This window comes from Ursus americanus, chromosome 34 (genome assembly GCF_024610735.1).
Source record: "Ursus americanus isolate L20-20 chromosome 34, mUrsAme1.1.p, whole genome shotgun sequence".
Lineage (NCBI taxonomy): Eukaryota > Metazoa > Chordata > Mammalia > Carnivora > Ursidae > Ursus > Ursus americanus.
The window spans coordinates 3,288,521-3,410,416 of NC_142160.1; the positions used below are offsets into that span (position 1 = coordinate 3,288,521).

The 121,896-nt window shown below is 51.6% G+C and overlaps 1 protein-coding gene across 3 annotated transcripts; it reads left to right on the plus strand.

The window, feature by feature from the left end:
• The first annotated feature begins 46,246 nt into the window (after nt 1-46,246).
• Nucleotides 46,247-121,402, plus strand: SYK (spleen associated tyrosine kinase). 3 transcript variants are annotated; one of them, XM_045772409.2, is made up of 14 exons: nt 46,247-46,405; nt 79,201-79,658; nt 81,316-81,476; nt 93,646-93,784; nt 96,009-96,090; nt 96,436-96,485; nt 98,064-98,132; nt 104,918-105,005; nt 106,263-106,440; nt 108,889-109,098; nt 110,020-110,209; nt 113,533-113,673; nt 114,330-114,442; nt 119,214-121,402. In XM_045772409.2, exons 2-14 carry the CDS (start codon nt 79,245-79,247, stop codon nt 119,284-119,286), a joined length of 1,908 nt encoding a protein of 635 aa, XP_045628365.1. In that variant the 5' UTR covers nt 46,247-46,405; nt 79,201-79,244; the 3' UTR covers nt 119,287-121,402. The 3 variants fall into 3 exon arrangements, with proteins under 3 accessions (XP_045628365.1, XP_045628367.1, XP_045628366.1); XM_045772410.2 differs by lacking the exon at nt 46,247-46,405 and adding an exon at nt 53,164-53,182; XM_045772411.2 differs by lacking the exon at nt 98,064-98,132.
• Nucleotides 121,403-121,896: the final 494 nt, after the last annotated feature.

Below are 121,896 nucleotides of genomic sequence, written 5' to 3' on the forward strand. Positions count from 1 at the left end.
TTATCCTGTGCTCTGGAACACTTTCGATATCGCTGAAATGATCAAGTATTTAAAGACCGGGTAGAATTAAGTGTGGTGTCATGTGGGCATCGCGTCTTCTTACAAATATGATGAGCTTCCAACCCATTTGTGATCCTTCTATGAAAATTATTATATTTTCTTCTTCTGACTGACGTTTTGATAGGAGGTTGTCCATGCACCACTGTGGATCGTACAGACCGTTCCCATAATTCCACTGATGCCCTTGTATGTGTGTCTTCTTCCTTCTCCAATGTCGTGCAACATCTGTTTCCCCTCTTTTCACTTATCACGATCATGAGAATTTCGTCCATTTTGTTGTTGTTGTTTTAAAGAAACTAAATTTCATCAAAAGCAACCAAGAAAATTTGAAGACACATCACCAGCATATTGTAGAAGGGGAAAAGCAAACACCTCCCTTTCAGCTCTATGGGTCCCATTTTTTATTTCCATTTTATTAATTTGTCTTTGCTAAATCTCTCTCCCTAGCCCTCTTTTTCCTCTCATTTTGTATTTCCATATTTCTATATTCTTTAGGTAAGCACCGAGTTCCTTCATTTTTAACCTTTCTTTTTTAGTAATGGAGGATCTAAGATGATGCATTTTCCCTGGACTGTGGTTGCCACAAGTTCTGATGTAAAATTTTCTCCCTTTTATTGCTTTCCGGGCTTTGTGGAGTCTCAGGCCTTGCAGGACTGTGGGTCCCTGTTTGGCAACCCTGTGCGTCACCAGGGACCCTCAAGGAGGGGTCCTGTTTGCTGGAATTAGCCACACCTGCAGGACCTGACGTGTTTTGGTCCCTGTGTTTGAGAGACACTCACCCATTTGCCTCGAACTACAACTTTCTAAGCTCTGGCAGTTTTATTCACAAATCTCACTCTTACAAGCATGTGCAGATCGTATCAGAAGAGCATAGGGCAGAGAGCCGCTTCAAAAGATGGTCCACAGGCATTGCCTTGAGGGCGGAGAAGTCAGAGCTTCCAGCAGACACATGAATACGGATATTTGGATATTCCCTGCTAAGTTTCCTGTGGGTTTATATTTGCAAACCTTGGTCGTTGCCACCTATTTGACTCAAGTAAGACTCGGTCAAATTTAAAAGTATCTTATCTGTTTTTTTTCCAAAATAGCCCTGCTCGTATAGTCTCTTCACTTCCTCCTTTCTCAGAAGCATTCTTAACTTTTTAAGGCTAATTCGGTATTTTTTTCATTATGATGATGATGATGATGGTATGTTAGTCACCATGCGGTATGCCATTACCCTTTGATGGAGTGTTCCATGATTCGTTGTTGGTGTATTTTTTAACCCCATCCTCTGTAAGTTAAGGGAGATACACTCCCAATCCCAATGTTCTAGGTAACTCGAACAAAATAGAGGATTTATGTGAGGTTTAGCTCCATATAATACATGACTTGCAAAAAAAATAGCTGTGCTACAAATACTGAGCTTCCAGAATGTGTCAGGAGAGACCAGCGCAGGCTGGGTGCTCCCTCTATGACTGTCTCTCCTGCCAGAAAACGATTCTAACTTGTCTTGATATAGCAAAATATTGGGAAAGACATTTTCAGTTTGCCAGGCATTTTTGCTGAAACAACGGAAGTTCAGGCTGCCATTAACCCAGGAACAAGAGGACAAAGGAGTGAGAAATGACTTGCTGCCCAGCTGCGTCCTTTTCAAAAGCACAGTTTTCACAAGTCCCTCAACCCTGCACGCAGGAGAGGCTCCTACGGAACAAAGAAGCGAAGCAGGATGCCACAAGACTTTTATTTAAATGTCACTTATGCACGGGGCAATGGGTATTGAAGGAGTCCCATTTGAGATAATAAACCAATTTTGGGAGAGGAAGATGAGGTAATTAATTATTCAAGGGCAAGGATTTCTCCTTCGCTTCATTTCCCCAGACCGCACTTGCCCTTGGCTGTTTGAACAAGGGACAGGCTGCACGCGATGGCCCTAAGTGCCTCTTCAAGTCAGAAAGCCGCCGCAGCTCCTGGAAATGGCAGGACGTCTACCACTGGCCAAGGAGAGGGTGCCCGCAGCCACCTGCTCCTGGATCCCGCGCCTCCTCACAGCACCGCCCCCGCCGGCTTCTCCGTGTCCCAGCAAACCCAGGGACAGAAGTGAACCATGCAAGTTCCATTCCAAGGACCTTCCTCCCAGCAACGTGTTCCTAAAGAGAATATCCCAAAACCAGTGATCGCTGGGTGGGACGTTTCCCTCTGTCGTCACTCTGCCCATCCAGCCACCACCACGAGGACGGTGGGCCATACGCCTTCTCTGAAAGAGTTACACTCTGTCCTCTTTTCGTTCCAAATATAGGCTTTGAGGGTGATGTAAAAGGTAAGGCTTCCTTTTACTTCAGCCGACACAAGAGGCTGCTGTTAGCCAAACGTGTTTCTCCAAAAATCCTACTGTATTATTAGTAAGGCTTCTCCAGAGAACTGGAACCAGTAGGGGTGTGGGTGTGAGCGTGCCTGTGTGCGTGTGTGTGCGTGTGTGTGTGTATTGCAAGGACTGGCTGGTGTAATTACAGAGCCTGACAAGCCTAAGGCATGCACCGGGCAAGCAGGAGGCCCAGGACAGCCCGGACAGGGTTCCAATCTGAAGGCCAGGAGGCTCCGGACCCAAAGAGACTCACTGTTTCTGTTGGAGTCTGAAGGCTGGAAAAAGCTTTTGTCCTCCTGGGAAGACAGTCAGTCCAGACAGAGGGAGCGTGGGGCAGCCCAGAGTCATAGGACTGAGTGCTGGCTGCAGGGCGGGGGACAGGCCTGGGGGACCCTGCGCAGAGAGAATCCCGGGGAGGCAGCAGCAAATTTTCTCCCCGTGTTGACTCCCAGGGTCCAGCAGTACGGAGGGAGAATGGGTGTGCAGAGAAGCACAAGCCAAAACGATGAGTTAAAAAAGCAAAAAATGCTCTCTGCAGAAGGCGTGAAGGGATAGCACCCCGTGTTCAGGTGGAGCAGGAGCTGAGCCCCAGGATGAAAACAAAGACGTAATCACTAAGGACGTGAGATCTTCCTGGAAGTAGACGGGAGTCACACAGCCGGTGCCCCAGAGCGGCCTCCTCCTGGACACGGCACCTGGGTCAGAGCCCAGCCTGCTTCCGGGGGGCTGGCGCCCCTAAGCTGAGGCCCGGGGGCTCCCTGCCAGCCCACAGTCAGGGAGCTGTGGCCGCTCTCTCGAGAAGAGGCTGACCAGACCCAGGAGAACCACAGGAAGTACCCATACTGATGGATGGAGGCTTCCGTTAATAAAATGATGTCTTCACGATCACCAAGCCTAGAGGTCAGCCTGGGAGCACGAGGGCCTGGAGGACGACCTACGGTGAGGTTTTTCCCCCAGGGAGACGTGACACCATACAGTGTACATTCCTCTGTGACTTTCTTTGCTCACTTCCTGCTGCACCTGTGGGACCCCCTGCAGCGAGGAGCGGACGGTCACTCGTACTTCTGAATAGTCCTCCTCCCTTCGTACTCGGATTGTGCGTATTTGTTATTACTCTTTGCTATTTCAAACAATGGCTGCACGAGCGTGTTTTATGTTCATGTGGCACCCCGTCAACGAGTGCGGGCGTCCAGGTACACGGCAGGAGTGACGTTGCCGGGCTGCAAGTCCTCAGCTATGCCCGCGGGGGCCAGGAGGTTTGCCTCCATAGTGGCACCGAGTCACAGGCCTGCGTGGGGTGTGTAGGAGTTCGGGCCGTTCCCCACCCTCTCTGACACCTAGGATTCTCTGATTTTTCATTGTTTTCAGTAAGATGAATGAGAAATGGCATCTGATTATTTAAATGCTCATTTCATCAATTACCAATGAGGCTGAACGTTTCAAAAATATGTTGACGAGTCTTGCCTTTCTTGTGAATTGACTCAGGTTATTTGCACATGTTGCTTCTTTTTAAAAAAATCTTACTTATTAAAAACCAGGGATGTACTGTATGGTGACTAACATAATATAATAAAAAATATAAAAAAAAAGAAAGTTAAAAACCAATGTGAATTAAACTGAATTTAAATATATAAAAAAAAGATCTTACTTATTTTTTGAAATTATGTATTCACTGTTGAACTTTTGCTGAGTGCAGGGAAAATACTTTCTTCCGGGCTGTCTTTATTTTTATGTTGTTTTAACAAACAGCAATTTTAAAATTTAATGTACTTGCATCAATTGTTTCCTTTATTTTTCTTCCCTTTCTGTGTCTTTTTAATGAAGTTCCACATTACTCTGTCATTCTCCTAATATTCTGGTAAGTGATTGAAAGTCGTGCATTCCACATTTCAGTTGGTAATCCCTGTGGAGTTTATTTTTATATGTTTTTACGGCAAGACAAGTTTGGATTCAAATGCATATTTTCTCCATAAGGCTGGACAATGGTCCTCGTACTGTTTGCTATCTGCTAGGTTGGGGGTGGAAACGTACATGAAGAAACAGCAAAAGTTGCAACAGAAAGGGACAGACTTTGTCAATTTCAACATTCCGCTTCCTGCAAACACTTGACATGCCCTCTCTTTTTTAGGCAGTGTGTTGGAAATGTGAACTATGTTTGCAGCCAGACTGTCGGAGTTTGCATTGTAACCTGACCACTTGTTATCTTGTGACCGAGGGCAAGTTTCTTTGTGCCTGTGACCTTTAGTTTTCTCATCCACTTTAAAGAGGAAGGACCTGTTACTTGTTACAAGAAACCAATTGCTGGTGAATGAACCAGGGTGCACCTTTCCTTTTGCTGCCGGCAACATTTAAACGGATTCCAGATTTCGGCTTTCACGAAGAGTGCCTCTTACAAGGAGTAGAAGCACCGCATACACGTTGTTTTGTGCATGTGTGCAGTTTTGCTGGGTGCATACCTAGAAAGGGGACTGCTGGGGCTTGGGTGGGTCTATGCTGGACTTCAGCTGGTCTTGCCAGTGTAGAAGGGTTTACAGCAGTTTGCGTTCCCCACAAGTGTGCCCAGGAGCTCCCAGTACTGCACGCTTCACCAACGAACGTCATCCTTAGACTTCTAGAGCCAGTGGGGCAGGCAGGCGGACCGTGGAAACATGTCGTAAGTGTAATCCTGACTTGCAGTTTACGAAGGAGATACAATTACAGGACATTTGGATACTCTCTCTTGCGCAGTGCTTATTCGAGCTCCTACCTGTTTTTCTCTTTGGTTGGTTGTATTTTACTTGATTCGTAGGAATGCATTTATTCCATAAAGTAAGGTGTAAGTGTAATACAATTTTTAAGAGCTTTATGTGTGACCGAGATGTAATAACCTGGGTACCTTTAAAGTATACAGTTTGCTGAGTTTGGCCTACGAATGAACTGTAAAACCATCAGCATAACCAAGAAAATGAACATATTCATCACCCTCAAAAGTTTCCTTCCACGCTTTGCAAAGCCTGCCTTCCCCTATGCCCAGCCCACCGCATACTCGGGCAGCCACGGTCTGCTCAGAGTGGCCGTCAGCCGGTTTGGGAACCCCGGCGTCTTGGTCTATCACGATGAGTTTGCCACCATGTGCCGTGGCGCAGGCAGCAAACGTTACAGCTGGCTAGCATGGCTGGCCCTGGCCGGGAAGTCGGGAAGGTGGGATGCCCCCATCAGGGCGCTGTCGGGATGACAGCATGGCATCCTGAAGACCGAGGCTCTGCTCCGTGCTGCGTTCCCGCCTTGTCCTTTCCATAGGTTAATTCTCACTCCGACAACTGTCTCTGGCCAAGTTCATCTCGAGCCCATGGACACTCCAGGACTTTTCTTCCTTCTTCTGAACGTAGACATGCTCCTTCACTGCCATTGCGGGGAAAACTAAGACTGAAATTAGAAGAATCTTGGAGAGGACGTGCAAGATCAGCCTGAGAAGCCGTAGCTCTCCCGGCCTCGGGGTTTGTGCCGCAGGTAGCTGTGGGGGTCAGAGACCACTGCGGCCAAGGACAGATGGAGCGGAGCCCCCCCGGGACCCACTGCAAGAGGAAGGATCTCAAGCCAGCAGCTCCTGGCATGAGAACAACGAGCTCACACAGAGCACAGGGCTACGGCTTTCTTATTGCTGCTCGGGCTTCTGCTCTGTATTCTCACACCCACACCAGTTCCCCACGACTCTAAATGGCACTGCCCCGTGCCCGCTGCTGCTGGGCCCCCAGGCTCTGTCCCTACCACCTGTGACCCGAGTTCTCTGCAGAATACGCTGCCTTTCCCCCTGATTACCTTCTCCGCTTCTGCCTACGGCTCGAGCCTACAGCTCTTCCCTGGGAACGTTCAGACCCAGGGGCTCACACATTTTAGTGCATTTCGGAATCACAAGGAGGGCAGACCGCAGCTAAGAGGGCAGAGCGTCTCCCCCACAGTCCCTGAGAATCTGCATTTCTCACAAGTTCCCGCGGGTCAGTGGCCTTGGATGGAGGGATGAAGATAATGGGCATTTTAAGGGCTAGAACCAGATGATGTCCACCCAGGACCGGACCTCGCTCTCACCTCCTCCAGCCTCCTTGTTTACAAGCTGCCTTGTTGTAAGAAGCTAGGAGGCCTGTTTGGGTGTGAATGTGGGTGTGCAGATGCAGATAAATACACCCAGATACACACAAGTTCACACTCCTTTCACACTTTCCATGCGCATATGTACACACTCACAGAATTTGATTAGATAATAAACTTTAATTCTGTCATTACATGCGAACAATTTGGGGAGCAGAAAAAAATAAATGACTTTTTCCAGGTGATCAGCGCTAGAAGCCGAGCCAATGCCATCATTTCGATTCCAACCTGTTCTGTTTTCCCTAAATCACGTATCTTGTAAAGGAAATTTAAATGCTTAAATAATTAAATCAATACTTTCATTAACAGAAAAAAAAAAGAGACAGAGAGGGTACATGTGGGAAACCTTGCAAGTCAGGGGGCACCCCTTTTCTAAAGACGGATCTCGTTGGGAGCAGCTGGCTTGGGCAGCGGGGATTTTGCTCCAGGGCTCTGTTCTATGCACAGGGGAATGGCAGTCGGGAGTTAATTACTTGGAAAAGCTATCAAAGGTCCCAAAGACAGAAATCAAACTGTGGTCTAGGTTGAGCTCAGCTCTTAAACGAGCGTGATCTGAAAGAACAGCGCGTGCCCGTCTCACGCCTGCATGAGGACGCTGATACGTGCCAGCCCTGCCACCACATCCCAGGTGACCCACCGAGCCCAGATGCGGGGTTCAAAAAGTGCTTCGAAATGCACCAGTTTCTGTCTGGGTGGGCTTGTGGTGGGTTTGTGAGTTCAAGGAGAAAAAGTGGGCTGTCTTCTCTGAAGGAGAGCCCTGGGGTGGTACAGAGGAGGTCAGGTGTGGCCCCAGCCAGTTGTCACTGCTGCTGAGAGTGACAGGAGGCCCGAGGATACAGCCCAGGAAACCGAGAGGGAGGGGCCCCAAACATCGGGAGTGCAGGGTGGGTGCTGCGTCCACATGGTACTGAGGGAGCCCGGGCAGGATGTCAAGGATCGGAAAGCCGCACAGCTCCTTCTGTGCCTGGGATCCTGTTTCCCGGCCGCAGCCCGACCCAGCGGGCCAGGGGTACGTGCAGAGCCAGTGCAGGGCAGTGGGGGACCCAAGTGGAGGAGAGTCTCCCCAGTGTCCGGTGACCTCCCCAGTTCCCCGCACCTGCAGCCATCTTGACAGCAGCCACCGTCAGCCCGGCCCTGGAGCAGCCACAAGCGGGCCCCTTCGGGCCCTGATGAGACTACCCCATTTGTTCACCTGCCACGAACAAAACCCTTTTCGGGGTTCAGTAGATCGTGGTAGGCTGTCTGATTACATTTCTGTATATGAAATTGTATATACGTACATGTATTTCTTGCAGTATTAAGGGCGTAGATAAAAAGGAAGTTTCGTGTATAGAGGGGATGTGAGAAAAGTCTATTTCTGAGGGTAGCGAGCCCTCTTTTCCACAGGGCAGTCTTGACGGTTAAAGAATTTGCACGTCTGCGTACCTACCACGACACACTCACGGTCTCATGTGCTTTGATGACGTGGAAGCATTTGTTCTTCCACAGCTTGAGTGCTGGGCTTTTTGTTTGCATTTAAAAGATGAAACAGGAAAAGCCTCAGGTAGGTAGCCACCTGCGTTCGTCACAGCGCCAGGAGTGTCTGAGCCGGCCCTGGGTCTCTGATCTGTCTCCGCGGGGCGTGCTGAGCAGGGAGGCCCGCAGAGATCTCACGCTGGCTCTTTTGCTGATCTCTTACTAACGTTACCTCTTGGAATCGTCACAAAATTATCCCCATTCTACAGATGAAAACACTGAGGCTCACAGAGGTTAAGCCATTTGCCGAGGTCATGTGGCTGGATGAGCTGGGCTTCATCCCTGGAGACGAACCAGGAGCTGGGAGGGAAGGTACAGAGCCTAAGGCAGTTTGCACGCGTGGCAAAGAGAAGGGTCCCACGTGCGCGTTTACAGGTTCCCCGGAATGCCGAGGAAATAATGGATGAGAGAGGCGTGAATGTGACCGCTGACAGGGGAATCTTGCAGGACCAAGAGAAGAAAGAGGCTGGGGGGAGGAGTAGGGGTGCGGCCGCAGAGAAGGGGAGGTGGACATGTTCAGGGTACATTGTGTAGCCTGTGGGACCTGATGGGGCCCAGTGAGGGGAGAAACATCGAGATGACCCCCAACTGCTGTGTGGTGCCCGTGGGCGAATGGACAGGATGGGGGTGTGGGGGGACCGGAGGGAGGCAGGAACTCAGCCAGGACGGGGAGCTTGGCATCGTCAGGAGAGCTGAGCTGGGCCACGTGAGGCTCACCCCAGAACCGCGCCTGCTTGTCCCAGACTGCTCGCCGACCCAGCAAACTCTGCAGGGGCCGTGGGCCTGCGGGCGCCTCCCGTACCGCCCTTATCCGGCGGTGGGGCCCAGTCACTCGTCCTCACCGCGAGCCCCGGCATTGTTCCCATTTACAGCTCAGCGAATCGAGGCTCTGAGAGTCACATAAGTGGCACAAGGTCAGGAGAGGACCACCTGCAGGGAGTGGCTCTGCCCCCGTGTGTCCTTGCCCTGGGGGGCCCTGGCCAGAGCGGGACCCCTCCTGAAGAGACATGCCGGGTGTCCCCAGGCCACAGAGTTCAGTGGGAAGCATTCTCCCGCTGGCCCTGCTGTAGAGTCGGGATTTATACGCTTTTCTGCTTCTCAAGAGCAGGACGAGGGCTGAAAAGCAGGTCAGCTGTGATGTGAAGCTTCAGACTCTGGTTCTCGGGATGCCGCGGGGGAAGCGATAATGGAGTCAGCCTCTCGTTGGCCTCAATTCCCCCGATGTTCCTGGGAGAAGGTCTACGGGGAGGTAGCGGCTCGTAGCCAGGCCCTGGAGAAGGCTTCCTGCTTTCTGACTCGGCGGGGCTCTACCTGCGCAGGACAGGGGCTCTGGCCCACCTGCTGCAGGATGTGCCCTTGCCCCTGATGGCAGGGCTCTCCGGGCACCATCAAAGCCCTAGGATGCCCGGAGGGAGTCCTCGGTGCGGCAGGAGGAGGTGTGGGGCTTGGGGGCCTTTTCCTTGCAGAGTCCAACGGAGGACCCACCTCTTGTCTGCACAGGGCCCATCCCGGACTCCTCTGTGGCAGGGACCCCTGGTCTGGGCGTGGGGCGCGCACACAGCCAGCGCCAGCCTCACCTGGGACATGGTGGGAATGCCTGTTCTCGGGGCCTACGCACACGTCCCGAATCGGAAACTCAGGGCTCGCTTGGGGTTCGAGCAGGTCTCCCAGGTGACTGTGGTGCATGTGCTAGACTGGGAGCGTGATGTGGGCTGACGGCAGGGACGCAGAGCGGAAGGAGAGAGCCGGGCCCGGGCAGCCCAGGGCCCAGGGGAGGCCGAGTCCGCGTGAAGCCGGGAGCTCACAGGGGAAAACCCAAGAGCGTTTTTGTGCGACCCCTCGGCTTCTGGGCCGACATGAAATTTGCTGTGATTACCCCCTGTACCTGCATGTGTTTCCAGAAGTCTCTGGGCAGGATCAAGAGGTTAACAGAAGGGATAGAACTGATTTCCCTTCGTCTCTGGCCACCTGCCGCCCTGCCTCCCAAACACTGGGCACCCCCAGAGGCCGGGACCCGGAGAGCAGCCCACACTAGCTCTCCACGGGCCTGCCTGGGAAAGGTGCTTCCGAGGCACCAGGCTCGGGTCTCGGTACTTTGCTGGTGGTCACTCCCTTTGACCCATGCAATCCTGTAACGACCCTACTTGTGCAGTGATATCATTATTGTCCTTTCAGGCGAGGACACCCAGGCAGGGAGCCGTTCGGTCGCTTGGTGAAGGTCACACAAGGTTCTATCCGGTAGATGGCCTCGGGTTGACAGCCCGGCCCTGCCCATGTCCACAGGGTGACCAGGGGCAAGTTTCTCCCCCTCCGTCCCCCGTGGCGGCCTCATCTGTCGTAAGGGCAGGGTACGCGGGGACCTCCCTCCCGGCTCCGACTCCTGCTCGCCCACAGTCCTGGGGAAATCCGAGAACCTGTCCAGTTTTCACAGATTCTGGCTGCGGTCTGCTGTGCTGCTGTTGCGAGAAAATCTTTATAAATTGTCTTCCCTCCTCCACCCGTGTCCGTCTGTGTCCATAGTTGGAGACAAAGTCACCGTGCGCGCACACACACACGCATACACACACTGTGCTCTAGTTTACACGTACTCTGTATAAACTATGCTCAGTTACCCCATCTTGGAAAACATTTGTGGGGAAGAACCACACATTTCCGCCTGCCCAGCCCGTCAGCGCTCCACGATAGAGGAAACGAGTCTTGAGAGTGGAGGGAATTTACGAAACTCCCCGATTTGTGTCACTGAAGTTCTGAGTTGGCAAGTGTCGTCTGAAGAAATGGAGACTTTGCTTCCTTAACAAAAATAACCTGAGTGACGGCTGTGATCTAATTATTCTGGAAAAATTGTGCGGTCACAGACTTTAGAAGATGTTTCTCTGAGCAGATGACCCAAGTTTTACACCCCATCACATTACCTTGAACAGAGGGAGAATTTTCTTTTATTTAAAGAGTTACAACTACTAGTAAGAAGTTGAAGTGGACGGATTTAATATAATAAATATTTAAAATGAGTTAGATTATAAATCTTAGAGTAGCAGCATAACCCCAAGGAATAAGCTACTATTCAGAAAGGGTTTTTATATCCCACACGTAAAGTAATTTACTGGTAACTTCTAAAGGAGACTTGGAAAGATTGTTTTCCGAAGAAAGACCGTGCGATGTGTGCGTGTGCAGAATTCTCCTAGAATGAAATGTGCACACACACACACACACACTATCACCCCAGGTGACTGCTCACTTTAATTTTTTTAGCATCATCATTTGATTTGAAAATATTCGAATGATATAAATTAATCTATTTAATTCTCACTTTTACCAAATTAGGTTATTTCAGTATGAAAATGGTTAATTTTATCAGTAGATTGGAGGCTGGTAAAAAAATATCACAGCTTTTGATCTGTGAGAGAAACCAAAGAAACCAAAACATGGGTATTTTGACTCACACACACAAAATATATTTTTGTTGGTTCAGCCTTCCCACGATGGGTAGCTGGACAGATCTAGAAAATCTATTTCCATTCCAACAATGGTTTTACACCTGAGATCGGTCTCCCTTCATCCTTAATCAAACGCTTTTATGATATCTTTTTAAAAAACAACCATTGCATTTTCCTAGTTGTTAGGAGAATAGGGGACCAGCAGGTGCTCTGTGTGCCTTATTGGTTTGCAGTTGCAGTGACTAGAAAGGGTCACGTCTGCACCTGTCCTGAGTTTCAGCTGACTTCACAGAGTCAGGGAGCCCAGGAAGACGAGCTGCTGCCCTCACCTTGGGTCCGGGACATGTTGCAGCTTTAAACGTCAAGTCACATTTTCATGTTCAACAATCAGCACTGTCCTACCTTCTAGCTAATCGATTTTCTCTGCAAAGCGAGGGAAGTAGAGATAGGCAACTGCAGGGACTCCTGGGCGGCTCAGTCAGGTAAGCATCCGACTCTTGATTTCAGCTCAGATCATGATCTCAGGCCTATAAGATCAAGCCCCACGTCAAGCTCCACGCTCAGCATGGAGTCTGCTGGAGATTCTTTCTCTCCCTCTGCCCCTCTCCCCCCTGCTCGTTCTCTCTCGCTCTCTAAATAGATAAATAAGATCTTTAAAAAAAAAAGAAATAAGGAATTGTGGCCTGAGCTTTTCAAGTTAAGGACGTCTAACGTCGGTGTGTCTAGGAGACTCCTTCTCCTAGAGGGACAAGAGGGACACTAATTATAAACAAAAGTAGCTTCAGCTTTACACAGATGACTGCTCCATCATGCTCTGTGTTTCTTCCCTCCAAACCCCTGCCCAGGGGACGTGGCCCTAACAAGAAAGTCATAAAAACTGAGAGAGAAATCCCTGTATTTCTGGAGTCTTCTAGATACTTCTTAATCCTCTTGTTAATCTTATCAGGCCTCCCTAAGATTCTCGGTTCTGCTTCTGGACCCTTTGAACTGCATGCATTTTCCGGGTCTCTTCACCTGCCTTGCAGCTCGCAGGTGACTGAGGAGATGAGAGGAATTGAGGTTTTTGAACACCAGGGGTGCCGAGGTAAGATCAGCCGTGCTTCGAGGACATTTCTGCATGTTGAGTAGGCTCTGCGTCTTGAGAGCTGGGTGGCTCTGGGCAACTTACCTAACCTCTCTGTACCCAGCTCCCTCATCAGTAAGAGGGGATGGTAATAGCAGCTTCCTACAGAGCCGTGTGAAACTTAACCGAGGGAGCACAAAGGCTTGGAACAAGGCACACACTAGAAGAGCTGGAAAGAGCACTCTTCTCTTTCCATCCCCCTCCGCGGCTGCCAGGAAGGATTTTCTGAAGCAGGCGCAGTTGGCACGCGCCCTCTCTCCGGGCTCCTCATTTACTGATCGGGGTGCGGCACACTTTCGGAGATGGCAAACGAGGCAGCCAGAGGCCGCGGGGTGCAGGCAGGAGGGAGGCCATGGCGCTGTCAGGCTCTGCTCTCTCCGTGAACACTGAGGGCATCAACAGCACCTCCCGATTGTGCCCTCACTCTGTCAGCGACGGCTCTCAACGGCACCTGCAACAAGGAGAAATCCTGGGATATAAAAAGCTTCACAACATAAAACGTTAACTACGAGGAAATGCCAAATGCCCGTTTTCACAAGTGAACCACAGGCACAGGCCCACGTGCAAGGAACCCAGTGTCTGGCCACCTGTCCAGGTCCTGGGACTGCTCCCAGGTGCCGTTAACCAACCACAGTCTCTCTGCCAAGGTGACCAACCGGCTCACTCGTGGGACCGAGCAGGTCCCAGATGGCTGTCAGTTCTGTCATGCAAGTTCTTTCCAGTAAGGTGGAGTCTCGATGCTAATCAGATTTTTAAAAAATCTTGTTTTTCAAAGCAGACTTGAAAAAAAGTGTGAAATCTGGGCTATTAATAGGATGGCGATGAAGCACTCCTTACTTATGCAAAACCATTGACGAATTTTTAACGGAGAAATAACACAGCGGGTGGGGCTCACGGCAGAGGGGACAGGGCAGCGGTGTGGACAGCGAACCCAAGCGGGCTGTGGCTGTGTTGCGGGCAGGGAAAGGGGAGCCTGGCTCCCGTGAGCCGCACACTGCAAGTCAGCCAACGTGCCACTGCGCCCCCCATCCTGTCCCAGCTGCCTCCGCAGGCAGACGTTTTTTGTTTCCCATCTCCGAACGTGAACGCAGTAGCAGAGGTTACTGTGATTGCTGCTCGCCCACCAAGGTGGGTCTCCCTGCGACAAACGAGGTCTTACTTACACTTACGTTGGCCGTTCCGTGGAAGTGGCCGTGCGACTCTGAGGTGCAGTTACTGCTGCAGAGAGCAGGGCAACTGTCCCGCGTGTTCTCTGTGAAGAAATTCGAGGAGGAAATAGGGATGTGCGTCGTGGCCCATTAGAAATAACTAAGGCAAAAGCAACCTGTTTCGCACGTGTGCACATGATCATTTGTATGCCCTTTGCAGCACTGTGCTTGTGTGTGTGTGTGTGTGTGTGTGTCCGCTGTAACGTGGTTCTCTACCACAGGTGTCTGTACGTGGGTCCTTGCACGCCCGAACTGCAGCGCCTGATCCAGCCTTCGGGCAAGCACTTCCCCTCCTCTGGGCTCAGTTTTCCACTTGCAGAGTAAGAACCAGGTGGATTCTAAGGCCATGGAGCCCGCGAGCCCGGCCTTGCAGGCTGTCCTGCCTGCCCACGCGTCCCACGGGAGCTGAGACCAGTCACTGGGGAGAGCAGCCCTGTCCTACACCTGCCTGGAACGGCAAGGGCTTCTATATCAAAATCATAGCCTTAACCCATTTCCCACCCAAATTGAAACTGGTGTTCCTATCATTTAAAAAGGATCCCATCACGGAGGTCTCAGTAAGGAGAGAACGTGACAAGCAAAGTGGCGGAAGCAAGAGCCCGGATAAGGGAGCGTCCTGTGACTCAAATTCACACGTGGCCGTTTTAAGGGGGGGCCCGGCACCCTGCACCTGGCCTCTGTTTTCTCCCCCGGGAAAGGTAGAGGTGCGGTCCCCTGACATGGGCCAGTCCGCTGGACGTCTCTGCTCTGGGACAGGTTGTGGCCTGGGGACCATGCATGCATGCTTCGTGTCTGGTGAGACATCCATCAGTCTTGCTCCCCTGATAAAAAGCCACCCGATAAATCAGACCTGCCCCCAAGGCCAGCATAGATAAGGAAGATTCCCCCAGGGTCCTGCACACCAAACCGAATTCCTTCATCAAGCCACCTTCTTGCTTTCCTCCATCGTGACCCAGCAGCTCCCGTCCAGCCCCCCGAGGCCCAGAGAGGGGACTCAAGTCTCCTCATCAGCCTTAGTCTTGCCCTTGGTGCGTCCTGCCTCAGATCCCGCGCTCTGCATTTTGACCACGAAGATCCGCTGAGCGATGCGCCCTCCCCCTTCCTCCTTGTGCTGCTGCCGCCATGGCCACCTTGCTGGCATCCTCGGTGCCCACCCGCGAGCCCGAGCATGACTAGCTTGCACATCTCGGCTCCCCCCGAGCTCTTAGCTGCCCAGGCTGTGGACAGCACACGGTTGGTTTGTCTTCCTTATTCAGTGTGAGCAATGTATAAAAGGGAATGGGTACATTTCTTATCTTTATATTTTATTACATCTCCTTATATTTATTGGCATGACAAGTATGCTTAGCCTAAGTTCCACCATTTCACGATATGATTTCTGTCTTAAAGCTTCCATTCTCCTGTGTTTGCTGTTCGATCTGTGTTTGGCGTTTCTGTGTAGATGCCTGCCGGGGCCTGATTTTCTGAGAACTGGGGAGTCGTCTTTCTGCCGTGAGTCTTTCTCTTGGTTACCTCTCTTCATAAAACCGACGTCTCGGTCTCTTGAGTGCTCGCACAGGGTATGTCAGAAACGTCTCCCGACTCTATGAAAGATGAACGTATCCGCGAACCCTGCCAATTTCCCTCCCCCTCGCTTCTGCATTTTCATTAATTGTGTGATGACTGTACACTCTGCTCTTTTGTAACATTTACTTTTCATTCTGTAACCATAGTTGCCACACAGGGTAGCTTGCATCTGTCGCCCCAGGCTTCATACCGAGTTGTCCCGCTTATCCCCTGATTTTCTGGAGCTCCCCTTGGGGTCCCCCAGTCTGCCCCCCACCTCAAGATTTCATGCTAGCTAGTATTTGAATTGCACTCTGTGTAAAAAGTTGGTTTGGGTCATTTGTGTGTGTGTGTGAGTTAACAGTGGGGAATCTGGGGTAATATTCTGGGTCAAAGTTTTCTTTTCCTAAAATATTCCAATAGCGCTTCTGCCTCTTTAGTGAACATCACTGTGCAGTCGGCTGGGCCTCTTTCCTCCAGATAATGCGGTTCTCCCGGGAGGGAGGAGGGCTGGGTGCTAATCAGGTCATCACACTCTTGCCTCGTATTTAGAAGGCTATTAATATTAACAGTCTTGTTCTGGGGTAGCCCTTCCGTGTCTAGTTCTCCTAGCACACGCCCTTGCTTTAGACCCCTTATTTCGGAGAAGATCGTTTTCATGACATCTTTAATAGGTGCTGCTTTCTGTTCAATTCTCCTAGGACACCTGTTACGCTCGTGTCGGTGTCCCTTCGCCTGTCCTCCGTGCTTACACTCTTCTGTCTACAGGCATGCTTTCAGTGGCAAGAGAAAGAAAACCGACAGAATGTGAGTGCGCACTACATACATGGGGGCTCCGAGGACTTTCAGGAAATCTTCCCAATCGCTGTCACCACGGTGTCCTTTCTCCTCCTTCTCCTTCCCTCCCGTAGTAGCAGATCCCGTGCTGCCCACATCCCGTCCTGCTTTTCTGAGTCCACTCCAGTGCGGAGCGGAGCTGTCAGTGGCAGAAGAAGCTAAATCTGGAAGGGGACGTTCTCAGGTGGAGAAAGGGCTGGTCCTGCAGAGAAGACCTTCTGCCCAACCTTCCCCCATGTGCACCAGCACAGCCCCCCCGTGTTCTCAAGCCCACGTCACTGAGGACCCGATGGAAGAGGGTCCATTTTTCTCCCAGGGCTTCTTCTTCCCAAAGCTGGGGAAGATGATTCCAACAATAGCACAAATTCGAATTATTTAATCACATATGGTCTTCAAAGCACCCTTTCTGTGGAATCCTATGCTAGAACTCTGGATGCGTCATCACTTAGACATAGCCTGATGAGCGTCGTTACTGTTATGTTAGCTCCTTATATAAAATACGTTAGCCTGTCCGAGCTCTTGCTCAGGTGCATGTTGACAAGTTGGACTGGGGCGTCGCCCACTTCAGAATAAACTTTGGCAGCCCGGTCAAATGATGGACACGACCTGCATGTCCAGATACTCAGAGAACCCCTGAACATTGACTTCAGCAACTGATACAGGCCCTGGGGTCACGCAACGTAGAGCTAGCAGTTCAGGTTACGTTCCCATTTTTCTAAGCATGGTCATGAAGATAGCACTTGAATTCTAGAACTCGTTTTAAAGTTGATGCTAAATTGAATATGTGATGTGTTTGGACACTGTCACAATGGCTGAGATTCCTCTTCCCAATTCCCAGAATGTGATTCAGGAAAAATATATTCAGACCATTTTGTAAGGAAAACTAATCTTGATCCCAAGTAGCCTTAAATAAGTAGCTACTTATGTTAAGTTTTGCTGTCAAACCAGTGCTATGCAATCTTGGGAATGCTGTCCGCTTGGAGGACAGAGGCTGTCAGGGAGAGCCCTTTAGTGCCCTCTGACCCCAGCTACCAGAATTAGAGTTCTTGCTCCCAGCATCTTCTATGTTTCTGATTCTGCTTACTTGCTTCTGTACTTACTTATCTGCCTAATTAGGTTTTTAAAAAGTCCTTAATGTTAGAAAGTTAGGAGAATTTCCTCAACCTGATAAAGCACATTTACAAAAAAAAAAAAAAAAACCTGCAGCGAATGTCATACTGAATGGTGGGAAACTTAAAGCTGTCCCACTAAGAACAGGTGTCAGGCAAGGGTGTTCTCTCTCGTCACTCCTTTTCAACACTGTGCTAATAGCTCTAGCTACTGCAATAAGAGAAGAAAAGGAAATAAAAGGCATACTGACCTGGAAGGTAGAAATAAAACTGTCTTTGTTCACAGGTGACATGATCGTTTATGTAGAAAATCTTTTAAAAACTCCTAGAACAAATAAGCAATTAGAGAAAGGTTGCAGATTACAAGGTTAAGCTACAAATGTCAATTTCTTCCTTTTATACCAGCAATGAACAATTGGCATTGGAAATTTAAAACACAATATCTGGAAAGAAAAATAAAGCTGGAGACATTAAGCTCTCTAATTTTAAATTATATCACAAAGCCATAATAAACAAACCAATATGGTATTGTCATAAAAACAAGCACAGAGATCAATGAAACAGAATAGGGAGCCATCCACAGGTATGCCCATGAATATATGATCAATTAATTTATGAAAAGAAGCCAAGAATATACAAGGAGAAAAGAAATTCTTTTCGATAAACGGTGCTGAGAAAATTGGACTGCTATATGCAACAGAATGAAATTATATCCTTGTCTTACACTATACACAAAATGGATTAAGGACTCGAATGTAAGACCTCAAACCAGATAACTTCTGGAAGAAAATATAGGGGGTAAGCTCCTCAACTTCGGTCTTGGTGATGAATTTTTGATTTGACACCAAATACAAAAGCAACAAAAACAAAATTAAATAAATGGACTACATCAAACTAAAAATCATCAACAAAATGAAAGAGAAAATATTTGCCAACTTTATAGCTAATAAGGAGGAGTTTATATCCAAATATATAAAGAACTCCTACAACTCAATAGCAACAACAACAACAAAAAGAATTAAAATATGGTAGAAGATCTGAATAGACATTTTTCCAGAGAAGACCTCCGGATGGCCAACAGGTACACGAACATGTGTTCAACATCGCCCATCATCAGGGAAATGCAAATCACATCTGTCAGAATGGCTGTCATCACAAAGACCAGAAGTAACAAGTGTTGGCGAGGATGTGGAGAAAAAGCAACCCTTGTGCGCTGTTGGTGGGAATGTAATTGGTGCGGCCACAGTGGAAAAAAAACATGGAGGCTCCTCGAAAACACAAAAATAGAACTACTGTATAATCTAGCAATTTTACTCCGGGGTATTTACCCGAAGAAAATGAAAACAGTAACTCAAAAGATATATGTACTCCATGTTTTTGGCAGCATTATTTGCAATAGCCAAGATATAGAACAAACTTAAATATTCATCATTGGATGAATGGGTAATGAAAAGTGGTATATATGCAAATATACGCAATGGAATATTACTCAACCAGAATAAAGAATGAGATCTCACCACTTGCGATAACATGGACGGACCTAGAGGGGATTGTGCTACGTGAAATAAGTCAGGCAGAGAAAGACAATATTGTGTGGTTTTGCTAATATGTGAATCTAAAAAAACAAATCGGAAGCAGAGTCATAGATACAGAGAACAAGCTAGCACTCATCAGAGGCGAGGGGGGTGGACGGATGAGTGAAAAAGGTGAAGGAGATTAACAAGTACAAAGTCCAAAGCATAAAATCTGTAAGTCACGGGGCCGTAAAGTACGGCATGGGGAGGGGCGCCTGGGTGGCACAGCAGTTAAGCGTCTGCCTTCGGCTCAGGGCGTGATCCCGGCGTTCTGGGATCAAGTCCCACATCGGGCTCCTCCACTAGGAGCCTGCTTCTTCCTCTCCCACTCCCCCTGCTTGTGTTCCCTCTCTCGCTGGCTATCTTTGTTAGATAAATAAATAAAATCTTTAAAAAAAAAAAAAAAGTACGGCATGGGGAAGGCGGTCAAAAACATCGTGACAACTTTGTGTGGTGACGGGTGGTAAGTAGAATTATTGTGATCACCATTTTGTACGTATAGAAATGTTGGGTCACTCTATTGTACACCTGAAACTAACATAACGTATGTCAACTGTACTTCAGTGACAAAACACAAATCATCTCTGATTCCTTGGGAACGGAAGGAATACGTGTTAACTGACTCTTTGCCACATGTAATTCAGTTCAACTACCTGTCTACTCCACAACCCAAGTAGCTGGGCAGATATTATGGACTGAATTATATTGAAGGCCCAACCCCTAGTAGGGGATTGTTTGAAGTGATTGCTTGAACACGGGGCCTTTGAAGATGTGATTCAGTTAAAAGAAGCTTATATGTGCGCACCTTAATCTAACACGGCTGGCGTCCTGATAAGAAAAGATCAGGACGCAGACGGAGGGAGACCACACGAAGACACGGAGAGAAGACGGCCATCTGCAAACCAAGCTGAGCAGACCAGTCAGGAAAAACCAGCCCTGCCGACACCATAATCTCAAACCTCCAGCCTCCAGTCTTGGGAAAACAAATGTCTGTTGTGTCAGCCAAAGAAAAAGATTATTTCAATATTCCACAGTTCATAAATTGCCAATTTCCAATACACATCTTGATCTCAAACATCTATGCTCTTGAGGGGACATAGGTATTTCAAAGGCAGAACGTTTCCAGAAAATCTGCATTCCAAAGGTGGGAGCTTTCCATACACGTGTACATGTCAAATACAGGAGTGCTCGTTCACGGAAAATGTTCGGGGAAGTCCAATAAGGAAGACGGACGACTCCGGAGCTGCTCTGTGCAAGTGGGTGTGGCTGTCCACACGGTGTGCCCTGCCCCGACAGCCCCGGGGGGTTCTCACAGAGCACCTGTCCTCCTACAGTGCTCGAGAGCCACAAATCCACGGCAGTCTTCCCATTCCCCAGGGAAGAATCCGTTTCCCCAAGTCCCCAGGGAGCTTCCCTTGGAGCTCTGACTTCCACTGCTGTCTGTCAACCACTAGCTCGGCTTGTCTTTGTGGAGGTGGGTCTTTCACACTTCCTGTGTCCTAAAGGTCACGGGATGTCCTGACGGAAATTCCAAGCAGGGATCTGCGATCCAGAAGAGATGCTCAGGAGAGAGGTCAGGGCTGAAGGCCACATTTGGAAGTCAACATTGTACACGCGCCAGTTGCCATCATGGGGGTGTAGGAGCGCTGCCGAGGGCGGGGAGCATAGGCTGAGGTCTGGGTTCTGAATCACCCTCGCATTTAGCGTTGTAATAGCGGTTTTAGGAGCAAGGCCATGGTCCACAGGAGTCATGGAAACCAGGGATGAGTTCTTTTCATAGCAAATGCTCAACGATAGCCAGAGGGTGTTAGCAGTAAATAGCTGAACTGATCTGATTCTTGGGAGCTGATCTCAGCCACAGTTGGTGTGATAACAGGTTTCTTGGAGAAGGGTATCACGTGCGTGCACAATTGGTACGGTTGGCCTCACAGGCCTGGAGCACAAACAGAAGGATTTCTCATTGATGATGCGATCGTGTGTAACATCCGTATGTTGCTATTAGCAAGAAACTCAGTAGCCCCCTTTTGAGCCTCCCTCCTGGGCCTTCCCCACTAGTCCAAAATCCCAAGGTTAGGTTGGGTTTGGACATTCTCAGTCCAAAGAGACGAGAGACCCGCCTCCAATTCCAAGTTTGGGGGGAGAACTAAACGTGCACCCCACCTACCATGTCTGCAGCTTCTGTCCCTGCAAACGGCTGGCCACGCACAGACCCGCAACACTTGCTCATGGCCCTGGGGTCATTGTTGTTCCAGACCCCTGTGATGTCCCATGCTTAGACATCAAGGCTGTGTTAAAAAGAAAACCACAGACTCAAAATGTAGGGTCCCACGTCAGCAAACTGGGAGTTGCTATGTAACCTGACCGCAGTTTCGCCCCTCCAGAAACGTGCCCTTCCACCAGCCGAAGGGGAGTCACCTGGTCCGCACTAGCGGGGTCATCCCTTCTGTTCTTAGGAGGCACGCTTGTCTAGAACAATGTGTGATTGCCAGTAATCTCCCCCTTTCCACTCCCTCTCTGCCTGTAAAAGCTTCTCATTTTCTGCAGCCCCGCTGAGTTCCCCTCTGCTTGCCAGGTGGGACGTTGCCCGATTCATTAACTGCTTAATAGAGCCAATTAGATCTCCAAATTTACTTGATTGAATTTAGTTTTTTAACACATTTTGGTAGCAGCATCAGGACAGGAAGCGAACTTTTTTTTTTTAAAGATTTTATTTATTTATGTATTTATTTATTTATTTGACAGACAGAGACAGCACAAGCAGGGGGAGCGGCAGGCAGAGGGAGAAGCAGGCTCCCCTCTGAGCAGGGAGCCCGAAGCGGGACTCGATCCCAGCACCCTGAGATCATGACCTGGGCCGAAGGCAGACGCTTAACAACGGAGCCACCCAGGTGCCCCAGGAAGTGAACTTTTGACAGCATTTGGGACCAGGAGAAATGCAGGCATGGTGCCCCATACACCCTTCGGAGTCGGCTGCGTTTCTCACCATTTCTGGGGCTGCTGTCAGGTTCCCTCAAGGTTGAGCACTCCTGACTGTGCTTGGAGCTCCCATCCCATGGGCTTCCAGTACCGGGCTACCAGACCAGTCGGGACTGACAGGGTTTGGTCTGCAATTCCACGTTGGAATCGCTGCCCCATTCCCAGTCCACACACAGTCCCCAGCAACGGGATCTGCTGGTTTCATGCACGGAATTGCCGGGACCTCAACCCTGGGGTGCATCCCTCCTAGGGTATGAATCTGGCTCCAAAAAACCCGAAGTCTTAGCTATAAGAAAAATAATAAATAAATGATTGGATAAATAGAGGAATGAATGAATGAAGAAATAAATAAGATCCTTAAAACACTGAGTGAGGCGTGCCACCTTCGTCCACACCTGCTTATTTTAGATCTAAGAGCTATGGTCCTGGAAGCAATTTGTAAATATCTGCCAAAACGGAAAAATCTTCCTAAATTTGTCTTTTGCCCTAAATAACTCAGCTTGGTAACTGTCACGTTTGGGGCCTCAAAGGCTGAGGCCAGACAGAAGTCTGAGCTGCACCCCATTTTGCCGATACGTGGGTCTGGACAGATGTGCAGATTTGCTCCATTTGTGGCCGGGGTCCCACCCCACCCCACACGGCCGCCGTTCCTCAGGGGAATGACAACCCAGAATCACGATGACTGTTACGAGGAGCGTTCCGGAGGAGCTAAGAGTATTTAAGAATGTACTGAAAAACAAAATCTTCAAAATTCCAAAAACAGCTGCACTGAAAGTTTCTCTTCCAAAAGCTGGTAAAAAAATAAAATAAAATAAAATAAAAGTAGAGAGACACAACAGGTCCCTGATACAGAAGACGATAGGACTGCTGTCATTCTCACTGCTTCCCCTGCCCTCTACGTGTGAGCACTCGGTGTACTTACCCGCTGTCTAAACCACCTTTACACGACCATAAACAGCAGCCCTCCAAGTTCATGACCTTGTACATGCATACCCCCATGTCTACCTTGAAAGGAGGCCCCCGTGAGCCCCTCCCGGAGTCAACAGGACTCTGGGGGATTCTCTAGTAAACTACTATTTATTCCCTTAGACAGCCAAGGGAAAGCTGAAATTTAAAAAAATATATATATTCCAACATAGGTGGGGGGGTATATCAGTCCTTTAACGTTTAGACTAGACCCTAATTCTTTAAGGAAATGAAAGCATAGTATCTTACAAATCTTTACCGAACTAGAAAGGCAGCTGGGGGGGGGGGCATTCAGAGTTCCCCCGTTCCTTTCACCCATTCCCCAAACCTCTCCTATTTATCTCAAAAAGCTTGTAAATTCTCAGCCTTGGGAAACCAGAGTCCTTCTTGGAGGAAGGTACATTCTTTCCCTGTGACTTTGAGATAAAAATATTAAAAGCACAAACCCCAGGGAGGTGATTCTTATCAGAAGTAGAACAAAAGGGGGAGAGGTGATTTGAAATTTAGACAAATGCAGAACCCCGCGGCTTCTCCCCAAGTATTAGTAGAAAAATGTAGCCCCCTCAGCAGATATCCTTAGCTTACTCCACCTGCTGGAAAAGCACTTTGGAGCCAACTGCTCTTTATAAGCTACTGGGTTTTGCATTCTCTCACCCATCTCAATGCTAATATTTTAAAAACAATAAGTCTGATTGTATGTTTTTTGCATGTTTATTGTAACGTGTGACGTTTTCTGCCTCCTGATGGTGTTACCAAGATTACCGTGGGGAAGAGCTCTAGTTCACTGGCTTAAAGACAATCAAGTGTTTATGCAAATTTGGTATTCATAAAAATTCTCAAAAGTAAAATAGGAATTTAATCCCAATGAATTTCCGGTTCCCACGATCTAGGAAATAGTTGGTATTAAAGCTCATTTAAGATTGCTGGTTTGATTAAAGCGGGAACATAGAGTCACCAACTTTGGGTAGATACAGACACACACCTGTTTTGTTCTACCTGGTTTATTAGCCAAATGAGTTCGTGTTATCTGTGCTGCAAATTCTGTGACCTATGATCCTCTTTGACCATGTGTTTTTAAAACCTTATTGATATTTTTGACTTTCCAAAACTCAAATTCTAAATAAAGCCTTGTTGACCTTTAACTCTGAGTTTTTCCAGGGATTTCCTGCAACAGCTCCACGATTTGTTTTGGCTCCTTATAAAAAGGAAACTATTCAACAAGGTAGGCTCATTTGATACACTGAATTACACGGGACGCGCGGTCGGGTAAGAAATAATACTAAGCCCTCTTTATATTGTGTCTGGATAGATGTTCCAGAAAGCATGCAGCATTCCTGGAAATCCGGTATGTCCACACACACCGTTAACCCTTATAATTCTAGTTAGTATCTTCAAACGTGTGTCCCCCCATAGGACCAGATGCCCTTGTCAATGGCATTACAGTGACCTCTCATCAGATCTCTAACTGTGCCCATCTTCCGGTCCTTCGTCATTTGCAGACACATGTTTACTCCGATGCGTTCACAGAAGCTCCCTGCAAACGTGTCTCATCTTCAGAGCCACCGTGGGAGGGAATCTGGCAGGTAGTCCGAACACACACGTCTGATAACTGCCAGACGGCACAGCTGAGCTGGGGAAGAGCAAAGACTGCCCTGTGTGTCCTTGAAGGACTCTGCCAGGTCCTCCTCACTAACCAGACAGCAGCCACACTTCGGGGCCCAGCCTTGAATCTGACAGAGGAAGAAGGCTCCTCCTGCCATCTGCGGACGCTGGAGGCCTCCAGGTCAAACTGACGAGGAAGAGAAATAACCCACATCGAGGTCGATGGCTGCCTCCCAAGACACTGGGTCAAGCATGGCACGCTTTCCCCTTCTCTTTCTTTCCTCTACGCAGATGCTGACCTGGAAAGATGATCCTATCGTCTGTATCCCCTAGACCATTGCTAAGGGGGTAATGTCACCTTTCGGACTCCTGGATGTGTCCTCCAGAAAGCTCACCTATCCGTTAACAGCGCCACCTAGTGGCCCTGATGGGATCTTCTGGCTGCAGGTGGTCATCCCCCTTGCACACTGCAACGTCTACCAGTCGGGCACACGGCCAGGCAATGCCTCTTCCGTTGTCCAGCCATGCCGCTAACCACGCAAGTGTGCTAAGACATCCCACTGGTCGATCCCCCTGGATTTACAGCACCGAGTTAGAAAAAAACCTACCGGAAGGCATTCATGACTCAGGATTCACTTCCCTGGTTAGAAATAGATAGAAACAAGGTGACCAGAAACGTCTCCCTAACTCGAAGAGATTGCAGAATCCACAAGGGAAGACTATAGCTGCCTGGCAAAGACCCTTAGACCCTGGCCAAAGTTATTCTTGATAACGGGACAGCTCCCGATTATCTTTGAGCCCAGCAAGGAGGGGTCTGTGCTGTGGCCAAACCGCACCTGGATGAACCCTTCTGGGAAAGGTGCATCTCAGAGACATGAAGTCACTGAGCAAATCACCTGGCCTTAAAAAGTGACTCCCTCAGCAAGGTCTTTCTTTGACATGACCGTGATTGGTTTGGGACTTGGGGACCATGGCTCCAAAGTGCACCCCAGACACTGGGAATTATCCTACCTGGAAGAATCATAATAGTCCGCCTGGCGCTTTGTATTCTCTCACAAGCTTTAAATGCGTGTTCCTGACCACTCACCACCAAGCACATGATCCCCCTGCGTCTGAAACCTCAGGAAAAGAAGAAAGAGGACAACCGACAGTCGTGAGTTGTGACTATCACGGCGCGGGAATAAAACGTCCTGTCCTGTGAACGCCACGTGCTCGGGGAGCGACAGAAGGGGCAAGAACCACGGAGCGAAGCGGACGGGGGCACCAATGCCTTAATTTTGATCATATCTCTCAGGTAAGCGGACAGTCTGATCAAAAGGAGGGATTAATAAAAAGCAAACTGTGGGACCAGAATACAGTCGCTCACACCCGGGGCAGTTGAACCCCCCCCCCGAAATGTGACCTTTAACCTGCCAATCTGAAATTGTCTGGTCAGCACTGGGAGGTGATCCCCTGATACACCCCTTCTAGTCCCCATAGCGGAGCAACCTTGCCCAGAGCAATATGTGCTTTGCTCATAGTTTCCTTTTCTCCGCGCCCTCTCCACCTTTACAGACCATTTTTTTGTGCAGCTAGATGGAGCTCCTGTCTGCTTGCCGAGAAGGGACGCCGTCCGATTCATGCATCATTCCATAAAGCCGCTTCCATCTTCAAGTCTACTTGGTTGAATGCTGTTTGTTAGTGGTTAGAACTCTCCCAGGCCATGTCTGTGTGGTGGGCGTCCCACTAACGCCTGCGAGGGCACTAGTGGCTGGTGTAGACATCCACACAGCGCTGGCGGGTGCAGGCCCCTCGGGTCTGGTGCCTGAGACCCCAGGACCCTGCAGATTTCTCTCCCCAGAGAGCCACGCGGGCCGTTCCCTCCACTCGCCGCCCCGAGCGCATCACTGAGTCCACGAAGCCAGGTAAGGAGGATTCCACCAGCCGCGGCTGCCCTCGAAGAGAGAGGGCAGGGACCAAAGCCCAGGACTCGGGGGGCGCCTGGGTGGCACAGCGGTTAAGCGTCTGCCTTCGGCTCAGGGCGTGATCCCAGCGTTATGGGATCGAGCCCCACATCAGGCTCCTCCGCTGAGAGCCTGCTTCTTCCTCTCCCACTCCCCCTGCTTGTGTTCCCTCTCTCGCTGGCTGTCTCTCTCTCTCTGTCAAATAAATAAATAAAATCTTAAAAAAAAAAAAAAAAAGCCCAGGACTCGGGCAGCTTCTACCGTGGAGCGGATTTGCCCCAGACTCGGGAGAGCAATGCCGTCTTGCCGACACTTTGCTTTCAGCTTTCGTGAGACTCGCGTCCGGTCTCCGGAGCTCAGAACCGTCAGACAAGAAACGCGTGCCCGTGGGACCCACCTTGTTTGGGGCAGTTTGACGGGCTGCCGCAGGAGACAGCCACAGGCATCTTCGCGGGGTTAAGGGATCAGAGACGGCCTGTTGGCAGAACGGAGAGCGCTCCGAAGGGCCTCCTGGTCTCTGCCTGTCCGGAAGCCGCCCGCACACAATGGAGATGGGAACGGGCTCCCTGGTGCCACTTTGGCTTCTGGTTTCCAACACACGCACGCACTTATGTTGGGGTGGTTGAAATGTCTTTTTAAGTAAGCTTGAAAAAAATAGAACGAGTTTAGAGGCAAAGTCCCGAGAACACAGGTTTCCTGTTCCTGCGTAAAGCCAGAACTGCGGGACCTGTTGCCCCAGGGACAGCTGCTGAGCCCCCGCCCCCGCCGCCCCCGGAGAGGATTACCATTGTATTCTGAAAACCACTTGGTGAGAAGTCATCAGGTAAAGGGGGGAGGCACTTGCTCCCCCCCTCCCTCATCTTTGTTATTCAAATATTCCAGTGGACGGAGAAGAGGCATTTACTCCCGCTCTGCTGAACATAGGAAAATGCCGCATCATGGGGGGGAGGGTGGCAGCCTTGCTGGGACCGTGCTATGGCTCTACGGATACCAGTGGAGTGGCGAGGAAGCAGTCCTCTCAGTCGGAAAGGGCCGCTTTCCCACTCACTTAACTCGGGAACTCGGCGGACTTCAAGGGGGGAGAGCCAAGAAATAGCTTCTTATAAGAAAAGTAGTTTACCTGAGAAATTCAGGGACTTTTCCCCAAAACGCCTTCAATGGCTTACTTCCGTTTTAGGGTGGGGTAATTCTTTGTTGGTCACCAGTAGCTGTTATAACAAGACCCCACCTCTTACACCTGAGACTGGAGGGTCTGGTTTGTTCCCTGATCTCTGGTTTCCTTCCATCTCCCACATTTCTGAATTTTCTGAGCCTGATCACAGAGCCCCCTATCTGTCTCTCCCTACCTAGCCCCACCTGTTCCTTACTCACCTACAAAAGGGGAGTCATGGGGGTTTAGAAGTGGTTTAAATGAGGGGACCCTCCCCCGCCTGGGACACAGAGCCTATGACCTGTAGACAAAGCCCTAAGAGGCTTAGCTACGGCTCTGTATGAGTTTCTTAGAGTTGCTGTAACATACTCTCACATACCGAGGGGCTTAAAACCACACGGAGTGTCCCATGTTATAGTTCTGGAGGTTAGAAGTCTGGCACGGGTCTGCCTGGGTCAAAAATCAAGGTATTGGCATGGCTATGCCCTTCTGAGGCTTGAGGGGAGAGCCTTTCCCGTGCCTTTCCAGCTTCAGAAGGCGCCTGCCACCCTGAGCCCTGTCCCCCCATCACCGACCTCCACTCCCGGCTGCTCCCTTCCCTGCTTCCGACGCCCCCGTCGCCTCCCTCCCTCATAAGGACTCTCGGCCGGCTCTGGGCCCATCGTGAACCCTGCACAGCTTCTGAGAACTCATGGGGACACCCTTGGGGCCGTTATTCTGTCTTCAGCGAGTGTGGAAACGAAATGCGAGCATCCTGAGGCTGGCTAAGGTAGAAGCAAAGGTCTGGCTGGGCAGAACTGAGGTGAGATTGAGGGGCAAGCCTCTGCTCTGACATGGGGGCCGCAGGGGGCCCGGGAGGGGCGTCTGCTGCGACATCAAGACTGACCAAATGAGAAATAGGGTCTGGAACGGTGACTAGGAAACCTGTAGAGAAACTGAACAATTTCTGCCAAAAGTGGAAGGAGATGCCAAAAGTGGAAGGACGAACATACGGTCAAGGCATGAAGTCGGAGGAACGCGGCTCGAGAAATGGGACAGACACCTGTCTGGAGATATGGAAATAACCCGGCGGAATTAAAAATGCGCCCTTGCGTCACAGAATCCCCTCCCTGCCTCCCTTGCTCTCCTGCTGTTTGCTTGCTGGCTGGCACATCCATTTCACGGGGAGAAAACATCTAGGGACAGACAGCATCTTTTGGGGTCCCTGCTTATTGCAAACCCCCTTTGTTTGTCTCTCCCAGAGCAAGGTTGCGTCTTCCGGAAACCCAGGATGCTCCAGTCTGCAGGCAGGTGACGGTCGTGCACGCTCCCTGCTGTGACGTTCAGTCCACTCTTCAAGCCCCCCCTCAGTGGGGCAGGGCGCGTGCGCTCAGACAACGGCAGTGAACCAGAAGTTCTGGGGGTGCATCTGCTCAGGCCTGCTCTGCTTTCCTGAAACCAAAGGCGTCAACCTTGTGACAGCAGCTGTCCCTGACACCTTCATGCCTTGTACTCCTGGGGTGCCCTGGAGCCCAGCTCAGGGAGCCCCTGAGGCTGTACTTCAAAGAATGTTCTAGCATCATATGCATTGACTTCCTTTTTTACAACTGTGAGGCACAGATGTCTTACTGGAGAAAGAAGTGCGTAAAAGACATCGCCGGGGGTGTTCCTGGAAGGGGGTCAAGCATGAACCAGAGGAACCTCTTCTGCCTTTTGTTGTATCCAGTGCTTGGACACGGAGGCAGGGGAGGTGGTGTGGGAGCCCTTGCACACTCGGTGTCTCACACAGCAGGGGCTGTTTGAGGATATGGTTTCACTTTGTGATTATTTCACTTTAGATGCTGATTTTTTTTTTTTTTTGTATTTTTAATGGGGGTAGCAGCTGGACCACCCACCTTCCCAGACCCACTGTCCACTCTGATGTTCCCCCGGCTACCCTGGCCCTGAGGTGTGCGGGGCTGCAGCAGATTGCTGAGGAGTGAGGAGGAGTTGAGCCCCAAGTCCTGAAGAGGCAGGCGGGCAAGCCAGGTGAGCCCTAGGAAAGGGGATCGTGGTGGGAGGGGCAGGCTGTCATCCATGTTTCAGATGGGGCTCATCGTGCCAAGGGCTCATGGGTCACTGGTTCTCCAAGCGCCAGGGGTGGGCAGGCGGTGGCGCTGAGCCCCCTCCAACACTGTCCCCTTATGGAGAAAGCACTGACCTGTTCTGCCCCCTAAGTCCTCCTCTTCTGACATGCCTTTCGCACCCCTCCCATTAGGACAATCAGTCCCCTCCCATCTGGGAGTCCTCTTTTCTTTCTCTCCCTTAGCCCTTCCTGGCACCCAGCCACCTGCCCAGGGGTGTCCCCTCCTCTCCCATCCCCCCACCCTTGTGGCCAGCCTGGCTGATTTTGTAAGATATTGGGTTGGTGCCCAGTGATTTTTTTTTTCTTGTAATTTAAACAGGCCCAGCATTGTTGGTTCTATTTAATGGACACGAGATAATGTTAGAGGTTTTAAAGTGATTAAACGTGCAGACTATGCAAAAAAAAAAAAAAAAAAAAGCCCAGGAGGTGCCACGCACACACCTTAATTAACGTGAGCCCAGCGCTTATGATGATGCCCAGCACGTGGCAGATAAGCAACCCGTGTTATCGGAGGGACCACGGTTCAGAGTCCACGAGTTTAGTCTCACCAGAAATAACGAGCCCAGCCCAGGGCAGAAGAGCGGTCCTCAGAGGGAACACACTTTCCAGTTCTGCATCCAAGCAGGAGAGATTCTTCCCTCCAGATACTTCTGCAAACTGTGCCCCGGGCTGGGAAGCTGGGCCACAGAGGAGAGAACGGGGACCACGTGTGGGAGCAGGGCCTCGACGCAGCCGCCCTTCCCAGGGCCACAAGCAGACAAAGGTGCCTCCAGGATCCAGAATCAGGCAGCAGATGACCCCAGGGTCCTTAGATTATGAGGAAGAGAGTCCCAAGTGAAGGGACTCGGACCCCACACTCCTAACAACTCACCTCAAGGGGAAAGCAAGGCTTCCCGTGGGAGGATCCAGAGATCCTGTCCATCTTCTTAGACTGTTACCTTTATTAGTGTTTATTCCACTTCTCTCCTCCCAGAATGTGAGTTAAGTCATTCCTGAGAAGTCCTCTGAGAGCTGCAGTAAGTCCCAAGCACCGGTTAGATGTGGAGACCCACGGTTTGCCATCGTCCATCCCCCAGGAGCACACCCAGAGATGAGACCCCAGGGAAGGAGGTCATCCGGCAGGTGCAGGGCACCCAGCAGGGGCATGGCAGAGAAGGAAAGGGAACAGAAGGCTGTACGGAGGGGCATAACCAGGCTGGCAGCCCTGTGGGGCCTTGGAGCGACGTCCCACCCGCAAACGGAGTCCTTCCCTCAGTGGGGCCAGGGGGATGAGCGTTTATTCTCCAAGCAGCCAGTCGGCGGGGAGGCACTGCCAGGCTGTGAATTCCCATATCGGCATGGACGTGGACAGAGAGGTCTCCCGAGGGTCGGGAGGTGATTCTGGGCAAAGAGGAAATGCAGGCAGAATCGGGGCAGAGCCCACAGGCCAGATAGCTGTGTTGGTGACTCATCAACAGCCCCTACGACATTTACATTTAGGGAGAAGCTTCCGGAACCCACCAAAGGCAGATCCAGGTAAAGACCATCCTTTCCAGTAGGTGGCCTGGACAAACCACGGCTCAGAGGACTCACAGTTGCTGACATCGAGGGCGGCGGGAACAAGGGGCCAAGAGCCAGGCCCTGCTGGCCGATTGTCTGGGACGAGCCCCTGCTCTGCCCCCAGGAGCTCTGTGATCTCCAGCAAGTGGCGCAGCGTCCCTGTGCCTCACTTTCCCGCTCTGTAACATGGGCATGATGCCCCTACGTCCCTGGTAAAGTCCTTGTGAGCGTCTCACGCGCTCACATACATAAAACCCTTAAAGAGTGCCCAGCACAGTTCTCATTCCCTTTTGTGAGTTGCTTGTGTTTATAAATGCTCTGATAGCACGGGTGCGCCAATGAAAACGAGGCATCCGTTCTGCCATGAGCTCGTCTGCAAAGAGCCAGGGGCGTGTGTGCGCGTGGGCGTGTGTGCGTGTGTGCCTGCGTGTTCGCATGTGGGTATGTGCGTGTGGCCAGTGAGCTGGCCTTGTAGGCCACCGGTCACCCAAAGAGCCCCCTCCTACTTTATTAGGACCATCTGACCTTCGGTTCTGAATCCTAATAGCTTGTAGATATACATGAAAACCACCCAGAAAGAAAGTAAGGTTGCACAAGATGGCCTGTGACGCGCATCCATTCTTTATATCGGATTTCGGGCCGTTGACCATCTGTAATGCTTGGAGAAGGCTCCGCTATGCTCTGTCGTGCGCCAGCCGCTCCCGCGAAGGCCATGCTGCTTCTGTTACAGGCACGTTAACAACTTCTATAAATAGCCCGAGAGAAAGCACAGAACCTGCATCACTTCTCTTCATGCAAGGAATAAAACAAGAAATCTCTGGGGTTTTTTTTTTTTAACTGTTGTCCTCATGCCTTCCAAGGAACGGTGTTCAAATTGTGCCTCCTGACAAGATACGATTTCATCTGAATCTACTGCGGGACCCTCTCCGGAATCCTCTCCACGTTCGGCCCTTTTCAGGAGGGACTGTTTTTTGCTGGAAGTTGTTAGATGTTGGCCGGTCCACCTAGGGGAAGACGGAGCGCAGGTGTGAGCCTGCAGTGCCCTCTGCTGGACGCCAGAGGCCAAGTCAGGCAGGGAAATTCCTCATTTTCGCTAAGTTTATGAAAATGATACAGGAGCTTTGCATGGAGAGCAAAGTGAGGCTGTTACAGTTGCAAAGTCTCTCACTCTTGAGAGGCAAATGTAGGAGGTCGATGGTGCATCTGGAGCTGAAGGGACCGTCACGGTTGCAAGGACAGCTGGGTTCCACATGGGCCCGTCCCAGCAGTGCCATCTTGGGCACATCAGTCAACCGCTCTAAGCCTCAGCTTCTGATCTTGGAAATGGGATAACCCATAAGGGTGCCCCAGGACTGCAGAGGAAAATGTATGCGGAGTCGTTCTTTGACAGAGTGCTTTTCAATAAACGTTGGTTATCATTCCTCCAACCTCCTCCTTAAAAAGGCAGAAACTCGGAGGACTTGGCCAAAGGTCCCAAGGTCATCTGTCTGCTTAGGGACAGAGGAGGGGGAAGTCCAGGCCAGAACCTTCGACCTTCCCCTGGTCTCCAGTCCTGGGCTCCAGTGAGCTCCTTGTGCTCCCCACTTGCTGCCTCAGTGGACACCTGGCCTTCTCCCTCCGCCCGAGCAGCCCCATCACCCCAACAAGGACCTGTTGCCTCTCCTGGGCAGAGCAGCGTGCTGGTGACCGCTACAGGCTCTGTTCTGCAGAGACGAACGTGAAGATAGCACAACTCTCAAGGTGGGCAGGCATTCCCGTGCGCCGCGCGCAGTTAGGTTGGGGCTGCGGGGTCCGAGAGCGGGGACCACCACCGACTGAACTTACTGAACCATAGAGAAGTTCACTCATTCACTTTATACTCATTGAGTCACAGTATTTATTAGCACCACTTACCAAGGAAATCATCTTGGCACTGATGTCGGTGGGGCTCCAGATGGCCTCCGCCACACCCTCGCACACCTGGTGGGTGGACTGGTTCCCCTTTCATGTGGTTTGTCACACCCCCAGGACTGTCTGAAACCCCGACCGGGGCATGCTCAGAAGATCCCGCAAAGTGAACAGTCCCTCCGTAAACAAGGGAAGCAGCTGAGGGCTCGTGTTGACTTAAGCCTTATGTCACCAAAGCCGCGTGTGTGCCAGCCGGGGCCATGCAGGCATCGTCCCAACACCAGGCTTGTGCTTTTAGTAGATCCCAGGGGCCCAGCGACCACTGTGCACCCGACCTTCACCTCCTGGCATTGTGCGAGGACGACTGTAAGTCACCCCCGCTCACCGTTTGGACTGGAATTCTGGAAATAATCCCAGCGCGGCCACCTTCCGCCGAGTTTGATATTTCTTGTCTCCAGCTTTTCATCAGATCATGAGAATGATCATTTTTGTCTCGCAAAACAGTGGTAAGAAATAGAGACAGTGTCAAGTCCCGGGTCGCATACTTAGAATGGGCACGAAGCGAATGGTAGCCTCCTGCTATCACTTCTTACCCGGACAAAACACACGTGGGGACCGTGGAGGGCAAGGTCACGTACACGCTGGTACAGACAAAAACATGCACGCTGATTTCTGATACTTTTATATAATATTTACTGACACGGAGAAGAGGAGAGAATATGCACTCTTGAAATTATAAGGGGTAAATACGTTTACTTAGCCAAATGAAAAATTGAAAAGACACTGCTTTGGGGCGTGAAGACAGCTACTTTCTCCGTCTCTTGAGGCAAAGGAAATATCTTTTATGGAAAGCTGTGGGGATCTCCACTAAGTAAAAATGAGATTTAAACTTGTTTTAAGGAATGAAATCGGTGTTTCCCTCATTTGTCTTCTTAAGTATCCTGAGGAACTCAAAGAGAGCTCTCATCTATGGGGATGTATTCTGGGTTGAATGACTGACGTTTCTGCAGCGCAGGGAGTTATAATCGTGCGGTAGAAAGGCACTGCTCCTGACACACTCAGCGGCCGTTGCCCCCCCACCCCCAAGGGAAGGTGTTGTGCCGGAGCACCTGGTACTTTCGGGCAAGTAAAGACAGGAGGGAGTTACGATGACAGCACCCTCATGCATGAGGTCTCAGGGACAGCCAGCCTGTGACGTCAGGGGCCAGACTGTATGGTTCTATCACTTCCCAGCTGTCTGACCTCAGACACGCTCCCCACCAAGCTGTGCCTCAGTTTCCTCTACTGTAAAATGGAGATGATAACACCCCTAACTTATTTTAAGATTAAATCAGTTAATACCTAGACAATAGCACATCGTTACTACTGTTTGTGAAATAACGCCTTTGACTTTACTGATATTTTAAAACCCCTTCAACTCAAAATAGATGCCAAGGCCTCTTGTCTTGGAGAAGTTACTCTTGACAATAATGAGGAAACTCTCTCAATCCAGAACATTGAAAACACGTAGCCAACAGCATACCCAATGCAGACATAAGGAATGCTTCTCCCTGACGCTGGGAAGGAGATAGGAATGGTCACACTCGCCGATTCTACTCACTGTTGTATTAGGGGTCCTAAGGATTGCAATATGGCAGGAAAAAGGGACTAAGAGATATTTCTAAAAAGCATTAGGATAGGAAAGGAAAAAATGTAACTGTCTCTGCTTGCAGGTGATATAATTGTTCACATCAAAAATCTTAAGGGACCTACAAAGAAACTGTCATAACACACATGAATTTACTGAGGTTTCAGGACACAAAGTAAATGCCCAGCTTGCTATGGTACACCTGCCTACCATTAACAAAAATGGGACAATAAACTCACAAAAACCTATACTGTTTTACAAGACCATTAAATGCTTAGAAATACATAACGTTGCGCAAGACCTGTTCACTGAAAACTGTACAACGCTGCTGAGGGGGATAAAAGAGGAGCGAGTTAGTGGAGAGATACGCGAGCTGATGGGCTGGGAGACTCGGCTTCGTGAAGCTGCCATTTCTCCCCATATTGATCTGTAGAGTCAATTCGATACCAGTCAAAATCCATGGAGGGAAAAATAAGCTTAGTGTTTATATTCATATGGGAAGGAGAATGATCTGGAATAATGCAGACAATCTCAAAGAAGATGATGAAAATGAAGGAGTGACAGTCCGTGCTTTTTCTTGCTGTTGTGTTGAAAACATGTAGCATGGTCTCTAAGGTTAAAGAGATCATTAAAACCAAATAGAAAGTCTAAGTGTATACGGTGAAGTAATTTTTGACAGAGGCATCGAAGCAATTCAAAGGGGGAAAAGAAAGTCCTTTCGAGAAATGATGCTGAAAGTGGGTATTTGTGTAGGAAAACCAAAATTAACTTCTATCTTACAGCATACACAAAAAATATTTCCAGATGGATCCGCATTTCATTAAACGCATAGCTATAAAGTTTCAAAAGAAATCTAAGACAACAGCTCCTGAGTTTGCAGAGTCCTTAGACCAAAGATAGCACTAATCTTAAAGTTAAAAAATTGATCAATTTGACTTAAAATTAATAAAGTCTGGTCTTTTAAAAGACAACAATAAGAAAATAAAATGAGAGAAAATTTTTGCCACACGTATATCTGACAAGGGACTTGAATCCAGAATATATTTTTAAAAAGTCTCACAAATCAATAATCAAAAGATGAATTTGCTAATGTTTTTAAGGGGCAAAATTTTGGACAAGGACCTTATCAAAAAAATAACAGAAGCGTCGATAAGCACTTACAAGCATGTTCAATGGTCACTGGTGATCAAAGTAACTGAAATCACTGCGAGATGCCGCTACGCCCCCGCCAGGATAACTGAGAGATCGCCAGGCCACATCCCTGTGGGCAAGGACGGAAGCAACTAGAACTCCAGGGGCGCCTGGGTGGCGCAGTCGTTAAGCGTCTGCCTTCGGCTCAGGGCGTGATCCCGGCGTTCTGGGATCGAGCCCCACATCGGGCTCCTCCACTGGGAGCCTGCTTCTTCCTCTCCCACTCCCCTGCTGTGTTCCCTCTCTCGCTGGCTGCCTCTATCTCTGTCGAATAAATAAATAAAATCTTTAAAAAAAAACAAAACTCTGCACAAACCTCGTACGTGTAAGTCCATAAAAAAGACTCGCACAGGAATGTTTGTAGCAGCTTTATTCAGAGGAGCCAAAAACTGGACACGACTCAAATATCCACCAATTAAAAATGGACAAATAGATATATATTTGATAAAAATAAATGGAAAACCACCATGGGTGAATTTTAAGAACCTGGCATTGGCAAAATGAAGCCAGACACACAAGAGTATATAAATGTATGATTTTATTTAAATAAAGTTCAAGAGTAGGGAGGGAGGGAGGAGGAGAGGGGGGAAGGGTTAGAGAGGGAGGGAGAGAGGGAGGCAAGGAATGAGAGGGAAGAGACTGTGAGAGAGTCCAGCAAACAGCGCGGGGGGCAGGGGGCGGCCGTGTCCATGCAGCCGCGTCCACGCTCCCGTGTCGTGACAATAGAGCGTTAGTCTGAGAAGTCTTAGGAAGTGAAAATGTTGATCAGTGGAGGAAAGAACTCTACAAAAATTGGAGTTCCCCCCAGAATGGAACAGAGATACTAGGCCTTCTCAGAGTCTCCACGCAGCCCCCTGGGAAGGAAAGTGCTGAGTGCACGTGTGTCTCCGAGCAGGGAGCAAGCCGCCCAGAGCAGACTCGGGAGGGGTCCCCAGGTGAGCCCAGGCCGGCCCAGGAGGGGAGCGCACTGTGAAGACAGCGACGGGGCCGCGCGGGCTCCCCGACCCGGCACGCTGGCGTTTCCCTGGACCCTGCAGGCCTGTGGGTGCTGCCAGCGGGCTGTCCCCAAGGTCATGAACCCGGTAATGCTGTCCGGAAACCGTGTGCTTTCTTCAAACCCAGCTTCCTCCACCGATAGAAAAAGGGAAACGATTTCACATCTAGAAGCGTGTGCAAGCCTGAAGGCTCAGTGGGCTCAAGGAAGCCGACGTATTCCCTGTGGTGTAACGGCCGCTTTTTCTGAGAAGTCTTTTTGGGGGGGATTTGGGGCAAGTTTTTAGGTTGCAGCCTCCTGACTTCAATTTCCAGGCATCGGCAACTAAACCAGAGCTGAAGCTTTACTCCCTGCCTGAGGCTGATCTGAAGCAGAGACACGGGGCCCCACCCCTACTCTCTGGGTGAGAAGAAGGGGTGCCCTGGGGAAGCCAGCGCCTGTCTCTCTCCCGCTGCAGCCCGGAGACCGCCTGCCTGAGTCCTTGCTCTTGCCTCCAACAGCCACCAAGCTCATCACCAGTCCCTGATCTTCAGGACGGTCAAACCAAACCCGTGATTCCATTTTTAATCATTATGATAATAAGCTCTTTGCTTATCCCACAGAAGGGATTTAATTTGGAATTCAGGAAGAACTTTGCAGTGATGGGAGTTTTGTGTCTCTAAGAAAGATAACTGAGGGTTTCCTTCTGTCCGTATGGGCGGGACGTCTGTCCAAGGATCCCTGGTGGCTTCAACATTAGCAGGGGAATTTTTCGTCTCCTTCTCTCATGCATTTTTTTTGTGTATTAGAATCAAAATCAGATCTGAGAGAGGGCTTCAAAGGCAGAAGGTCAGTCCTCCTGCTTCAAAACCCAAGGTGATGGCAGAATTGTCAGTCATGCAGTTTCAACACAGAGGGACGCTGAGTGGGAGTGCGGTCTGGGTAGGGCTGCGGAGAATGGAAGGAGAACATGCTGGAAAAGCCGGTGCCGTGTGAACAAAGCCCACCGTGCAAGTCACAGCACTGTGCTGACGACAGCCTTCAGTGCTGACAAACGCACCGCGGTCATCAGAGGCCAGCGAACATTGGGGAAGCTGGGCAAGGGAGGCACGGCCACAGTCCGAGCCATCGCTGCAACTTTTCTATAACTGAAATTATTCCAAAACTAAAAATTTATTAAAAATAAAGGACAGATGGGGCGCCTGGCTGGCTCAGTCATTAGAACATGCGACTCTTGATCTTGGCGTTGTGAGTTCGAGCCCCACATTGGACGTAGAAATAACTTAAAAATAAAACCTTTTAAGAAAGTAAAGGACAAATTTCCATTTATTTGCAGATTTCTGAGTCAAACTTATTTTCTGTATTGAGCGATAGTACATTTTTAATCCCTTAATGTCTATGTAAATCAGGACCCCCAGCCAAGATCTCCAAAGGTTAGACAAATGAACAGACGTCTTCCTCATTGTCATCCGTGACATAGAATGAGAACATTCAAAACACTTAAAATCTTAATATAGGGTAAGGAGAACGTAAAGTGAGCACCACACCTTGAAACAAAAAAATAATGTTTGAACCTGATTCTGCTACGTAAGTAAGTATGTACCATAATTTTTTGAACAGAACCATCCTTTTAAGAAGGGTGTGTAGTAGCAGACCCTCCAGGGAAGGAAACCGGAGCTTTCTGTTTGCCTTTTACATTTTTGTTTCCTTCCTTTCGTTATTCTACAGGAAAAAGGGAGAGTGGGCAAGCCTGTGGCAAATATCTTATACTTAACATAAGATTTCATGTTGGCCCAGATAGACTCTCTGTCTTCTAGGGGTGGGGGGCGGCAGGGAGGGCAGGGAGTGTCAGGGGGTGGCAGGGGGTGGCAGAGGGTGGCAGGAGGTGGCAGAGGGTGGCAGGTGTCTGACCACAGGCAGCCACAGTGGGCTCTGAGGGTCGTGAGACCCGTGTTTCTTCTCCCTGCTGAAGAGCTGTCAGCCAAGGCATCTCAGAATAGCTGCTCAGTCCCAAGTGACTTGAATGTGCTTGTTAAAGTAGACCTGCCTCCCGGCGACACGGACATGGCACTGCCCCCCTGCCTTGGACTGTGTGTAAGGAATCAGGTCCTTGAACACTGCCGATCTTCTCCCTCAGAGGTCAGCACACTTGCTCCGTAGGGAGCCAGAGAGTAAAAAGGTGAGGCTCTGAGGGCTGCGTGGAATCTCTGGAGCCTGGTTTCCTTTGCTCGGTGTCCGTGTGTGGTTTTAACAACTCTTTAAAAATGCCCAAACCGTTCTTGCCCTGGGAGGGCATGTGCAGGAGGCCACGGGCCAGATTTGGCCTTTCGTTCTCGACTGCCAATCCCTGATGCCTGCGGACACCATCTTTAATTTTTATGTTTTATTACAGCATCTCAAAGGAAAAAACGAAATACAAGTCCCTGTTAAAAACCTTTCTGCGAGAGGACAGAGCATTCCTAGATCCGCAGGGCCGTTGCACGGGGCAGGCCTTCTTCTGACCCGGGCCTCTGAGTTCTGGGGCAGGAAGGCTGTGGATTTGTGAGGTTTGTGCAGACAGCCAGAGGCTCACACAGCCGCTGGTCAAGGGCTTTCATCGAGGCCAGAGGGACCCGAGAGCTCCCCGGCTTTCAGGCCGCAGGCCCCACTGCCTCGGCCGTCTCCGGCGCCGCTGGGAGTCTGAACTTGTCCACCGCAGGCTCCCAAGCCCGAGCCCCAGGGCCAGCTGCCTCCCCTGCCTGCGCTCCCCGCCAGTCTTGCCAGCCCCCCTCAGCTGCAGCACACCCAGGAAGGACCCGCAGAGCTCTCCTCACTGCTTCTCTGCTGAACACTCCCCAGACAGCGAGGATGCCGAGACTGGGTGGACAGCACAGGACCGTTCTGTCCCGAGAGAACCGTTGTCCCTTGTCCCCGATGCCTGATGGTGAGTTATTCTGATGCCCAGGATGTTTTCAGCCCTCGGCACAGCCTCTGATGAGTAGGGAGAGTGCAGAGTGACGGATGTGTTTGGGATGTCCCAAAGCACCCCTTACAGGGCAGCTCCAAGACCCAGGGCAAGAATGGGGGTACGGGGCACCTCCCGCCTCCCGCTGCTTGAAGCTGCCCATCCTCGGACTGTGACCACAGGCACTAACCCTTCTAAATCCTCAAGGCTCTAACCACGCTCCAAAACGTGCCTTCTCTAATACGGAAGGTTAGAGTGGGGAACGTATGGGTATGTTACCTTGCAGGCTGAGTCCCCTCAACCGCCGGCAAGACAAACGGCGACCTTTACGTGTTCGGGTTCTCTGTGGCTGGTGCGTCTGTTTGATTTAACAGAAAGGTTGCTCAGGTCTCTATTTCCTGTCAAGGAGTCTCTGTCATGTCAAACACACACCGAAAGGGGGAAAGATAGTTAAATACGTTACTCAAAATGACAACGGCCATTGGCCCCTGGATTACGAAGTGAACTGACCTAAACACGTTCTGTGTCACCAATTCTAGTTTAACAATCTCATAATAAATGTGCACGTGCCCTGCTGCATCCATGCAGACGGTGGCGTGTAGGGTGGTCTGTGCCTGTTTTTTAGCTGGTCACCCTAAGGCGGGTCACCAGGAACAGCGGAAAGATTTGACACTCGAAGTCCATCACCATTAGATAACTGCGATGCATCTCCGGACTCCCTTTTCTCCTCGACAGCCGGGAACTGGAGGACAACGTCCCCTGACTCCCTCCGTTCTCTCCTCCAAACCGAATTCGAGAATCTGTGCTTGGAGATTCCGCACACAAATGAGCTTGCTCAGAATCTACTGATGATAGAAGTGAGGACCCCCTCATGCCGAGGGAGGGCTGCTGTTCCCCAAGCAGGGTTTTTCCTTTACATCATGCGTAAAGAAGCAAAACTGCAGAGCTCCCTCAGTGAAAGCAGGAACGTCCTAGCTTATTAGATGAGGGCAACAGACCAGAAAGGCCAGAAATAGACCCAAACGTCGATGCAATTTGGTATCTGATACACATGGTATTTGTCTTTCTCTAACTCATTTCACTTAATGTCCTGGAGGTCCATCCATCTTGTTGCGAATGGCAAGGTTTCATTACATTTTTACGGCTGAATAATACTCCTCCGTGTATAGAGCTCACGTGTTCTTTATCCGACCATTCATCAAAGGACACTCCGGTTGTGTCTCTGTCCTGGCTCCGGTAAATAATGCTCCCATAAACTTAGGGGCGCCTGTATCTTTTTGAGTTCGTGTTTTTGTTTTCTTCGGGTAGTACCCAGAAGTACAATTTCAAGATCATAGGGTAGTTCTATTTTTAACTTGTTGAGGAACCTTTATACCATTTCCCACAGCGGCTGCCCCAGTTTGCATTCCCAGCAACAGTGCACGAGCTTCCCTTTCCTGCACGCCCTCGCCAACACTTGTTGTTTCTTGTCCTTATGATTCTAGCCATTCTGACAGGTGTGAGGTAACATCTCATCGTGGTTTGGATCTGCCTGTCCCTGATGCCGAGCGGTGGCGAGCATCTTTTCATGTACCTGTTGGCCATCTGTACAAATGAAAAGAATGAAAATTTCTCATTCTTAGCTGAGTTTCAAGGTAGCGACCTCCACCCTGGATCAAGCCTAAACATTCAAATCAGTCAGGTTTTCAAACATTATCAATAGAACAGATGCACGGACAAGCAGGAAATGCCCATTCATGAAAGAAACCTATTTTGAATCAGAAAACATCATTTCTGTTCTTTGCTTCTAGGCATATTTTTTTCTGGGTACACTTAACATCGATTAGGACTCCCAAGACAGTAATATTTAATAGAACTACACACCAACACACTCAATGCTTTACGTTAGACGACTGTCCTCAAACAATGTTATATTGCTCACCAAGTTAGTTACTTTAAACTTAACTATAAATCACAACTGAATTCCAATTAAGTAATTATATTTTGGGGAGTAACCTTTTAGGCAAATACATGGTCACCTGTTAAGATATTTGACTCTTTTTCATCTCCAGTGCTTAGGATCATGCCTGGTAATAAAAGATGCAAAGTAATGGTTTGTTGATTTGAATTTCACTGAAAGTAAGAAATCAGAGGCGTACAGAGGAGAACATATGCCTAGGAAAGCGTCTGGACGGTAGCCCGAGGTTTCTCGGCCCCCACCCGGGTCATCAGCGCTGAGTGTAAACCCTCACAATTCAAGTTCAAGCTCTATCCTTAGTCCTTCAGTTACCTTTTCTCTTTTTCTGCTCAAAACCTCCCTGACAACAGAAAAGGAAGGAAACCCACCATTTGCAGCTGAAAGGTCACTTTTAAGTCCCAGTTGAATTGGGGAAGGAGACCCAGCAGCAGGAGCTTTTTCATCCTGCCACGTGCTGTAGGATTTTTGATGTGGCCAGAGGTGGGAATCACTGAGATTCAGCAACGCGGGTCTGTCGAAACGAACTTGCTTCCTAAGAGAAGATAAGGTTGAGTTATTACCTACTCCCTAAAACAGTTAAAATGGTGAAGCTTGTGTGGTGTGATTTTTCTTTCAACTTAAAACAATTTGTATTAAAGTACACCTCACGCCGTCCTGCCTCTGGAGTTTGCCCTTTTCTGCACCAATAAAATTTAACTACTTCGATACCTGGAGCTGACGAGTCCTTTATTTGCAGCCCGAAGCATCTTAACAGATCACGTGTAACTTGTGTTTTTTAATCCGGGAGGGAGGAAAAACGTGGAGCTTGCATTCTGATATTAAAGTGCACACTGCGGAATCTGCACCTTCTAGACGTCTACAGTTTCAGCCTGCGTGCCATTAAATTCTGGATAAAGGTGGTAAAATCTTCAGGGCCCAACTACCCAGAAACAAGAAGAAAAGAGTCCTTCCTTCCCCTCCCCCGTCTCCCCAGGAAGAAAAGGAGGGGCAGAAAACAAAAATGTAACAGTTACCAAGAGTCACCAAACAAGAAAAGGAGAAGCAGTCAGCGAGACGAACTTGGAAAGGTGCTGGCTCATATGAAAAACGGAAGTTGGAGAGAGCCGCGGTGAGGTCACCCTCCCGCCTCCCTGAAACCCTATCTTGCGGGTCTACAGAATCCTGACAGTTCTCACCCAAATCTTGAGGGGGTAAGGAGGAGTAATTGCATATTCTTAGTTCTTCCTATTTTTGATTATGGGGTAGTGAAAATGGCCGCAGTGGGGATGAGCGGGAAAAGAGAGATGTCAGCACTCGGGCATGGCTTTGTCTCAAGTGTGAAGACGCCGGGCCCCACAGGAATTGGGGAACTGAGCTGACGCCCAAGGAAGCCTCCAAAGGAGGGGGCGAGCTCCTCCCTTTCCCTCTGCCAGAGAGGAGCAGTCCCTCCTGTCTCCAACCCAGGGTCCTGTGGGCAGGGGGGACCCCCGTCGGTGCACCTCATCCTCAGCTGAGCCCATCCCCCCACACTCAAAGGCTCTAGAAAATTAGGCATTAAAGGAATATGAAGCCCTTACTGTCGTCCCGAGAGAGAAAGGATCTGCCGTAAGGATTAAGGAGTTGTCACCCTCAGAGGAGCAGAGCTAAAAGAATTCTGGGAAAATGCTGCCAAGCCAGGGCAAGGCTGAGACAGTGAAGCAGTCACTATGCTAACGAGGACAAAGAATCAGAATGAAAAGACAAAGAATAAAGGACAAAGAATCAGAATGAAAAGACAAAGAATAAAGGACAAAGAATCAGAATGGCTGGGATCTCGGGGTGCCTGGGTGGCGCAGTTGTTAAGCATCTGCCTTCAGCTCAGGGCGTGATCCCGGTGTTCTGGGATCGAGCCCCACAACAGGCTCCTCCGCTAGGAGCCTGCTTCTTCCTCTCCCACTCCCCCTCCTGTGTTCCCTCTCTTACTGGCTATCTCTCTGTCAAATAAATAAATAAAATCTTAAAAAAAAAAAAAGAATGGTTGGGATCTCTTGACATCAACACTTGAAGCAAGAAACCGATAGAATAGTGACTTAAACATTGTAAAGAAAATAATTTCTGAACTAGAATTCTTTACAATCCAAACCATTGAACTCGAGGGTAGAACTTTTCTGGATAGATATGAAAGCTCTTTAAAATACCTACTTCCATGTCTCGGGAAACAAACGGAGAGCGTGTTCCTCCAAAGTGATGGAATAAACTCGTAAAGAAGAGAAAGGCACGGAATACGAGAAACACGGGCTCCAAGATACAAGAAAAAGGAAAGGAAGCAGAGAGCAGAAACAGAAGAAATGAATCCTTGAAAAACCCTAACCACAAATTGACCAAAATTGTGCCCAAATTTCCAGCCCAAATTCCTATCAGCTTGGTGGGCCAAAGAAACCAGAAGTTGAGAATTTACCTTCAATTGTCCAAAGACTAGTTGTACCCTAGGCTTCTGATGGAAGCAAAGGCAAATTGTCTCTGAAAGAAAACGTCTTCTTCCTAGGCCTCACTGAATCTCTGCAAATAATTTTTCCAAGATGGTGAGTGGCTTGTGGTGAGCGCAGCCAAACGCACAAGGAAGCCTGGCACTATGAGTGAGGACCAGCGGAAACACACAAACAGACACGGAGACTCCAGGTGCCACTGAACACGGCCACACCAGAAAACAGATGTATTTACTATTCTTAAAGAAGAAAAATAAAAAATCTGCAGGAACAGGAGACTTTAACAAGTGACAGTGTGGGGAGTCCCCTAGACCATCAGGGTACAAGGCTTCACTAGGGGGCCCCTCCAGGACTCAGAAGATAGTCACAGCTGAGATTTTCTAGGTGAAAGGTTAACAGCAAAGTGGGCGGAGGGAGAAGACCAGCCGGGACACGGAAGAAAGGCTGGCAGAAATGTGTTGACTTTATTTACTTATTTTTTAAGATTTTAGTTTTGCAGCGCCTGGGTGGCTCAGTCGGGGAAGTGGCTGCCTTTGGCTCAAGTCATGATCTCTGGGTCCTGGGATCAAGTCCCCATCGCGCACCCTGCTCAGCGGGGAGTCTGCTTCTCCTTCCCTCTGCTGCTCCCCCTGCTTGTGCTCTCTCTCTCACTCTCTGTCTCTCTCTCCCTGGCAAATAAATAAATAAATTTCTTTTCTAAAAAAGATTTTATTTTTATGTTGTCTTTTAGAAGGTTTTTTCCCTAGGTATTTGTGTGATGGTTTTAACACTCTTTTCCAAAATCATCATAACCATGCAAAGTGACTTTAAAACGCCTCAAAGGTGAGAGGGCCCGCAGCTGTGCAGAACAGCTGCGTGAGAACGGATCTAGAACCTCTCACCACGAGCCGCCCCTAGGGAAACACACCATCTTCATCCACAACCGGCTTGCGCTTCTCATGCAAACTCAAAACAGGTCCTTTTTGTCCAATTCCAATATCGCCCGCTCTGGAAACCTCCTGTATCCAGGTTCTGCAGCCTCTGTTTAGAGAACCCTGGCTCTTTCGTTGCCTGTTCGAAGCAAAATTAAGCCCAAAGCTTAACAAACAGCCATAATAAAAATCCCTCACTTGAGTTAAAACTGAATGGCAGAGAAGTCCAGGTGGGAAAGACAGAGGGGCGCCGATGAGTGTCCATACTATCGCCTTGTATTTCTCCATGGCAATTATAATCTAACACACTATATATTTTATTTGACTTTTTTTTTTTTTTTTGGCTCAGAGTACAGCCTTTTAAAACACCTACTGCTAACGGTGGCTACCAAGAATCCGAGGGTCCAGGCACCGTTTTATGGGAACATTTTAAAGAGGGCTGTTCAACAGAAGAATGAGGAGAGGGGATGGGGGCAGGAGCCTAGGTAGGTGTTTTTAAAAAAAAATTTTTTTTAAACTACAGTAAATATTAAACTTCATTTATTTAGCTCCAGTTATGAGGACCGGTTGCGGGTCGAAGGAAGCGAGTTAAACTCACTGTGACAAACCCTGAAATAACGCGAGCCCTCCGAAAACACCGCATTGGAGGAGCCGGGCCCATCCAAGGCGCGCGGTGAAGTCTGGGGTTCACCTGGGGCCTCAGGCGGGTTGCTTAGGGCCTTGTGGTCACAGGGCAGCAGGCGCGTCTTGGGTTGGTGACGGGGAATACACCACACAGCGAGCGAGGTGCCCTTGCCGAGCCGCGGCTCCGCGAAATGGGCGCGCCCCTTAGTGCTGTGGGTGCTTCAAAGGACCAGGTGGCAGGCTGGCAAGGTGGCCAGAGGTTCCTGCTGTCGGTGGCGCCCCCTGTCTGTATAAGAAGGCCCCCGGCGCGGGCCCGCGGCGCCTGGGAGGCAGGGCTCAGGGGCTCTAGGGGCGCTGGGAGCCTGTCCCAGGCGCTGGGGCACTCGGGTGCAACGGCGGCAGGGCGGGCCGGGGCGCGGGGGCGCTCGGGGCGGGCCCGGGGCGCTGGGGCGCGGCGGTCGGGAGGAAGTGCGGGGCCTGCCCGGGCGCGCTAAGGAAGTTGCCCAAAATGAGGAAGCGCCTCGCGCTGGGCGGTTGAGGCGACTCCAGCGGCAGGAGGAGCGAGGAGGAGCGAGGAGGAGCGAGGAGGAGCGAGGAGGAGCGAGGAGGAGCGGGCGGTCCCGCGCTGCGCCCCGAGCTGTCCCGGCCCGGCGCCCCGCGCCCCGCGCCCCGCCCTCGGCTCACCTGGCACAGGTAGGTGTGCCGCGCGCGCCCTCCGCCCTCCGAGGGGACCCGGAGCCCGCAGGCACCCTCTCGCGGGGGGAGGTGGCGGGGAACATGCGGCCGTTGGCCCCCCGGCCCGCTCTGCGCCGGGCTCCCCGGCGGGGCAGGTGCGCTCGGGGCCTCCGGCCTTTGACAAAGGAGGGACAACCTGACTCTACTGAATCAAAATGGGTAGGTGCGGCCCGCTTTAGCCCTAAACCGAGCGCGTCTCGGGGTCGGGCCTGTCCGGGCAGCGCGGGGCCCGGCGCCGGTGTGCGGAAACCTCTAGCAGCTCAGGCCAGACAGAGTCCGCGGGCGCCAGAACGCGCTCATTTTCGTTTGGCCATTTTATAGTTCCCCTGGAAAATTCCACCGTGTATATCGGAGTGACTCAAGGTGCAGATGCTCCTATATTAAACGGAGGGTTTAATATATCCACGCCTTTTCCCACAGAAGGAGAGAGCAGTTGCATAGGAACAGCAAACTTTCTGAGCCACCGCTAAAAATGAAGCAGAAATTGCTCTTTGTGGCACGTTTTCATGGTAAAGTAACTTAATTAGCCAGTAAGGGACTTGGAGAGCCAAGCGCAGTACCGTGTAAGTTTGAGTTAAATTTTGTTTTGGCAATATGGCTCCAAAACTTTAAGCCCACCTACATAACTGTACAAAGGCGGTTCAGTTTTTGGTTTATTCGAATGTTCGAGAACTCGAAACACTATCATTGGAGAAGTTACAGTTTGGATCTTTTTACGTTGGAAACAGTGTTGCAGGTTATTTTTATCAGTTTGCCTGAATCCCCAAAGATTCCTTTGACCCCTAACCAACCTTGACTAGCAGACGGTTCCTTTCCTTAAACCCTGCAAGCATGTCAGCATGTAGTTAGGAGTTCGAGATGCCCCACGTCTAAATTTTCTAGTGAAAAGGAAGTTCATCTTGCGATGACTTGGAATTCCTGGAAGAAATGGAAATGATTCTAGCGTCTCAAGTCTTTGTTTTAGTAACAAATTCATTGCTGCTCGGAAGTCAGCATTTTAGTTAAATGCAACTAAATTCATTGATCTGTCCCCCCCCCCCCCGCCCGCAAAGTCCATATAGTGCACGAATATATTTATCCTTGAGCTAAAATGTTGAAAAACTTGTAGAGTATTAGGTGTTTTAAATGAGAAATCTTGTCTGTTAAAATTATTTTATCAAACCATTTTGTCTCATCTCCATTATACTTTTGTTTGGCTGCGTTTAGAGAAATTTTGCAGTAAAATAGAAATGGATTTGGATTCTCTGTATGTGGAGTGCTTTCATATGTAGGATTTTATAAATAGGCTTAATAACTAGAATGTTTTTAATGTTTTAAGCTAGATAAAAATGAGGTATCTACTTTAGGTCTTAATCCTTCCCAAGGGATGAAATTGACAGATAATTTTGTTGCTACATCTGTATTTAAGAAATAACTCACTTAGCCTTCCTTAGGTTCGTATTTAATATTCTAAGCACAGGTCTGATTTCTGTTTTTATTTTATTTTATTTCCCCCTTTTCTTTGATTTCTCTATTTTTACACCAAAGACTTCTCCGTACAGTATCACTTATGGAGCCCATAGCATATCCATAATTAGATTCTGATATGTTTTGGAATCGTGGGTTTTCCACAATTTAGAATTCAAATTGAGAATCTAAATTTCAGCACCGAGAAAAACATTTCTCAGAATTTAGAAGGATACAGCTCCCTGGGCAGCCTCCTATAATCCCACCCGTTCATATGTCTGCACTGACAGTGTGACTTGTCTCGCTCAGTGGAATAAACAGCCTATAAATAGCTGTGTGTCCGTTTAGGGCAGATGTTGTCACCAAGTGAGTTCCCTAAAACTTACCTCAAAACCTTGTTTCTCAGACTTTTTGAGCATTAGGACTTAAGGGACCGTTTAAGACTCCTAAGGGCTATTTACTTTCAGAAATAAATCGCATTTCTACTGCCCAGTAGCTCGCACCTTAAATGGGCAATTGCCCCTTTTCGGGGAGTCTGAAACAGGAAGACGTCCCTGACATTTCAGTGATAGCAATCACAATACAGATCCCAGTGAGAATGGGGCGTATCACCCTTCCTGATGAACAGTGCTCTCAAGCAGCAAGGGTTCCCAGGTCGATGATTTTAGAGCAAGGGCACAGGGAGGTACTGCCGTCCTTTACAGCTGCACTGCGTCTTTGGAAGAAGTACTGCTTCCGGTTTCCTCCACGCCTGGCTCGCGGTCTGTTACCTGTGCCCAAGGAGCGGCAGAGAGCTTTGTACAACCCAGGCTGGTTTTTGCTTTAGCCTCACCCCTTCTCCCCCTTGATCCCCGTTTGCAAGTTTTAACATTCTCTTCCCATTCTGGATGGGCGTCAGTGTAAATGAGAGGAGAAACGAGGAGCTCTTTAGGCCCTTGGGGAGAATTATTTTTTAAATGTTCATGCACTGGACATTTTTTTTTTTTCTTGTAAAGCAATTGAAATCAAAAGGCGGAGTCTTCTTGAGAGACTGGAATTACATTGCCTGAATTAACTGTGTCTCATCTCTTGCTCTTCTGCCTTGCGTTTCAACAGGTTGGTTCTTTTTCATTAGAAAGGCAGCTTTTTGTTTTGTTTTGTTTTTGGCTCAGGAATTGTGGGAAGATTAGTATGAAACTCGACGGAGCGGATTTGGAAGGAGAAGTTCACTCATTCACTTGGGTGTTACGGTAGCAGGGGATTTTCTAGGAGCTTATAGTTCTGTCTGACAAAATGTTACCTTGCATCCATTTGAAAATTGTTTGCCTTTAGAAATTAATTATGTAATTTTGCCCTACGGATCTTGGAAGGTGGTTGAACTGGAATCTTAAATGTGGTCACATTAAGCTACAGCCAAAGATACTGGTACAGCCAAGAATATAGAGGTTGTATTACAGTAGGTTTAACGAATCAAAAATGGCTCTCTGTTGATCTGTCCGTTTCTGGAAACCACAAGAAATGGGTTTTGGAGGCTGCCGAAGGCTGATGGTAGGGGGAGGAAGTGAGTATTGAACAAATATCAGTGACACCGCTATTACTAAGGGGGGTGGACAGGCAGCTTTTATGATGGATGGTATCTGGTCAGCAGCATCCTCTGTCCTGGGGTCTATCTGACACTGGGGTCCTGGCTCCTGAGCCTCGAGAAGGCACTACCCCTCTGGGCTGTGCTGCAGCCCTGGAGGGGGCCCAGGGCAGGAGGGTGAGTGAGGCACAGGCCCAGGGATGGTCAAGGCAGTGAGCTGGGGGAGTGGGGAAGGATGGCGGAGGGCCCAGGGCCCAGTTTGAGGAAAAGCCACAACTTAGATATTGGCTTATCTATGCTGTGTGTGGCTACAAAGAGCATTTAAATGTCCAACATGTGACCTTCTGCTTTCCCACTACAGCTGTTTGTCTTAATTGATAAATCTTCATTCCGTTCTGGTCAGTCTGATAATTTCTTGAAGCTGTCCCTTTCTGCCGACTTGCCGTGGAGATGTTTTGATGTGGCCAGAGTTGAGTTTGGCTTTTATGAAATTCTGATTTATAACAATACCTTCCTATCCTCCAGTGCTGCTCCCCAAAGCAGGCTTTTCCTCTTTTTAGCTGTTTCTTCTAGAATTCGCCATGTTATTTCCTGATAATATGCTCATTTGTTCTTGTTTTCGATGTATCCGTGTTAGGCAGTGTGTGTCAACTTCCTGGTCTGAGAAAGGAGCACCCGGCAGTCCCAGACCACCACCACCCATGGTAATCATGCTGTAATGGGACGCTAAGAAGCCTCTTCGGTCTTAATTGTGATTATATTGCTTGCTAGAGCGAGTGTATAATATAGTTCCACTTAATTTCTTGGAGCCCTTTGTTGTTTTTCCTGCGTAAACTCTTGCTTCTGTGTCTTCCCAGTAGGCTCTGCGCTTCTGACAACGTCTCCCCCTCCACCCCCACTCTCTGATACAGAAACAACCCCCCACTCACTTTCCTACCATGCCAAACACACCAATGATCGATCTGTTCCATTTTTCTCCTTTTTTCTAAACCCTTCATCTTCTTGCTTGAGTCCGATGGTTTCCCTTGTCTCGCTGTACACATATTAACAGGGGAAGCCTGGACTGGAGAATTGCTTCAATAAAGACATTTTTTTGAAAAGTGCCTGTCAGACCTTTGCTCTACCGTTTGAGGTCTTGACATACCTTTTATCAGCGTACCCATTGTAAATCTATGGTAATAATTGTTGAAAACATTTCCTCAAAACGTTTTATTTCTATTAGGTGTAAATATATATACAAATATATGATATATATGATACATATGTTATATATGATATACAGTAATTGCCAGTTTGGGCATCTGCATTTTAAATTAGTCTCAGTGTTACCCCTGTATTTGCTCTGACACTGGTGGTTTTTTTTTTTTCAGTTAATGGGAATATGTATTTTCCCAGGAATGGGGAACCCACAGTGCTTTTCTTCAGATGTCTGGCCTGGCTCCCTTGGTCCTGAAGTGTGTGCTGGGTGATTTTTCAGTGATATTCCCGGGGAAGCTTTCCTTGCCCAAGTCATGAGTGTTGGATGGAATCAGGTTGTGTGAGCAGGTAGCTTTTGGGGGGAGGGGAGCCATGGTGCAGGTGACACGCACGGGGAGGGCACCTGTCATCGCACTCACACCTCCGTGGCCGTGGGATGCGTTGGTTCCTGGAGCATCTCGGGGATTGAGGCTCTGGAAGGCCACCTTGTGAAATGATTGGTGACCTCCTGTTGCCCGTTTACAAGATCCTCGGGTGCTGCTTGCGTGGAGGGAGAATGCTGTGGTTATTTTCATTTTAAATGCTAAGAAAATTTGAATCATTTGATTGCTGTATGTCTTCCTGAAGATCTTTATCAACAGTGGTTGAGAGTAGGGGTCCAAAGCTCCTTTGGGCTCAAGTCCCATTCTGTGTTTAAGCTACTGTTTGGGCCTTTGGGAATGGAAAGATCACAGGGGGTTTCATGGTGACGCCCCAGGGACCCAGCATGCGGTGCCCATCCCTGGCCTGTGGGTTAGGACGGACATGGCCATCAACGCGTCTCCCATGTGAGTGGCTCTGGGAATCTGCTCCTGCAGTCTTGGGGGGAGGCTAATAATAGCACCCCCAAACAGGTCACAGATGAATAAGCACTATTTCTAAAGTGAGTTTCTCTGACCTAGTTGGGAGAACCTTCTAGCATTTTTTAAAATGTATTAAATGCATGACATGCCCCAGTACGTGTCCATCAGGGAAGAATTCAGATTTGAGGGGCACCACTCACACCCTCCTTGACCAGCACCCTCTGCCCCAGCCCACCCTCTGTGGGAGGGAGGTGTGTTTTCTCCAGCCTTTGTTTCCACGCATGTGTGTGTGTGTGTGTGTGTGTGTGTGTGTGTGTGTGTGTTCTTAACACCAGTATCATTTGCAACTTTCTTTGTCTAATCAACCACATGCCTGGGGGTGAGGAGGTCTTCCTATCGGTGATTACTGCATTTTATTCCACAGACTAGAAAACAAGCTCATTTACTGACAGATATTTAGGGTCCCCCACCACCAATTTTTGATTTTATATTAACACCATGCCTCTCACCAACTGAGCTAACTGGACACCTAATTTTTATGAACAAAGCTGTAGTGAATGCACTTTTTTCTTTCATCTCTTCCCTCTTTTGCCGTTTGCATTATATTTCACAAAACCCACTGGTTACTCTTCATCCAGAAAGATCTTAGCCCTTGCCATCCTGTTATCAAGTCCACCTGCGGGAGCTGTTATATTCAAGCAAGCAGGTGGTTAAATTCCAAGGAATGAGTTAATCCTTTATTTTTGTGAACGATGCATTCGGCTTTTGTGGTTCTTCTTAGTGGTTCCAGCGAGGACATTGTCTTCTTTCTCCACGGCTTCTGTCTTCCTCTGGCATTGGCTCATCTGTTGGCTCATTCGGTGCCTTTCCTTTATGGGGCAAGCTTTCCTGCCGTGCTTGGTGTTTCTAGGATGTGTGCTGGTCTTTTTTTTTTTTTTTTTTTTGAGGTGCCCTAGGAGTTCATTTTCTGAGTCTGCAATTGTTCTGTTCTGTGGCTCTCCGAGCCTGTGGCCCATGAGATAGGAGGGGTGAGGTATGCATGGGGCAGGAGGAACCAGGAACCAGTGTGTGGGCTGCAGGGGCTCTCTGCTCTTTGTGGATGTGGCCATGCCCTGCCTCTCCAGATGTGTGTCTTTCCTGCAGAGGGACTGCTTAGCAGGGAAGGGGGGCAGCAGCTGGGGGGGCTGGAGAGGTTTGGGCTGCCTGGCTGCTCTGTGCCTCCCGCCCCCGCCCCCCAGGGCTCTGCCATTGCCAGGGCACCACACCCTGGGGCCCACTCCCACCTCACAGCTGCCCTCCCCACCCCCCCCACCCCCGCCTGTGGACTGTGGTCTCCCTCGCCGGGCTGAGCCCATCTTGCTTTGTCTTTTGGGGTTGCCAGCAGTTTGCAGGCCACTGGCGGTACGCCTCCTTTGCTTCCCATCGTGGTTACGGACTCCTATTTTGTGTTACGGTTATAACACTGTTTCTTTCCTTTCTCTGCATTTATAGCTGCTGCATAGGCTTGGAGAGGAACTCCACCACTTCCTTTTCTTAGCAACCCTGATCAGCTGGTGGTCATAGCTGTGTGAGGATGTGACAGCGAGGAGGAAGGAGGGGAGCTCACTAGAGCAGGCTGGATTACAGGCCTGGGACGGCTTTGGGGTTCGCTGTGGTCCCGGGAGCTGTGCCAGCCACGCTGGAGCTCAGGTAGGAAGTGTGTCCAAGGAGAGGGCTGCCCCTTCGTGTCCGTGCTGACGGTTAGGACGTGGCCGGGCCAGAAGCATAACTCACTGGGAAGCACGTGTAGGGTTGCACAGGGTGTGACGGTGGAAGGGACTTGGGGGCCATCTGGTTTACCTGCTGAGAAGGTGAAGTGACTTGTCCAACTGCTAAGGGGTGTTGCTGGATTTCAAAGCATCAAACCTACGTGTTGCTCATCCAGGGCCGTGACTCTTACCTGCTGCTCTGATAAGGAGTGTAGGGGGATCTGCCGTCGTGCTCAGAGAGGAGGTGGAGAGCCTGTCTGTGGACACAAGGAAAGCAAGCGGGGGTGGGGTGGGGTGGGTCATGAGCTCAGGGCGCCATGTCGTTACTATCTCTACAGCTTTGTGTTGGGGAATTAAGCTGATTCACTAGGAATTGGACAAAAAGTCTTGAATCAATGCGAGGTTAATGTGAGAACATCGGATGCTTTTAGGTTTTGTCTCCTTTCAACACACGTTAAACTTACTCCCAAATTCACCACCAGAGTGAACCGGAGCCACGTGGAAGCTAGTTTGAAAGGGTGCACCAAGGTGCCGTCTACACCACAGGCCGCCCCACAAGAGGGAGAATCGCTGCTCCCTGCATGCGTTTCTGCTGCCAGGGCTGGGAGGGGAAGTACACGTGTCCTGACCCACGGAATGGAGCAGGGAGAAGGGACATTTTCCAACTCAGTGGCGTCCGACTGTGGAAACATTTGTGACGCAGGCGGGGCTTCAAGGGTTCCGTGAGACGAAGGCGGCTTGAGAGGTGCCGGGAAGGACATGCTCTGGAAGGAAGGCAGAAAGCCGTGCGGGGTTCCCGCCAACGAGCCGCCAGTGTCCACAAAGACACACGTGCCTGTTAATCCTTCCAGCAGCTCTCTTCTAGGAAAACCCTGGAAACTGCCTGCGTGTCCATCGATAGAGGAATGGTATTTATTGGCTAGGGTTGCCAAAGACAAGGGGGGTTGTCTAACCGTTCTGGAGGCTGGAGATCTGAGGTCAGGTGTCAGCAGAGAGGCCTCTCTCTCCGGCTTGTGGATGCCGTCTCCTCCCTGTGTCCTCACACCTTCTTCCCTCTGTGTGTGTCTCTGTGTCTTAACTTCCCCTTTTTGTGTGGACAGCAGTCTTATTGGATTATGGCTCACCGTAACGGCCTCATTTGAACTTAATCACCTGTGTAAAAACTCTTTCCAAATAAAATCATATTCTGAGGTCCTGGGAAGTTAGGACTTCAACGCACAAATCCGTGGGATGTGATGGGTCAGGCATCACGGGTGGTTACGAAAAGCCACTCCTCACGGTGGCCTTCTGTGCTGCCAAGAGCACGAGGGGACTCTCCAGGCCCCGCCTCGAGAAGACCTAGGGACACAGTGAACACAGGGTGGGTGAGGGGAGATAGGATCCGCACAGTCTTAAGGCACAGGCGCAGTGGATCGTGGAGAAACAGGCCCGAAGTATGTATGTTCGCGCAAGGCAGGCAGGGCATCTCCCAACGGTCAGGGAAGGGAGCGGGGCTATTAATTCGTGGCTTTGGAAAAGCTTCACTTCTTACACCAAAATAAGTTCCAGGCTAACCAGAAAATAAAAATATAACAGCAACATCTCAAAAGAAAAACTTGGGCAAGTTTTAAAATACATATGGTGTGAAGAAGGCCTTTCTAAATATGATAGAAAATACAAAACCAAAAAAAAAAAAAAAAGATTGATGAGTATCATTTCCTAACGTTTTAAGCAAGTCTCCATACAAATGCTAAAGAATGTATAAACAAGTGGCAAAAACCCTGCGGAAGATATTTATTTTCAGTGAGTTCCGTCAGCTCAGCGAGAAAAATGAGTGCAGTCCAATAGAAACCCCCACCAAGGATACAACACGCAGTTAAGAGGGCAGATGAGCCAAAAGTGCATGGCTATCCCCTGCCCCTCTGCGATGAGCGTTGATTTAAGGGTCTGCCCTGTGACAATGGTGGCGAAGGGAGACGCTCGCACAGGTGGGTGCTGGCAGGGTTGTCTTCTAAATTAAAAACACACATGTGCTTTGACTAAATAGTTTCACTTTTAGGAACTTATTGCACATATAAATTTACGAACGTGAAGCAATGTATATGCATACAGTAATTCATTGCAACATTTCATTTTGTAATAGCAAGAGGAAAGAAAACAGGAAAGGAAAGGAAAAAAGAAATGCATATCAGGAGAGAGACTGGTTGAAACAACTGTGCTCTGTCCGTGCATCATAACCCCACGTGGTGGTCTTTTTAAAAACGTGGAATCTTTATAGGTCAAAATATAAAGTTGTCCAAGTTATGGTCGGTGAAAGAGCAAGATGTGGTCTATCTGTATGTATTTTCTAAAACACAGTCACACATATGCCCACGGAGGCCACACTTAGATGGAGGTCTGCCCGTTCTGGTGTGCGTGGCACACGCGCACAAATACGCAGCTCGTTCCGGAAGCAAAGGCAGCAACTGTGAGCAGCAGTCACCTGGGGAGGCAGTAACATCAGTTCAGAGAAAACGTGAAATGCACCTTTTGATTCTGCGCACAGAAGTTTTGGTATTTACAGTGATCATGATAAAATGAGGAGGTTTGCATGGGCTGAGCCTGGAAGAGAGCTGATGCAGGACAGAGTGGCCCCTGTGACAGGACGTCGGTCCCCGAACGTGGAGGGGGGCCTCCAGAGGTTGGTTGGCTTGCTCAGGGTGGTGCAGCTGGGGCCCTGCTGCGTGTCCCCCTGGCCATTGCCCAGCTTGGCGCGCCCGCGGGTGCTCACTCGGACGTGGTCTGGCAGGTGGCTCGCCCTTGGACGTTCGTGAAGGCTCCCGCCCCTTCCCCCACCAAGTGCAGCAGCCGAACTTGAGAACAGGTGAGCAGGGCTTTAGAGCACACGGGCACATCTTTAAAGCCTAGCAAAGTTGCCATCGAGTTTGAATGTGTCGGTGTGCTGGGCGTAATGGCAGCTGTGCGCCCTTGATTGCAAAGACTGCTCTGTCCACACTAGTGCATGGCTGTGCGTGCACGCATGCATGTACGTGAGAAAGAGAGAGAGCTCACACATCTTCACACTGTGGACACCCCCTTCCTTTTGCACTTGCATCACGAGGTCTGGATGTCTGAAGTTGGGGAAGAAGGGGTGTGAGCCCGAACGTCAGCGCGTTCTCTGCACAAGCCTGGCAGGAGGTACAAGCACCCAGAATGGTTCTCTGAGAAGGAATGTGCGCCCGGGGCTGACAGACGCACTGGCCTGTCGAGTCTTCTACCCGAGGGCATTGCATGGTTTCCATTTGTAAGGTAACACTTCAGCATGTCTCCGGCTCCCCTGTACTTACTTGAGATGTTTTTTTCTCATGAGAAGGACACGAACAGTTTCGCTCCGGGTTGAGAGCTGGGCCATGGTTTCTTGGTGTCTGTGGCTTGGCTTCGGGGCCTCGCCGGCTGCAGCGGATGGTGACATGGGGGCTGCTGTTGCTGTGGGCCGTTTGGGGACAGTCTGTGGCTGTGCCCTTCCCGGTGCTGACTCTGTCCATCCACGCACCCCCATGGGGCACAGTGTTGTACTCACATGGGGAGCCCCCAGGACTCATCCCGCGTGCCCATGCTTGCACTTCGTAACAGAACTTTTAGAACCACAGCTTTCACCCATAAATGCCCAGGTCCCGGAAGTGGTCCTACAGCCCCTTTCAGGGGGCGGCACGGTTGGCAGAGGCAGACCAGGCACGTGGGTCTGGATTCCATCATTCGCTGAAACTTCTTAGGCTCTTTCTAGCTAGCTCATCTCCAAAATGAGGCTGGAGGTGCCTGCTCCAGGTGCAGGATTCCGGGGCCCCCAGATGCACAGCCCAGAGCACCAGCGGTCCAGCTTGCAGAGAAGAGGCTGCCTGCAGGATGGTCGTGGCTCGGTGCTGGGAAGGCCAGGAGCTTACAGAGTAGCCTCTGTTAGCACAGGGAGTGAAAAAAAGGGGTCTTTTAGGGGCAGAATGATTTTAGAAGACCTTGGGAGGGTCTCAGAAGCAGTGGCCCTTACTCGACAGTGTCACTTTGACTCTGAAGGAGTCCGGCCGTTCTCTAGCGATGCCTTTGGGAAGCCTGCTGGGTTTCACCGGGCAGCAAGCAGGGCTGTGCTTGCTCTCCTGTGCCCAGTCATTGAACAGTTCACCCCTCCCCACCGGGTCGTGGCCTCCCTCCTGCTCTGAAGCCCGAAACACTCCGTGGCATTGTTTGGGGCCTTGGCATGCACTTTCACAGCGTCCGTTGGGAGCTGCTGCAGACGTGGTTGTGCGCTCTGTGCCCCGGCATGGTGGCTTCGTACGGATACATTTCAGGGTATCATGTGTGCTTTGGATACAGTGATTATTTGATATTTAGTGTAAGTATTTGGAGCAAAACGTGTCTCTCCTTAGTAAAAAGAAACGTAGGGAGGAGAAATGTCTGGAAGGGAGAGGTGTCTCGAGGTGACTTTGCTAGAAGACCCCCGACAGTCCCATCACATAGGTCGCAGGGGCGCTGCCCACGGCTCCGAGGCGGACACCGGACCTGGTCGAGGACAGAAGCCTTTCCCCGGCTTCCCTGCTGAGGACTGAGAACCGTGTGGTTCCGCACAGCTCCGCCTGCCACGTGTGGTCACTTACATTTCAAGTACTTAAAGGGAAATACAATTTTAAAATCCGTCCTTGGCCACGCTTCAAGCCACACATTCAAGGGCAGGAGCCACCTGTGGCTCGTCGCTCCGTGTGGGGCAGAGAGTGAAACAGTCTTTCCCTCACGGCAGCACGGTCTAGCCCTACGCCGCTGCTTCCCAGAGTCAGGGGACACACGCTTCAACCCCCTGCCCCCGAAAATACTGCCCGTGGAAAGTAGATTGTAACACTTGCCACTTTTCCCCATGTGGACCTGGATGCCCCCCCCCCCGTTTCCTTAAAGGGCTCTGAACCCAGAGCACCCACGTGCTTCTGATGAGACCCAGAGTCTTGTCCACAGGATCTGGCCAGGCCCTTTCATCTGCAGTGGTGCTGTCTATCTACTCAGCACTGCAGCCTTCCCCGACACACGCGTGCCCACACATGTCACTCACATGTGTGCACACCACACACGGGCATACACACATGCACACAACACACAGGTGCATGCACACCTGTGCACACATACACGGAGAACACACACGCATGTGTCCGTGCACACCCACAGGCCCACATGCATGCAGCATGCACACACGTGCACACGGCACACAGAGCACACCTATCACACGCATGCAGGCGTGCACACACACACACACACCCCAGTATAGTCTGGCTTAGTGACAGGTCAGTAATGAGTCATGCAGAGACTAGAATGGTTCCCAGCTGGTGCCCTGGAGCGATCCCGTGGGAACGCAGCCTTGGAGAGAGCTACTCACTGATGCGCCTTTGGGTTAAGCACACTTGGTTCAGTATAGTTTCTGGAAGAATCCACTCGTTTCTTGTAGAGGCTTTTGAAGTAATGGAGAAAACCTTAGTACTTGTTCATTTCTCTGCAGTAAAAAAAAAAAAAAATCCAACATCATTTTTTCAAAATATTTGGAATCTGAATTTCTGTCCGTTTAGGAAGGGACGTGTGCAGACGCTCTTAAAGGAAGAAAATCGCCAGATCTCACGACGTGTTGTATTCTTTGCTGTGCAAGAAAGCGAGGTCTGCATTCCCCGGCGCGTGCACCCTGTGCTTCTGTGTGGCGAGCAGGGCGGCGGGCGTCCTGGGGACTCAGGGTCTGCAGGAGCCTGTGACGGCACAGCTGCCCGTCCCGCCAGGTGGGACCGCCGCACCCAGGCTCCTGGCCCTGGGCCCTGGGCTCCAGCCCTGCCTCGCCCTCCATCTGTGGAGTTCGACTGTTTCTGGAATTCCTGTCTGCTTATTTGGGTGAGAGATAAAGCACCATAGGACCAGCAGTTCTGAAGGGTTTGGGAATTCTAGAACTTTCTCTCATGATTCAGCCTGTCGTCAGGAAGTGTAGCAACACGGGCTTCCTAAACTTAGCTCAGCGCCCTGCACCCAGGGGCGAGGCGCTCTCACCTGCGGGACTGTGTCCACGGTGCTGCTGTGTCTGAGGATTCGGGGTGAGGATCCCCATCAGGGCCAGGGTTTGCCGGAATGCTTCCGGCACATCGCTGCTACTTCCCCAGCCACGTTACCGCTCACCGCCTGGGGCTGGCTCTGTCTGGGTTGGTGTGGAGTCCGAGAACCTTCGGTGCAGAGGCGGCCGGCCTGGAGCAGCGGGTCTTCCCACAGCTGGAGAGCTTCCAGACCCCATGAGGGCTGGCTCTGCCCCTGGAGGCCCTGAGCCATTTGGGGCTGGAGCTCCATCTCCAAGCACTTTAAACAGTGAATCACCCAGGCTATTCTAAGCGGTAGGTGGGGTGGAGAAGCACTGTTGTGGTCTAGAACTTTCTTGGTTTTGTTAGTCGAGCTTGGTCAGGAACGTAGACCTCAGGATTCCTGCGTGAATGCCTCGGACAGCAGGTGTCCTGGGGCTCTGACACGGTGGCGGTGGCAGGCACGGCGGAGGCATCACTGACAAACGTCTGCAGTGGTTTTGAAGCAAGTGTCTGGAAGGGGGGACGGCCCTGCTTGGGCCTTCCGATTCTGGGCAGACCATCAGAGCCTTCCTACCTTCCATAGCACTGTGGTCCCCCTGCTGAAATTGCACCCCCCCCCGCCCCGAGCCCGCTGGACCGTCTGGCTCGTGGGCCGGACACACCGGCCCCTTGGGACGGGCTCCTGTCCTCCAGCCTTGAGGGTGGCCGGGGACAAGTCTAAGGTCAGTTATTCAAGCTCCCTGATAGGCTCCCGGGCTACAGAATCCAGGGGAGAAGTCCTCTGGTTTCTCAAAAGTTAATTAAAGCTCGAAATGTCTGTTCGACTCCTTCATTGAACTTCTGTGCTTTAGGGACATGGATCTTGCATATTTGGGGTCTCCTTTGTCCTTTCGGTGTTTTGTGCTGAATTCTTGTTGGATTTCCCTTTCATCTTTCTCAAGCTCCCCTCTGTCTTTCATGCTCTTCATAAGTGAGCACCTGTTCTCCATCTGCTTCCCCACTTTCCCCGACCTCTGCCGCTGACTTCTCGTGACCCTCCTTGCCTCCCCATCCCCTCCGCTAACTTTCGCATCTCTGGTTTGAGCTGCTGTTTTAACCAAGCGATTATTCCGGTAAGTGCTTTGCTCCCATGGCCGTGTGTGTGGCCATGACTTCATCTGCCTTTTGGGACAGTCTTCTGGTGAATGTTCCTTATGCTCTGCCTGCCTCTCTTACTGCCTTTTTCCTTGGATTCTGTTAGTGTCACTCTGTAGACCCAGGATATGGTTCCTCCTCTTGGAAGTGAGTCATGTTAGGGAGTGGCCCAGGATGGGTTCCAGGCTAGCAGAGTGTTTTCCTCGTTCTCAGTAATGCTGTGTGTGTGTGTGTGTGTGTGTGTGTGTGTGTGTGTGTGTGTGAGAGAGAGAGAGAGAGAGAGAGAAAGAGAGAGAGAGAGACGATTGGCTTAATATTTATTTCTTCTCAAGGAGGCAGCCCGCCATTCAGAATCTCTTCTCCACTCTCAAGACATGGTTGATCCCCCACTGCTCTGTGGGAGCCCTGCTCTGCGGGCTTTGTCTGAGGTCTGCAGCTGCCCCCCGCCGGCCATGTGCCCTGAGGGTCTTCATGCTCCCAGCGTGAGCCTTTGCTGCGCTGGGTCCTGCTCCCACAATCTGCTGTTTGGGGTTAGAGGTGTCTCCTACTGACTCCCTGGCATTTCTCTCTCTGCTTCTTGTTGTGGGGTTATTTCAGAGAGGGGGCGGTCGTGACATCTTTACTCTGCCATCACGCGAGCTAGCTGATGCTTTGGTATTTATCTTGGGGAGCGTTTGTCATTTTCATTAAACAACTAAGTTTCTGCAGGAACAGTTAAGAATAAATAGAAAATACATTCAGAATGACCAAAAGGTTCGTGTGGCACTCTTTGCTTGGGCTGGCCTCTCTGATCTGCGCGGCCAAGCAGGGCATTTCGTTGGCTGGGTCTTTGATCTCTTCAGTACATTGATTTATTGGCCAAGTTCCATGAGCCAGGAACAGTGCTAGGTGCTGGGGCTTTAGCAGTAGCCAAGATCCTTCCCTGCACTCAGTCTGTTTCCGGTCAGACTGAAGGAAAGAGCAGGAGCCCAGCCCCAGGCCTTGATCAGACATGACCTCATGTATTCCTCACGACAGCCATCTTCTTGGGGGAAGTCTTAAAAATACAGAAAAGTGCAACCATACTCAGAATTAACAAATGTTGCCGTTTTACCTTTTTTCCTTTTTTTTGGTCCTTTTTTCTCCTAAAAGAACATTCCTTCCCAATATAGTGAAAGCTGCACCCTTTTTATGGAGAGTAATTTGCCCAACACTGGAGAGCCGGTGAGCAGCAGGACTGATGTGAAGCTCAGGTCCCTCCGGGGGCGAAGGCTGCTCATTCTCTCGTTTACTTTGCACGTTGTCGTGTTGTTTTACTTACGTACACGGCATTGATCGCCTCGCCTACAGCAAACATCAACACCTGTAAGAGCGAACCCGACTGGCTTGTCTCATGGTGGACTGATTTTTGATGTATGTGTACAAACCTATGTTTTCGAGGATGCCAGGAAATTTTGCAGAGCCGGCAAGGACAGCAAGATGGGCTTGTCAGGAGCTAAGACTGATCAGGGTTTAAATTTTGCACATATTACTGTCTATTTACCATTGTATGAGTTTTACAAAAACTGCTTTCCCATCTCATTTGTGTGTGACCATGGATGCCCTTGTGAATAGTCGGAAGTCACTCAGAACGGGTGAGGGATGAATCTATGGCTTACATTTAGCATCTTCTATACGACAATGTGCATTCGGTCCCCGTGACTCGCAGGTGCTGTGTCTGCGAATTCACCTACTCGCTGCAATGTGCTGGAGACCGCAAAGCCAGAGCTCATGGCACCCTCGCCGTCCTTTGGGGACGTGCAGAGAGCAGCAGGCGAGGACTCACCGGCCGTGCACGCGCCCAGTCGAGGTGAATGAAACACACTGCCCACACGTCATCTTTGTGTCAATCAAGTCCCACATGTTTAAAAAAGTGTTTCTGTTTTTGTTGGTGACTTTGCAGTTTAAACCTGCCTGTGACCCTAGGGCTAGAGGGCTGTGTGGTGTCCCGCATGCACAAGGCTGTGATGTGCCTTCTGGAGAAAATACCTGTTAGGTGGGCTTCCTTTGGGCAGGAGTTGCGGTGTTGCTGGCCATGGGCTTGGTGTTAATCAATCAACAATGTATATTCAATCGGGTGTCTTTACACAGAAACACACCAAGAGCAAGACTGCGCCTTGATTGGTTGATGGGAGTGTGTGACCTCGGAGCCCCGGGAACAAGCCTGTGTTTCCCCTCGAAGCAGTGGTTCCTTATTCACTAACTCGGTATTCAGGGCAACTTTTTAGAACTAATTACCACACAAAAGGAGAATTGATTGTATTTTGTATAAAACAGGGAAATAATTTTTTTAAAGCTCTTATTTATTTGAGCTAGAGAGAGAGACAGAGAGAGAGCTGGGGAGGAGAGGTAGAAGAGGGAGAAGCAGACACTCCGGTGAGCAGGGAGCCCCACGTGGGGCTCGATCCCAGGACCCTGGGACGCTTCACCGACTGAGCCACCCAGGCGCCCTCATAGCCAGTATTTCTAAGTAAATATTTTTCTCATAACCAGGGAGTGATTTTATGGCCCGTTTACTTCCAACTGCACAAGCTAGCGACTGACGATGGTGTAGTCACATGCACACTCACTGGGGGGGTCCCTGCAGCTCACACTGTCCAGACCCCCAGGTCATGGGAGGTCATGTTCGGCACAGGCTGACTGACAAGGAGGGAGGCAGAAATCCCGGGGGCACATAGGGCGGCAGTGGTGTTTTCCTTCAGGGGCTCTGTACTGCCTCCTACAGATCTGATGCAAGGAGACGGGTCCACACGTGCAGTGCGCCCAGGGCCCCACCAGAAACTGACCCAGAGCTCTGTCTTTATCAGGTAGTTTGAGTTCCTCCAATGCACCTGCAATTTCTAAATTAGGGGATAGGACAGGAGCCCTTAAATGGCCATTCTGGTGAGTTTCTGGGGCTGAATGTGGACTAATTTGAGAGAGAGAAGCTCCTATGGGTTGCAGTCTTAGGAAGACCTCCACTTGCTTGGTTTCATCTCTACCAGTCTCATTTTAAAGATCCCTGGAAAATGTTTTACTCAGGTGTGGTAAGACACACTGATACGGAAGTGATTGTCATGAAGAAAGAAGTGTTATGCTCACAGATCCCTAGAAACAGGATGTACCACATGAACCATCACACGAGGAAGCACCAGGGTTGGTCAGGAGGCAGAGGGAAATGGGGCAAGGTGGGCAAGAGCGCTTGTTGTGGTTTCTGCAGGAAAGGCGAGGCAAGGTAAGCAGGCTTGAGATCGGTTCCTCTGAATAATTTCATTGGGTTCTCAGGTGTAAGGGCTGCCCATAGTTGCCCTAGGGTGTGAGAGCCCAGGGAGGGAGGTGGATGGGGGATTGGTTGGTTGGAATAAGAAAGGCTCACTTGTAGGAGAGGCCTTAACTGTCTGCACAAATTGTCCAACCCTGTGAGGGGCAGTCTGTCTCTGGGATTGGCAAGACCCAGACATTGAAACATCAGAAATATAGCAAATAAGAAAATAACGAGAAAAACGATTGATACAAGCTTCATGAAGTTCTCATGGTGCTCCATGGAGCAAGGGGAAGCGAAAATACAGTCACCACCGAGAAAGAGCCCCTCATGACTGGTAGGGGAAGGAGAAGAATCATTATGAAAAGTACCCAGAGGGGCGCCTGGGTGGCACAGCAGTTAAGCATCTGCCTTCGGCTCAGGGCGTGATCCCGGTGTTCTGGGATCGAGCCCCATATCAGGCTCCTCCGCTATGAGCCTGCTTCTTCCTCTCCCACTCCCCTGCTTGTGTTCCCTCTCTCGCTGGCTGTCTCTATCTCTGTCAAATAAATAAATAAAATCTTTAAATAAAAAAAAGAAAGAAAAGAAAAGTACCCAGAGCCTTCTCCACAAGAGGCTCCTCTCTGGGGAGAAGAGCTTGTCACCACTGTGTCCCAGCTGAAGCAAAGGGATTCCTCATACTCCACCCCCTCCTTGTGTCACCGGAAGGACAAAAACCCACACACCCATAGTTAATGGGGGTAAGGCTTCAAGTAAATTGATCAGAACATAGTAGACAAGAAAGGGAGTGTGAGGCTCAGAGAAAAAGAAGCTAGACCCCTGGAGAAACACTTGGGAAGGTGACAGCCTTGTGGCTCTGACTCACTGAGAGCCTGAGAGTTAATGGCAGTTATGGGAAGCTCCCCTGCCTGCGTGCCTTACCACCACACCGACAGGGCATAGTGTAGCACTGGATGGCCGCTGAAAGAACAAAGGGCAAACACTCCCCTGAGAAGGAGTAGTTGGGGAAACCCGAAGATGGTAGAGGGCACAGAAACAAGACACAGAAGAAGTCTTGCACCTGTAGCTACAGAAAACATGAAATCTTAGTATAGTAAGGTAAATCCTCACACCTCAGTTCCTGTGACCTGATTCAACACTGCCAGGTTTCCAACAACAACAACAAAACAAAAACAAAACAGAAAAACCAAACGCTTCCAGGTTTCAATAAGAAGAATTACAAGGCATGCTAAAGGGGAAGCGAAAATACAGTCACCACAACAAGGATCCAGGAAACCCACAGAAAGAAACTAAAGACAGAGAGAAAATCTTGAAAAAAGCCAGAGAGAGATGGAGACCCTACTCACAGAGGAACAGGAGAAGAGTTATTTATGGCAGACTTCCCACCATAAACTGTGCAAACCAGAACTGGTGTTGCGAAATATTTGAAGTGTTGAAGGAGAAGAAGATGCAAGCACCAACCTAGACTCCCGTATCTAGCTCAAGCATCCTTCAACTAGGAAAGAGAAATCAAGACTCTCGGACAAACACTAAGAAAATTTCCCACTAGCTGACTGGCCCTATAAAAAATATTAAAAGAAGTTTTTCAGACAAAAGGAAAAAGAGAGAGATCTGAAACTTAGATCTGCCTGAAGAAAGGAAAAGCATCGGAGAGGGGAAAAAGTGAAGGTAAAATAAAATATCTTACTTTTCTTATTCTTAATTGATCTAAAAGGCAGGTTGCTTTTTTAAAGCAATGGAAGTAACAGTGTACTAGTGATTCTGGACAGAATGGCAGCATTGTCACAGATGTTGGGAGGGAAGAATAAGAATACTGTTAGGACACAACTGTACTGTATGTGAAGCAGATAGTGTCATTTGAAAGTTATATTTAAAATTTCGGTTTTAAGTGTATATCGTAAACTCCAGGGCAACCACTAAAAAATTTTAAAATGCTGGGATCACATAAAATGCTTGATTAAAACCAGAGAAAGCAGAAAAAGAGGAGAACAAAAAGACAAAGAAAAAAGGCCTGAGTAAAAAAGTTACAAATGTGTTAGATATCAGTCCAACTAAATCAATAATCACTTTCAATACAGACAGTCTAAGTACAGCAGTTAGAGTACAGAGTTTACAAAAGTGGATCAAAAACCACACCCAACCATATGTTGTCTACAAAAAAATCTTAAATGTAAAGACAGATATGGATTAATAAAGGAACGGAGAAAGATATTTCCTGCAAACACTGATCAAAATAAAGATGGAATAGCTACATTAATTTTAGCTGAAACAGACATGAGAAAATGGAAGACTATCAGATAAAGAGGAGTGTTACATAACAATAAAGGGATCAGTTAGTTATCCAAGGAGATAAAACAATCCTCAACATGTATGCACATAACAAACGATATCAAAATACGCAAGGCAAAGACAGATGGAACGGAAAGGAAAACAGGCAAATCCACTATTGTAATTGGAGATCTCCATCACCTTCTGTCAGTAACTGGTAGACTAAGTAGACAGAGAATCAGTAAGGGTACAGATGACGTGAACAGCACCTTCAATCCCATTGATCTACTTGACCCTCATAAAATTTTCAATCCAACAACAGAAAAATACACATTCTTCTCAAACTTACATGGAACATTCACCAAGACAGAGCACATTCTTGGAAAACATATGTAAACATAAATGAATAAAAATTAATATAAATTATGTTCTCAGAATACAATGGAATTAGCTTAGAAATCAGTAACAGAAAGATAGGTGTAAAACCCCCAAATATTTTTAAATTGAACAACAGATTTCTAAATACTTTGTGAGTCAAAGAACAAGTGTGACGAGAAATGTAAAAGTATTTTGAACAGAATAAAAATAAAAATACAGCTTAAAATTTGTGGGATTTAGCAAAAATAGTGCTTAGAAGGAAAATTATGGAGTTAAGTGCAAATAATAGATAAAAGGAATATATAAAATCCATAAGCTGTGCTTCTACCTAAGAAAACTGCAAAATAAAAGAGCAAGTAAAGCTTAAAGTGAGAAGAAAAGAAATAATTAAAATGAGAGCAGAAATCCTTGACATTGAAAACAGGGACACAATAGAGAAGAGACAAATTACCAGTATCAGAAATAAAAGAGATGTCATCAGTACTGATTTCACGGACATCAGAAAAACAGTGACCCAAGAGTATGGAAGATTCTGATCTCACAAATGTGATGACATACGTGAAACAGACTAATTCCTGAAAGGCACAAACTACCAGGACTCACAGAAGGAAAATTAGCCTGAATAGCCCCCATCTCTTCAATTTAAGTCAATAATTTAATAACCTCCTCCCTGTCTGAAAAAGAAGAAAAAAGTTCCCTGCTCAAATGGTTTCATTGATGACTTATACCATACACTGAAGGAGGGAATTCTACCAATGTTTAACGATTTTCTCTTCTGGAGAATAGAAGCAGAGGGATGGAGACATCAGTGTGACCTCACGTTTAGGTTAATACAGATCCAGATGGATAGAGACAGCAAAATACTTCAGATGGTGCATACGTACTGGTGTGTGTACTTTCTTCCTCTGTCATTGGAGAGGGTCTAGAGGCAGTGACATCCTAGTAGCAGTGAGCACACCTTGTGCCCAGATTGTGGTCTCTAAGACCACTGTCAATCACAAGGAATAGAGAAATGAGAGAGTGTAGGAGTGGAGAAGAAGCATACCTGAGCCACCTGCCATATCTTTAGTGCCAGAAATAAGGAAGTGCCCCCCCCCAAACAAAACAAAACAAAAACCACAATGATAGAGCCTTTTGAGCAGGGCACAGGACGCAGCTGGAAAGGTTCTCAGTGGCTACACTGGAACCATCAGAGCAACAGAATAAAGTAGTATTGGATTAAAGCCAGCTGCGTAAAGTAAGTATCCTTGAATCCATACTTACATAAACAAATGATTGATTGAATAAATGAGAGGGGAGAATAGACAAACCTACTCTGCAGAATTCCGAACAGTTTACGGAGATACTCTGCCCTCAAGGAGGTGGAACATACCTCCCCTCTCCTGGTGTGTAGACTGCACAGAGTTTCTTCCTTCCAAACGGGGTGGGATGGGAAGAGGAGGAGATGGGTGACCACCTTCACAGTGGAGAATCCCGACAAGCACCAGCTCTGGCAGGTGTCAAAGATGAACACTACCGGTGATAAGACACATCGATAGCGTGCTTGCACCCTTGATCTGATGTGAGGAGGATGGCACTTTCCCTGTGTGGTCTTTCTCCCCGAATCACATAACTCCTGTCTAACCACGGGAAGAACATCAGACAACCCAGTTGAGGGACCTTCTACAAACTCCCTGAGCAGTCTTCCTCAAAGCCGTCAAGGTCATCCAAAACAAGGAAAGCCTGAGAACCTGTCCCGGCCAACAGGTGCCTAAGGAGGCAGAAGAACTTAATACAGTGTGGAATCTTGGGCGGGGTCCAGGAACATAAACAGAAGACATTGGGTAAAAAACGAAGGAAATCCAAAGAAAGTAACAAAGTATGGGCTTTATAACAATAATGTGTCACTGTTGGTTCACTAGTTGTGCGGGATGTCCGGTAGTCCTGTAGGATGTTAACAACAGGGAAAACAGGTGTGGGGTGTATGGACCCTGTACTATCTTTGCAATTTTTCTATACATCTAAATACATCCTAAAATTTAAAATTCATTTAAAAAGTTAGAGAGAGAGAGAGCTGGATCGATACTGTCTCTGCCTTCCTTGGGGAGACAGGCATTCATCAAATACACTCATTTAAGTGAAGATATATTAAAAGTAAGTCAGAACTGTGGTCCATACTGCAAAAGGAAGGTGGCCTTGAGGGGCACTGGGTGGTCTGGGAGCATCCGAAGGTGCTGTACTGAGAGAGCCCGGGGGAGCGATGGGGCGGGGGGAGCCCATTGACCCTGAGATCAGAGGGCAGATGGTGTAGACTGGTCCGTTAACAGAGGAGTGGTGTGACCAGTTTTTGCTTGAAGGGTGGGTGTGTTTGGAAAGGTAGAAGGTAAAATGGGTAGGATTGGTGACCCAGTGACATGGACAAGAAGCTCCTGAAGAGGACCTAGACTTTTGTCTTGAGCAGCGACATGGACAGTGTTGTGGGACGCAAGTGAAATCACAGGTGGCTGGGCCCCACCCCCACGGCTTCTGATTCTGCAAGCCACGTGGGGCCTGGACATTTCTATTTGCATTCCTTGCAAGCTCCCCATGATGCTGGCGTTGCTGGTCTTGGGACTGCACGTGGAGAACCTGTGCTGTGAGTTGACAAGGAAAGAGCTCCGAGTTTGGCCAGAAAGGCCTGCGCTTGCATTAGGATGTGCTGGCCGAGGGGCCTGTTCACACGCTCCCGAGGGTCTCCGAAGGCTGTAGCTAGGGAAGCACTGGCCTCCGGCACTGGCTCTCCCATGACTACCTGTTTGTCCGTTGGGAGGTAACTGACCTCCTGGGCTCGATGCCAGGCCTGATGAACCTGGCTACCACTACCTTTAGGGATGCGGGCAAGTCGGCTGATGCCCTGTGAGCCAACACTTGTGAGCTTCCCTTTGCCATCCTGTCATCTGGGCCACCATCCGCCGTCGCTCTCACGGTTCTCACCGGCCAGGCTAGCCCTGAAGGTGCATACCTGGCCTCTCTGTGGCTCGAGTTTGTCATCTGTAAGATGGTCATGCTGCTTGCATGGAGCTGTCACTTCGGTAGGCCTGAGGTACAGGTTGGCTTCTGTTACTTTTCCGAACACATCCTTGCGAGTCTCCTGGACACACCAAAGTAGACCCTCCACCGGACTCCTTCCGGCAGCTTCAGGCTTGTGGAGAGGGTGTCTCTCTGTGATGCACCTCCTGTGATGTTTTGGAGTGGAGGCTGGCCTCTCCCAGCTCTCTTCCCAAGTGTGGGAGACAGCACAGCCTGGAGTGTGAGCTTCAAAGTCGTGGCTGTGTGTCCTGCTGGTACCGCGAGTGGCACCTCCCAGAGATCTGGGATGGGGCCGGGGAGAGCTGGTACTTCCTCTGACTCTGCACATGGGCCCTCCTGATGTGAAGACCATGTCTGCTCAGCCTCGCCAGCCCCCCGCCAGGAGTTGGCATCCTGATAAGATTTCTCTTCTAGAATTTCTCTCCTATTTGATCCAGTTTTATAGGGGAATTTGATACTTGCATGTTGTAGAGCCTTTTAAAAATATATATATAATACCCACGAAAATTTTGGCATACCCTACTTAGCCCTTAGGTTTCTTTAGTAACACAAAGTTCATTTAGTAAGAACTCTCGGGGCTGTGCATGTCCCTGGGCACTCAGCACAACGGGCTCAGCGGTGTCTGCTTGCGCTGCCCTTAGACACAGTTCGGTTCCAGTGGGATCTGTGTCCTCGGGTTTGGCTTCTTCTGAATGCACCATTAAAGGAAGCCCGTGGCACGGGGCATTGGCACTTCTGCTTTCCGGTTGGTTTTGTGCTGAGGCTGGAGGCGTAGGCCCACTTCCCTAATTACAGGCAGTGTGCAGCAGCAGGAAGGACTCAGGCTTGTAGGGGCTTGTCTTCTGCTTTGTCTCATTTCTGCTGTTCTCCCTTTGAAAGCTTCTCTCCATCCTTGTGGGTTCCCCTCACTGTCCGGGCTCCTGATTCCAGACCTGCACTTGAATCCAGGAAAGGAAGGTGGGTCGAACGTGTGGGAGTCAAGCACATCCAGAACGCCGGCCTCCCACTTTCCACCCTCCTGGGGTGTCTGCAGGAAGGGGGCTGCACCCAGGTTTCAGCAAGTCCACGTCTGTGCCTGTGTTTCTCCCCACTGCAGCCCGAGCTCCCGCCGAGCATGTGTGAGTGCCATTCCAGTCCTTTCCTGTGGTCGTCATGTGGCCAAACCACCCTTCTTCCCGTCATATAGCCTTGACCACCTACTCAAGCACAGGGTGTGCTTGTGTCACGGGTTTATGACATCCAAGAGCATCACCCTAAGCTTCTGCAATGTGGTGCATCCCACAAATATGCTTCCACGGACTAGGAAACGGTGATGGTGACTTCTAATATATATTGAGCAACACTTACTGTAGATGACTTAGCCCGCATGAGCACATCCTTACGGCTTTAAATCAGATGGTTTGGTTTCTCCCGCCACCGCGGGGCCCCTGTGGTTTGTGTGAATGAAGTGCAGGAATGGGAACCCCCAAAGTAGTGTCCGGAAGCTGAAACCTTCAGCCAGGCACCTCTGGATGGGACAGGAGAAGCCAAGTCTGTGGGGTGACCAGGGCTTCCCTGGAGCGGCCCCTGGAGGTGTTCTGTTGCACGTCCTGCTTCCCTGTATGGTTTGCCACGTGAAGAGGCCACATGAGAGCGACCGGTCACGTTCAGTGTGTGTTCTGTCTGTTACTTCATTGTTTTTATTTCTCCTGCTTTCTGGACACTGTGGCTGGGCGTCCAGGGACCCGCTGGCTGCAACCCCACCCCCTCCCTTCACAGGAGAGCCAGAGTGAGACGTGACCTGGTGACGCCTTGTGTCATCCCATGCTCACGGAGTCTTCTGCCAACAAGCACGTCCTCCCGCCTAAGCCCCGCCCGTGCTGTGCACGTTTGCGTGTGTCGGGAGCCCCGGTGGAGAGGCCGTGCAGACGCAGCCCTGTGTCCCCAGTCCAGTCTCGGCCCACCTGCGCCTGCTTTCCTCCCTGGCCCCTGGGGGTGGATGTGGCCAGCTCATCTCTCTGCTCACCTCACGCAGAGTGTGAGATGCTGGCTTGTAGTAAAGGCTGTCAACAGTGAGGGAGCTCCCAGTGCCCAGGGAAGCTGTTTGCAATCCAGACTCGCCCTCTCTGTGCTAAGCCTGCTGCGCCTGCGCTGGGGGGGGACCCCCCCCCCCCCCCGCCGCCCTGTTCCAAGGCTCAGTCTGGGCCGGGCCTGAGGGTGTAGGTGAGCAAGAGCTCCTGCCGAGAAGCTGAACCTGCGGCGGCTCTGGCCAGTCACAGCGGGGGGCAGGAGAGGTGGAGACCGCGGATGCCCTGGGGTAAGCGCTGGGCCTCTGGAGAGGACCTCCGCTCCCCGAGCCACGTCGGCTGCTTTTCTGGAGGCAAAGAGACTCACTTTCTTTCCCACACGGCACCCAGAAAAATCACTTGCACATAGTAGGTGCGCAACAAACACGAGGAACACATGGACGATTACTATTTTGATGTTACATTCCCCTGTGGTGGCTGGCTGCTTATTTGCGAACAGTTATGTTGACCCTGAAGCATCCTCTCTGTGATGTGCACCCATACGTCGAGGGAGAAGCAGCAGGTGGGCACAGAAGCAGGTTCTCTCATGCAGCCTGAAAATCCAGACATCGGCCGAGAGGCGTCCGTCTTTCCTCGGCGCGTTGTTCGTGCCCTTAAGCTCAGGAGGCATCGTGGAAGAACTCAGGTTTGAGAGTTTGGATGGTATTTTCAAGTATTGAAACTTCTCTACTTCTAAATGTTAGTAAAAAATCACTTTCTCCAGCCTTAGATTTACGTTTTGTTTCTGAAATGTGTGTCCCTGTATTCTGAGCAGCTGTGCTTCCCCCCACGTGCAGAACGGGGGCGTGGGCAGAGACGGCGTTGCGTGGCTCCGCCGGGGGGACCGGGTGCTCCGTGGCGTGTCCAGCTGGCGGCCTCGGGGAGGCTGGGGACAGCGCTGCTGGGCAGTCTCCGGACAGCGAGCCCCTATCACTCAGGAAGCCGGTGGACATGGGGCTGACTCAGGCCGGGCGCCGCGGGTTTTGTGTCTCCGTGGGCGGCCACAGCGTCTGTGTCCACATGTTATCTCCCACGTGGCCAGATCCTGCTGTGGGAGGCAGTGCCCGCCGCCCTCTGCAGAGTGGCCCAAGGGGGTCGTCTAACCGGGGGGCTCCTTGGGGCGGCCCCCCTGCACCTGCTCTGACCCGGTCATCTGTCGTAACCAGTCAGCCAGCCCCTGCCCGGCCCAGGAAGTGCTATTGCCCTTGTAGACTGGGCTCTTTCCTCTTTCTTATGAAAATGAATCAAACCCACAGATGCGGTTGTTCCTTTTACACAAGCCCCACGCTGAATTTTCTCAGCTTCAAGCTGCAGAGGGAATTCCCAGGCAAATTTTGATCAGGGCTGCTTTGCATCGAGGTGGCTGTGTGGCTCTAAGGGTCATTAGCCAGGGTATCTTTTATTTCCCTCCATGACAGGGCTATGGCAGAAATCGTTCCCGGATTTTCCCGAGAATGGCATTCATTTCTGCCGCTGTCATCTCAGTCCATATTCTGAGGGGACAGGGATGCGAAGTCAGCCACCTTAGCCTGCTAAGCGCTGTTGGAGGTGTTCTCGGCAGGAAGTAGCGAGCCAGCACCTGCAGGAACCACGGTTCAGCGGGTCTTCAGAAAAGCAGACGTCTTCGAGCCCTGCGCTGGGCCTCTGATAACCGGGTCGGATAGCGCTTAAGAAAAAACAGAAGTACGAAGACACAGCCCACCTCTTCACAGGCTAAGGGGAAAAGCACTGAAACAAACATGGATGTAGGGGACAGAATTCGACGTTTAAGAGCGTAGGCTTATCCCAGGGCAGCACTGCACATCTCTATGCACGAGGATGGGTCTTTGCCCGGGAGAATGAGCAAAATTGGGTAGTCGATCCTCATTATTCACAGATTCCACGGTTATAAATTCACCTTTTTTGCCGAAATGTTTTTGCAGCCCCCAGTCCGTACTCACCTCGTCCGCGTGGACATTTGTGGACAGGCACAGAGCAGCGAAACGGGAGTCTCCTCCCGTGCCCGGTCCCAGCTGAGGTCCAGTAGGGCTGCACTCTGTCTCCTTCTCTGGTCCGGCCTCACACTGCCAACAGGTGTCCTTTCCGTGGTCCATTTCCTGCCGTGTTTTCTGCACTTCCTTGTGCTGTTGGCTGGTGATTGTGTTGAGAATGCCCCCAGGCTCAGGGCTGCATGCCATGTCGTGGTCCTCGGTGCCAGCCAGCCGTGGTGCTGGGGCACAGTTCCCCCCACGGGACTCTGCTCGTTTCCAACCTTCCCTGTCTTTTGCTCGCCTGTTGGAGCTGAATTTCACCAGGGGATATTTGAGCTTCTAATTTAGTGGTGAGAATGCTGATGCACTGGAAGGAACGTGTCAGATTTGCGGGCAGCCCAAACTGCGAACACAGTGGTTTCCAGTCAGGGGGCCTGGGGGCCGTCGCCCCCAGGGAACGTTTGGAAACATCTGGAGATGGTTTGGGTTGTCACAGCGGGGGAATTGGGGGTGTGCTACTGGCATTAGTCAGTGGAGGCCAACTGGTCATGGGCAAGACAGCCTCCACCTCAGAACGATCCAGCCCAAACGTTGGGAAACCCTGAGCTAAGATAATTTTGGGTGACAGACGGGGGAACCAACAGAAGGAGTGTGAGGGATAAGGCGCAGCGTTAGCACGCACGTCAAGCGTGGGGACAGGCTTTGGCCGCTGTGGAAAGGGCAGCGTTCATTAGCTCGAAGCCCAACGTGAACACTGGGGTGCTGAGGCCACCCACAGTCATGACGGTGGGACACCAAGTGCGGACCCAGGAGTGGCCTGTGCCCTGCTTGTTTAGGTCCCCGCGGTGATGGCATTGAGGCTGGCCACACTTTGAAGAGGGTCTTGGGTGAAATGGAACAGTGTGGGCAAAGTGCCCAGGATGGTGAACACTCCAGAAGTAAGGCCAAGTGAGGGAGGAGGCTGACTCGGACACAGCTGTGAGCAAGCATGGGAAGATCTTCTGGGGAAGCAGAAGCATTCTGCGTGTCCTGTGGGCAGAAGGGGGGCCGGGCTGCAAGAGGAGAGGCAGGGAGTCAGGCAGACAGGTGCATCCCACGTGGGAGCGGGTGCCCTCAGGGAGCAGTGAACCAGAAGGAGGCTGGACGCGTCCTCTGGGTGCTCTGGCCCCGGTGCTGGGCTGTCATCGTATTGCAACAACAGCGTGCATTCACCGCCGAAACTCTAAACAGGAGAGATGAGCATGTTTCCATCCAACAGGCATTTTTAGAGCACCTGGGGTGCACGTCAACACTTCCAGACTTTGGAGCTCTGGTTTTAGGGCGGGAAGAGCTGGTTCTTGGTGAAGGTGATGATGGAAATAAACCCTTTTACAAGATAGAGATGAGTGGGGGCATGTCGTCAGCTTATGCCTCTCAGGGGAGGTGGCATGAGCTGAGACCACAGGCCTGAGATAGAAGACCAGCCAGTGGGACGCGAAGGGGTCAGGGACAGGAAAGGTCCCGGCACACGGGGACAGGAAGGAGGGCGGGGTGGCTGGACATGGCGAGCACAGGTGTGAGTGGGCAAGATGAGGAGCGGCTCAGGCCAAACCAGGTAGGATTTGGGATGTGACGGGGACAGCGAGGTGGCTTGCCAACATCACCCTGCCTGCTTGTGTAGTGAGCAGACCACGAGGAGGGCAGGTGGTGGGGAGAACTAGGTAAGACCCGTTGATGTGTGCAAGGGGTGGTGGCATCGGGGGACATGGTGAGAAGCCATGGCTTTGGGATATGCTTAGAGGGAAACTGATGAGAGATGCCTGGAGAGCTCCTGGTCCAGCCTCCTGCACGGATCTCAGACGCACCCGGGAGCGAGCATGCCGTCTTCTGGCTCCGTGGGTTAGTGCACTGTGACAGGGAGGGGTCTGCAAACTCCAGGGTCTCGTCCCCAGCAGCTGCATAGGGCCAGGGTCCTTCCCCTGGTTAGGACAGGCTGAGGGAGGGCCGCCTGGGCGGCTCAGTTGTTAAGCATCTGCCTTCAGCTCAGGGCATGATCCTGGAGTCCTGGGATCGAGCCCCACATCAGGTCCCTGCTCCGCTGGGAGCCTGCTGCTTCTTCTCCCACTCCCCCTGCTGTGTTCCCTTTCTTGCTGGCTGTCTCTCTCTCTGTCAAATAAATAAATAAAATCTTAAAAAAAAAAAAAAGGACAGGCGGAGGGAGGGAGGGGCCTGAGCAACCAAAGCCCCCCTGCGGACACATGAAATTGAGTTGCCTGTTGGACAGTCCGGTGGAAACGCTGGGTGAGCAGCGTTCAGGTCAGGAGCTCGGGGCGCACAGGTGGGTGAGGGATCGGTGAGCGTTACTAGTAGTGGGCGCCATGTGCAGAGAGAAGATGAGGCAGGAGACCCAGGCCCAGCACCGGCTTATAGAATAAGTGAAGGAAGGAGCCATGCCAAAAGGGTCAGCAAGGAAGAGAGACAGACCCACTGAGGCAGGGCCGCTGGGCTCCGTCCAGTGCTCCCGAAGGTCGAGCCAGATAGGGCAGGGGGTGACCTTGGGTTTGGCCCCTTGGTGATGTTGGCAAGGGCATGAGAGTGAAGGCCAGGCAGAGGACGTTGGCGGGAGAGCAGAGGGCCGGCGCGGGGTTTCCACAGTTACAGAGCAGAGGTGGGTAAGGCCACCCACGGACCTCCCAGCCCGTCTCTCTCTACCACTCCTGATGTGCGCGTGTTTACCTATGTGTGTGGGTATCAGCTTCTGAACACAGAACTAGATTACTCTGTACGCGTTATTTTTAAATCTGCTTTTATTAATCAGGCAATATTTGTGGCCACCTGCCACGGGCCAGGAACTATTCCGGGCGCCCAGATGGGGCAGCGAGCGCGGGCATCCGTGTTGGTCCCACAGCCCGCACGCTGGTGGGGGGGGGGGCGGAGACGGGAATCACACCCCCGGGAAGTTAGGGTGTGGGAAGGGATTGTGGCCTGTGGAAACGAGCTGGCGGGGGGGACGAAGCTGCCCCAGGCATCACGAAACATTATTTCAGGTCATAAACATTTTTCTGTTGCAAACTGCACGTTGAACCCGGGTCATACAAAGGCCCCCAAGGAGTAAGTGAGGCTGCCATGCTTTGAGGCGCTCACCCCGAAATACCCTGCAGCTTCACCTCATTGAGACCTGGCTGCACACGTGTACACCGCTGAGGAATGGGGGGTGCCGGGGTCTGTTCTGTGGGGTCCACAGGACCCCTCTGTTTCTCAGTTTTGAGCTTTTGAGTAAAGCAGTTTCACACATGGAGAGAAATAAGTGGGAATGTTAAAATAGACAAAAGTCAGGCAGCAAGTTCTCGGTGCTGTTGAGAAAATTATCCCCGTGGGTGTTAAACGCTGTCTGAGCCGCAGACTTTCGCTGGGGTCGGAGGAAAAGGCAGATTTGTCCCGAAGCAAGTCCCAGGCGGGGACGGGGATGGGGCTGAGTCATGGGCACGGGCAGGAAGGTGCACGGCGGGGAAGCCCCGCCGCGGGTCCCTGGCTCGGCCGCCCAGTGGCCCAGACGACGCCCTGGAGCAGGGCACAGCCCTGGGGGCTGCCGTGGCGAGCCAGCGCTGGGGTCCGGAACGTAGGTGGGGACAGCAGTGTGGGGACAAGCCCGGGGCACGCCGGCTGGAGCAAGGAGGCCTGTGCTGTGCCGAGGAGGCTGGAGACCGGGTGCGTGCTGCAGGGAGCACGGACGGGCATCCGGACGGTATTCATGCCCCGGACTAAGTAGCACAAGCCTGTGCCCGAACTGCTCTTGCCGGAGCCATGCCTCCTGTCAGAAGCAACCCCACTGGACACACGCGTCCACCCGCAGGCCTGTGCCCGTGTCCCTGTGGCACGTGACACCCTCAGGAAAGGGCTGCTCAGCCATGACAGTTGCTGACGGGGGGACTCACGCCACCCCTCCCTGCCCCAGAAAGCTGGCAGGTGCCACCTGCTAGGGGACGAGTCTGAGCTCCGTGCCGTCGGGGTCATGAGGGAGCACCCCTACCCGCGCCTGGAGGATGGGCCCCGTCCTGTCTTACATGACATGCTTCCACGCGCTGTTCACGCCGGAGCGCCGGCCCCGACGCACAGTCACAAACTGACGATTTTGACAAGGACAGTTGTGTTGTTGGGATTTACCCAAATTGAAAGTATGTGTGCACCTTTAAAGTAGTGTTCTCGAGGACACAGGTCTCAGCGAGGCTAATGGTGGGACAGCCACGGAGCCAGGCTGCATGGGAAGCAGGTGTGCAAAACAGGACAGGGCAGGGGTGGGGGCAGCTACGGCCCGTGGCCCGGGCGTCGGGGGACGAGGCTTTCAGGCTGGGGGGGACGGGGCGTGCTAGAAGGACCGTGGGGCTCCTGGACAGGTGGGTGGAGGGGAGTAGGGGGCCGCAGGATGCAGGCCAGTGTGCTCACCATGCCCCTGGGGCGGGTGCATGAGGCCAGACGGCAGGAACGGAGAGAAAGGAGCACCCGGCAAAGCCACTCGGAAAACAAGCCTGAGAGAACGCAAGGACTGCGGGCTCCCGGCTGGGGCGGCAGCCAGGCCGGGGAAGGCCGACGGGCAGAGTGTGGGGGTGTGGGCCTCGGGCGCAGTGAGGGGCACACCACCCGCACCACCGAGATCGTTGGCACTGATTGGGGCGCCTCGTTTCGACAGAGCCCAGATGACCCGTCACGCGTGGCAGTGGGCAGCGCTGGGCTGCAGGGCAGACAAGCTGGGCGTGCACGTGGGTAGTGGGGGCCTCAGAAGCTCCACGGCGGGGACACGGCCCAGTGCAAGGAAGGTGCGCTCAGGGTCCTCGATGATGGCAGGCAGTGGCCCAAGTTGGAACACGAGTGTCCCAGGATGAGCCTAGAGGGAGAGAGAATCGGAAGGCGAACACCGCTGCTTCCCAGAGCTGTCCTTTGTTAGCAGCGTCCCCGTTTCAGGTGCAGCTGTGGACGGCTCGGAACAAAGCCTAAAACACTCTGCGGTTTAAGCGGCGTCCTCGGCCTCCGTGCTTCCCTTGTGAAGTGCGTGTGTCTGCGTAGTGCAGGAGGGGTCTTCTTTGTGTCGCATGTCCTCATCACATGTGGGATTGCACTATTCCTTTGATATCCGCCACACAGACAGCGTGTGGTGGGTGCCACAAAGTGGTCTGGAGAAGGACAGGGATGGGACTGCCGGCCACCCGGGGACAGGGGCACTGGGAGGCCCTCCCTCTTCATGCCTCAGGGCAGCCGCTGTTGGTCCTACCCCCGAAGGTGCATGAGCTGTGGTGCGCACCACCCCCGTCTTACGTGGCACGTGAACGTGGCTCGTACTTCGGCTGTCTGGTGTCTGTCTACCAGACTAGACCCTCTAGAACCGCCGTGTCCAGGTACAAGAGTGTTGGGGAATGTCTTCACCACACATGACCAGCAGCGTGTGTCCATGTCCAGAGGGAGCTGGGCCAGGTTCTGCAGGGTCCCGCCCTGTGCACCTGCCGGCCGCCGGGCCCGCGCCTAAGCCGTCTTGCAATGGGACTTCTCTTTGCTCTGTGTCTCTTAGAGTTCTCTGTCCCTAACAAGAAAAAAGAAGTTAATTTGGTCACATCTGTCCAGTGCTCTGTTTGGGCTCACTCCTGGGACGGTGTGTTCGGAAACTGATTCTGTGGAAAGGGCGGAAGCACGGGATGGACGAGTGCCGGTAGCGGGGGCTCCACCCCCAGGTCCCCAGAGGGAAGAGCCTGTCGGGAGGACCTGGCCCGGGTTTCCGAGGGTCAGTGGTTTAGCGACCGTCCGTGCTGCTCGGGGCCTGACCGACGTCCCATCTTTTTTCTTGGCAGGAAGGCCCCGCGTGAGCCCTCGGCTGTGACGGGGAGGCGCAGGCATGGCGGGAAACACGGCCGACAGCGCCAACCACCTGCCATTCTTCTTCGGCAACATCACGCGGGAGGAGGCAGAGGACTACCTGGTGCAGGGGGGCATGAGCGACGGGCTGTACCTGCTGCGTCAGAGCCGCAATTACCTGGGCGGCTTCGCGCTGTCGGTGGCGCACGGGAGGAAGGCGCACCACTACACCATCGAGCGTGAGATGAACGGCACCTACGCCATCGCGGGCGGCAGGACGCACAGCAGCCCGGCCGAGCTGTGCCTCTACCATTCCCAGGAGTCCGACGGCCTCGTCTGCGTCCTCAAGAAGCCCCTCCACCGGCCGCCCGGGGTGCAGCCCAAGACCGGCCCATTCGAGGACCTGAAGGAGAGCCTCATCAGGGAGTACGTGAAGCAGACCTGGAACCTGCAGGTGCGCCCCCGATCCCGGGCCTGCGGCCGTCTCCGCGCTCAGCCCCGGGCCACGGGTGCCCGGCTGCGGGGGTAGCTCCCCTCTCTGGGGCCACCGCGGAGAGGGCGGCCCTGCCTGCCAGCGAGGCGGGTCAGCCAGCCGCCCAACTCACATGGGGCCCCCCGGACAGGCCTCCCAGGTGCACCCAGGGGGGTCGCTCTGTAGGGGCTGAAGGGCTCTTGATGCTGTAGCTTCCTGACATGTGTCCGGCAGGGCGTTCTGGTGAGCGTGCCCATGGCCGCAGCGCCCCTGGCTGGCCGCCTGCCATGCCCTCCCGCGCCCCGTACCGCACCTGCCTGGTACCCAGTGATGGACCCTCACTGCTGCTGGGGACCTCCCTCTGCCCGTTGTTCTCAGCCTCTGGGCGGGATGACCCCGAGCAGGCTGGCCTGGCCACAGGAAGTGCGTGTATTCAATGAGTACAGAGTGACAAGCCGTCATCCGGAGAGGCCCTGGGGCAGGGTGGGGGGGGCAGCTCAGTCCCCACAGTCTTAACAGCGCCTGAGGTCAGGAGCCACCAGGCTGCTCGAGGGTGTCCTGTGCGGACCCGTGTGCTCAGACATCACTCTTGGGTTTCCCGGATGCAGGCACTGTGGGCTAGTGGTGACCTCCGATGCACACAGACGTATGACAGGACTCGCTCTTTGAGGTTTTTGTACAGTGACTGCTTTCCCTCCTCGGATGGGGTCTACGTGAATTCACCCTTGCAGACAGACACCAATACTCTCGTCAACAGTTGTCACCAGCAGTATTAGATATGCTTAGACCATCTTGTTGCGTTTTTAAAGTCAGACAAGTCAGATTTTTGAAGTTGTAATTTATACATGGTAAACTTAAGCTTTTTAGGCATAAAGTTCTATGATTTTGCAATCAAGATATGTTGCCCCCACCGCAGCCCCCAGGAGCCCCCCTCCTGCTTTCTGTCCCTACAGTGTTGCCTTTTCCAGAATGTTGTGTAGGAACGGACACACCCTTCCCTTGTTTGGATTCATTATATTTTTATTTTTCCTTCTTGTCCTCTTTATAACTTCCAATGACCCAGAGCGGGGTTGGGGTCTTCATTTACCGCTGCGGAGAATACCTTTGTCTCTCCCACGAAGCGCGGTCGGGAAGGGAACTCCCCCGGCTGTCAGCCCCTCCCAGTTTTGTTTTCCACGTTGTCACAGGTCGAGTCCTCTGTGCCCTGTGGCCACATCTCCTGCAGGTACAGGCAGCAGAGGGTGAGAGCTGGGAGGAGGCCTCGCGGGGCAGTCGGGAAAACCGTGTCTCCGTTGTGGTGCCCCTGGGGCTTCTGCGCTGTCGGGGGCAGGGGGTTCGGGGTCTGATGCAGAGCCATCGATCCATGGGGGGGCAGGAGGCCTGGTCTCTGGACCTCGGGAATGGTGCCATATGGTTTCTAAAGCCCCGTCTGGCTTCAAAAGGCCAACCTCTAAAATCTGCATTGTTACATATATATATATATATATATATATACTCGAAGGTGCTTAAATCATATATAAGGATCTTATGGTTTTATTTATAGTGAATGAATCACGTCAGGACTTGGGACAGATTAGAAGTGACTTCTGTGTCTTTTTCTCATTTTTACTTAGTACCGCTCTGCTCCCTTCTCGTGCAGGGTCAGGCTCTGGAGCAGGCCATCATCAGCCAGAAGCCTCAGCTGGAGAAGCTGATCGCCACCACGGCCCACGAGAAAATGCCCTGGTTCCACGGGAAAATCTCACGGGTTGAATCTGAGCAAATTGTCATGATAGGATCCAAGACAAACGGAAAATTTTTGTAAGTACGGTGTCTTTTCCCCTCACATCCTGCTGCCGGGCCCATTGGGACAGTGCAGGTAACTCAGCTTCCCCGTTACGGGAGCCCACGTGGCCCGGGGAAGGCTCACGTGCCGTCATGTGACAACACGCACGTGGGCCAGCCGTAGAAATGTTCCCGGAGCCATCCCTTGTATCTCAGTGTGAGTTCTGCCCAGTCCGACCCCAAAGCGAACACTCGTGTTGGGTGCTGAGGGACATAACATTTAAAGATATGTTACTTCGCCACCTGTTTTGCTTTTCGTGGCAAAGACAAGATGCCTAATGTTATCTGGGGCTCCCCTCGGGAAGTGGAAACACTGCGGCGTGTTCACTCACAGCCCCCAAGGTCTCGGGCTTTACTTCTCTTGTGTCACTAGGAACTAAACACCAGGAGGGCAGATATCAAAGAAAATGTGCTGGCATTGGAGCGGTTTCCTGTGATGGGTTTGGTCACAAGCAGGGTTGGGGACGTCAGCCTTACAAACTCAGAAATGACGTGTGCACCCTCAGTTCTGTTCGGTGTCACCGAGCGACCGCTAGACCTCAGTGCTCGAGATCCTGGGGACGCAGGCCACCTTGGGGTGGGCTCAGCGGTTGCAGACAGCACACGGCTGTCTTAGGCGGGTGTCAGCCGTATCCCCCCGGGTGCTGGGGCCGACCCAACACCCGGGGGCGGCTGGTGGGGGCACGCTCATTTTGTCAGTGCTCAGTGACCCTCCAGAGGTGTGAGCTGGGTGCCTCAGGGGACAGTCATTCCACTGTCACCTTGGACACTTACAAACGGCACTTAGCCCCACGGTCAGACACGTGGAGTCACACCAGTGGACTTTGTAAACTCTTCTGGAAATAGAATGTTTTTGCTGAGTATCCTCTATTAAAAGAATTTCTTTCAGATTTTACCATCATATCTTTTGTTTGAAAAATGATCTTAAACACGAGCTCTTCTTTTAAAAGTGACTCTGAAAATAAGAACGGAGTAGCCGGGTTGGCACGCAGTGGGCACTGGGGTGGGGCTTCAGTGCGCACGGTGGCAGCTTCTGGCAGAAATCCTGCAGGGGAGACTGTTTTTCCGTGTGTGGCACCTGTCTATGCATTTCCCCGAGGTTCGGACTTTTACCGTCTTCTCAGGAATAACTGCCACACAAATGTCACGGGACCGTGCTCTTAGCATCTTGGTGCGTGAAGTCAGCCCCAAGTGGTCTCATCCGAAGAGTGAGTGAGGCCTCGCCTGCTGGCTGGTTCAGACGCCTGCTCCCAGGCCTGCTGGGGAACAGCTGTGGGGAACAGCCAGAGCCGGCTGCCTGCTCCCCGCTCACACGAGGCACCCCGGGATGGCCAAGGGCTCAGCTGCGGGCTCCTTCCCCGGAGCGTTCTCACGCCTCATGCATGCTTTCCTGCAGAATGTCCTTCCTGCCTATTTCCCAGTCATGGGGGCCGGCTTACCCGTCCGTGAGCCAGCGTCCAGCGGAACCCGCAGTTGTGGTGAGTGCTGGCACCATCCGCGCGTGAGAGACGGAGCTGCATGACCATGTGACTCTGAGCTGGCATATCCCAGCGGGAGGAACGGACGCTGAGGAACTGAACAGACGCCGTACAGGAGGCTGGTGCGCAGAAGCAAAGGGATGGAGCATACTCTGGGGTGGGGGGGCATTTGGGTCTGTTTGGTGCTGAGACGAGGGGCCTTGCTTCAGGGAGACGCTCGAGCAGAGACCTGAAGCCGTGGGGAGCCGCCGGCGGGAACAGCGTGCGCCGTGGGCGGAGCAGGCCTCGGAGGGCTGGTGGGCACAGCGGCCAGTCCGTGCACCCTCAGCAAAGGGTTAGGGCAGAGTTGGCTGCAGTTCAGTGGGACCCGTCTGCTGGGTGTGGGAGAGTCCGTGCAAAGGTGCCAGAGTGAGTGTGCTCGGAGGCCACACGGTGTGTGTTCAGACTCACTTGCACCAAAGTGAGATGTTCGTTTTTCTGCAGATTTCAGGGCCTCCGCCTTCTCGTGCCTAAGCGCAGGAGCTGTGCGTGATGCTTGTTGGAAGACAGAGTGGTGTGGGGGCTGGTGCGTGGCTCTCTGCGTGGCCCTGTGCTGTGGCCCTGCTCTGTGGCCCTACCGTGTGGCCCTGCTCCATGACCCTGTGCCATGTGGCCCTGCACGGTGCTCTGTGCACCTGGCTCTGGTCGAGACCAGGGCTCTGGGTCTCTTCCCTGCAGACGTGCCCTCGTTGTGTGCACAGCTCCTCCGCGTCCTCTGCTGTCCCTGGCACGTGCTTCAGGATTTCGGGCGGCTTGATTTGCCCCATGTGGGGCTGAGCTTCTCGGTCTGCGTTGCTGGTTTCCTACACTGGTCTCTTCCCAGCTGGTCTAGGACACGGTCTGGCTGCAGTCAGCATCGTGCTGCTTGCTCCCCACCCCCCGATCCGTCCCCACTGCCTGGATCAGGACTTGTTCATGGCACAATCCCATCTGAGACCCGCCAAGGCCAGCCTGCCCTCCCTGGGGCCCCCCAGAGCACCTGGCAGAATGCTAAGAGCCAGGGAGGCTCCCAGGTACAGAAACAGAACCTCATTTTCGTGGCTCTGAATGCCGGGCGCCACGGACTGGATTTCAGATAATTTAATGCACGGCAGTGTGCTCTGCGATATGTCTAGCACTTTGTAGACAGTAAATACAGACCCTCCTCGCCGTGTGACGGGGTTATGTCCTGATAAACCCCGAGTAGTGGAAAATACCGTTTTAAGTCAAAAATGTATTCGATACCCCTAGGCTACTGAACAGATAGCACGGCTGAGCCTAGCCCACCGTGAATGCGCTCGGACACTTACCGTGAGCCTACGGTTGGGCTGAATCATCGACGCGAAGCTTATCTGATAGCCAGGTGTTGACCGTCTCCTGTGATTTATGAAATGCTGTGCGCAAAGTGACGGAATGGTGCGTCGCCCACCCTCCCGATGGCGTGGCTGCCTGGGGCTGCGGCTGCCCTGCCCAGCATCGCGGAGAGGACCGTGTCTACGCACATCGCCGGCCCAGGAGAAGATCCACGTTCAGAGTCTAACGTATGGTTTCTACTGAATTCATACCACTTTCTCTCCACTGCCATAAAGTTGTGAAAAATCTTGAAAAATCACAAGACGACACGGATCGTGAATTGGGGACTCTGTGTACGAGCTGGGTCGGGGTTGAAGCAACAGGCAGCAGAGGCCAAGGAAGGACAACATGGAGGGTCAAATGGGGAAGTGCAAGAGTTCATTCTGGAACCTCTGATTTACATTACGGTTCAGTGTGGCAAGACCCCTCTTGGGAAAACACAGGCTCCTGCTGCCGGTAGAGACACGGATGAGAAATCAGCATGTTTCGAAACGTGTGAGGTGTGCGTGAGGTTATGAATCTTCACCAGTACAGCTCAAGATGCAGGAGAAAATCCCAGACACTCCAGCCACCAAGCCGGGGCGCGTCTGGGGGACGCCGGTCAACTCCCGGCCAGTTTTCTCTCCTCATGAATCACAGTGTGACATCCGTGTGCGAAGGCAGAACACTTGGGCCAGTAGGGACCTTAGTGCTCGTGGGTGTAAATCCTTGATTTTCTAAAGGGGGACTTAGGCACAAGGGAGGCTGCCCGAGGTTGTCAGGTAAGTAGGAGATGAGAGCCTGGTCTTCGAACTACGCTTGAAGAATAAAGGGTGTGAGCGTAAAAGCTCTTTACGGCAGAGACGGACAGTGTGGGTCTACAGACACCCTGGTGGGCCATCATCTGCCGTGTTTCTAGAGATGATTATTCATCACCTGCTGTCTCGGGCTGAATGTTTATGTGCTCCCCAAATTCATATGGTGAACCCTAGCCAGTGCAGCAGTGTTTGGAGGTGGGCCTCTGAAGGTGGGTGGGGTTAGAGGAGGTCGTGAGGGTGGGCCATGACGGGTTAGTGCCCTCTGGGGAGGAAGAGGCTGGGGGTCTCCGTGTGTGCACGCACCGGGGCCTGGCCCTGTGAGCGTGCAGCCGGACGGTGGCACCGACCGGCCAGGATCGGGCTCTCACCAGACACAGAATCAACTGGACTTTCATCTCGGACTCTGGCCTCTAGGCCGTGAGAAAGAGATGTCAGCGCATAAGCTGGTATTTTGACTAAGACACCTGTGCGTGTCTGGGGTCTGGCCGGCCACACGTGAGGACAGGGCCCCCCTCCCCCCGGTGCCCCTCCAGCCGTGGTCCTGCAGGTAGGAGTCAAGCTCTGTCTTCCTGATGACCCCAGGGACCAGGGCTCTGCTGGGGGGGCAGCCCCCCGGCTCTCTGAAGCCTCCCACGGTGACACGGTTAGCCACTTGGAGAAATTAGTCACAGCTCAGGTGTAACTGAAAAATCAATTTGTTAGAAGAGGTGAACAACTTATTTTCCAAAATTTACGTATTCCCCTCCCCCAAAGGAAGGACCCAGGATTGGTGGAGTCCAAAGCATGCACAGTTTGGAGACCCTCTTTTTAAAAAATGTAAAGTTAGGTACAAAATGTATTTTTTGGAATAAGAAAAGAATTGCAATATATTACAATTTTTTTAAGCTGGGAAATAGGGCAAACATAAAAATTTAGAAAACAGTAATGTAATCTTTTCCCTTCTCAATAGTATCTTTTATTTTCTACATTTTCCGACTATAACATTTGCCTCTTCCATGGCCAATAATGTAGTGATATTATTTCCTGTGTATGGAGAAAAGAAAACACAGTCCTTCCTCTGGGTTCACCACTCGTTGGTAGTGATGCACACACATTTTCAGGATCATTGTCGACTTTGGGAAAGGAAGTTGGAGCAGAGGAAAGAGTGGTCTTTGGCTGTGATTAAGTATCACTTACGGACCGTACAGATCCCTGAGGCTGTGCGACCGCAGTGCTGGGCCCCGCGTGGGCAGGATGGGCTGTGCTGCAGATGGGGCAGGTCAGCCCGCGTGCATGCACGCGTCTCCAAGTGCACATCGCGGCTCCTGGTGTGCCCTGTGCGGTGCCCTTTGCTTTGTCACATAACATATCTTAGAATGAAAACACTCCGAAAGTTCCATATCCTGCAAAAGAAAAAAAAATAGTGGAATTATCACTTTCTTTGCGATTGGTCCCCAGATAAATATTTGCTCGTGTGTGGCTTAAAGTCCTTGCAATTCTTACAGAGCCAAGAGAAACTTCAGGGTGACCTTTACAGGACACAGATGGGGGTTCCCTGAATTAAGGTTACAAAGAAAAGATAGTATTTCAGATTTGTCAAAAGACTCATCACACCAGTAAGTCACCAACGCCATGTTCACTGAATTTAGAGGCATGCTGTTTAAAGAGAGAAGCTGAGCAAGTTGTCATTCATTCGGCAAAATAATCTTGCATTCTGCCAGATATGTGCCAGGCATTGTGAGAGGGGCCGGGGGACTGTGACAAACAGGACAGACTCTGGCCCCCAGCTCACCATGCTTGCAGGCTGGGGCGGATGTCTGGGTCAGACGTACGTACTGCTAAGTGTCCACCCATCATGGTCATCCCATGAGAGCTCATGACACTGTCGACACCCAGGATGCTCTTGATTTTATTTCTGTCCCTCAGTCCCACTTGTTCTGAATGCCATTAGTGCAGGGATGCTGGCCACCTCTTCACGGTGGAACCCCAGTGCTCACAGCAGGGTCTCGGCGGGGAAAGGGACATTTAAATGTGCCCTGAGCGGTGAGGAGAAGAGACTTAATGCAGAAGGAAAAAAGTGCAAAGGGGCAGCTGGAAGTGTCGGTGCGGAGTCTTGGGGGTCAACACCATGACCCGAGCGTGGGCTGGCCAGGAGCGGACGCTGGAGTGACAAGCAGGCAGACGGGACAGGAAGCCCCTCCTCATCTGAACGGCGGCCTCCGAGCAGGTGCCAAGTAGGAGAGCAGCTTGTCCTCCAGACCCCTTTCCAGCCGCCCTGGAACAGCGAATCGCCATGTGACATGCTCTTAAGTGACTTGCATGCGAAATTCAGGTGCCCCTGACATTCCTCCCCTGTCCCTTTCTGGGAGAAACAAACACTTTCATCGGAATCATCCCACTTTATTAGCATTTCCAGGTAGAGTGTGACGCTTCTGTTATTTCTGCCTTTCTCCTTTCTCTTCCCGCCCCTCCCCTGCCCTTCTCCATCATACTACACCCTTCCCTTGCTCTCCCTCCCCTACATACCCGTGCACACGCGCACTCATGCCTCTCCCGTTCCTGGCTCCGTGGGGGCTGGGCAGTGAACAGCATGTGTGGAGGGCCCAGGGAAGGTGTATAGGATTCTGTGCACAACTGGGGACGAGAATGTTCAGTGACGGTGGCTGTCAGTCCAGGCAGAATCAGGGGTGCGCCCATCAGAGCCCCGTGGCCTTCATGTTGTATGGACCCGGCATGGGGATACCAGACGTCCTGCCTGTCGCCCTTGAATATTAGTACCTTTCCCCAGGGCTCTGCTCCTTCCCCACTCCCGCCCCCCAGGTAGACTGCATGGCCGGTGGAGGCCTCGCTTTGGAGGTAGGTATCGGTAATGTTCTTCAATGCAAGTACAGGTCATTGCCATTGAGAAAATACATATTCACGGTACGGTACATTCGTCAGAGACACGGGGATAGCTTGTCAGGAGACACGCTCATGTTCCCTGTGAACAAGGAGCAAATGTGATTTAGACGATTCCGTGTGCCTCTCTGAGCTCAGACCACGCAGTGTGGGATGGGGAAGGAAACTGATGTTTCACCTGAGTTGTTCCGGAGATGGTCCAGGCGATGGGTCCGTATTCCCTGCGACGGTGGGTTGGTTTCTTTCATCATTTCTGGAGAGTATTCACGATTTTTCCTCAAACATTACTCTCTTTCTTTCTTACCGTGTATTCCTTCAGAGGCTCCTATTAAACACGTAGTAGGCCTTCCTAATCCATCCCGTATGTCGTCCCGTATTTTCTCTGCGTGCTGAACTGCGTGATGTCTTCGGAGCTGTCTTCCGGTTCACTAAATGTCCCTCCATCTGTGTCTAATCTGCTTTTAAGCTCAAGCACTGATTTTCTTCCCCACCAATGACATCTCCTTTTTAACGTCTAGCTGTTCAGTTTGTGGTGGTGTTTGTTAGAGATATTCTCAGAGATTCCTGGGCACGCTGAGAGTATCTTACCACCCAGTCGCATACGTGACGCCAGCTTCTGTTTCCTTGAACACTTCCATGTGGTCAACTGGTCTTCCAGCGATTGATGACTGGAAAGTCCTCAGGGGCACAAACCCCTGTCTCCTTCGCTCTTTCCCTCCCTCCCCTCGTTCTCATGACTCATGCTTGCTTAGGTCTTCGTGAGCTTTTCGGGCTCATGTTTGATTGGCATGTGCCCATGGGAATCCTGAGTGTCCGATGTTGGGAACGTGATCTTCCAGAGTCGGAGAGAACTTCTCCACGTCCTGCTTTAGGCAGGACTCTCAGGGGCTCAGGTCCTGGGGCCCACCTGCTGGCCAGGACGCCGCCCCTGTCCACTGCAGCACTGATGTTGGTGTTTCCCTGAGACCAAACTCACATTTTTTTTTTCTTATTTTCTCTTCACTTTCCCCTGCTCAAGTTTCAAGTCCCTTTTTGTTATATACTTAAATTTCAAAAGCAAAGCGTGGGTTTAGAAAAGCCCTTACCTTGTTCACTGATGCGTGAGATTGCACGTGGCAGCCCTGAGTCTCACGTGCCACAATGAACGCCCAGGGCCGTCGGCGCCATCACCGCTCGGAGGACGCCATGTTTCTGACATGTGTGGTTCTGTGGGTCCAGTCAGTGTCGAGGCACGGCCTGTCTGAAAAGAGTTCAAGGGGGTCGTGGACTGATGTCAGTGTCAGCTCGTCGATGTGACCGAGGCCCCCTGTGAAGCTGGACGAAAGGGAGTATGACCGAGTTCTGCCTCATGGACTAGAGCAAAGGGAGAGACAAAGACCTCAGGTGGGGACCCGTGTTCTGTGCTGATTCCACTTTGCATGGAATGTGCACGTGCCTCCTTTTGCTGTGGTGCAAGGCAACGGTGCCTAGAAGGTGTGTTTTCTTTTGTCTTTCGTGATTCAGTAGGCCTCCTGCATCGGGTTGCCACTCACAGAACTCCCTCCAGGCCCTCCAGCTCTGCTCTCCAGAAGCCACCGTTCCGCAGATGGTTGGCCAAGGCCTGGCCCGACGCCCCACGCAGGACAGCGTGCACCCTGGACAGGAGGGGCAGGCCCGGGGGAAACCCTCGCCGTCTATCCATACGGCCCACCCCAGCCACAGTGATTGTCCCCACCATCCCAGCCCTCCTTCCCTTCCGGCCAGCCACGCGCTGTGCTGCCATGGAAACAACACACAGGACAGTGAGAACGCCAGCGTGGTGGGGCTGTGCCCTGCTCTTGTGTTCTGTCTGCAGCAGATGCAACCCAGTGTCTCAGGACATGGGGGGCGGGGGCTCAAGAGTCCCTCCACCACCCAGGTCCTCCCTTCTCCGCCAGGGCCCGGGCCTCACCAGCACACAGTCTCTCCGACCTAGAAGACCATGGGGGGGTGGACAAGGGGTTCAGCTCCTCCAGGCCGGGGCTGGCAGGACGAACGCTCCCCCACCCCACTGGCCCAAGTGCTTTGGCAACTGTGAGGTGCAAGGCGTGAGCCCGAGGCCTCCACCCAGGGCGGCAGGGGGGCTCCCCTGCCTTCTGACCCGGGAGAGTCGCCGTGCTTTCAGCATCGAGGGGGCCTGACGGCCAGTTGGCACGACGTCACAGCCTAGCCACCGTCTACAGCACGGAAATCCCTCACTCCGTGATAGCAAAACACAAATGTGTTGTGAGCTTGTTTCTTCCAAGAGACTCACGGGGAGGAAGTACCCGAGGGCTTCCGTGAACATCCCTGAGGCCAGCTGAGCCGAGCGAGGAGGGAGGAGAGAGGAGCTGGAAGATTATTATACCTTGCCCTCGCGGGGATCTGTGTGGTGGCTGTGCTGGGGCGCACGGAGCTCTCGGAGAAGCAGGAGGGGCCAGAAGGAGGGGCTCACTCGGCTTGCCCGGCTGTCTTCCAAGTGCGTTGGACTAAAAACAGCCCAGCCGGGAGCCGCCTGAAGCCAGCAGACACTTCACAGTGGCTGGCCGTTAATGTCACCAGGGCTCTGGTCTTTGCCACCCACAGAGGCTGGGCCTGTGGGTTTCCCTTCTCTGCCCTCGTTTCCTGCCAGCTGGTGGGGGCTGCAAGGCAGCAGGCCTGTTGTCCACGGAGCGCGCTCCCCGGTCGCTGCCAGCATCCCACGACTGGAAGGTTCACTGACAGTGGCTGTCAGTCCAGCCCGATGAAGAGCCCTGTGGCCTTCGTGCAGTATGGACCCGGCGTGGGGATACCAGACTCCCCTCCAGGACCCGTGTCCGGGCTGGGAGGTCCCGAAGGAGGGGTGCGCCTTTGCAGACATCACTTGTCCAGAAGCAAGACACGCTCTCTGTCCGCTGTGCACCAGATCTCTTTTTATCCCTTTTTGCCGTGAAGTCTAACACGTGTGAAGGAATGCGTCACTCCATAGGGTGTGGATTCCGGACCCCTCACAAGGCGAACGGCCACAGGGTGGAGGCAGCAAGAGGCCCCCTCGCGGGACGCCCGCCCCACTCACACCTCCAGGACACCACTTCCTGGATTCTCATGTCCGCGGACCCTTCGGGTTTTTTTCTTCTTTTTTGGTTTTATCACCTAGGACCTAGGTGTACGTCTCTACACAAACCATTTGCTTTCGCCTGTTTGGGAACCTGTGCAGATGGAATCGTGGCCTGCGTTCGACGCCCGTGAGAGTGGCCTGTGTTTTGTGCCGCTGCTGTTTGTCCGTCTGGGTGTCCTGTGATATTCCGTCCCATGGATGCCCCAGCATTTATGCACGCGTTCTGCTGGCGGGGAGCTGGTAGGTTGTGTCAGGGTTCCGGCGATCACAGATAAAGCTGCTGGTGAACACGCCAGCATACTTTCAGGGTGCGGAGGACGTAAATGTTGTGCATCTTACAAAAGATGCAGAAAAAGATGTAGATATCTAGTGGCTTTCTGCCTCACCAGGACTGAACAGCTGTGATCTCCGTAGAGAGTTCCAACCCGTCCCCTGAAACGGTCAGACTCACACTCCCAGCAGCAGAGCAGAGGGACCGGTCACCCTGCTCTCCGGCAACACTTAGTATTAGCAGCCTTTTCAATTTTCACTGGTGTGAAGGGCGTGCAAGGGTATTTCCACTGTGGTCTTACTTGGCCCTTTTTTCAGATTTCTGAGGAGGTGATTGTGTGAGCTTACTGGGCAATCTGTAATCCTCGGTCTCAGTTTTAACAAGACAAGGTCGATGAAGGCTAAGGTGAGATGGAGTGGTGGGATGTAGGCATGAATTCAGAAAACCAGAGTTTGGACCCCCCCCCCTTTTTTTTAATGATTTTTTATTATATTATGTTAGTCACCATACAGTATATCCCCGGTTTCTGATGTAAAGTTCCATGATTCATTAGTTGCGTATAACACCCAGTGCACCTGCAATACGTGCCCTCCTTACTACCCATCACCAGCCTATCCCATTCCCCCACCCCCCTCCCCTCTGAAGCCCTCAGTTTGTTTCTCAGAGTTGGACCCCTTTCCTTGTTTCCAAGACCCTGAGATCAAAGAGGGGAAAGACTGTAAATCAAGGAGAATGATATTTTGGAATGGCCCATGGATAACATTCTCCCGTGGTCACCTATCATACGCATGGGCGTAAATGCTTAATGCCCCGTATTCCTTTTACGTGGTTCTCTGTCCCTCCGAACTATCCTTTGTGGGGGGCACTACACTTAGGAAGTAAACGAAACATGAATAGTCCCACATTCCACATTATGACAGCGTCCTATAAATAGACTGAGCTCTCCTCCCCTGTGAAAATAGGTTTTACCTTTTCCGCATGGTTGTTTTTTATTTTGACAGCAGGCAACAGGCCTTCACCGGCCGTGGGACTGTGAAGATGGGTTCACGCCTGGGGTGCTGGCGGCTTGGTTGGGTTGGGAGGAAGGAGCTGTTTTCACAGTGCAGAAGGTTTCAGAAGCGGCCGTGCCGAGGACGCGGAGGGTCTGGGCATGTCCGTCCAACCGCACCAGCTGCCGGAGCAGTGGGCTGTGGAGGGAACCCGTACACCGTGCACAGCCGAGCACGACCCCACGGGAAATTTATTCTTATTTTTTTTTTAAATTTTACTTATTTATTTGACAGAGAGAGAGCGAGCGAGCACAAGCAGGGGGAGCGGCAGGCAGAGGGAGAGGGAGAGGCAGGCAGAGGGAGAGGGAGAAGAAGGCTCCCTGCTGAGCGGGGACTCGATCCCAGGACCCTGGGATCATGACCTGAGCCAAAGGCAGACGCTTCACTGACTGAGCCGCCCAGACGTCCTGGGAAATTTATGCTTAAAACAGAGTTCCAGTCCCACACAAGCGAGCTCAGCCCTCAGTCTCAGGCAGCCTTTGGAGATGAATCCACAGGCGAGGACAGCGTGGATACATCTGTTTCCAAAGTCCGTCTCAGGGGTGTGATTTCTTGCCACCTGGAGGAGGCATCAGGAATGTTCCCAAAACGTGGAAATGCCATGCAGCCTGGGGGTCAGCACAGCCCAGGGCCACCCTGGCCTTGCTTCCTGTTCTGTACCCCACTGTACATGGTACTTTCCTCTCCCTGTGACATCAGGTGACACTGTCCTATGGGACAGCATTCTAAATCCCAGCTCCATCCTGCACTCCATGCACTGGGAGAGCGTGAGGGGGTGCAGAAGTGCCCTGGGGACTGGGGACCCTCACCCCCTCCATCTGTGGTCTGGAAGTGCCTAAGTAAAAAGCTTACCAGACACCCCAGTCCGCACCCCGGGCAGCCGGTGGGGCGGCAGCTTCTGGGACGGTGACCTCGGGAAGAGAGGTGCGTGCAGAGACTCTCCGTGTCCTGTGGGTCCCCTGTGCTGGTGGCCTGACTGCGTGGCCGCTCCAGTGAGATTCGCCCGCTCTTCACCCAGGGGTCCAGCTGGGCCGCGGCAGTGACCCACCTGCCACCGCAGCATTTCCTCGTCGTGAGCGGCCAGGGTCGAGGACCTGCCAGCTGGGCCTGTGTGGACAGGCAGGCAAAGCCCTTGACCGCGGGTGGGGAAGGGCCGCTGCTGCGCGCGGGGCAGGCGTGGGTGTCAGGCGCGGTCTCCTGTCTCGTAGGATCAGGGACAGGAACGACAACGGGTCTTACGCCCTGTGCCTGCTGCACGAGGGGAAGGTGCTGCACTATCGCATCGACAAGGACAAAACCGGGAAGCTCTCCATCCCCGACGGGAAGAAGTTCGACACGCTCTGGCAGGTAGGGGCCGTCGTCACGAAGGAGAAAGCCCACCTGGGTCCCTGTCCCCGACCCGCCCAGTCAGGGCTCCTTTCAACCCTCAGGTGCCTTGAAGCCCCGGCGGGGGGGACAGGGTGGCAGGTGGACAAGGCTCAGAAGGCCCAGGCCACTCAGCTGGGCACACCACGGAGGTGCCCACGGAGAGCTGTGCTCCCAGGTGCACAGGAGGCCCGGCTGCGGGGCTGGAAGCATTCCTGCCTGTGTTCCAAACTGCGTATCCGGGGCCAGGTGCCTTGCTCGCTGCAGGAGGAATCTCTGTGAAATTAAGGCGACTTAGAAAGTAGGTCAGCACGGCCTGCGCGTGCTCAGGGTTTTTTCAGCTCTGGTCTGAAAAAGGGTTTATTCTTGACCCCACTGTTAGGAAACCCCCCAAAGAGCCCCTAATTCGGGAGGCACGTAGGGAATGAAGAACAGGGAACGGACGCCGCCACACTTTCCTCTGGGCCGAGGTGGGCCCACGCTGCTTATGTCACGTGCGTCACAGCCGCACGTGGCCGTGGCCGTGGCCGTGCTGTGCGCACTACCTCATCCTACAAACAGCTGGGCTCAGCAGTGCAGTTTTGCTGTTTCTCTGAGAGTCGGGCCTTGCTGCCCTCGGTGGAATTCCTGACTTTGGAGGGTCAGCAAACCCCGAACCCAGCCTGGCCCCCGGCCTGTGTTTGTGTAGTTCTTGAAAAAGTGTTTTTTTCACTTCGAAGGAGTCTTTAAAAAAAAAAAAAAAGTAAGGGATTGTGCAACTGGGTATCCAAGCCTAAAATATCGCCGTCTGGCCCATTCCAGAAAAAGTTTGCTACCCCCTGCTGGAGAGGGTATCCTCATAGGTATGCCCACCTCCGGGCACCCTCGTCCGGCACGTTGTCGGCAACCGCAGGATATTCGAGTGACACTGGAGAGCTGGACGGGATGCCTCCCTGCCTTAGGGACCCCGATCGCGCCAGCCCGAGAGCACGTTATTGGACCCATCGGAGCAGGCAGAGCCCCGTGTCTAGTCCAGAAGCGTGTCAGGGCTGGTCACCCTGCAACGTCGGCTTGGAGGGTAGATCTCACCATAACAGAAGACAACTTAACGAAGACCATGCTTCCTGGAAAGATAGTGTATTCATGCAGGGGTGCCTGGCTGGCTCAGTGGGTACAGCAGGTGACTCTCGATCTCAGGGTCATGAGTTCAAGCCCACCTTGGGTGTGGGGCCCACTTAAAAAAATAATAATAGATATATTTTTTTTCATTCAACAAAGATTCACCCAAGCAAGTAAGTGTTGAGAGGAGAGAAGATTCAGGAGCAGGGTCCTTAACTGCAGATGTACCAATAAACAGACAAGGAAGAGATACCAGATATGAGTTATGAAGATTCTAGGTCATCCGAAGAGGAAATGTCTGTAAGAAAATGTGAAATAGCAAGACTGTCTTCTTACTGTGCAGTTTTGATGACGTATAAATAAATCTACTTGCCATTAATTAATTTTTAATGGACCAATTGGACATCATGGGTCACAATATTCCGGGAGCCCTTAGCCAAGGATGGCCACGATCTGTCAACAGAAGGCCCCCTTCCCCCTGTCCCAGCTCTGCTGTCTTCTCCCTGAAAGTCTTGGGCTGAGTGACTTGGTCCCTCCGAAGCCGTTGCCCACAACCCCCGTACAGCAGGAATTAGTAATTAATAGCATATTGGTATTCCTTTACTTGCCCCTCCATCAGGAAGGGAAGCGCCTCAGGGGTAGGAAATGTGTCTCATTCACCTTTGTTTGCCTTTGGTCCTGTCTTGGGGCCCAGTGTGTTTGTTGAATGACTACGTGAAGGAATAAGTATTGGCGTACATCACACAGATGTAGGAGAAATAAACAAATAAATGGAATTTGATACCAAAAAAGGAAGGGAGGGAGGGAAGAAGGGAAGGAGGGAGGGGTGGAAGGATGGAGAGGTGGATGGACAGAGGGAGGGGTGGACGGACGGATGGAGGGGTGCTGGGAGAGTAGGGCAACGTCCAGAGCAGAGGCGGTGAGTGGACTCCAGTCCAGGATGTGAGTGTGGGGTGGGAGAGACGTGAGGAGGGACCAGGATGGCCTCCCGAGGAAGCATGTTTTGTTGTTTCGGGGCGGCCTCGGGTCACACTTCAGGTGCCCACTCCAGGCAGGATTTCCCCATTTCCTGCCTCTGGTTTACGGCCCTTTCCTTCTTCCCTTTCAGCTCGTGGAGCATTACTCTTACAAACCGGACGGGCTGTTGAGAGTTCTTACAGTTCCGTGCCAGAAAATTGGCGGGCAGACAGGTGAGCCCCTGACCTTGGAGCCTCCGTGTCCGGGACCTTGACGGTGATCAGCCTGGCCTTACAGTCCGCCTGTCCTGGATCCGGGTGGGATGAGGCCTTGTTTTTACCGGTTGACAAAAGATGGGGTCGGGTCACTCCGTTAGTCACACTGTAGCCGATAGCCTTAACTGGAGAAAGCGGGTTAGTTCTAATCGCACGGGTGAGGACGCGGAGTGGAGGAGGAGAAGGAGAAACTGCTTCCTGGGCAGGGCCGGCTGACGGTCAGGCTGAGAGGTCTGCACCGGGGAGGAGGGGGCCTCTGGGTGTCGAGATTCAGCCATCACTGTCCACACTCTTCCCACCCAGGAAACATCAACTTTGGAGCCCGCGCGCCCCTGCCAGGTGCCCACCCTGCGGTAAGTGCCGAGAGCTGGGCGCGGTGGAGCGGCTGCAGCCAGCACCAGGAGAAGCATGGGGGGAGCGCACGGGGGGCAGAATTGTTGCTCCTGCGGTGCTTGATAACCGGGGGCCAGGGAGCGCCCACTGGAATCGGCCTCCTTCCCGGTCCAGGCCAGCTGAGTTCATTTCCTCGTAGGTTAGACCGGGACGCCTGGGGCTAAATCAGAAATATGCCTCCCGGAGGCTTTGGGAAGGGATGTGCGGGACCCAGGAGCCCGTGCACACGGTCGCTGGCGTGAGTCTGTGGTGCAAGGTGTCTCACTGAGCTTGCCCGCCCGGCTCTCTCGGTTAGATCATCGTTCCCAGAAGTCGAGACCTTTCTGGAGAGCTGGTTTGACGGTAGCTCAGCGGAGGAGGCTGGGGTGGGGATGGGAAACTCAGCAGCATCAGATAAGGGAAGCCTCTAGAGAAGGCCAGAACGCACTCTTCCCTCCGCGTCAGCAAGAGGTGAGAACGGGACCTGTCCCACGTCTCCAGGTGGGCTTGCCCGACACACGCCCCTAAAGGGAGAAGTCCGCCTCTCTCCTCTCTCCAGACTATTCCAAACGGACACACAGATCAATATTCATGGGAGGAATTGGGTCCTGCTCCTTTTCGGGATCTCGGCGTGGACTTTGGTGTCCTTGAATGCCATCTATAAAGTGTAAAAAGCCCCGTCCTGAGCTGTGTGCTCCGTGTCTCCCTCATTGTCTATTAACCCTTAAAATACAGAATCAGCAGAAAGCGGAGTGTCCTTTCTGCCCACAGGAAGGCGGGCTGGCAGCCCACGAGCTGCACCCACATTCGAGCAGGGAGGCTCGGGCGGGGGAGGGTGACCCTGTCAGCAGATGGGGGGAGGGGCTTCGGAATTTGCTAAAATACCAGTGAACTTCGGTGCCATCGTCTAAAATACAGCCCGTGTGTGGAGTCATCACTCTATTTTAGCCTTTATGTGGCTCCGGGGCCTGGGGGTCTGCTGGCCCGTAGATGCCCCATGAGGCGGAGAGCTCCCCCTCCCAGGTGGGTGAGGGCTTAGGGCTGAGAACTCTTACGGGGTGCCAAGACCCAGCCGCAGCCGTGCCTCACCCAGGAGCTTCCAAAATGAGATATTTCGGAAAATGCTTTTATGGACCGTATCTCAATGCATACAGGAAAAACGCGCATGCCCTACGTGTCCGAATCAAGGAATTTGCACAAACGCCAGGGAACCAGCACCCGGAAGAAGTAACACAACTGGGCGCAGGCTTACTTCGAGTGTCTTTAGAGTGATTTGCGGTGTTCGTGACTTAGTAATCTGTATGAGACGGGCTACTTAACGGGACAGCCCTGATTCTGTAGCTTTCCACGGAAAGTATTAACCGAAGTATTTTTCCAGCTCCTTCTGCTCAGGTGGCGGGCTTACCCTGAAGCGTCCCTAAAGTTCAAGCGTTGCCAGCGGCGTCCCTGCAGCCGAGCGTGGTGGGGTCGGCAGTGTAACCGCAGAGCAACGAGAAATAGCGGGCCGTGTGTTGCTTTCTGAGACACTGACTCTCCCTCTTTGCCGTTATGGTTTCTAGACGTGGTCAGCGGGCGCGATAATCTCCAGAATCAAATCCTACTCCTTCCCAAAGCCCGGCCACAGAAAGGTGCTCGAGGGTCCCCCGCTTGCTGCCCCTAAGTGGTGGGGCTGACCCGCAACCCCCGCCCCTGCGCTGCTGTGCTCTCCGCCTGCCGTGCGTGGCCCCGGGGGCAGCCCGCGCCCGGGTGCTCGCCGCGCTTTCCATGTGGGTGCTGGTCCCCGCCGCCCGGTCCGCCCCCGCCAGCCTGCGCTCCCTGCTCCGTGTGCGCTTGGACGTCCCCGGGTCGGCGTGGGAGGTGGGAGCCTCACGGCCGAGAATCTTCCGCGAGCCGGCCAAGTGGTTTGTTGCCAAAATCACAGGTTGCAGAGCATGGTGGTTGATTCTGTGAAGTTCGTGCTGATGGGAGGGGTGCTGAGGTGTTGTGGGGGCTGCACAAGGGGCTCCTCAGGCTGTTTATCGCGTGGCGACCGAGGCCCACGACACCCGCATCGAGGCTGTAGATGGCCAGCGCCATCTTGAATGCCACTCGTACAAAGACAGGCGTGGAATTCGAGGGTTAGACGTGCCTTGTCTCTTCAGGAGCCGTTCACGTTGGCCAGGGATGCATTTTTGTCTTTGGCGTTGATTGAATTGTAAGGGGAAAATCAAAGAGTTTTTAATGATTTTTACTTCTAATGAACCATCTCTGTGCACACACACACACACACACACATATATGTGTGGTTGCTTTTTTTTCCTTTGTACTGTTTTCATTGGTGGTAGAGAGTTGATTCTTTTGTTCATAAGTCTTTCCATTTTCATACCAGTTGGTATTTTTTTCCCAACATTTCAACCACACAGTTGGGCATCAACTCATGATGCACGTTGCCGAAAGTACTTGCTAGGAACAACAGAAATCAAAAGCATAGATCCCTGAGATTTTATTTAGGAAGAATTTTCCAGGTGGGCAGTCACACGCTGGGTTCCCCCAGTCTTGTTGGCCATAGATCAGAGAAGAGAGTTGAATGTGATGGTCGAAGGGCAAGTTCTCTGGTAGACGGAACGGAGTGGCAGACTGTTTGAATGTCACGTGGCCAGGCGGTGTGGACCAGCTCGTGGAACCTCAGCTAGGATGTGGCAGGGCTTTGGGGGAGCTGAAGTCAGGGCTGCCCGCGCCAGGGCTGGCGTGTTAGGAGTCAGTGACCAGATTGTCAAGGTGACACATTCTCTATGTCCGGTGCCCCTTTGTCCCACCACTTGGTGTTTGCTTGAAGCCACCAGGACCAGTAGGTGATTGAGGCCGTGGCCCTGAGGAGGTCAATGTCCAAGACAAAACTCTCCGGCCCGCGTGGCCCAGGACCCCCGTCGGCATGTGCCCCTTCCCTTGGGAGAGGGCTCCACGTGGCCGCCAGGACTGTGTCTCACAGGCCCGTAGCCCCACAGGAAATAGGGCAGATGGCGCCCATAGGCCGCGGTGATACAAAGCATTTTCTGATGCTGGGTGCATTTCTATCAACAGTCACCTTTTCGAGGCTGTAATTACAAATTTAGTTCAAATTAGTGACTTCGCGACCGTGGTTTGGCCGTCAAACACAAGATGCAGGAGTGTTTAACCGAACGCGGCATCAAGCGTTTCATAGAACATCTCAGGGCAGGACGTGCGGCCTCCACGGTGCCTAGAACCCCTCACTCGCCAGCTTCCGTGGCCCCTCCACGCCCAGGGCCTGCGCGGCAGCCGCGGAGGAAGCCCTGTAGAGTGGGCCACACCGCTTACGTTTTCATTATTCCCTTTGTGATGTGCCAGCGCGCAGCCCCCCACCCACGTGCGGTCCCAGACATGGGCGGGCTCACCGTGTGCGACCACGTCCTGCGCGTCTTAGTTCTGTGGCTCTAAGTGCAGCATGCAGGGCTCCTTCAGGGAGCACGACCACTTAGAGATTTGTGTGCAAACAGACACACGCACACGCTGATCTAGGTACATATATGCCACACGTACACCTACCTATTTCTACACACACACATCTCTACAGGCATGCACCCACACATGCATAACAGGTTGATCACAAGGACTTGCTTTAAGCATTTATAGGGGCCGACTAAGCAAATCCCGTCTCTGTGGGGCAGACCGTCAGGAAGGGCAGATTGGAGCAGGGTGGAACCTCTCGGGCATGGCTGAGGTTGTTGTCCACAGCCAGGGGTCAATATACCCTCCACCTTTCTCTCTTTCTCTCTTTCTCTCTCTTGGGAAAGCCACAGCTCTCCCCAAAGGACTCTCGACTGATTAAGCCAGGCCCACCCAGGATAATCCCCCAATTTAAACCGACTAATTAGGATTTTAGTTATATCTGCAGAATCCCTCCACAGCAGTAGCGAGATGACAATTTGACTCCATCATGGAGGACCAGCGCTCAGGCTAGCCACGTGGACACATCAAAATGCCAGGAAACAGTAACCCCGCCTGGCGAGGAGACAAGGCTCGCCACCACCCCATCACTGTCCCAAGCAGGCTGAAGCCAGCTTGCATCACTCGCAGTGACTAAGGAAACACCCAGAAAACACGTAGTCGATGCTTACGCTAAAGGAGAGCATGTCTCTTTTTCCTACGCTACCAGTATACCAGCAAGACTACCTAAAGATAAAGAACTATCATCAAAGGAGATAATAAACTGGGAGTAAGTATCAGTCATGATGATACACATGCAAGGTTAAGATCCTGAATATATAAAGAAATTCCGTAAGTCAATAAAAGTTTAAACTAACAGGCAAATGGCAGAGGATGTCAGTAGGTAGTTTGTAGTAGAACAGAAATAAATAGGAAAAAAATGTAGGAAAACGTAAACATAGGAAAATCTGTTCCATTTCATAATAAGAGAAATGCAAGTGAAAACTAGGTGCCCTGTTACGTCCATCTGTGAAATGGACCCAAATAAAAAGCGACAGGATGTGCAGTGAGGGTGTGGTGAGTAAGCCCTCCCACACTTGGCTGGAGAAGTGTGATATGATGCGGCCTCCAAGGAAGGCAAGTGCACAGCATCCGTCCAACGTAAAACCACATACGGCTCCTTAACTGCAATTTTGTCTCTAGGTGTGTGGTATTCCTGTGTGTCTGTGTCTACGAAAGTGTTTATTCCGGCACTGTGTAACTGACAATGTCTGGAAACAAATGAGAAGTCTGTCATTGGGAAACAAACCAGTTACAATAAAATTCATCGGGTGAGAGGCAGCTGAGGTCTAGGATTATTTCCAAAGCCCAGTGTTATTTACAAATAACGGATGTGTGCTGATAGAATGTAAAATATTCTGGAGGAAATACAGAACCACAGCGGTAACAGTACTTACTGTGGGAGCACGAAACAGGGGTGTCAAGGAGACTCACATTCCACCATAAACCCCGATGTGCCTTTTTAAATTCGTACCTCTCAAATTTCATCAATTTTTTAAAAAGAGAATTACATATTAGAAAGTAATGAATCTGATTAATACTATGAATATACTTTTCTGGCAAAAAAAAAAAAGCTGTTGCCTATTTAAAATTATAACAACTTTGAAATATGTGTTGAATTTTCACACGTACCAAAAAAATCAACAAAGAAGGATTGCGTGATTTAAGTTATGGATTAAATTTAGTTTAATTGCTCATCAGAAATACTTTAGGAGAGCTGGTGTTTATGTTTTCACAAATAGCAGAGGAATTATGTATTAATTAAGCAGTCACGAGAAAGGAGTTACAGGAATTATGTCAGATATCCCATCTGTTTAGATAAGGTGCAAATGACTTTCTTGAGTTTGTTAATTCGATCAGCATACATACATAGTTGTTTTTTTTTTTAATAATTCAGACACAAAAACGACATGTCAGAACTTGAATTAATTCTAGCACGTGGGTAGTTACTGAAAAGTATGTTTTGACTTGAAGAGGATTGCTAATTAGATATTAGAGATTTCATAATAAAACCTTAAGGGCAGGTCTATTTTAAAATTTTCCTTAGAGGCTGGGAATACTTCCGTCCTTAAAAGTATAAATGAAGTCAAGTAGCGAATGTTACTCTTCCCTGCCCTCCATAATAAAAACTCAAGGGCGGGTCTATTTTAAAGTTTTCCTTCGATATTAGGAACACATTTCAGTTTGCAGTTAAGCCTGGCCAGTGAGAGATCAGGGATCACAGTTTAAGACCTAATTTGGTCTTATTTTTAATGACTGTGGAGTGCCCTGTTTTTACCTCAATTTATAGAACTTAACAAGGACCACCTGGTCTTGGGGAGGGAGCCCAGGAAGGGAGCTAGTGCCATCTAGTGGTGGCCTGCGGGTTTGACAAGCCACGAAAATGGGAAAAAAATGCAGCTGCTCACATTCCATTGACGCCTTATTCTCTAGGCGGAAAAGGTGATGGTATTGATTAGGGCAGAATAAATCATCCAATATAAAGCAGAATAACGGCAGATGCTATAATAGGCCAGCAATGTGTTTTTCATTAAGTTTTAACGCTAATCAGTACGTTTGTAATTTAGCATCATTCTTTGCAAAGTCTCCAAATTCTCTTCAACTGAGCATTGGATCCCAGAGGGTGTTCGGTGTGGTTCTGCTAAGCGGCACATCCATCGAACACTCTAGGAGAGACGGAATTGTGCTTCGTAACTTCACCGTCATCATAACGTCACCCCCGCCCTGTTGACTGGCACAACAGAAAATCTCCCATTCTCCCGAGGGTCGTGCCAACCTCTGTCCCGGCGAGGTGACACAGGGGCCCGGACAGGGAGCAGATGTGGTTACTGAGGGACTCGGCCAGGCTGGGAAGGCTCGTAATGGCATGGGGTCGGCGTGACCTTCCGAGGGAGACCCCAGCCCGTCTCCTTATCCGTAGGCCCGGCCGACGAGGGGTGAGCACCGCGCGGCCCACCGGAGTGCACTACGGCTCCGCGTGTCCAGCACCAGCAGCTCTCACTCACTCTTGAGGCCCTGGTGTCTTTGTCACTCTTTTGTGCACTCCCACCTCTGCCTGAGAAGTCTCCCCACGGGCTTCCAACGGCAGGTCATCGCATTCTGGCTCCATTGGTGAAGTCCTGCTGCTTCGGCAGAGCATTCGCTCAGGGCATTGCAGCAGCCCTGGGGTAGCCTGTCCTCGGTGGGCACAGGGCAGGTCTCAGGGTCCGCAGGAGGGTGCTGGTGTCTCTTCTTGCCCGTGACAGCCGGCCCTGGCGTCCTGAGGTCGTGTCTTTGGATCTCAGAGATTCCTGCTTGCAGGGAAGATCAGAGACCTTGAAACGATTGTGTATCTGAACCTTAAAAAAGGCTTTTAAAAAATTGGATACTATTTCCACCTTGGAGTTTGATTGTAGCTGAACAGAGGGTTGATGGGAGGCCTTGGGATTCCCAGTCTCTCCGAGGACCGTTCTGTCGAGCCAGGGTAATTATCTCCTAAATGAGAAGTGGGCTCACAGGACATCCAATCGTCCTGTAATCACAGGCCAGTTTTTGAAAGAGATGGGTCGTCATGTGGGATTATCCACGCCTATTTCCCTCCGTTAGTGCAAAGACTGGAGAGATCACTCATTTCTAAATCACACTGACTTACACTTCCCATCTCCCAGTTCCAAGACACTAACCCCATTCATACATTCACATTCATTCATTCATTCACTCACATGTCAGTGTGTGCTTGCCACATTTTTTTTGAGCTCTGGCGGACAAGGAAACGTTCAGATGCAGTGAGGGCACGACTGCGCCCATGGGCCTTAGGCTGTTTTTACTCCTGCTACGTCACAGCCCCTCCTGTGGCTGTGGCAGGAACGTGATAGGACCGCAGAGAGAGGCGGAGAAGTGCAGCGAGCGCCATGTGCTGACGGAAGAGCGGACGTCCCGTAGCCCAGTCATCAGGGACTTTGTGCTGTGAGCAGATGCTTGGTGGCACTCGGCAGAAGAAGGAGGTCCAGGTTTTGGAGACAGGTGGTGGCCGAGGTGCCTTGTGACTCCATTATTGTCCTTCTGGTTCCTGGGCCTGGGACGTCAGGAAGGCAGACGAGGACCCTGTGTGTGCTGCGAACATGTCACCATGTCCAGTGAAGCTTGACGTCTCTGTGTCTTTATGTTGCTCCAAACCCGGGCAGCGTCTCATGTCTTCGTGGCCAGTGTTTGGGCCCTGCTAAGGCGGACGGCTCGGTGACCCTTCTAGTCAGCTACACCAAAACAAACAAAGGTCTGAGTTGTGATTTTTTTCCCCACAAACCAAACGTAGTAGGAATACCCTGTGTTAAGTGGAGGGGGCGAAGGCAGGCCAGGAAGACTCGAGAGAGACTTTCAAAAGGGAAAGGTGGTAGGGCTGTAGGGAGGAGAGCCTCCCCACCCCGTTACTTCATCATGTATACGAATGGAGATCAGATCATTCATCAGGAAGGTGCCCTCCGGCGTCCTGTCCGTGGAGCTTGATCTCCATGGAAGTTCGGAGGGAACCAGGACCCCGTCGACACTTTGGAGTCAGGGAGTGGGGCAGGCAGCTGGTGGATACTGTGTTTCCTCTTACGTAACTTCACATGACATAAAATTGAACGGAAAGGGTTGACAGAGGAAAAGGAATCCCAGGGGGCGTGTGTAGGTGGAAATGGGATTTGAAAGGGCCTGTGAGCAGGGCCCCTCTGAGACCTTGCAGCCCCTTGAACCGCAGGGACCAGAGCTCCGTCTAGCCCCCACGGGGTCCAAGCAGTCGCCCGAAGAATGAGATAAGCCATGGTGGTTTTTTCTGTCTCTCTCCATGATGCTTTCCTTGTCTTCTCCGCATAAGTCGAAATGTGATTATTGAAAACAAAAGTCATTGTGCAGATCGGTTCCACGGTGCATCGACGAAGGAAAGTGACCCTCTGTCCTCTGTGTGCTTCAGGCCTCCTCGTCCACAGGGAACCGGCCCGAGAGCTCCGTGACCTTCAATCCTTATGAGCCAGACCGGGGGCCCTGGGCCACGGACAGAGGTGAGACACGCACGGTTACGTCCCCGGCCATTCTCGGCACAGCAGCGCCGCCTGGCGGTCACGCGAGCTACCGAGCGGGCTCGCTGACTCAGCCCCGCACCACGGCTTAGCAGGTGCAGCTGGGGGACGGGTAGCAGAGGTCCCCTGTCTGTGCCCCGCGGCGCTCTGGTGCCTGACGTGGTCTCCGAGGCCACTGCAAGTGAGCGTCCGTGTTGCAGCCTCACGATGGCTCATCATCGCGCTGATGGCACACCACGTGCGCGTGTCCGAGATCGGGTCTTTGCGGAGGTGTGCGTGTGCGTGCAGGACGTTTCAGCGGAGCGGGTGGGAGCGCGTGGCTGGGCAGGACTGAATCAATGGCTGGGTCCCTGGGATTCTAGATGTGCTTAGAGAATCGCAATGACTCTGGAACCACGAGAGTGTGCGTTTCAGGGAGATACACCGTCCACGAAGCCCGTAGCCCTCGACCAGACTTGTCAGCAGCGGGACCTCGGCAGGGCCTCCTGGGGTTCTCCGTGTGACTCCGGGTTATATTTTAATTGGTGAACTTGGTCTGTTTATTGCTACAAAAACGACCCCCAAATGTAGTCGCTTAAAATGACAGCTGACATTCAGTTACGTCCTACGGGTCGGGAGTTTGGGCCAGGCTGGGCCGCGGGGGAGGCCGCAGGGAGGCCGGAGCACAGGGCTGGCCAGCATCTCTGTCTCCACGTCCACGGGCCTCTCCATCGGTCTCCCCTCGAGGCTGGCTCGGGCTTTCTCACAGCATGGAAGGCGTCCAGGCAGCAGGTGTCTGACGCTCCACAGCCAGCTTTCCAGCCCACGGTGTGGAGAGGGTGCACAGTCCTTTATAACCTCGGTGACTCTGTCACCAGTGTCACTTCCAATGTGTTCTGTTGGTTGACACAGTGACGGAAGCCACCGGGGGGGGGATGGTGGCATAGACTTCGCCCCTCAATAGAAGGAGCGTCAGAATTTTCAGACAGTGTAAAGCCATCCAGTAGGGAGGCCTTCCCCATCCTCACCTCTGTGCACATTCGTGCAAGGACGGGGTCGAGTCCCTTGGGGATGAGGGGCTTTTTGCTGCCCCCTAACAAACCGGAAGAGACCGTGCCCTGAGTGCTCACTGGCACGGTGACTGTCCAGGGTGACCAAGGTCTGGAAAGGTGAGGTGTGACATAGGAGCAGGAGCGGGAGACGAAGGGATTTTCAGCAGGGACCCAGCCCCAGGGTCTGTGTTTCTTGACCGCACTGCAGACGCGCAGAGAGAAGCCATGCCCATGGACACCGAGGTGTACGAAAGCCCCTACGCCGACCCCGAGGAGATCAGGCCCAAGGAGGTCTACCTGGACCGCAAGCTGCTGACCCTGGAGGACAGTGAGCTGGGCTCTGGGAACTTCGGGACCGTGAAGAAGGGCTACTACCAGATGAAAAAGTAAGTCGTGGCTGCACCGCCTCACGGCTCATTCTCGCTCGAGCTGACGTTCTAGAAACCACCACACTACATGCATCCTGGGCATTTAGTCCCAAACACAAAACCTAACCCTGCACGGCTGAATCCTGTGTTAACGGTGTAGGGTCGTTCATTTCCGGTACAGGTACAATGAAAGCATTCATTGTATTAGCTTTGTATATACAATTATATATATTAGTTTGCACATAGGAAGTGTACCCCCTAGAGCATTAGAAAGTAGAAACAAGCAAAACGTAATAAAATGAGAACACCTGTTTGTACCACCCGGATACCCCTCCTGTTAACTGACAGTAGCGTCTGTATATTATTTGGGTCTTTCTGTGCACACACATACACACATTACACGCATCTGCTACTTAGTTAAAATTTAGTTAAATTACTCAGTGACAACGACACAGCATTTTCAGGTATTTTATGTTATTTTTTGAATCGTGTCTCATTTCTCTTACCCAGAAAATTCCTGATCACGGACCTCATTAGTGTAATTATTTATTTGCTTTTTCCTACAATTTCAGAAAACGACACGTACCATACAATAGTTAGAATTGCGTGTCACTGAATCTCTGTACCTCATTTGCTGTTTAGAAGGCATCCCGCGGAGTGGTCAGTGAGAGTGCCGGACGCTACGGTCCTGCGAAGCATACCCTATCTCTGAGTGTGTACGCTCGAATGACTATGTTACTGATACGAATATAGTTGGGCTTAGTTCTTGGATGTTATTTTGAATTATAACATTTCACACAGGTTTTTTCTTGAGTAGGTAAATTTACAAGTGTCAGGAACGTAGGCAAAGCACGCACAGAAACTCGTGCTTTCCATCCCGTTTTTCTGGATGCGTGTAATTGATAGATAGCCTCATTCGAAAATCTACGCATGCACATCACAGTCATTTGTGAAATGAATATAAATTACTCTGCATTAAGGCGTAAACTTCCTCAAATAGTTTGTGACACTTAAATTCCTTGCTTAATTGAATATATATTAACACAGACATAACTACGGATACGTCATTTCAACTAGAGGGTTTGGGGAGAGGAGAGGAGATGTTTTTAACCATGAATGTGTATTACAGTTTATCGAGTACTCATTCCCTTCTGCTGAGATGACCTTATGGTTTTTCTCCATTATTGTGTTTATGTGGTGAAGGACACTGATTTTCAGATGTTAAAGCCATTTCGCCTTCCTGGAATAAACCCATCTTGTTTGTGCGTTAGATACCCATTCTTTTTTGTAAATCACTGAACTGAATTTACTAATATTTCTCTTAGAATACTTGCATTTATGTTCACGAGAGAGATCAGTAAATTATTTTCTTGGAAGTTCCTCTGTCTGACTTCCGCATCAGGGTAATGCTGCTGCCAAAGGTCAAAGTGAATTGGGAGGTTTCCTTCCTCTTTTCTTTTCTGGAAGAGGTTGTAGGTGTTTTTTCTTCCTTAACTACTGGGAAGAATTGAGAGGTCTCTCTTGTTCCTTTTGACCCCTACCTCACACCGTACACAGACCCAGTTGCAGGTGGATGGTAGGTGGAACTGTGGAAGAGTAGCATGATGCACTGTCTAGAGAGAAGTACTTCCATGATTGCAGGAGGGTGAGGGAGGCTCCTGGGGTGCTCGTGTGAGAGTTACAGCTTGCATTCAGTGTGGAAACACTTGTTAAACTCCACACTGAAGCAGTCTGGGTTTTTGTAAACGTATGTTAGACTTACTCCATTGGGCTCTTCTTTTACCTGTCTTATTGGACAGTTGTGCTTTTATTCTCCCATCTCGGAGTTCAACAAAGGAGATGTACTTCCTGCGCGTGTGGGAATCCTATCACAGAGAAATGCACTTTTTTCAAATCATACAGAGTTAAGGTCCACTCATCTATTTAAGTCCCACTATATCGGAATATTTTCAGGAGGTCAAACATGACCTCTGGGATGTTTTTATGAGAAAGTGAAAAACAAATTTTTGCAAACTTGTGGAAGCTTGCTTGAACTTGTCAACGCTCAGTTTTAAAAAGTGTTTTGTAAACTGCGAGCTTTAGCAGCATACGCTTTTTAATTCTGCATCCAGACGTTCACTTGTAACGTATATCAAAGGAACGCTATATTCACACACATTACAGATAATCTGAGACGGCAAAGCTGAAGATGTTGCAGGAATCTGTGATGTCACAATTTGGGAGGTTTATTCGAAAATTATTTACATATCGTACTATTTACGCTCTGCTTGCTTGGAGCATTTTTCAGCACGTCCTCATTATTTGTAACTAATGCCGCGTTCCTCTCTTTGTCTATGAAACGAGAGCGCACGGCCAAGCTATCTCCGTAACACCATTGCTAGCGCAGCCATTATGCGTCACGGAAGGTAATTCCCTAGAACTTAGCCACTCTGAAAAGTTTCTGACGTGTTATGATTTCTTACGCAGAGTCGTGAAGACAGTGGCTGTGAAGATTCTGAAGAACGAGGCCAATGACCCTGCTCTTAAAGACGAGTTATTAGCAGAGGCGAACGTCATGCAGCAGCTCGATAACCCTTACATCGTGCGCATGATCGGGATATGTGAAGCCGAGTCCTGGATGCTGGTCATGGAGATGGCGGAACTGGGGCCACTCAATAAATACTTACAGCAGAACAGGTGCGCTTAGGTCCTGCAGAAGCCGATGCTGTGATAAGACAGGGCCCCCCTGCCCGGGGTATGTCCTCGCCTGATGGCTATGTTGGCCCACACTCAGGGACCTTGAGGGAGGAGGGAAGAGAGTTCTAGTCTTTGGATCAAATGCTCTTTTAGCTCCTACTGTGCTCAGAAAAACTCCAATCCAACAATCTGGTCTTAGTCTCCTTCGCTCACTCTGTATTGCCCAGTGATAGAATCAGCCTTAGACTATCTTGGCCGTCAGTCTCTCCTCATGGGGCAGAACATGCCTTACCTAGTGAGAGAAATATTAGAATAAACATTTTTAAAGAGGGTAACAGTGATTGAGGTCTTATGTGTCTGTCTGACCTCTACGTTCCCAGGAGTAAATCTGAAAATATCTGTTGCTGTTAATGGGTTACAACCATTGGTGGGCGATTCACGCTGTGAATCATCTACAGCCATTGTTGAGATGGAGGAACTCACATGGAATAAGTCTTAATAATAGCCACTGATTACTTTGTACTCTACTTAGATTGTGTCTCTAATCAGCACAGGAGGGAGGTGCCATTAGCCCCACTTCACAGGTAAGAAACTGAGACTCAGAGTTGATTTTGTTACCTGTCCAATGTTGGAACAAGGATTCCAACCAAAGCCTGGCTCTCCATGAGTCAGGTCTGTCCACCCCGTTATACTGCTTTTCATGCAATTCAAAGCACACCTTGAAAATCGTACCAGTTGAATGCCAAGACAATGGTGCTCAGTTTTGAGCAGCTGTAAGGTAGCAAGGTTGTTTCTCACCACTTGTTACTCTTAAGAAGAATAGAAAATGAGGGGATCCCTCCACTTACATGAAGAGCATGGTTGGTTGGTCCCAAATGGACTGCTGTCCGCCATCACTAATGACACATCTGTAACTTCCAGGCACGTCAAGGATAAGAACATCATAGAGCTGGTTCATCAGGTTTCTATGGGAATGAAATATCTGGAGGAGTGCAATTTTGTGCACAGAGATCTGGCTGCAAGAAACGTATTGCTGGTTACTCAACATTATGCCAAGATTAGTGATTTCGGACTTTCCAAAGCACTCCGTGCTGACGAAAGCTACTATAAGGTAGGGATCACTTCGCCGGCACACAGAGCAGCAGGTGGTGAGAGTCTGAAATGCAAGTGTTTGTGTTCTTTATTTGATTATGATAGGGTTTCAGGAAGCAATTTACCTGTCAAATAATGTTCTTTGATTATATTGTTTTAAAAAATGAAAATACTCTAATATATCACAACTTGGGTTTCCTCCGAATAGTATCTTCCAAACTATATTCCTGGGAACAAAAAGGAATCAAGATATTAATTGATAACTCCTTTAAAAAAAAAGAAGAAGAAGAAGAGAATTCCTTCCTTAAATTACTTTGGAAAAATGTGTTGAACAGGTCGATTCTTGCAGGATTTCTCAGAGCCCCTCCCTGACCCCCAGATGAACTGATAGCAACTAAAAGAAGGGAAAAACATAAGAAAGCCTCATAGGAACTCAGTCACAGGGTGTATGTAGAGTCTATGTTGATCAACTGGAAAATGTAATGGGAATGGAGCCCAGATAGTGAAAGAGGGAGCCAAGAACAGATTTCCAACTCTCCAGGTCCCTGGGAGTATCCAGCATTCTCCGAAATAGACAGCAAATCCTGAAGCTCTCACCCGTGGATGGCAGGATAGGGGCCGTGGGATTGCCCTGAGCTCCACCGCCTGGAGTGCCTGGTCCCCCACTCACCACCCGCTCGCTTCTCTCTGAGACGGCCGCCATGCGTGTGGCAGATGGGGGCAGCGGTCTTGGTCAGCAGGGGTTGGCATCGAGGATGAACAGCAGGAGCGGAGCTGTGCAGGAGTACTCCACTCCCCATGGAGAAGCTGGCCCCAGAGCAGAGCCCCTTCAGAGATGAGCCACCATTAGAAAAGCACCGAGCGAGCCCTTTATAGACACTGCTGGGAAGTGACACAGAGGAAACGGCAGCCTAGAGGGACAGCCACCGCACACGCCAGAGAAAAGTAGGCGTTCCGTCTGGAGGCGCCTAAGAACACACGCTTCATCGTGATAATTAAAGAGAGAAGAAAATCTAGACTGAATCAGTGACTCAAAGAGGACAAAGAGAAGTTGAGATAACAAATCGTCCCCAAACTTAGTGCATTAACACAACACCAAGTGTTAATTTACTCACAGTTCTGCAGTGTGGGCAGGGCGTGAACTCATTTTATAAAGCCAGCATTACCCGGATCCCAAGGCCAGATAAGGACAGCACCACAAAAGAAAACTACAGGCCAAAATCCCTGATGACATAGATGCAAAATTTCTCCATAAAATACCGGCCAGCTGAATTCAACAACACATTAAAAGGATCATACGCCATGATCCAGTGGGATTTGTCCTGGGATGCAAGGATGGTTCAACATCTGCGAGACAATAAATGTGGTACCCCGCCTTCACAGAAGGGAAGATAAAAAGATTACGCTCATCTCAATAGATGCAGGGAAAGCATTTGACAGAATTCAGTGTCCTTTCATGATGAGTACTTTGAACAAAGTGGGACTAGAAGGGACATGCGTCAATAAAGGCATATATGACAAGCCCGCTGCTCACATCAGACTCAGCAGAGGAAGACTGAAAGCTCTTCCTCTAAGATCAGGAACAAGGGAAGGATGTCCACTCATACCACGCCTACAGTATGGAGGTTCCTCGAAAAGGTAAAAATAGAGCTACCCGACGACCCAGCAATTGCACTAGTAGGTATTTATCCGAAGGTTACAAACATAATGATTCAAAGGGGCACCTGCACCCAGTGTTTACAGCAGCAATGTCCACAACATGTGGTTAAGAGGAAGCATTAAAAAGTAAAGTACGAAACACATGTCCCGAGCTTTCCTAACTCCCAAAAGGTATACATTACCTATCTGTACTTGGATATAGATTTTTCTGGAAAGATTCAGAAAAAATGATCAAACATGCCCATCTCTATGGGTGAAGATTTGAAGTTGCTGGAGAGAGACTTCGCTTTTTGACATACTTGGGATTGTCAAAGGATTATCTTTGTATCACCTCAAAATTCAAATTAAAATTGAAATAACACCTGTGACTATATTGTTCGCAAGTTTGCAAATCAGAATCTAAAAATAATGCATCGCGTGACTGAGACAGAAGTGTAATCAGAGTGTCATTTAGAGACACCCATGGTGCCTGCGGTCTCAGAGCAATGTCCCTGGCTGGCCCCTGCTGACCTACCGTAGGGCAGCCCACCTCCCTCCCTCCCTCCCCCCGAGGGTGCTTGTCAGCCTGACCTGCACAGGGGGCAACAGGACTGACTTACGCACTGAGCTCCAAGGCCCAGAGGAAAGGGTTTCTGCTGGGCACAATTTAGATCTCTTTACTACCCCTTGCTTTTTTAAATTAGAAAGTTTAAAACATTTTTGGAGCTCTTGGCTGTCTCAGTTGGTGGCGCATGTGACTCTTGATCTCAGGGTTGTGAGTTCGAGCCTCACACTGGGTGTAGAGATCACTAAAAAATAAAATCTTTGTAAAAAAAGAAAAGTTTAAAACATTTTTACAGCGATACTAGCAGTCTGCGACAAACTAATTAACATTGGTTTAAGACCGTAGACAAGCACCTCGTGATAGTTAACCCTTCTTGGGAACAGCCTAGTATTTCTTGGAGCACAACCATGAAGGTAACATTCAGGCCGGACTCTTGCGTTGTCACAACAAGCTCCATGAAGCCGTTGAGTAGAAAAAGACAAAAACACACAGGAAATACAGCCTGAATTCTAAAAATATGATTAAATCTTAAAATTTTACATTTTTTAAGATTTAAATACCTATTTTTAAGATTCGGACCAAATACCCCCATGCACACGTGCACAGGGCATTTTGTGAGCCATTTAATTCCTGGTTTGTTTTTTTTTTTAATTATTGTGGTTAACAAACATTAATTTTATTTGTTGTTAATTTGTTGACATAAATTCTACCATTTGCACTGTTTTTAAGTGTGCAGTTCAGTCATGTTACAACCACCTTCCAGAATTCTCTGTCACTCTGTCCTCATTAGACAGCTCCTCCCCCTGCCCCCCTCGAGCCCCGGTCCCTGGCAGTCGTCGTCTCTGTGACTTGGACCCGCCAGGGGCGTCAGGTGAGTGCTTTCATGCAGTGCTGGTCCTGTAGGGACTTGGCCGGCTTCTGTCACCGAGCCTGAGGTCCTCGGGCTGCGTCCGTGCCGTCCGTGCGTCAGCGTCCCCTTCATTTGAGGCCCGGTGATACTCCATTGTGTGGATAGCGACCTGTCGTTCATCCCGTCCTCCGGCCATGGACGCTGCGGGGGTGGCGCGCACCTTTTGCTGCTGTGAACCTGGCGTCCACAGTCCTGTTGTCACGAGGGTGTCTGTCCACTCTGCTTTCAGGCCCAGACCCACGGGAAGTGGCCGGTGAAGTGGTACGCTCCGGAGTGCATTAACTACTACAAGTTCTCCAGCAAGAGCGACGTCTGGAGCTTTGGCGTGCTGATGTGGGAGGCGTTCTCCTACGGCCAGAAGCCCTACCGGGTGAGCCCCTGCTCTTTCGGTTCGAGCAGCAGGGAAGCTCCGATGATCGTTACAGGACGCCGAAAGTCACGAAGTCATAAAGTCCGGGCTCCCTGAATCTTTCACTGTCTTTTGACAGTGAGTGGTTATGACCTCGGTTTACTCTAAACTGAAAAAAATACATGATGTTAGCTGAACAGCGTACTTAGTTTCGTTGTTATTACCCATATAAATAGGCATAAAAGGCACCCAAGTCGGCATTATAATTAGAGTGGAGATAGAGATATTTAATCCTGGCTACTTCCAGGATTGAACTGGCAGTTCAGTTAAATAGTTTAGATTTTTTTAATCAAAATATGCATACCAAACAGTGCGCATGTGCTAGAATACAGCTTGTGAATTTCCACAGGCGGGTGTGCCCGGGAAACCAGCCCCCAGATAATGAGACAGAAGGCCCCCATGCCCCCTGCACTCACAAGCTGTCCCCCAAGGGTAACCGCGTCTGACTCCTAGATCATGCGTTAGGGGCTCCTGCTTGTGTATTTTTATAAGTAAAATCGTGCAGTTTGTACTTTTGCCTCTTTGGGGCGGGGGTAGGTCTCATCTGTTGTTAAGTTGTGTAGGGTTGTTTTGCTGAATGCTGCCTTTAACAAGCTCGGGGATGTTTTGCATTTTAGGGCATGAAAGGAAGTGAAGTTTCGGCTATGCTGGAGAAAGGGGAGAGAATGGGGTGCCCCGCGGGATGTCCGAGGGAGATGTACGAGCTGATGAAGCTGTGCTGGACATATGAGTGAGTACCCAGCATGCCCTGCAGTGTATGCAAAGGCCCTGGGGCAGATGGGAAGGCCCTGGAAAGAAGCACCGCCTCTGCCTTTTCATGAGCCAGGGCTGTGCTCCCTGCTAAACAAGGAGGGATGGGGTGCCTTGCTTCCCAGACCAGGCACTCCTATCCTTCGGTCTACAGAATAAGTTTAGACAATGAACTCTAATCCAGGGTGTCAAAATTTAAGTGTAGGTGGTACGAGCTGGGGGTGAGGGCGGCCAGCGTAGAAAGACGTTGCGGGGAGTCTGGGCGGGTGCCGTGTCCGCTTTGGGCAGTAGCGGGTGGAGAAGGTACTCAGCAGGGGAATGAACCTCATACTTGCCTGATTCCTGACCACCTTTCCACGCAAGAACCTGGGTGTTGTCCCGGTCGCGGGGGGATCGGCCAGGGGAGCACTTCACCAGAAGTGACTCAGACGGGCGGTGGCCCTCAGCGTCTGCCCAGCGCCGTCCTGCGTCCTGCCTGGGGGAACACACGTGATGTTGTAGGCAGGTGGTGTTCGGGGCAGCTCAGCCAAAGACACGCATCAGAGCCGACAGTCGGGGGCGTGGCCTTTGACCTTGGCCGGATCGGCAGCCTGTGAGTGGGCCGTGGGGAACCCCCGAGCTTGGTGTCCGTGTCTCTGACCCCGGTGTGTGCCTCTGTGCCCTCGGAGCTCTGAGGGGCTGCGGGTCTGTGATCTGGAAGAGCCGTGTTCTTGCCCTCCCGTGGCTTTAATACATCAGGTCAGGTTTGCTGTCGGAGACACGGGCTGATGGAGCAGGAGCGTCTGGAGGGGGAGGAATATTCCAGGTGCTTTCAGATGCTGCCCGGGATTCTGTAACTCCCCGAGGACCATCATCCACCACAGTTAGGAGAGGAAGTAAGGAATGCTGTCATTATCTAGAAGGGACCCGGGGTCAGCCCCCAGGGGAGCGGGCAGATGTTTCCCTGGCTGATGCTGTGGACATGGTCCAGGGAGAGGGCCCTTGGCGGGGGTCCGAGAGAGCCGCTGGGGACAGTGCAGGCTTGTCCGGGCATCCAGCAGGCACCGTGCACCCTACGCGGCTTTGGAGACCCTGCAGACTTGAGGAGTCGCTGGGAGCTAACACTCAGGTTGGAAATGAGCTCACAAAGCCTTCCCGCCATGCACTTGGGTCCCAGCCTCTGGCCTAAGCGACCTCTCCTTCCCAAGGACACTGGGTCAGGTGACTCCAGCAGCAGGGCGAGGCCACGGGTCAGGCGCAGCCCTGGGGAGGGCACTTACTAGAAGTAAGTAAACTTCTAGAAGAAGTAACCTTTTCCTGTGGAAGGTTTCACTTCCTTGGGGAAGAATACACTTGAAATCATTCTGAAACACATTTTTTTTTTTTAAGATTTTATTTATTCGACAGAGAGACGGCCAGCGAGAGAGGGAACACAAGCAGGGGGAGTGGGAGAGGAAGAAGCAGGCTCATAGTGGAGGAGCCCGATGTGGGGCTCGATCCCAGAACGCCGGGATCATGCCCTGAGCCGAAGGCCGACGCTTAACTGCTGTGCCACCCAGACGCCCCCTGAAACACGTTTTAAAAACCTGAAATTAAAATCATCTCTCAGGGAGATAGTTAAAATTAGTGTTTTGGCATTTAATGCTAAGACTGACACATTTATTTCTGTCTGCTCTCCTTTGTGTTTGCCAATGAGGAGGGCAAGGGTGGGCGGGAGGGGGCCCAGGGAGGGGGCGGGTGCGAGGGATGCCACCTCCTGCCGCAGCCCCCGCTCGGCTCCGGTAGTGACCCGACATGGGGGGGGGCAGGAAGAGGGGTTCTGAGACTCGGTCTCAGTGTAAGTAGTTAGACGATGTGCCCTTAAATGGCAAAGCACCGTTTTCTTGGACATGGCCACCAAGGAGCGCTCAGGCACCAGGAGATTGTCTGGCAGCCGGGTCCGTGCCCAGGGCCCTCAGGGTGATTCCTGGCCAGGGTGGCCGTGGCGGCTGCATTCACTCAGCCATCTCTGCAGTCCCACAGTGTGTCCCGGAGCGACGTTCCGAGGATTTTCCAGGGTGGGGGCCGGAACCCCGTGCAGGCTGACGTCCCTCCTGGCACTCTCGCTTTGCAGAGGGGAACAGGGCATTCCGAGCAGCACCTGCAGAGGTCACGCTGAGGACAGGGGGGCATGTCAGGGCCCGGAAGGGGAGATGGGCCCCAAGGAAAATAGGGAGCAGTGGGGCTGGGGGCTTCAGCTGTGTTTTGCAGAGTCAGTGCATGCCTGTAATTAGGGATGCCAGTGGGAAAAGCCCTTGCAAATCGGGAGAAGTTGGGTCTCTTCACCCTGAAAAATGGGCTTCTGCTCAATGGAGAAAATTTCGGGACCTTGAGGATCTCTGAGGTCGGGAATGACCTAGAGGGAGCTCAAAGTGCTGCTTAAAGATCAGTAAACCCGAGCAACGGGGTGACATTGCCTGGACCATCTCGAGGCCTGCCCCTGGCTCCCTGCCTTGCTCAGCACCAAGTCTGTTCCCCGTGAGCGCCCCATCCCCTGAGCGCCCCAGCGTTCACGCGGCCCGCGCTGACCACTGCAGGTGCTGTGTGCAAGCCCTGTCCCATCACCCGGGGCGGGGTCAGCCAGCCTCACCGAAGGCCCAGGCCCCGTCCTGCTGGAGCCTACAGTCGAAGGGAGGGGCCGCCAGGCAGTAGACAAGCTAAGAGTCCGTGTGCTCCAAGATGATGAGTCCGATGGTGTTTCAGTGCTGAGGACATGGCCCAGGAGGGGGTCGCACACGTGAGGGGGTCTTAGAATACCTCCGGGGTGCAAGTGCTTTCTCACTCAAGGAGACGTAGCACCTTCCCGGGGCGCAGAAGCACATGGAGTTTCCAGAACCTGGCGGGTTCAACGAAGTGAATACAAACGAGCCCTGTGTGTTCAGCAAGCTCTGAGGCTTCTGTTGTTGTTGTTTCCTCCGTTCCAAACAGCCAGCTAGATACATGATAGATGGACAGACAGATGATGGACAGGTAGGTAGGCAGGCAGATGGTTAGACATAGACACACTTTGAGATTGGTCACTGACACACGCTACCGGCCGCCCCCCACGCGTGCAGCGGCGGACACTTTTCTGGTGGAGGTCACGACCCCGGGCTGGCTGGAGGACTGGGTGTTGGGGCGAACACGCCACAGATCAGCCCCACGTAAGCCATGATGACGTGCTGGATGGGTGTAGGGGATCACAGGCGCCATCTTTTCCTTAGCGGTTCACATCGGCCTCCGTTGGGGAGTGGAGTTCCACCTGAGGACTGCAGGATGAGGGGCAGGGGTACAGGCAACGAGGAAAGAGGGGCCACTGGAGTGGAGTGCAGGAAGCCCCCCAAGGCCTGGGGAGGCCGATGCAGGCAGGTGGGGACAGGCAAGAAGCTCGCACACGTGTAGGACGCTTGGCCACACCGGCTGAAGGTCAGCATTGCGCTCAAGTGTGGAGGAGAGATCCCCTAGGAAGCCGGACCCGGTGTCCTTGCCGAGGGCCTCTCTGTACCCCTACATCGGTTTTTTTGCTTGGTCCCTGGCTGCCGGGTGGATGGAGACTCAGGAGCTCCGTGCACTTGGGTCCCCAGAGCTGGAGGGGAACGTCCGGTTTTGCAAAGATGATGACGTTCTTTGACTGTAGAAGGAGGGAGGCTGTCCATCTGTGTAGACACGGGTTCCACCCATGCTCCTGCACCCGGGCTTGGCCACCAGCCCTCCTTGACCACAGCTTGGTGGCCAGAGGCATGGCCCCCACCACGATGCCCGAGGTGGCCTGTGTCCCCAGCCATGACCGCAGACGGCTGATAAATTACAGCAGTCCATTATGGCTTTTCCTTCTCTTGGAAGCTGTAGGTGAAACCATTTATTCTGATGCCATTTGACAAAACCCATGTGGGTTCTGTGGAAACCACTCTCCCCTGCAGTGGTGAGTGATTCTGGGTCCCGGTGAGCCCGCCCCCTGGTGCCCTAACAGACCCGCACGGAACCTCTAGAAATTCCAGTCTTCTCCCAATGTAACCTCAAGTTCTCTTTCACTTTCTGGACAACTTTACCCGTGGGCAGTATCACCCCAGATCCCACCACATAAGCAAAATAACTTCCACGCCGCGGCGGGCTCCCCCAGTTTCAAGAAACACTTCCAGCGGATGCCGTCGTGTGGGAGAAAGCAGAGACGTCTATAGAAGTTCATGCGCAAGTTACACACTGTTAGAGACGTGCCCCCATCGTTACTCACGTCCTCACTCACCCCCACCAGCGACACAAAGGATGGCGTTGCTGTGCCGCGGTTTGTACTAGGGCCTGCGTCTCCGCCTCGTCATGCCACGTTTTGAGTTTAATGCGAACCTGAATCGACAGCACGTTTTCGGAAAATCCAGAGCTATCTGATTGGGGGGGGAGGGGGGTTCAATTGTGTCCATCTATTTTTAACAAGATTCGGAGTCCAACTTGAAATACAGGCCGGGGACCCATCGACCCACTAAGTATTTTCAGGCACGTTCTGTTTTGCTAGGTCACAAGGGCGGTCTCCGACCCGGGGCTCCAAGATCCCGGCTCTGAGAGCAGAACGTGTCCACCTTGAGGGTGGACATGAGTCACGCGGGGTGGGGCGCTGCGGGTCGGGCGGGCTCTGGGGCTTCTGGTGGCCCGGTGCAGGGAGCAGGGCTCTGCAGGGGCCCCCAGGGGCCGTGGCCACAGCACCTGTCGCGGGGGCTGGATCACAGCGGGGACAGACAGTAACGCGGGTCTTCCCTTTCCAGGGTGGAGAAGAGGCCCGGCTTCGAAAACGTGGAGCTGCGTCTGCGCAATTACTACTATGACGTGGTGAACTAACGGCCGCCCTCCCGCGGCTGCCCCGGGGCCGGGAGCCCTCAGAGCAAAGCCCGGCCAGCGCCAGGATTTTGAGCGTGGCCACCTCTCTGTGCCGTCAGGAGAGCCAGCCCCGTGCGGGTCATGCCCGTGACTGTGGTCCCCAGAGCCTGTCCCGGAACACGCCCTCCGCAGAGCGCACCGTCCCCGAGGGGCCTGGGAAGAACGACAACAGGATCCGACCGTGATTCCTTTGTGTTTCTCATCTGTGCAGTTTGCATGGCAGGTTCCGTTCAGGATCCGCGTCGGCATCTGAATATCCAGCAGCCCGGAGGCGTCCCGGGGGCCCCTGCCCCGCCTGCCGTGCAGGGATGGTGAGCGGAGGGGGTTTGGCTGCCTCCGGATGTTGGTTCCGACCGGTCCAAAGACTGAGCTCTGCCACCGAAAGCTTTCCTGGCAATGAAAGTGCTTTGAGGCTTCGAAAAAGAAAATTAAAAAAAAAAATCAAGCTGGACCAGTACAGTTTCTAAGCGTGTGCCCAGTTAAGGGGGGAAATGTCTGGATACTGCATTTGCTCTGTGCATTCTGAGACACAGATCCACGGGAACGACGGGGCTGTGGGCATGAACTGGCTTGGCGTGCCTTCCCCCCCGAGAGCCCACACACCCTCCTGGGACAGTCCTTGCATGGAGGTGTGGAGGGGGAGGGTGTCTGTCCCCTCGGGCCTGAGCGAGGACAGACGGTGGGTGCAGCAGGCTGTCCTCTCCTCAGGGAGGTCCAAGCTCCCCTCCCCTAAAGAGACAGTGTGGCCAGAATCCCCGACTTTTCCTGTGGTCACGGTGGGGGGGGGGGACGACAACCTGGAGGCCAAGGTCATCTACAATGAGTTTTTTGAAGTTTGTGTTAACCCATAATAAAGCCACAGACCCTGAGCCTCGCCACAAGTATGGCTGAGTGTGACTTTGGGGTGAAGATACGAGACCGGGGATTCCCTGCTCCCTAGTCTCATGAACCCCTGAGTCATGTGTGAGCTACACCAGTCATCAGCCCACCTGGGCCAGTTTGAAAGTCAGAGGGAGTGAGCTGTCATTCTTAGGTCAGCTGAGCCCCGTAAACTCGGGCCGTCTTAGGTCCTACCTGAGACATTTCAAAGCGTACGTCCGGCTTGTTGTTGGGAGTTGTCCCTTCTCGTAACAGGGGAGCCAGGCATGGAGAGAGGCCATAGCGGGCACCCTTGCTCAGCCAGAAGGAGACATGATTCACTCATGGAACTGCTGGGAAGAAGCGTGTAGAACCCACCCGTGCTTTTTCGGAATCGCGCTAGCTGGTGGATTGATCATGTTGTTAAAGAGAGGGTCCCGGCGTCCTGAGTGGATACGCAAAACCGTGGCCACACACATCAGAGTCCCTGAAATTAGAAAGCTGAGCGACAGGATCTCTGCGGTGGGGCCGTCCGTAGATTTGGAGTCGTGCGTGCAAGGGCTGGACGGAGCGCCAGGGACCTCTGAGCGAGAGGCTGCGTCTCTGGCAGGGCCGCACGGGGAAGGCTCGGTGATGCGAACGCGAGCAGTCTGGGAGGTGAGGACCCTCCCCGAGCACCGGCCAGGGCTGGACTCACGGGCACGCCGCCCTCCTGACCGCGCTCTCTCCCCGGGCCTTCCCCTCTGCTCCTTGCTCAGCACGAACAAGACGGCCTCCCGGACAGACACCCTGCTCTGGCCAGCACCAGTCACTGCCAGTGCCATGCACACCGTGTCCCCACTGTGGGAATGGACGTTCCCATCACACACAGTAATCCATTCTGTAGTGACAGGGACTGCTTGTGGGTCTCATGGGAGCGTGTCCCCATGCGGGCTGTGGCCGGCCGTGGTCTTCCTGCTGGATGGCGGCCTCACGGTTCCCCCAGCCCAGTGACTGCCGCCCCGCCTGGATGTCCACGCGCAGAGGTGACTGCCGGGTCCTGCAGGCACCCCCCACACAGCACATGCCGCCATTTCAGAAGAATGACTTCTTGTCACTGGACTTTTTTTTTTTTAATGTGACTTTTTAATAAAAATTTTAAATTAGCTTTGTGATGATGTTCATGGATATTATTGGAATGTTGTAGGTCGCACCGTCAAATAAACAGTGTTAAACAGCATCGTTAAATGTGAAATGTGGTTGTTTTTTTTAAATGCTAAGTGCCCAGCTGAGTCCTAAAAAGATGGGTGCACGCAGATCCCTGGGAGCGGGTCCGGGAGCTTCTGTTGGGCAAAGGCCTGCTGGGGTCTGCCCACGGAGGGCCTGACAGCCCGCCTCATACCCTCAGGGAAGGGGGGGTGATGGTCCCAGAACTCCCCAGGTGCCAGAGCCCGGCTGGGGGTTGTGGGCTTTCCCTTTCAGCGTGAAGACAGCTTATGGGGCATTGGGGGCCCGGAGGCATTCCAGAGCCCCATCACCACCTGTTTTAAAGGGGGTCGCGCACGCACACTCACGCACTCCCATCCACGTGTGCACACACCACATGCCTACGTATCACTCACAGGTACACGCGCACACCACACACTGAACCTTACTCCCAGTGACCCCAGGGCGGGGCAGTCGTCCTGCCACCGGGATGTGCTGCGGACTGTTTTCGTCTCTGCCGCCTCCTCG

Bases quoted from the DNA above. Each gene is read 5' to 3' on its own strand.
- SYK (XM_045772409.2), top strand. From the start codon at position 79,245: ATGGCGGGAAACACGGCCGACAGCGCCAACCACCTGCCATTCTTCTTC. The intron at 79,659-81,315 runs GTGCGCCCCCGA...CTTCTCGTGCAG, and splicing joins AGCAGACCTGGAACCTGCAG to GGTCAGGCTCTGGAGCAGGC. The intron at 105,006-106,262 runs GTGAGACACGCA...ACCGCACTGCAG, and splicing joins GCCCTGGGCCACGGACAGAG to ACGCGCAGAGAGAAGCCATG.